General features: G+C 39.8%; 1 protein-coding gene across 1 annotated transcript; it reads left to right on the top strand.

Moving 5' to 3' along the window:
- Window positions 1-24,150: 24,150 nt before the first annotated feature.
- On the top strand, window positions 24,151-137,464 carry nan (transient receptor potential cation channel subfamily V member nanchung). The gene is made up of 14 exons (XM_067151956.2): window positions 24,151-24,241; window positions 34,591-34,769; window positions 49,784-49,865; window positions 52,558-52,734; window positions 61,441-61,630; window positions 86,241-86,394; window positions 87,262-87,516; window positions 89,346-89,428; window positions 90,321-91,032; window positions 108,294-108,753; window positions 121,973-122,154; window positions 124,851-124,967; window positions 133,114-133,239; window positions 137,336-137,464. The coding sequence occupies exons 1-14, from the start codon at window positions 24,151-24,153 to the stop codon at window positions 137,462-137,464; spliced, it is 2,937 nt and encodes a 978-aa protein (XP_067008057.2).
- Window positions 137,465-144,179: the final 6,715 nt, after the last annotated feature.

Below are 144,179 nucleotides of genomic sequence, written 5' to 3'. Positions count from 1 at the left end.
GTAACAGTTTTGTTTGATATTCAGGGGGTCTAATAACAAAATCTGCCAAAAATATTATTTGTTGTACGTAACATCATGTTTATCTTCTTCTACATTGAAGTTTTTGGCGAAATTTTCATTCAGTTAACCGTTTCAGGTGTAATAATGACCATCTGCATTTTTTTATATTTGGTGTTTGTTTGTTTGCTTGTTTGTTTGTTTGTTTGTTTGTTTGTTTGTTTGTTTGTTTGTTTGTTTGTTCGTATTTCTGAATTCTTATAACTTGAAAAATACTGGATATATTTCTACCAAACTTCACATTTAGAGTCCACCTGTCCTTGGATAGGTTTTGGGGCCAATACTGTTTCTAAAGCCCTGAATTAACTGGGGGTTTATACGAAACCGAAACGTTGATTTTTTCACTCCCACAATATATACACAACCAAACTTGATGGAAATCAATTTCTAAAACTTTCTCGCATGTGCATCATTTAGATACGAGGATTAATAAGGGAGATATCATTAACAGACCGCTTTTCAGTCTAACTTCGAGCGGACTTAGCCTAAAAGCCGGACCGTGTAAAGCCTATTTCTTATAACTGCAAAATGACTGGAAATAATTTCACCAAACTTCATATTTACCATCCCCTTGTACAAAGGTAGATTTTAAGGTCCATATCATTTCAAATTCCCGGAGTGGACTGGGGCTTTTTAGGAAACCGAGACGGTAATTTTACTCTCCCACAAAATATACCAGACCAACCTGGACGGGAATCAATCAGTCATGATGGAAGTCCATTTCTAAAACTTTTTCCTCATGTGCGCTTCTTCGATAGGATGATTGATAAGGGAGATATCATTAACGGACGGTTTTACAGGCTAAGTCCAGTGGACATAGTCCAAAAGGTGTTGTACGTGGAGCAGATTTCTTGTCTATATAAATAAAATCGTAACGATCATGTGTATATACATTGACTATTTTGACGAAATTTTCATTCAGTTATCCGTTTCAGGTGTAATAATGACCATCTGCATATTTTTTTAGCTTTAGTGTCTGTCTATTTGTCGGTTAGTATGAGTTTTTATAACTTGAAAACTACTGTATATATTTCTACAAAACTTCATATTTAGAATTCACGTGTCCTTGGGTAGGTTTCAAGACTGATATTGTTTCTAAATCCCTGAATCGACTGGGAGTTAATACGAAACTGAAACGTTGATTTTGCACTCCCACAAAATATACACATCCAAACTTAATGGAAATCAACCCGCCTTAATGGAAATCAAATTATAAAACTTGTTTCTCGTGTGCATCATTTCTATGCGAGAATCGATAAGGGATATACTATTAACGGACCGTTTTTCAGTCTAACTTCGAGCGGAGTTTTTTAAGCTTTTTTGCCGATTTGTCTGTTTGTCCGTTGGTTTAGTTCTTATAACTGGGAAACTACTCTATATATTTCTACCAAACTTTATACCTGTCCTTGGGTAAGTATTAGAGTCAATATTATTTCTAAATCCCCGATTGGTTTGGGGTTTATATGAAGTCGAAACAGTGATGTTACCCTCCCACAAAATATACATGACCAAGCTAAATGGAAAACTACCAGCCTTAATGGAAATCAATTTCTAAACACTTATTTTTCTCATGTGCACCTTTTCGATAGGATGATTACAAGCGATTTATCATTAATGGACTGTTTTACAGGTTGTAATGTCATTTCAAGTTGGATTAAATGGTTTAACTAAAGAGTCATTTTACTCTTTTCGATAGAACAGTTAATAAGAGAGGTTATCATCAACGACTGGTTTCATGAACCTTCAGCCACAGAGCCACTCCCGGTTTTAGATGAACGACAATATGTAACCGAGAAACAGGGAGAATTACGCACAACTTCGGACCAGGAACTGTATAGTTCATTAAGCCCAGTGATATATCTTACCACATTCTGTCTCCACTTTGTTCAGCCTTATAGCACTTCATGTTACTGCCATGTGCTTTCTTAGAAGAATATCAGTTTAACATGCCGTATTAAACCTTTGAATACAGGTAAGTAACTTCGCATGAGTTCATTAATAATCGTGAAATCCATTACCAATTCCCGTGTGAAGAACGGGTACATATGCTAGTTTAACTATACCGTTTCATCTTTGAGTTTAACGTAAGAGTTGTGCTTTTCATTACTTCGATGGATACTAAATAACTCATCTCGTATACAGAATGACAAAATTCCTCATCTTTCCTTGAAAGAGAAATGTAGCAGTGTGACCATACGTCCCGTTTTCTCCGGGACTGTCCAACTATTTTTCCTTTGTTTATGTGGAACAGTTTTAAAATGTCCGACTCGTTGGCTGAATGGTCAGCGTCCTGGCCTTCTGTTCAGAGGGTCCCGGGTTCGATTCCCGGCCGGGTCGGGGATTTTAACCTTAATTGCTTAATCGACCAATTAATCTAAAAAGCCACCTAATCGATACTTTATTTCTTTTGCCTTTGGCAAACTTAAAAATACATTAACAAACACAGTACATGTTTCGAGCACTTAGTGGTCATCTTCATCTGTATATAAAAAATCTTAGATGATAACATTTAAAAGCAAGCACATTGGATCTTAAAACTATATCCCATGGGAATCCAAAAACTATTGTTCTAGATGCTTTAAAAGAAATTGAAGATGGGGGGGGGGTTGGGGGTAAGGAGATTTATGTGAATGATACTTAAATTACAGTATCGTTTACAATTGTGTTTAAAAACTTAAATGATGAAAAACATATTTAAAAATATTTAAAAGCGTCTATGGTAAAATTCTTTTTGATAACACTAGGTGGCGTGAATAAAAAGTTCGTATTTGTAATAATCTTCAGGCATTTGTGAGAAAATAATAACTTAATTAAAATTCGCGTCTGTGGTGATGTTAAACACTTTATTTTTAATAAACATACTTTAAAATATTCTAAAGTGTCTATGGTAAGGCATTTATTCAAAAACACTTGTGCTTGAATGAAAGTTTATGTCATATGCATCAGTCTTCAGGTATTTATTGTTTATATTTAATAACTTCCTTGAGTGATATTCTTGTGGTTAAAAGGCCGTGTTGACTGTTTAACTTCCGAGAATTGCTCTTCGGAATGTGATAAAAGAAATTGTGTTAGTCGTTTAACTTGCTAAAACCCTGTGGTGGCTTGTGTTATATAAAATGGCGATCTGATTCGGGCAGATTGCCTCGCGATCTGTAACCAGCAGGAGATCGTAATATATTAAAATATGACATATGATAAAAGTAAAAAGCTCCGAATTCTAAATAGATAGCGGGAAGATATTTGTATTCGAGATTGCGTGGCCTTGACTTACCTTATCTGGCAAATGTTTAATCCGCGTTGCTTAATTTCAATGGCACGGGGGCTGGGTGGGGTGTATGTGTAGACTTCATCATCATTTCATTCTCATCACGACGCGCAAATCGCCTACAGGCGTCAAATAGCAAGACCTGCACCTGGCGAGCCGAACCCGTCCTGGGATATCCCGGCACTAAAAGCCATACGACATTTTTCAGTTGTTCCTTATTAAGGAAATCTAGGAACCCCTTATTCCTACTCATACAGGGAAGCTCCTCCATCCACCTATAGATAATAATTATCGTCATCTTGATGATAGTAATAATAATAATAATAATCATAATAAAAGTTTTACGTCCCACTAACAAACTGGGCAAAGAAGGCCAACGCTTCTACCGTCTGAGCCACATAACCCGGCTGTCATGATCTTTATTACGAATGTGGTATTATTAGAGATTGATAACAAAGACAGGAAAACTAAATCTGTAACACATTCCGAAGTCTGACTTTGGTGTATTCTAAATACGACAACTTCTGGCGCCAGTGACTGTACCGTGGTCAATTTTCGTGCGGCACCGAGTGTCTTTCACGGTGCTGGGCCGTGCCTAGGCCGCGCGTCTCGATGTTGGTCGACGTTAGTATAGACCGAGACGTCCAACAGGAATACACAGAGAACAGTAAGTGTTACTTCATAGCTTTGCGTCGCATGTTAAATGCACTGCTGAGGAAACTTTCACACAATTAACCGTCATGACTAATAAGCCTTTTCTCTACCAAGTAAGACTGTAAGCAGGAATAACTTTTCATTGTTCACTTTCAACATTACACTTTGTTTACATTACATTTTAGCCAGGTGTAGGTGAGAAGTAACACCTGTACAGATCAAGAATCAATAGCGATGAAAGGTGACAGAAAATGAATGACATTAGTTGCCTAGCCGAGGCGATATATGCGTACCCGCTTCATCTGGAAGGATGTTGGCTCGAATTCCTGTCAGGAAGTCGAAAAATTCAGAAACAAAATTTCCACTTCAGGAGAATATTTCTGTTTTATTTTCTTTACACAGACACTGACATGTCTTAGGCGACGATGAGATAGGGCAGGGCTAGGAGTAGGAAGGAAGCGACTGCAGCCTTAATTTACATTCTACATTTGTATCTGGGTGTCTGTCAGGTCATCAGCCCAGAGGCTGGTTGGATCCTCAAATAGCAACATCAAAGGCTATGTAGTTAAAAGGAAACCGCAAAAACCAATGGCAGAGACCAGATGAGGTGTACTAGGCAATATGAGGAGTGAGATAGTTTGCCATTGCTTTCCTCAATTCTATATTTAATTATTCAATATTCAGGTCTATATTTACTTGGTATGAAAACGGGTAAACATCGAAAACCATATAGGCAGGGTTGTCGACAGTGGAGTTCGAACCCACCATCTCACGAATTGAAGCTTCAGCGACGTGACCCACATCGCTTAGCTAAACCGCTCGGTACTTCAGGAGAGTGCATATGGTTCTGAGGTTCACTAAGCCTAAACGAAAACTGAGTGCTCGATTACTGGGGGCAATCGCGACCGGGCATAGGGCCAACCACACTAGCCACTTTGTGACGAGGTTCCTATTACGGGGCCTTCATCTTCTATTCCTCCAAGGGCCTTCACGGATTGTGCGAATATGACTTCTGTTTTTACTACCTTTAACGGTTTTGGTGGGTGCCGAAAATTTTGTTCCGCAGGTATATCTACTGTATCAACTCGAGGCCGGTGTATTTGAGCACCTTACGTACTACCGGACTGAGCCGCGTATTGTTATATCTGTAATTATTTGCGTTATGATGTGTTATTATTGCTTTCTGGTCGTCTCATAGACTAAAAGAATGGCATGCTGTCTGTATATTTGTAATTGGTACAGAAGTGTACATGCTATCAATTTTTTTTAAGTACCAGGCGTTCAACTGTGGTATATAGGCCTACTGTAGGGCAACCAGGTACCCTATTCATTATTTATATTAGTGCTTATTTTATGTTATTTTATTTCCTTTTATCAAAATATTATTCATAACAAAAATGTCCTGACGAGGTCCACTCTTTGTTTAATAGTTCGGTAGTTGGATGGGAGTTTTCCTCTCTTCCTAATTTAACCTCGGATTCCAAGCAAGATTATTGATACTGATCATGTCACTTTACAGACTCTTAAGAGATATACGCCTTTACTTGTTTCTCATCATCTTTCTCTTTTTGACCTTTACTTTTGTATATATACATCGAGCACCACACCATACCTTTTACTTCTCTATTTGACTTCCTCGGATTCCAAGCAAGATTATTGATTCTGATCATGTCACTTTACAGACTCTTAAGAGATATACGCCTTTACTTGTTTCTCATCATCTTTCTCTTTTTGACCTTTACTTTTGTATATATACATCGAGCACCACACCATACCTTTTACTTCTCTATTTGACTTCCTTCTTTTATTGCAATTCTTTTACTAATTTCGCAGAATTTTATTAATGTTCCTCTGCTCTTACATTCTGACAGCTTAATCTGTTTCTCATTATCCCTCTCTCTCTCTTGTAGTTATCTTCTTACTTGACAGCTTTTCTTCATTCAGAATCTCTTCATCCTAGCAGTCTCCAATCACCATTCTGCCTAGTATCTTTTTCTGCTTCTTTACCCACCAATCATCTTGCAGATCTTTCTCATCCGATGTTGATACGTTGCATTGAATATTTCCCTCCCATTTATCTTTTAGCCAATATGTTATTACCTTTTTAGCCATATCTGCTTGTATACTTATATCTTCACATATACCTCCGAATTTGAAATTAATATTTGGAGATGGCTAGAAAAAGAAAAGTGATCGTGACCTACATGATACGATTTATCCCTCCCTTATGTATTCGTGAAGTGTGTTTGATCATTCTAAAAACCTCTGTTACAAGTTGTCTGTGAATTTACAATTTCCCCATGGTGTAGGGGCAGCGTGCCTGCGTCTTACCCGGAGGTCTCAGTTCAATTCCCGGTTAGACCAAGGATTTTAATTCTTTAAGAAAGCCGAGTGAACTCCATGTAAGACCAACTGAGGAGCAAGTGATAGGAGAGACACCGGATCCGGTCGTGAAAGCCAAGGGTGTTGCCGTACGACGTTAAACCAGTAGCAAAAAGAAATATTTCATTAAATTAGCTCAAATGTATAGGCCTAACACAAAATTATCTGAATTAAGTGTTTAGATTGAAATGCCCAACCCACGTGGTTATAGAAAATTATCATGAAAAGGATTCCTCTATTTACGTGCTTGAAGAAAATATCATGAAAGATATCGCAGATCTGCCGAAATCACAAGAAAATGATCGCAACAATCAAAAATTGACGTGGTTAAAACCATTAGACTAATAATATTTCTGACGAGTCCCAGCACCCACAAATGTCTATGGACAGGAAATCCTAGTTAACATTTACCAGTATCGACTGTGAGTGTATCTCAAATTATCATTATCATTATTATCATTATCACAAAAATGCCTGTATTCATCAACAATAACGCTCACTACAATCAAGACCGTTAAATTAAAAATACAGCTGTGGTAATCCATACAGAAGAATACAAATATCACAATCAGCGAGCACAATTTCAAATATTGTCGTAGTATCATAGCACTCTTGCATATTAAGTATCTGATAGTACTCGAAATTATTACATATTCCTTATTAGGGTTAATTGCCTGTCTGCTAATGATTGTATTATAACAACTGAAGTTTTATCAGCCTCCCATAGTCATTAATGTCATTAACACCGCGCAAATTGGCCGTACGGTTAGGGTCGCTTAGCTGTCAGATTGCACTCTAGAGATAATCGGTTCGAACCCCACCGTCGACAGCCGTGAAGATGACTTTCGTGGTTTCAAATTTTCACACCAGGCAAATGCTGGGGCCGTGACTTAATTATGGCCATGATCGCTTCCTTCCCACGACTAGCTCTTTTCTATACCAACGTCGATATAAGACCTATCTGTGTCGGTGTGACGAAAAGCATAATTGTCGGTCAATAATATTAAGGGAGATAATTCATAAGAGGAATAATTCCAGCACTTAGTATCTATCACAAGGAATACGTGAAATTTGAAAGCATCATATGCGATACTCTCATCATCATGTCCTTTAACATAGCTGTTGAAATCCACTCCTACGATAATAAATTAAAGACGAATTTAATTAGGGGATAATATATTATTAACATCACATTATTAAATCTGCGAAAACGATCGTAATTTTAATTAGTTAGAAGACACGGTCTAACACATGTCTATCAAAAGATGAAACATGACAACGAAAATAACACGTGGTAGAGGTGAAATGCAGAAACAGTGGGTTAAAAATCAAATCTGCATTAACTACTCTACAAAACAGAGTATCAATTATTAAATCAGATCGACTTACATAGAAGAAAGGAAATAAAGAAACCTTTAAGTGTCTCCGGAAATCACCCCATGCATAGTAACCCATGGTAACGAATATGATACGGGTCATCCTGCAAAAATAAACATTCGGGACCCCTCCATATTTTTGCTAGTTGCTTTACGTCGCGACAACACAGATAGATATTATGGCAACGATGAGATAGGAAAGGCCTAGGAGTTGGAAGGGAGCGGCCGTGGCCTTAATTCAGATACAGCTCGAGCATTTGCCTGGTATGAAAATGGGAAACCACGGAAAACCATCTTCTGGGCTGCCGACAGTGGGATTCGAACCCACTACCTCCCAGATGCAAGCTCACAGCCACGTGCCCCTGACCGCACGGCCAACTTCCCCGGTGCCAATAAAATTTAAAACCTATGAACAACTAATGTAAGTTTAATTACAGAAGGTAGAACGAATGCAATATATTGTCAGGTTATATGAACAAGGTGATTATTCATTATTGCAAGATATTTTTTTAAAATGTTTAATAGGTTTTATTTGACTGTCTCCGTGGTTTAACGGCTCAGCTGCTGAACTGCAAACCATGCTCCACTTTGCAGATTTATTTTTCAGTAACTACAGAACTATACTTTGGAAGCGATACCCGAGTCTCGTTAAAATTACAACACAGAAAAATATACCAACTAAATTAAGTCAAAAACTGTTCAAAAAATTTTGACAAATATTAAACTGCAACCGAGAATCGTATTATTAACTTCGCACCTTACGATATTGAGTTGAGTGATTGTTATTACACCAATTTCTTATTGACTTTATACGAGTGGTGGTGATGGTGATTATTGTTTTAAGAGGAAGTACAACTAGGCAACCAACTGTTGTTGAATAAGTGTATGACAAAACTTAAATATTCTGAAATTTGTGCATAATACGATCTCAGGTGCAGCTCACATCAATAAAACATATTTTTTCCACTAAAATATGATATTTTGATACCAATTTTGATTGTTATAATTATTTTAAAATAATTTGCTGCAGGTCTTTCCTGGGGAGCATATCACGGTGTTGCAAGAAATGATAAGGGCAAGAATTGTTTACAGCCGTGTTGTCTGACACACAACACAATAAACTGCCGCTAGAGGCAACCAAGTGGCAATTCCTCTACGTATAAATTTCAAAAGAAATGAATGATTTTACAAAACCGCCCTGGTCATTTACGTGCAGACTGACAGTAGGCTAGACTTACATATTGTTTTTGCGATGAGTATGCAGGGCCCCTTAAAGGCCCTGGCCCCATTACAGGCCCTCCAGGCCCTAAAGTTACGCCCCTGCCCGTGGTATCACAATAGCTAAAGAACGAAATATATTTATATTCCTGCAATCAGGAAAGTTCCCAACGTAGAGTTGAGGGATTACCCGTCGGTTGCCCTTTCTCTCTTGATTTCACAAATTCTGTTTGTAGTATATGGTAAAATTCACTTGAAACTTACGAAGTCTTTAATTTGATGTCCCTTGTATTCCACAGCAAATGACGTGGATCATGGTAGAAAAAAAAACACGTCAAACTCCGATGAATAAGTAAGGTGAGCTTTGGTCACACATGCAAGAGAAAACTACTTCTTTTCATAGAAAGCGTCATTTTATATGAATCTTCCCTTATTTATAAAGCTGCATTACGGAAAATACTTTCCTGAATTTAAAAGTGATTTTTTTACACACATAGCATAGATGTGAATAAATGTTTTCCGTCACAGGCGAATGAAAATACTCGGAGTTGTTAACAGGTAGTGTATGTCACTTACTATCAATTTAGCATGACACTCGTAATACTAATGTTAGCAATGAAATATTCTCAACGCCGCAAGTCTTATCTATTCCTGTTACAATATTTTATTCTGGCATCACAGTATTCTTAAAATACCTTGAAGAGCTGGCTCTACCGGTCATCAGACTATCTGGCTCTGTGGTAGAACAAGTTCGAAAAATCGGTTGCAATAAAAAGAAAATTAGCTGTCCGAAAGTGCCACTCGCTGAATGAGACATCAGTACTTCAAACTGGTGTAATACTGTATGTAATACATACATACAAACATACATACATACATACAAACATACTATACCCTTCCTACCATCCAATTGGGTTCAATACATACATGTCTTCGTTATAGACTGCTACGTCATTCTGCGTTCAGTCTGCAAGCCTCTGCGAATTAATTTGCAACTAGCTCAGAGACCTCGTTTAGTTTCACATCTCTTATCATTAAATCATTGTAGTAATAATAATGTTATTCGTTTTATGTCCCTTAACTACTGTTACGGTTTTCACAGACGTCGTAATGCCGAAATTGAGTACCGCGGGAGTTATTAAACGTGCCAGTATATCTACCGACACGAGGCTGACGGAACTGAGCACCTTCAAATACCACCGGACTGAACCACGATCGAACCTACAAAGTTGAGGTCAGAAGGCCAGCGCCTCAGCAGTTTGAGCTACTCAGCCCGGCTTTAAATAGTTGAAAACTGTGTCTAACTATTGACGTCTTAGTCTCCCTCTGCTTCTCTTACCCTCCATAGCCAAGTTCGTCATTCTCCTTTGAAACTCATCCCCTCCAGTCGCCTCATATGATCCCACCATCGAAGCCAGTTTATGCGTAGAGCTTCATCCGTCGAGTTAATTCCTAACTTATCCCTTATCTCTTCATTCCGAGTGCCCTCATGCCATTGTTACAACCTGTTTGTTCCACTAATCATTCTACCTACTTTCATGTTTGTTACTTCCAGCGTGCGAATAAAATATCTGTGTCCAGCCAGCTTTCACTCCCGAAGATCAAATACGTCTGTAAACTGACGTATAAAGATAGACACCCAAATTCTACAAACATATGAACTTACAAATCTTATAAATCTAGAAACATACATGATACATATTATTCACTAATATAACATTCCGTACCATGACGATATAAAAATATTTCCTTAACCTAAATTGGTTGTATTAAGTTTGTGCGGATTGTTTATGAGATTTTTCTGTTTGTCAGCTTCAGCTAATTAATCTTAGCTAATATTTGACGAAGTGTATTTATTGACCGAACATTTCTTTTCATTAAGATTCTTTCCAACCAAATATATAATATCTACAACACTTAATTTAATAAACAATAATAAATGTAGATCTCATTAAGGTTGCCTTTAAGAATTAGCTTATACATTAAAATCGTAATTACGAACTTTAATGAAAATTGTTGACAATAATCTTTGAGACGTTATCTTTGTGAAACAAGGACGAACGAACGTCCTTAATTTCCTCCAAAATGCTTTCTTCGGCTTCAGCAAAGTGCTGGATGATTAATTGGCTTGTCTACAAGATACGCCCGGCGAACTTGATCGCTTAAGACTGTGTTTCCATTCCCTCAAGTAATTTATCTTCTCACAGTATCAGCAGCGTTCATTACTGAATATTCACCCCGGAGCAGAGAATTCTTATGCTTACTTCGTCTTTACTTTGAGACGCATCCGATGAGACTTTTGATGATCAATATTGGGGAAATTACACTTTTTGGAATTCTCATAAGTCGCTCTAAACTCTCAAATGTGTTGTGTTTTTTGATCATCCTTAAAACAAATTGTTTTTCATATGTCGCAACATTTTTAGGAAAGAAATACAGTATAGTCTAATTTTATTGATTTCACATCCCACCAATTACTTTTATGGTTTTCGGAGAAGCTGGCGTGCCGGAATTTTGCCCCGCAGGAGTTCTTTAACGTACCAGTAAATCTACCGACACAAGGATGACATATTTGAGCAACTTGAAATACCATCGGACTGAGCCAGGATCGAACCCACCAAGCTGGGCTCAGAAGGCCAGTTCTCTATCGTCTGATCCACTCAACCCTGCGAAAGAAAGGGATTTCTCGCATTTTGTCGCACTACAAATTGCTCAAGTATTCATTATTTTTATTTTAGTTTTGTCATGCACTTCTGTAACCTAATAAGGTGATTCAAACGACACCTCTCACGACGTTCTGCCATGTTGGAGTCTAGACCTACAGTAATTGCTAGCCGCGTGGCACCTCAAAATATCAGAATTATTGCGTCACTCCGTGATGTCATACCTATCTCAAACACTTGTTGCTAGATGTGTTGGTTCTACCTCTTTACAATGAGGTACTGAACACGGTCTCGCTTCTGTTGGTCTAGAAATTATTTCTATTTTAAAACTTTCATGTTTTTGTAACTCTCACCGACCCAAGTACAGTTCCAAAACTACAGACGTACTGTACATATGCGAAAATATGGAAAGTTCTATGGCCCTTGTGTTCATCCAGTCTACACCAGAAACGAGTACCTGAGAGTAAAGGCCACCACACACAGAAAGCTAAGCTACGCTAAGCTACTCTATACTATACGACCCAACAAAAAAAAATCGCTTCAATGAAGTTACATGGAATTACAAGATATTAGAATCATTCCGTATTGACGGTTTTCACTTTATAAAGGAAAAATTAAATGTATCCTCCTAATGCAATACAAAACATAATCCCATCATTAGATGGAGCAATAAAATTCAGGCATGTTTCGACTCGTTCGAGTCATCTTCAGTGAAATAAGGGGGGTTAAAGTAATCTAGATAATACAAGCTAAAAATGTACTAAAACATAATGAGGAACAAAAGAAAAAACAAAAGAGACATGACAGAAATAAACTCAGCTGAGCCAACAATAGACTCAATTCTACGAAATGGACCGTTAACTTTGAGAAGCCAGGCCGGTTCGAGAGGACATTTTAAGTACCGTAAGTTTAAAGATTTATTCACACCCATTTCACATTTTTTACTTATTAACAGCCCAAGTTTCTCACACAACCTCGTTTTTCCATTACAGATTGGAACTTCATTGACGGTTTCCACTATGGTCACTTACATTTTACCATACACCTGTTACTTCTCTAATACGGCTTCTCAATTTTGTCGCTGCCCTCCCGACCATTTTAATAAGGCAAATACACTTAACCAACCTTGGAAACAAGAAGGGGACCGCTAAACTGAGAAGAAACTGAGAATACTGCTATTCTAAAACTTTAAATTCATCGGCGTTTTTCCATCACTTATCACACACATTTCACCTGGCACGTTGTCTTCTCTCAAACTTGGTTTCTCAAGCTTTTTTGCTCCCATCCTAGCCATTCGTGGTGATAGTGTTTCTACAAAGACAGATGTCAACCTGAATTTTCAACAGTGATTTCGTCTTGTTTTTGAATTGTTTTTCAAACTAAAATTTTTAGACTAAGAGGTCCGCAACCTCACCATTAGCACTTATTGTTTCGTTTCCGTCTGTATCATTTATTTTATTTTATTTGTAGTTTTAGCACATTGTTTATTCAATTATGTTTTATATTAATCTTTTTTCACTGAATTTGTCTCAGCGAGTTATTTATTGCTCCATCTAGTGATGTAAATAATGTATATGTTATTGTTTTTATTTTCGCCATGTCTCTTTTGTTTTTCTTTTGTTTCTTCATTATGTTTTAGCACATTTTTAGCTTGTATTATGTAGTTTATTTTAAACCCCCTCCCCCCTTATTTCACTGAAGATGGCTCAGACGAGTCGAAACATATTTGAATTTTATTGCTCCATCTAATGATGGGATTATGTTTTGTATTGCGTTAGGATGATACATTTAAGTTTTCCTTTGTAAAGTTACATGGAACAGCACACACAGAATGATATACTAAATTAAACTAAGCTACGCTATGCTACGCGACCCAACGAAAAGATCGCTTCAATGAAGTTACATGGAATGGGACACACAGAGTGCTATGCTAAGCTACGCTAACCTAAGCATTGCCAAGCTAAATTTTACAGACCACCAAGGAGGCGATTTTCATAGCTGTAGCTGACTTCGTGCATGCGCATAATCACTTTCTTGCCCGGCATTTAGCATGTGTATGGCTTTCGTGAATTACCTCAATGAGTAGCTATTATATTGCTTAATTATTTCTGTGTTTATTAATTATCATGAAATGCAGACGAAAGGAAGAAAGACTGATTGAATAGATACAAAAATATACTTGTCTACCAAATTATTAAAGACAACTGTTGACAAGAAATAATTTTTTTTTTTTTTTGCTAGTTGCTTTACGTCGCACCGACACAGATAGGTCTTATGGCGACGATGGGACAGGAAAGGGCTAGGAGTGGGAAGGAAGCGGCCGTGGCCTTAATTAAGGTACAGCCCCAGCATTTGCCTGTTGTGAAAATGGGAAACCACGGAAAACCATTTTCAGGGCTGCCGACAGTGGGATTCGAACCTACTATCTCCCGAATACTGGATACTGGCCGCACTTAAGCGACTGCAGCTATCGAGCTCGGTAAGAAATAAATTAAACTCTATAAAATGATTATGCGTATCAATTATTAATTTTACATACATTTGTACTCTACATTGTTCAATAATTTAGGTACTTGATATTAATTGTTTTCTTAAGATCATCCTCACTAATAGAGAGAAGTTCATGAACTGTTCCTGATTTAGATTAAAGTAATTCCACATAATGCTTGAATGAAATGATGGAATTCACCATGAATTGCAATTTCATGAACTTTCTCCCCTTTCTGTTTCTTTCTCTTTTCTTCATCTTCTACGACAGTGGCCAATAAAAAAGCCCCCTCTTCAATTAATCTGCCATTTTTAAATGGCTGCCTAGCACGGCTGAGCTTAATTTTTTTATTCGTGACATAGCACAGCATTGCTAGGCATTGCTTAGCATAGCCTAGCTTAACGCAGCTTATCTTAGCTTTCTGTGTGTGGTGGCCTTAATGGTGACTAGACATACAGCTAACCACTCAACCCCATTGTGCTGAGGTGCGACAACGAACACTGGGCTGGAAGGAGGTCACTTAAACGTTCAAGAACTGCTCTTAAACAGCTTAGTTTCATATCAGACGACATTAAGAACAGCTATGATAAAGAGTAGATAGATGTGTGAGTGCCCTATGTGTCCGTCTCAGGACTTCATGCAAACCAGTGACAATGACCTGGGTATGGAACGCTTCAGGACAAAATTCATTATTGAATTTGATCAACGCAGTGCATTTTTATTACCTTTCGACCAGGTTCAGCGGCGCAAATGGAAGAGCTCCAGCCTTGTGAGCTCAAGTTGGAGGGTTCGATTCCCCATTAGTCCACAGGTTATTTGAAGGTACTCAAATATACAAGCCTCCAGTCGATAGATTTATCCTTTCCCGTCCAAATGATAGTTTTTTTAAAAAATTTGAGTTTTAAGTAATATTTCAGTTTTTCTCTTAAAGATAATGTATTTACTTTCACCTTATCATTAATTTTAAAATTTTTATTGAAGGATATAGTCATGCATTAAGATAGCAAATTCACCCCTTCAGTTGCTATTTTCCCACTTTTTATATTTTTCACCACTTTGCCATATACGTAATGACCTTGCGTCACATTTGAAGGAGACACAGGAAACAGATCAGCGTCCATCAAAAGGGAAGAAACAATTGTTATTGCTTATGGGTACCAGGTATGTGATGTATCATCAAACTAAATATTGCTGAACATGAACGATTGGAATACGAGAAACACGCACATTATTTCTGAGCGGCGCATGAAAGAATGATTACGGTCACATTGGAACATCAAACTTTGCCCTATTTTTTCGTTTTTGTAAAGCAATACTGGAAACAATACAAATAACAATGTTGTCTTCATTTTCAGATATCATTTTCATCAAGAGTACTTTATGGATATTGAAGAAGGGCTCCATTAAAGCAATATAAAAAACAAAGCAAAGTCACGTCCGTACAGGCCATGAAGGCCCTTGGAGGAGTGGAAGGTAAAGGCTTCCACCATTGTTAACCTCGACACGTGACGGGATAGAGTAGTTAGCTCTACGCCCGCCGCCTTTGCCCCTAGGAATTAACCTGGTACTCCTTTTTGGTGTAGGCTGAGTGAACCTCAGGGCCATATGCTTCTATTAAAGCAATATAACTCTATATAAATAGAAATGTTTCTTATTGTTGACAGTATGCGACGGTATTAAGGGAACAAAATAGTTCCGAATGTTAGTAGTTTTCTATTTTAAAAAGTAGATATTATGATTTTATTAAAGTAATCAATAAAATGGAGATAGTATGTAACTGCATATGAAACAGTACCCAGTGTTAAATTTTATACTTTTAATATAAACTTTAAGAGTTTAAGAGTTCGGTCATGCAATAATAAAAACTATTTTTAGTAATTCCAGGAAAGGACGATCATGTTCCATCACATGAAGTAATTGTTAACTCAATTGCAATAATATCTACTCTGAAAGTAGAGATATCAAAGCGCGTTTTTGCTTAATAAAACATATGATCCTATGATATTTTCAAGTAATTATTTCTTGGTTTTTAAGTTGTTGTTTTTCTTTACTTTTACAATTTGTTTACGTTGCACCGACACACATAGGTGTTACGGCGACGATGGGATAGGAAAGGTCTGGGAGTGGGAAGGAAACGGCCGTGACCTTAATTAAGGTACAGCCCCAGCATATGCCCGAAATTTTGTTCTCTGTGAGGCTTTGAACTTTCTATTTTCATTCCTAAAAATTTCCATGGTGTGCCCCTGATCCTTTTTACTCCGTGCCTTCCATTTTCTATCATATTCCATTAAAACTTTCAGGAAATATTCCAATATAATTAGAAATTAATATGCAAGATTATGATGAAGTGATGCCTCTTAAGGCCGTATTCACCAATGCGTGTAAAAGCTATTATCTTGGTTTAAAGCTAAGAAACCCTAGATAACATTTACATTTGTATTCACCAATACTATTATCTCGGATAACCGATATTATTTCAGTTTAAAATTTTACCTGAGAATGATTGGCCGCTAAACTAGGAAATCGAAGAAAATTGCCTTTTAAGATGGCATCTTGTAGACGGCTGTAATATTTAACTGAAAGAGAAAATCACACCGACTAGGAATATAATCAAGATTATGCAATAAAACGCCCTAGGTGGATAAAAAGAACGCGCTACATACTTTGAAAACGACGACGACACTGATTTTGAAATACACTTTAGGTTGTCTAAAGCTTCGATATTGTCAATGATAACATGATCGAATATAACCTGGAAATCCCAACACATAGGTACGCCAAACATGAATTATCGATTATAGCTTATATCTTGTACGGCACGCGGCTGGATGACATTTTTATGAAGAATTAAGGAATACTGCCTTATTTTTTGAGTGAAATATACAATGTGTAGGTTATAATTTGTTTTCTTATTCTCAATGTTGTTAATGCTTTCTGCCACCAAATTCAATAACAATTCACTCTCTTTGAAAGTCATATTAGGCTTCTTTCTTCGCTTCTGCTCAATAGTCGACATACCGGGCGAGCTGGCAGTGCAGTTAGGGGCGCGCAGCTGTGGGTTCGAATCCCACTGTCGGCAGCCTTGAAGATGCTTTTCCGTTGTTCCCCATTTTCACACCAGGCAAATGCTGGGCATGTACCTTAATTAAGGCCACGGCCGCTTCCTTCCCACTCCTAGCCCTTTTCTATCCTCTCGTCGCCAATAAGACCTGCCTATGCCGGTGCGCCGTAAAGCCACTAGCAAACAAAAAATAGTCGACATAATTTATGACATATTTGCAAACCCCGAATGAAAGTTTTAAAAAAAAATGTTTACATTTTGATAGTGGTGGCAGCACGTAGTCACTTTTTTCCCGTGCATCAGTATGAAAAATTTAAGGTTCAAATTCAGATTGAAACGAAAACTTAGTTTTGGTAAGCCGAGATAATAAATTCCGTTGTGAATACAGAAGTGAGCGATATTTGAGATAATAACATTGTCCGAGTTTTGGAAATTTAAGATAACAGCAAAAGTAACTGACGTTGGAGAATACGGGGGCTTAAAACAGTAACGGACTATTAATTTTAATTTTTAAGGACAGGGTGTCCGCCTCTGTGGTGTAGTGGTTAGTGTGAATCGCTGCCACACCCGGAGGCCCGGGTTCGATTCCCGGCTCTGCCACGAAATTTGAAAAGTGGTACGAGGGCCGGAACGGGGTCCACTCAGCCTTGGGAGGTCAACTGAGTAGAGGTGGGTTCTATTCCCACCTCAGCCATCCTGGAAGTGGTTTTCCGTGGTTTCCCACTTCTCCTCCATGCAAATACCGGGATGGTACATAACTTAAGGCCACGGCAGCTTCCTTCCCTCTTCCTTGTCTGTCCCTTCCAATCATCCCATCCCCCACAAGGCCCCTGTTCAGCATAGCAGGTGAGGCCACCTGAGCGAGTTACTAGTCATTCTCCCCAGTTGTATCCCCGACCCAGAGTCTGAAGCTCCAGGACATTGCCCTTGAGGCGGTCGAGGTGGGATCCCTCGCTGAGTCCGACGGAAAAACCAACCTGTAAGGCAAACAGATTAAGAAGAAGAAGAAGAAGAAGAAGAAGAAGAATGACAGGGTATTGCACATTTGTACCTCCCATATTTCTTGTCTGAAAACTGAGAGTTCATAGTAACTAATTATTGTATATGTGTCCAAATTTTAGCTCCAAAAATAATTGTGACGCAGGGATTATTTTCCGTGTATTTGCATTTAATAAAAACCAATATTCTCAAGAAAACTTTATGATTTCCCATAAGACTACCTACTAGTTGTTAAAAGTCGGCAGTGATAACTAAAAAACTGCCGAAGTTCAAAATTTCAGTCATACCCCCCTTAAGTTAAAGTATACTGTTAGGTTACCCAAATATTTTCGCGGTTTTTTCTGCAGTAAAAAAATGACAAACCTGACATATATTGGCGATTTAAGTTAAGAAGATAATACCGAACATTAACAAATCTAAATTACACAGAATTACTGACGATCCTGCAAACTTCAGTCCAGCGTTGCGGACACATTTGATTTGAGCCCTATGAATGAGAAGGGCTCCCAATTCTCCCGATATCGCGCATCACTAGACTGATGGAGCGTTGAAACGGAACGTATTAATTAACTACTGCGGAGGAACTCGCTGAGCTGAGGCAATTAAAACGCAATCTCTACCATTCTAACAATCAATAGAGAGCACAATCAGGATTATTCATCCACCATATTTCTTGTTTAGTAATATCGTTTCATTGTAATAAACTGTACTATACAAAAAAAAACATTAAAAAGGGAATTTAGAGCCACAGAAACTACCGCCTGTTCTGTAATCTCCTCAGAGAGCAGAAATAATGAGACGCACACTACTTTATTTCGCTAATATCTCCCTCTACTGGTTAATAACCTCAAGTCAGCGAATTGAACATTTCATCTTACACATTCTCTCCCAATCACTGCCGACCTCAGTAACGGTATTATTATTATTATTATTATTATTATTATTATTATTATTATTATTATTATTATTATTATTATTATTATTATTATTATTATTATTATTATTATTTCCCTCTCGAGGTCAGAAGAAAGGAAGAAGCGGCAAGGAGTAGGTGACTGAACAAATGACCACACACAAAACTAAATTTTTAATGTATTCCCAAAATAATTTCTTTCCTCTTTTTTTGTTTATTTCCTATTTTTTCATTGAAAACAACAACAAAAAAGATTAAAAAAACATGGTATCTAACAGTATAAGCTCTAGAGCTTCATAAATAACAGGAGAGAAGGAGCTCCCGTTTTACAAGACTTACTAGTCTTAAATACAGATTTGGCAAGAAATAAAGTATTTGGTTTTCTCAGTGAATAAGGAGCTAGAACTTCCAATAATAAATGTTTCTCTTGAGAGGGATATTGCACCTTCAACTTTCTTTTTCACAGCGGCCTCATGGATCCAGATTTCACATTCTGGTACCTTTACAATACAAGCTTATCGGCTTTTACACCACTTGAAACTCTCTGCCCTTAATTCAGAGAGTAGCACACACAACATATGAATCATAAGGATCCAGAAAAAACAGGAGCCGAAGGTCATACTAGACGGGCAAGATAGAGAAAAATAAGAGGTTATTAGAAAAGCCGAGAGGTAAATAGAATGGGATGCTGAACCCCCTCAAGTAATCCCGTGACATGACTTGCCATAAAACCTAATGGAGCCTGGTGACACAGAAGATAAGCCATACTAAGTTGGTGACTAAGATGGGAAGGAAAAGTTTTACCGAAAAATAAGTAGAAAAAGAAAATTATCAAAGATTTGTCACCGAAAAGAAAAATGAACGATAGAAACGAGGGCCCACACTCGTGCTTCCTTAAGAGATAACAATTATACCCCTTCGGGATTTACACTTCGTCCGCAGACAGCCTAGACCTACTCGTTAAAAATCTAACAGAATGTAAGAAAGGCTACATACAGTATAAAGTCATGGTAAACGCGGCCCACCCTCCACCGTTATATGCTAGAGGAGAACGCTGGAATCTTCTCATCGCCACACGCAAGTAAGTTCACATGTTAGAGAAAAATTATTGCCACCTACCTTACATGCGCCGTGCTGTCTCCACACTACTATCATACAGCAGCCTCACTCAGCTTCTATTGGAAATTCTAACCATTCTTCTTGTTATGTTGTCACCGCCAATAAATATCCTTGAATGGAATATGGTAATAGACTAATCTAAGGCTGCTCTATCGATTGAATACATAAAATTACACTTTAAACAATTTTTGTTTGCAGTGAAAATCTAGAGTAAACATCGTTTTCCATTGACATTGGATGTCGCATTAAGTACAGGATGAGCAGCCTTCGTCTGGGCTGACTCTACTTGAACAATATAAAAACGAAATTGAAAATATCTTCCGAAACACTAAAGAAAATTCACTTGCCGAGTCTTAGGCGAGACACCCGATATATTGCATCAAGGAAGGGGTGAATTCCTGGAATGTGTCCTCCTACAGCTTTACATCTGCGAAATTAAGCTTTTTCAGATCTAACCTCTAAGACTACGAAGATCATTAATTTCTGGAAGTGCCCATTATGGATTACATTTTCCAGGAAATCTTATCGAATATCTTCAGATGAATGTTGTCCTATATTTTTGGAACGTTTTTGGTTCTGTGAAGCCATCGATATTGAAAATAACTTTCGCAAGCAACCTGACAGACGTGTGTACGTTGCTTCAAATAGAACATCATGTCTAATTTTACTTTCTTGAAGAAATCCACGCTGTTCCATGTTTTCACGTAGGTTTTGGATTAAACCCCAGTCACTGTCCGCTCACTCTCGAAATGTTTGGCTCCCTCATCTCTCGTTGGTCACATTCGCAAAAGTATCTTCCCTTATACTAAATACTGGTATTCTCCCGGTCACACCTTCTCCTTCCCGTTCTCCCCAGTTTCTTTTTTCTTTCTATTTTTATATTACAGATAGTAATTCGGTATATTTGTGCAAGTGCGGATACGCGCTTTGTTTAAGTTCGAACACATTTAATAGAGATGCAGAAAACCCACAATGGGAAGTCTTGTATTTCGTTTACAGTCTCAGGTCGCATGGGATTACAGGTGCAGTTAGCTGCATTTGACAATCGTTAACTGTTTATTTGCTGATCGTTTTCTTTTATGAAAATAATCTCATAATAGAACATTACAGCTATTATTTGACACATCCATGAGATGTAGGCCTACATAGATTTTTAGGAAGAGCACTACAGCATAACTCGCTTACCTAATGATAAGAAAACGTGGAACGTTACTATTACTCCATGAAAAAATGATAATATGACGATAAAAATCTCCGGTGATGGAGGATCGAACCGTTGATCTTCTGATAAGAGTTTGTAACCTTACCCACTTGCTATAAATGCTTTCTATTAATTAATCTGGCGCAGTGCTAATACGGCACAAGCTAGTGCGGTATTCATTCATTCATTGACTTCTCAAGAAATGTGGAAATTATTATTCAGACGATGCCGAAGTTCTAGCTAGAGCACAGTGATACAGTAGCACCGGCTGGTGGAGCAAGCCGAATAAAATTGTCGCTTATTTTGCTATCGAAACCGGGATATTACAGATTCGTAAACATTCTATTCATCACATTAAATGAGCATAATCTCAGTAAACTGTACCTCATTTTTATCATTAATGACTGGTTGATGCCCGTCTCGAGTGAATAAACGTGCACAGAGATTTCTTGGTAATGCGGCAGTCATATTTAAATAGCGAATATCGTCTATGGCCATGGAGTAGGTACACATTGTGAATGCATAATAAAATAATTATTTTGACTTTTAAAGAAATTATTTTTCTGCTTTTTTGGTAGTAAACATCTTTTCTGTTTCATTTCAAGAATTAATGTAATAGATATATACTGTATTTACCAGATATAGTGATTGGAGTTGAGGCTCTTCTTCGAGTAATGCAGATAAATTACAATGGCGGCTATATTCACATTGTAATTACAAAAATTTACAGTAAATATATATAATGTAACATGATGTAATAGATAAGATAGGACAAAGCTTCCTAAACATAATTGCCATACTCCTTTAAGTATTTAGTTACATCACTCTTGAAAATAGATAAAGTTGGTACAATTTTTACCGCATAGTTATAGAAAAATGCAAAAGAGAATTTTGACCGTAACTAGTAGAATGGATATGACTGTAGCGAATATTATAAATAACTCTTGTTTCATAATTATGAATCTCTGAATTGGTAATTATTGACGTGTTTGAGCGGACTAATTTGTTTTGAATTTATCATAATTTTATTATAGAATCCTTTATGCAGAGGTTTTTGTAAGTGATAATATATTACAATGTTTATACAAATCTTTAGTCAGTCTCATAATGGGCACTTTGAAAATTATTTTTAGTGCTCTCTTCCTAAGGACCTCTACCTTTCCAAATAATTCTTTATTACAGCATGTCCAGACATGTATCATGTAAGAGATGTGGCTTTCAATAAGAGCATAGTAAATACCCGTCCTCAACCCACGAGGGAATTTATATCTCAGTCTACTAAGGATACCAATCACGGGGATAAATTTTATTACAAATAGTCTCCACCTGATTACTCCACGACAGATTTTCATCTATAATCAGTCCTAATAATTTAGTACTCTGCACTCTCATTACTCTATGATTGAAGAAAAGCATATTTTTATCCATATTTAATGCATATGAAGGTTTGTGAAAAATTATGTAGTTTGTTTTGTTGGATTTGTAGTTAATCGGTTGGGATTAGGCCATATTTCACGTAATAGAATATCCTGTATAATATTTTGTTCAAGTTCATGATTGATAGAGCCTGCCTAAAAAAAAATATTAGTGTCATTAGCAAAAATGCACAGTCTTCCATTTAACCTAAGGTGGTCAATATCATAAATGAAAATAAGAAACCATGAAAGCCCCAGCTCAGAACCCTGAGGCACACCAATTGAGATTATACCTTTACATTACTCTGAGTATTATTACATGTTACAAACTGCTCCCTATTAGAGAGGATTTTATTCACTCCATTTAGAAGATTTTGGTGCAACAGCTCCTCTTGAGATTATTATAATTAAAAATATATTTAAACTGATCGAAACTGAGAGATATTCCCGTGGTTATATCTGCTTACAACAGTATAGCAGGGAAATTAAAGGAAAACATATAAACAATTCGCGGATTGTACAGTGACTGTGCCCGAAGACTTATGCCATAACGGAGATATGGAGTACTTACTATTCGATTTTTCACCCAAGTGATAGCGATGGCTAGCATTAGGGTTCGAGATTAGTCACTATTCCTTACGTGAAGTACTGCATATAATAGTGTTTCCTTTCTCACTTGCCCATTCTATGTAATAAAAATTAAATTCAAAAATGACTTCGTATTTATATTAGTAAATACGTCGAGTTTCAGTATACTTTTGTTTGTTGGTGTAAAACAACTTTACCGAGCTCGATAGCTGCAGTCGCTTAAGTGCGGCCAGTATCCAGTATTCGGGAGATAGTAGGTTTGAACCCCACTGTCGGCAGCCCTGAAGATGGTTTTCTGTGGTTTCCCATTCTTACACCAGGCAAATGCTGGGGCTGTACCTTAATTAAGGCCACGGCCACTTCCTTCCCACTCCTAGCCATTTCCTGTCCCATCGTCGCCATAAGATCTATCTGTGTCGGTGCAACGTAAAGCAACTAGCAAAAAAAGAAAAACCAAAACAACTTACTTACTTACTTACTTACTTACTTACTTACTTACTTACTTACTTACTTACTTACTTACTTACTTACTTACTTACTTACTTACTTACTTACTTACTTACTTACTTACTTCCCTGACGTAGTAAGTTACCTCCCGTCGTCAACAGCAACCAAAAGTATGACAGTAAAAGAGTCTTTTTTACCCTGAAACGATGTACTAACAGTATACTTATCACAATGCAAGAGGAAAAAATAGTATTTACCTCATTCACAACAGCATTCATTTCTTAGTTTTCAGAGCTTCTGAACCATGGGTAATACTGAGAGCAATGTCACCAGTGGAGTAAAGAAGCAGGCAGGAGTATCAACTCAGAAACTCTACAAGTTGGTGGATCTAAAAGGTGAGTGTAACTAAAACCAGATTGACTGTAAAATAATACGTGCACTCGTCATATTGTTTATTGACATCGATTCCCTGTCGTAGATAAGATCATTATTAATATCAAAGAATCTTTAATTTGTTGCTAATTTCATAAGAATACTGTCGTGCCTACGGGACTATTCCATTCTATATTACCCTTAACTCATATTTTAGGGGCTTCCTTTCTCGATTTATAAGGAAGGTAAATATTATTTTCTAGAATATTGACAATTTTTACTCACAAATATTTATAACTTACTGTAAATCAAAGTTAACATGTCTCTCTGACCATAAAGATAGTAGCTTACTAATACACAACAACCTGCACCCCCCTTTTTTTGGCACCGATGATTCTGATTGTATATTCCCTTAAGGGGGAGGGGCTATGCGTTTGAACATTCAGAAAATTGGGTATATTAAACTTCTTCCGCAGCAGTGGAAATGAATGCTAAAAATGAAACTTGGTATGACAAACAAATTATCCCTTAATAATATTCCTACATATTTAGAAATCATATAAACCTATTCCATTATTTATAATTATTGTTAGAATGACGGTGTATCTTGGCCATTATTTTGCCGTTTCCCTGATAATTTCCAAACACATAAATATTTTTATATTATTATTTTTTATTATGATTAATAATGGTATTAGCTACAACATATATTAGAATCAGTGAAGTCCATCAAGTACAAATATTTTGTTCATTAAGTTATTTTCAAATAGTGTTTTCATTAATTTTCATTAGAATTTTTAACTTGACTAATGAAGCTAGCTCAATAAATCTAGTATATCTTCTTCTTCTCTATGAAATATGCATGCAAAATTTCATCTGAATATCTTTAAAAAATTCAGAGTTATCAGGGAAACGGTTCTGAAAACAAAAATTGTGGGAAACCCAATAAAGTGCTTGCTTGGGTGACAGAGCTTCACGTTTTGGTCATAACTCCGAAAGTATTGGAGATATGAACAAACCATTTTCACTGTTACAAAGAGAAAAGTTCAATTTTAAATAAAAAATAAATTGAAAAATGGCATTTTTGGTCGGTCAGAGGTATCGGTCCTCTCGTTAAAATAATGTTGTTATCATACTACTTTCTTTCCTTCACTGGAAAAAAATTAGAACCAACAAAACTTGAGAATACTTAACATAGGTCATACAAGACAGTTAATTCCATCAGCGTTTCAGTAGCTATTATTACTATTATCATTATTATTATTATTATTATTATTATTATTATTTGTTTAAAATCTCTTCAATTGTACTAGATTTTAAGGTGTCCCAGGTGTCTCCACCCATCGCCTGTAGGTAGGGGTAAACGACTGAAGTTGTTCCCGAAGGACTCTAAAATTAGGAATGTGCGACGGCCATGGGTCCCTAAACTGAGTCTGATATTGGTAGACAAACTTTTCCCAGGCCCCTTACCTGATCTTCCTTGGTCAACTCATCTTCTGTTATGACTCCAACGGCATTAGATTTACGAGGTCTGCTTAATTTTCCTCTCCTTTCTTGGTCTTTCTCCTTCATTTGTTAATAGTTTTAATCTTCGAAAGATTGGACCTCATCATTTCTCGCTTTCTCTTAGAGTTAAGAGGGGGATGTTTACCTAGTACCATGTCCCTTTAAAATAATAATCACCCAGCATAACCATAATTCCAGGTGTCAGAATTTTTCTCGATATTAGCTCATAAAAATCATTAAACACATCGGCGTTCCCGCAGCTCTAAACTATTGTACTTTAACAACTCTTCAATTGCTACAGGTTTTAGGTCACTAAGTGCTGGAATATTGTCCCTCTTATAAGATCGTTAAACATAACACCGCTTTCATAGCTCTAGGATGTTACTCTTAATCCTTTCTTAAATGTTACTATAGAGTTTCAGAGACAACGAGTGTCGAGATTTTGTTCTGTAGTTCATTAATATGCTGGAAACCAACTGTATTAAGCAGCTGTATTTTAACTTTTAGCAGTCGATCAAGTTTGGCTGGAACTTGCCTCTATTCGTATAGTATTATATAATTTATTCTCCATAAGGAGGTTGTCCATTAGGACAAGGTATACCACATACATTAATGACTATACAGTATGAATTATGTCTCAGTATTGATGATGGGTCTTTCAAGGCTTTGTGGACCACATTCTTCGTCAACGATTCTGGTAGCTTTTAATCTTGAGCGGAATATTTCGAAGTACTTAAGAATTGTTCCTCTTGCACCGATCATGATGCCTATCACCTCGATGACATCCAGTCCGTAATGGCTCGTCAATGCTCTTCTTTTACTCGTATACTTCACTGGGCTGGTTAGCGAGCGATTCCAACCGAACCGTAGAATGAATAATATTTTCACTGATTTTTTTTAAGGCTAGCGTATCTAACCGACGGGTACTGCCATTCTCCGACAACCCATGGACCTCCTCGTACACTGTGTAACCAGCGTCTATTAATGACTGCGCGATAGAGCTTCTTATCGCACGGTGTCCAGTATGTCGTAGGGTTTCACAGTAGGAGCAATATCCCAGTAAATGAGAAAGGGTTTCTATCTCGTTGTGGCAATGCCGACAACGGTTATTGTGCTGGTACCTGTCCAGCACGGCTCGAACGGTTGCGACATTAATGGTCATATTTAGAGCATCATGCCAGTCCCTGAAAGATATCATGGTGTGTTATCCAACTGTTCACTGAATGGTTTTCTTTAAGTAAAATAAAACCTTTCCCCTTGTGAGAAAGCTGACATCATTTTCTGGATTTCCTGATCTCTCAGTAATTGTCTTATTTTCTTATAATCCAAAAGACCATTCTTGGAATTTAATAAGCTGACACATGGTGAAATATGTAGATTTTGTAGGGAGTTATTACTCTCTTCAGAGGGGTGCCTACTTCCCAAAATGTAAGTGTTTCCATTTATTTGTAGGTTAAAGGCAAGGTAAGGGTTATTCTGCCCGAAGGCAGGTCCGAACCTCCGCAGAGGTGCTCCTGAGCCGGAGTTTACGTGCGGTAGGGTGGCCAGTTCCTTTCTGCTCCTCCATTCCCTTACCCCCCACCAACAACGCGTGGCAACCCATCCAACTCCTGACCACGCCCAATGTTGCTTAACTTCGGAGATCTCACGGGATCCGGTGTTTCAACACGGCTACGGCCGTTGGCTTATAGGTTCACAAGGTCGCTAATTATTGTTGCAGGAGAGCTTCCCACTGTGATCGGAAAGGTCCTAGACGTTTGAACTTCCGGTGTGTGTATATCATACCGTCAGTGTGTCGGCAGCAAACTGGAGGATTTCTTTCAGCAAGCATTTTATCATTTTGTCGCTGTCCTTGAGAAATGTCAGGGGAATACAGTTCAAAGAACTGTCTGAAATGGATAAATTAATGTTGGGCTCACGGAAGAATTTATGAAAATGGACTTTGGTCCACTGAAGGAGAAGAAAAGAGAAGAAGACAGTGACTCCAATTTGAGATGTAGATCCTGCATCGCGCTGTGTGTGTCAAAGGTAACTCCGTTCCAAATGTTCACTCCGAGATATCTGATGGACTCATCTTGCGATACTGCTTTTATATTTCCACCGAATACAGAAATTAGGCCATCAGAAAGCTGACCTTTAGATATGTTGATATACACTGATTTAGACATATTTATGTTCAAGCCTCTCTCTCTCTGGATCTTCTCATTATTGTTTCATTTAGTGTGGAAGCTCTCTCTTTACCAATAATAACTGTCGTCGACAAATCCCATTAGTGTGAGAGGCTTCAAACCTTCTATGAGTGGAAACCCATATTCCCTAGCTGTTGATCCCTCTGATAGTTCATTCGAAATATTATGAAGCAAAGGTGACAATCGTGAACCTTGCAAAATACCTCACCATAGTTTTATGCTCTGAGTTCTCGGGTAGATGGCTTCAATTTGAATTAGCTCGACAAGTATAGATGGAGCGGCAGAACTTTCTAGGCCACTTCTTAGATGGTCATGGCCAATGTTATCAAATGTCATTTGAGTGAACAGGAAGATTATGGTTGCATTAGTTTTCTCGTTCTTTGCCTTGGCCAGAACCGACCGTAACAACGAAGTGTTAGTTATCGTGCCGGGTGAGGTGGTGAAACCCCTCTGATTATCGTTGAAGTCACTCTCAACCTGCGGTCTAGGATTCTCTCGATAACTGAACAGATGGAAATGGGCCTTCAAAATGACGCAACTTTCTCAACTCCTGACTTCTTGCCTTTTGAAAACATGCAGCGACATGGGACGTCATCAACATCCACGTTTCTCTCATAGCAATAATATCACGCACATAATCATCCTTCACACGCCTCATTAACACATGATCTGGCCCTGACGGTGTATGCTATACCTTTCACTGTGAAAATGACCCCCTCCTTAGAGATGTTGAGTTGATATGTGTTATCTAAAGTTTATTTTGCCTCTGCTGGCAGGACCTGGTGTTCACAGAGCACTATGTCTTCTGGTATAGGCTAGAGCAATTTTGTTACTTTCATTGACCTGTCTCAGTCTTATCCTTGGCTTTGATAATATGAGAGTGACTGAGGTATGAGTGATCCTAGTAATGCCATTCCTTATGTAGCCAGTCCCTGTTATGAATGGTGTGAAAATGTTGCTCATAGGGTCGGATGGTGTATGGATTTCAGAGGGCTTGGCAGACTGATATGTAATAGCAACTTCTGGCTCCGTGAGGCAAGCAACGGTAAACTACCTCACTCCTCATTTTTCTAGTACGCCTCTTCAGTGATGCCTAGGCAATCTATGACAGCTGATGGCGGAGCTGTTTAGGATCCAACCAGCCTTAGGGATGACGACTGAACATACATCTAAAGTGATTCGATGTGATGCAGACAATGAAGCTGGATAATAATTTCGTATGCAATCGTTGTTGGTTGAATACAGAAAAGAGGAATGGTTTTCAACACGAATAGGAATTTTGTATTCTTTTCAATTATTTCCTGGTACCCTGCAGACTGCTTTTCTTCCCTGATTGTAGAAATTGTGCTAGCTGATAGGCATATTTTTCTTATCTTTTTTTTTTTGCCTACCCCTTTTATATTGTCTTTCGGGAAAGAAAAGTATGAGATTATTGCTTATTCTTAAGGCTAAAAGGTTTTCACATTAACCTCGAATTTAAATGAAATAATTTTCATAATTGTATAAATGCTGGAAATACAGAATTTATAGGCATGCTTCTCTTACTTACTTTTACTCGTATCCTCCGTATTACACGCCTCAACAAAAGAGTTTCATTGAAATTTTTTAGAGCACTGCGTTTTCCTTCTTTCTTTGTTCTGTCTGCCACTACACTGAGCATTGTAATGTTCTGAGTAAAGCAAATCGAAATCATCTCCATACAGGCCATTAACGTCCTTCGAGGAGAGGAAGGTCAAGGCTTCCACAATCCGTCAGCTCTATACCAACACCGAGCAAGTTGGCCATGCGGTTTTGCGTTGTGCAGCTGTGAGCTTGCATTCGGGAGATAGTGAGTTCGAATCTCACCGACATCAGCTCTTATCGTTTTATTTCCTTACAAGTTGCTTTACGTCACACCGACACAAATAGGTTTTATGGCGTCGATGGAACAGGAAAGGACGAAGAGTGGGAAGGAAGCGACCGTGGTCTGAATTAAGATACAACCCTAGCATTTGCCTGGTGAGAAATTCGGAATGCTAAAAAGAGAAAGATGTTCCACCTATTCAATACAATAATATTGTTGCACGAATTAATGTAGCAACATATTTAATATGTTATGGGACCGGTTTCGACATATGTCCATGTCATCATCAGCCGACACAAAAATGGCAAGAAGTCAACACAATTGTAACACTTATGACACTTTTCTTGAACTAAAAATAGAAGTTCATGTAGAGGTTCTTGAGCACTCCTGCTGTAGATCTTGAGGTTAAAAAAATTATGCAGTATAATTCACAATTGTTGTTAGGCTCAAGGAATAAAATTTGTTGCTAGGTAACAAACGATATGATTTTGTTTTAGTACTTCAAAAGGTGGATAGTGGTATATATAAAAAAACTTTTAGAATATGAGACTATTAGTACTGATGTGGATTTTATGAGATCCAAGGAAAAGAAAATAAATTAAAAATAAGAAATAGAAAAGTGAAAATGGTAAGGTAAGTAATATTCTGAGGCTCACTTTAATTTAGCCTTGTCATGAAGTACAAGAGGAAGTAAGAACCGAAAATTGAATATAGGTAGGGGATAGGAGGGGGTAAGGGAGTGAGGGGAGTAGTTTAAGGTGGGTCAGGGGGGTGTTGTGGTAAGGGCAAGTAGCGCGAGAAGGTGTTGTGTATTACGTGGAAGATTAAACGCCTACTTGTCAACTTGAAGCTTTTGAAAACTAAGATAAGGAAGTCAAAAAGAATGTTCGGTTTTTCAGACAAATCGTTAAGGTTTTGGTTAGGATTAAAATATTGATCAAGGTGTATTAAACAATTTTCAGTGATATCAAGAAGAGGGCCTTTGTTTAGGGTACAGATAATTGCAATGTCTTGGTCTAACGTAGTGAAATGATGTTTTACGTCTTGCATGTGTTGCCCTTTTGCTGAGAATTTATTGTATTTTATCGCGTTAACATGTTCTGAATGTCTATTCTTATTTTTAATTTCTTTTCTTTTCCTTAGATCTCATAAAATCCATATCAGTATTAATATTCTCATATTCTAAGAGTTTTTATATATACCACTATCCACATTTTGAAGTACTAAAACAAAATCATATCATTTGTTACATAACTACTAATTTTATTCCGTGAATAACAACAATTGTGAATTATACTGCATCATTTTTTAAACCTCAAGATCTACAGCAAGAGTGCTCAAGAACCTCTACATGAACTTCTATTTTTAATTCAAGAAAAGTGTCATAAGTGTTACAATTGTGTTGACTTCTTGCCATTTTTGTGTCGGCTGATGATGACATGGACATATGTCGAAACCGGTCCAATAACATATTAAATATGTTGCTACATTAATTCGTGCCACAATATTATTGTATTGAATAGGTGGAACATCTTTTTCTTTTTAGCATTGTAATTATTAGTTCAATACGGATCAGTGATGAAGTTTTTAATTTTAAATGAGAAAATTGGAAACCAGGGAAAACCATCTTCAAGGCTCCCGCCGCTACATTTCCAATTTATTCTTTCCCACCCTTGCGTCGCCAAGAAACCTTCGATGTGCCATCGCGACGTTAAACCACTAACAAACAAATTGTAACATACGAAAATCTATACCCGGCCGTCTTATGCCTTAGGGATTAACCTGATGTACATTATTGGTACAGCCAGAGACCGACGTCCTTCTGACTGAACCAAGCACGCCTTTGCACCCTCGACTAGGCCACCCCTAATCTTTTGAGTGTGCGGTTATTAAGTTTGGCTTTCCATTCAGTGTCTCCTCATCTTCACAGGAAAAAATATTTTCCAAAGAACATGAACTGCTACTTTATGGACACAATATTGCCTAAGAGTTGTTAAAACTCAAATGCTACCGCGCTATTCTTGAAATAAACATAGTAGGCCTATGTCGGAAGAGTTCCGACATTCGAGAGATCACTAACCGACTTCACCACTGATGCTGACATCCAAAACTCTCCTTACCTTAGGTTGGAAATGCGAAGCTTTCATAAGTACTTGCTCTGAAGAAATAAATTAAAGTCTATCTGTAGAAAAGAGATAATTACCACTTAATATCCATTGTTTCAATTTATTCTTCTTAGATTTTGTTGTTATTCAAGTGGAGTTTCTGTATTTACTGAGATAATGAAACGGCCTTTCAGTCTTGTCAGATTGTCTAAAAGAGCACAGATAAACACAATGAAAGGTACTCCTTGTGCAGTAGTCTAGGACGGAGAAAGAAAAACATTACTTTGATCAAGCTTGTCACTGGAGGGCAGGAATATTGGATTGCATAACAAATCGAATAAGAAATGATAAACAAAATGATTGTAGTTTACTTTGTCTTATATTTGTTTTTCTCCCGAACTACAAGAATGCAATACTCTTTACCTCCTTTGCTATTGTGGAACACATTACAGAGGAACAATTGGCTTTACGTCGCACCGACACAGATAGGTCTTACGGCGACGTTACGTTAGACCGACGGCGCCAATTCTCTTGTTTACGTTTTCAAACAAAGGACCAGTACAAGGGAACCTCTTAGGTTCTCAAAGCAGTTAAAACGCCCATTTTCATAGCATGACTGAACAGAAAGTTACATGTAGCTTCATAAAATTCCTGGTTTACGTAATTCGACAACAAACACAAGTGAAAACACGGGTAGTTACCAATTATAAATAATCCTAATTTCAATAACAAGAAGCACATTTATATCAATTAAGTGAGCCCATCCGTCTCAGACGTTATCCTTTACCGTTTCAACTTGAATTCAGATTTTGTTTCATACATAATATGAAAATTCCGTTGAACAAATTCTGTAGATAAGATCTTTTTCTCCGTCCTCTCTTGTTTCATCGCTACTCACCCTTTCGTTTCGTTAATGGTGCTTCATATTAATTTATTTGTCGACACTCCAGAGGTGTGCGATAGACCTCAAATCCTCGCATATTTCCTAATCATTGACACTAATTGGAGCTTCCCACTTAACTGAATGATGATTATGATGATGATGATGATGATGATGATGATGATGATCCATCAAATCGACGTCGACTCCTGGTGACTGAATGGAATGGACTGTCTCCAGATGTTTTGGTCTTCAACCATGTATTTCAGATCCTTCAGTGACATGTTCATGTTGGGTTTGATGGAGTCTATCCATCTCAATGCTAGATGTCCTCATCTCCAAGGCCCCTACAGCTTCCCAAGCATAATAGTATAGTCAAATGAATCAGAGCGTCTCATAATGTGTGATGATGAATGCCTCAAGAGATAGATCTGGTTTGATCTTGAGAGCTTCTGCTTCTGAATCATTTAATGATGCTTCTGGAACGCTGACGTTCAGTTCAGTAACGAAAATTCAATTCCGACTACCTATGCAGGGGCACCTCTAGTATGTTTTCACCAGTTAGGTCTATCTCTCATTCTTAATAATTTATATGATGTATTGCTTCTGATACGAATAAATAAATAAATAAATAAATCTTGAGAGCGTGGGTTGGTGACCACGGATCTCCTAGCTGAAGGTTCCTCGCCTCTTTCTATCTGACCTCTCTTGATCGACTAAGATGTAAGACCTAGGAAATGCTTTCTTTCCCCTCCCCCAAGGGGAAAGGCAGCGAACTAGAAGGTGACGCTCTCTGGCCAGGACATTCGGCACATTTGGAGATTTGAAGGAGTTGGGAGATGAGTTGGGTTGATTTGAATCGGTGAAGGAGATGGAGGGGGTTAGGTTGACCTCTTCTTTTCCTCTTCCTAACCCGACGGTATTAGGTTTGCGAGGCCCAGAGAGTATTTAATTTTCATGCTCTTCTTGAGTCTTCCCTTCCTTTTGCCTATACATTCATTCTTCAAATTTTCAGACCTCTTCAATTTTCCTTCTGATTAGTTCTAATGGAGAATAGTTTCCTAGTTGTACGTCTTTTTAAAATAATAATAACCACCATCGAAAACAATGAGTATGCTTAATACTTCAACTTAGAGAAAGCCAAAATGTACATTATGGTTTATTTATTTATTTATTTATTTATTTATTTATTTATTTATTTATTTATTTATTTATTTATTTATTTATTTATTTATTTATTTATTTATTTATTTATTTATTTATTTATTTATTTATTTATTTATTTATTTATTTATTTTGGAAGCGCGGATAACTCACAAATTGGATAACCTGCACAGGAATAATGGGAAGTTTTCCGTACTTAGCATCCTTGGGCTACAGACCCATTACACCACAAAGTTAGGACGGTTCGGTCAACTGATGACAAATGGTTGGAAGAAAAATTATCCAATGCCTTGTGGAAGTTAATTATTTTGTAAAAGACACTGACATCACATACAGAGAGGTTTTACGTTTTTGTTCTACAGTTTGCTTTACGTCTCACTGACACAGATAGGTCTTATGGCGACGATGGGATAGGAAAGAGCTAGAAGTGGGAAGGAAATGCCAGTGGCCTTAATTAAGGTATACCTCCAGGATTTGCCTGGTGTGAAAATTGGAAACCACGGAAAACCTCCATCAGGAATGCCGACAGTGGGGTTCGAACTCGCTGTCTCACGAATGCAAGCTCACAGCTGCGGGCCCCTAACCGCACGGCCAACTCGCTCGGTACAGAGTTTTCTTGCCGTATCTAAATGTAAAAGACAATTGACTCTTAGGTGTAGGTTACTTGCTGTTGCCCTGTTCTCAGGTGGAGGCCTGCTGGTAGACATGATGAAGAGAGCTATTCAGACCAAGCAGTATGCAGAGCTGGACCACGCGCTCAAAACCAAGGTGGAGCCGTTCCTTTACAACAAGGGACGAGGTCGACTTATTCCTATTGCGAAGCTGGTTCTGCTGAGGAACAAAGAACGGCCCAGGCATAAGCAGGTAGGAAAAACCACTCACCGTATTTAGAATACGAGAATTAACAATCGAAAAACAGCACTCTCCATACAGAAATCACCACGTGTTAGCAATGCATGAACCATAAGTCACTGAGTAGGGAGCAATAGAGTCCGTTGAAATTAGAATTTGAAAAACAACCATCCACAAGCTTTTAAAATTCAAATGTACTGGTCTTAAACAAATCACCGGTCGATAGGACTGAGAACTGAAACTGTTAAAAGTAAGGAACAGTGAGTTAGGTCACCATGCTGTACGGATTACCCCAGTTCCATTGTACAGACAAATTTTGTCAGAGGACACTGATTTTTTTAATATGAAAATTTAGCTTCATTTATAACCAGTCATTATTCTCCGAAAATGTTCCTATGTTAGGTATGTTTGGGTAGCAGATGGTTATTTACCACGTATATATAAGGACGTGTTTCAAAATGTACTGGAAATCAACTTCCAGTAAAGTACAAACCAATTCCTTCCAGAATTTAGAGACAGTGGGTTATGTGTCTATGGTGCGAATAGCGATGTTTTCAGAACTGCCCTCCCTGAGAGAAAGGATATATTCACTACTCCGAGGTGACAGACCATTATTATGATCTGGAGTGAACATAGAGTAAAGCATTTTCAGTTTAACATACACCTTCGAAATCGTTTGCTTTGTTTACCATCTGGCCAACATTTATAATGTACAAAGGTCTACGAGGAAAGAGATCAATTAATTGACAGTAAGATTTATGAAAATTTGATCCTTTTATATTATTATCATTTTAGCATATCCAAAATAGCATCAAAGATTTACTCCGTACATACTCAGTTTATGAAAGTAAATCCGAGCAAGTTGGCCGTGCGGTTAGGGGCGCGCAGCTCTGAGCTAGCATTCGGGAGGTAGTGGGTTAGAATCCCACAGTCAGCAGCCCTGAAGATGGTTTTCCGCGGTTTCCCGTTTTCGCACCAGACAAATGCTGGGACTGTACCTTAATTAAGGCCACGGTCGATTCCTTTCCACTCCTAGTCCTTTTCTATCCCATGAACGCCATAAGACCTATCTATGTCGACGCAACGTCAACCAAATATAAATAAATAAAACTTCTCTGTCAAAAAATCAGGTGGTGGTAGTGGCTGTTGCCTAGTAGGCATTGGACCATCCATGGGCACTGATAACTTGTTCCATGCGTGATGGCATCGACGCGTATAAGGCGCGAATGGCGTCCTGGGTTATAGTCATCCATGTTGCATTCCTACAGTTCATCTTGAGTGGCACTGGGTCACAGCGTCACACCCGTCGTTTCACCATATCCCACACATTTTCGATTGACAACAAGTCCGGTGATCGGGCGGGCCAAGGCCAAGTCTGACATCCTATGACAACAAGAAGGTACCTGTTCGTGCAGCAACATGTGGTCGCTCATTGTCCTGTTGAAATGTGGCGTCTGGGGTGTCGTGCAGGAAGGGTATGGCGACGGATCACAGGATGACATTCACGTAGGTCAAACTGGTCACAGTTCCCTGGACACGCACCAACTGTGATTTGTGGTTGTACCCAATAGCATCCCACAGGCCTTGAGTTGGCGCTATATGTCTTGTGGGAATGCAGTCAATGTGATGCCTCTCCCCCTGTCTGCGGCGGTCCAAAATGCAGTCGTCATTTTCAAACAAACGGGACCTGGATTTGTCCGAAAACATTGTCTGCTGCCATTCCTGTCCCCAGTGACGTCGTTCCATACACCATCGAAGTCTAGCATGTTTATGCATATTAGGCAAAGGTAGGCGGAGAAGTGGACGACGCGCCGGTAACCCAAACCGTAATAAACTGCTACGGACTGTCACTCCTGATACTGTACGATGTGTTATACTGTTCCACTGTTGTGCCAGAGCCGAGGAGGACGCAGATCGGTCCTGCAATGGCATTCAGATGAGGTGTCGATCTTCTCAGAGGTGGTCTGGGAGGAGCGACCAGACCCATCTCGTCGTGTTCTACAGCCTTCTGTAAACCATTCTGTACACACCCGTTGCATTGCCGAAACACTTCGTTCCACACGAGCAGCAATTTCTCAGATGGATGCATCACGTTCTCTCATGCCAATAACGCGCCCTCTTTCAAACTTACACATTTGACTGTAAGGTTCTCGCAGACGTCCGCGAGGCATTCTGCACGTCTGCTGAAGTCACACTGATCCATTACCTTCGGTTTATAGCGACAACGAGAGCCGCAGGCACATTTTACCAGTCGGTGGTGGTGCGCAGAGATATCGATGTGGACCTTGAACCTGAGGGGCCGACATTGCTCAAATGCTAATAATTTCTTCACCGGGCGAGTTGGCTGTGCGGTTAGTGGCGCGCGGCTGTTAGCTTGCATCCAGGGGGATGTACCTTAATTAAGGCTACGGCCGCTTCCTTCCAGCTCCTAGGCCTTTCTTATCCCATCGTCGCCATAAGACCTATCTGTGTCAGTGCGACGTAAAGCTACTAGCAAAAAAGGAATAAAAATAATAATTTCTTCACAGCATACCATTGCACATGTCCTGTGAATATGGACTTCCTATCTCTAGTCTCTCAAGATGTTCTGCTTTTTATGAACAAGGAAGGTCAGACAGGATAGAGGGAAGTGAAAAGGCTGGCATAAGCAAGTTGGAGCAATGTTAGGACTGAGCTAATGATCCAGTGGACGCCAAGCCACGCTTTCAAGCCATTCGGGCCCCTTTTAGTCTCCTCTAACGTTATTTGCTTTACGTCCCGCTAACTACTTTTTAAGGTCTTCGGAGACGCCGAGGTGCCGGAATTTAGTCCCGCAGGAGTTCTTTTACGTGCCAGTAAATCTACCGACACGGGGCTGTCGTATTTGAGCACCTTCAAATACCACCGGACTGAGCCAAGATCGAACCTGCCAAGTTGGGGTTAGAAGGCCAGCGCTTTAACCGTCTGAGCCACTCAGCCCGGCTTAGTCTCCTCTTACGACCAGCTGGAGATACCGTCGGTGTTAATCTACCACCACCCCACCACTCACAGGGAATGACGCAATGTCACAGACACAAACTTTGTTTAGCTACAGAAATCCATAGACGTCAAAGTACAACTCCCGTCTAAATCTACACTCAGTACAGGGTGTAACAATAAAGTACGGTCAAACTTTCAGGACACATTGCTCACATGTAGAAGAAGAAAATATGTTATATGGACATGGGCCAACACCCCCTTTTTTCCATGTTAGAACTCATTTTCAACAACTCTACATAGTACACGATTCATGGAAAAACACACAGGAACAGAACTTACGAGCATACCACTTGACACTCTTTCTTACCATAAATGTTCAATTTGTCCTCCGTTAGCGTTGATACTTGCACTGAATCCCGGATGCAATGATGCCTACGACTAGCATTAAGTTTTTAGTAGTGTCTTAGATTTCACGACAAGGTTTGCCTACTTAGGAGCAGTAGAGTTTAAGAGAAGGCAGGCAAGCCAGGGTCTCCCTACGGTGTCATACATTCAAAAATGTTTGTGAGGGACAGTAAGGAGCACTGTTTGTCATTAGATTCTAACCATGATTTGAATTTATATTATATTATATTATATTATATTATATTATATTATATTATATTATATTATATTATATTATATTATATTATATTATAAAGAGGAAAAATTTGTATTTTTTTTGTAACGAATAGACTCAAAAACTACTGAACCGATTTTAAAAATGACTTCACCTATAGAAAGCTACATTGCCAGTGAGTAACATGGGCTGTATTTTATTTTCAAAATAATTCGGGCTGGGGGGCACGTGGGGGAGATATAAAAATAATAGGCTAATATAAGCAAAATATCGAATTTGTTGTATAAGGACGAGACAAAGCTCAATTTAATCCTCTTGACGCAAGGAACAAAACTCGGTAAGCCCTACGGACCCTAAAACCATGTCTTAAGGCCCTAAAACCAACCGTTACGGAGATATTGTCACCACACTACCCCTGCTCTAGGAATCGGATAAAAGAAATGAACTGTCGTAACCATGGCAACGTCAGCTCCAGGATTCTAGAGCAACGAGATTATGCATGTACGTTTGGGCATAGCTGCCAACCAAAATTGGTACACATAAGACATATTATCTGTAAAAAATATACTGTTGTGAAAGGCATTCATAGGACTCCTTCGGGCGGGGATGGAAAGGGGGTGAAGTATAAAAATCTTGTCTTACTATATATAAAAATGCATGTATGTGTGTGTGTAAATGACACATCTCCTCTTAAACCACTGGATTAATTTCAACCAAACTTGGTACACGTATTACTTACTACCGGGAGACGAGCACTGCGGGGGTGAGCCATCCCTAGGGCCCTTAAGAGAGGAGGTCAGGGGGGTTAGTTATAAAAATAATCGAGAATAGTGTCGAATTCATAGTTTTCGGGGTCGCTGAGTTGAAAAGTAATACTCCAGAATTTTTCAAAGTCCAAGTTCAGCCCCTTTTACGTGGGGAGCGAAGTGGGGGTGAGATATAGAAATTATTAAAAACAGTTTCGAATCCATAGATTTCAGGGTCTCTGGGATGAATAGTAATACTCCGGATTTTTTACAAGTCCAAGTGGCGGGTGGAGGGGGTGAGATATAAAAATAATCGAAAAACTATATATATATCTTATCTTCTCCTTCTTACTATATACAAAAATGGATGTATGTGTGTGCGTGGGTGTGTGTCTGTGTGTGTGCGGGTGTGTAAATGACACATCTCCTCCTAAGCCACTGGAGCAATTTCACAAACTTGGTACAGGAGACAAACCGCGTGGGGGTAAAACACCCCTAGCATCCTTATGGGCAGGGAGCGAGGGGGTTGGTCTAAAAATAATCTAGAATATTATCGAATCCATAGTTTTCGTGGTCGCTGAAATGAACAGTGACGCTCTGAATTTTTTAAAGTTCATGTTCAGGCCCCTTTGGGGTGAGGGTGAGGGGGGAGTGAGATATAAAAATAATCGAAAACAGTGTCGAATCTACAGTTTTCTAGGTCACTGAGATCAATGGTGACAATCCAGATTTTTTTAACTCTTAGGGGTGGGGGTGGCGAGAGGGGGACAGTCTCATTGACAGTTGAAATCCCGTACATCGTATCTATGGTGCGACGGCTAAATACATTTAGTTATCACTTATTAATTTTTGACAGGTCAAATACTTCCCAGTCGAATCGAGCTTCCATAAGGACGTAGATTTACTCGAAAATTAAATAATCTAAAAATTGAAATCAAACACATCTAAATAATTTTAAAACTAGATAATAGATCGTAACATATCAACCTGCAAGTCAAAAAGGAATTCTATAAAAATTCACTTTACGCATTACTAAATGGTAATTCAAATCTCAAAGGTAAATATTCAGAAACTATCCGGGCAACGCCGGCTGCTACAGCTAGTTATATTATAAAGAAGAAAAATGTGTATATTTGTTTGTGACGGATAAACTCAAAAACTACTGAACCGATTTTAAAAATTACTTTACCTATAGAAAGCTACATTGCCACTGAGTAACATGGGCTGTATTTTATTCTCAAAAAACAATTCGAGGTGGGGTACAGTGGGGAGATATAAAAGTAATAGGCTAATATAGGCAAAATTCGAATTTGTCGTACAAGAACGAGACAAAGCTCAATTTAACCCCTTTGACGCAAAGAACAAACCTCGATAAGCCCTACGGGTCCGAAAACCATGTTTTAAGGCCCTAAAACCAACCGTTACGGAGATATTGGCACCACACTATCCCTGCTCCAGGAATCGGATAAAATAATGAACTGCAGTGACCATGGCAACGTCAACTCCAGGATTCTACAGCAGCGAAATTATCTACAATATATCACAAAAACCTAACATGTTGCAGACATGAACATTGGTACTTGGAATCCCCTTTAAAAATAAAAGAACAGAAATGTTCGTTTTCAGGAAGTCCGCTTATGGGGAGGGGGGTGAAGAGAAGTGAGGAAGGAGTTGAATTAATTATTATATAAGGATACATATATCTCAGAAAATAAAGATGTTACAGGCGTTAAAATTGGTACTTGGAATCTCCTTTAAAAACGAACACACTTTTTTTTTTGGAAAATCCACTTTAGGGGGTGAAAAGAATAAAAAAGGGGGTGAATTTTTTAAATGAGTATCATCTTCTTCTACCGGTTTACCCACATCTGTGGGGTTGCGGTGCGATCTGTGTCACACATATGTGGATTTGACACTGTTTTACGGCTGGATGCCCTTCCTGGCGGCAACCGTATGTGTAGGAATGTAATAACTATTGCGTGTTCCTGTTGTGATTGGTAATGTGGTGTGTTGAGTGAATATCAAGAGGAGAATGTTGGGACAAACACAAACAACCTGTCTCCGAATCAGAAGAATTAATCACACGCGATTAAAAACCCCGACCTAGCCCGGAATCGAAGCCCGGAACCCTGCGAAACGAAGACCTCAACGCTGAACACTCAGCCTAGGAGGTGGGCAGTTTTTATAATGAGTATATCTACAATATATCTCAGAAACGTAACATGTTACAGACGTGGAAATTAGTATTTGTAGTCTCCTTTAAAAATAAAGAAACACGTACTTTTTGTTTTAGGAAAAACAACTTAAGCTGGAGATAGAAAATAAGTGAAGAAGGAGTTGAATTCTCTTTATGAGGATACTTATCCCTCAAAAATTAAGATGTTACGGACGTGAAATTTGGTATTTGGAATCTCCTTTAGAAATAAAGAAAACTTTTTTTCCGACATAAAAGAGGACTGTTTCTCACACGTAGAGTTTCCTTGTCCCGTGTTCCAGATTTAGGTCTGCCAGTAGCCTGGTCATCTTAGCCCCAAAAGGTAATGCCACAAATGTGGTTTACAAAGAGATTCTGGGATAAACAAAATGCAATTTTTCGGTGAGTTTTTATACTTTAGTGATTTACAGATAATGGCTTGGTGCAGTACCGAGGAATAAGTAATTTTCATCAAATTACGAAATCCTCGCGAGCGAAGCCGTGCGTAACAGCTAGTTATATTATATTATATTATATTATATTATATTATATTATATTATATTATATTATATTATATTATATTATATTATATTATATTATATTATATTATATTATATTATATTATATTATATTATATTATATTATATTATATTTGACTGCCTCTTACTTCCAGGTCTTAGGTTCGATTCTCGAACGGGGTTTACTCAGCCTCGTAAGACCAACAGAGGAACTGCTTGATAGGAGAAGCAGTGGAGTGAGTTGCGAAAGGCAATACAATACTAATGATATCGTCATGCTGACAACGTTGAACTCCGATATCTGCAGACCATCTGCTTAGGCAGCAGTCGCTTTGGCAGGCCAAGGCCTTTAATGACCTGTTGCACCACGGGTTATATTATTCATTAGTGCTTTAATGTCACAGTTACTCATCGAATATTTTTGGCAACGCAAAAGTGAAAAAAAGTTAGGGTTGGGAAGATAGTGGCCATGGTTTTAAATAAAGTACAGCCCCAATATTTTCCTGGTATGAAAAAAAGAAACCACATAAAACTATCTTTACGGCTGTGCCAACGGTGGAATTCGAACCCAACATCTTCCCAACACAAGCTCACCTCTACGCGAACCGAACCCCGCGACCAACTCTCTCGGTTCTTATTATTATTGTTGTTGTTGTTGTTGTAGCAGTAGTCCTGAAACATAATTCACAAATTTTAAGGGATAAATAAAGCGCGTTGATATCGAGAAGCAAGAAATGAATGCAGCCACTATAATTATGTGACTAGGCAAGATACTCAACATAATATTATGGGAACAAAATATTTTCAAGCGTCTAGGGAGCAATATATGAAATGTATACTCAAGCTTTATTGATCTCAGATACAGCGCGATGCACAAGTGACAATACCCAATCCACAGGTATTCAAAGAGGATATCACATCTCCACGGAACGAAGATGGTCGGGATGCCGCTGTGCACTCAGTCAAGTAATAGAAAGGTCAGCAAAGCATTGTATTAGCACAAGAGACATGCTGAAGTCCTTCACACATTTACGACATCCGACGATGAACTTGACCCTGTAGAAAGAACATGTTCGATCGATCAACGCCAGATGACATGACAGAAAACAGACTTTCAAGCAACACATTCCCATTTCCCAAGCCACAATTGTGTAGACTGTTTCATGTTGAAGTGTAGCATATGGCGCCGCAGCACGAGAGAGTGTTAAAGCCAAGGAAATTTACTTAAAATCCGTTCTAAGAGGGAATGTTAATGATGTGGTGCATGCTTTTCAACACTGATATTGTAGGGGTAAGCATATAGGGATATATAAGTTCAATGTGGTTAAAATTAAGGAAATATTGACGTGAAACCTACATCTTTTAAAGGTATAGTTTGTAGTTCCATTTCAAAGAAATGATTTATTCCAAGGCTACCAGATATACCTCAAGTTCATTAGTGTCAAGAATAAAATAGCGTCTGTTTCATTACTCAAATTTATTTCAGTATTGTACCTTTCCCTGTCCCCTAATTTTTGCCTAGCTCAGCGGAGAAGCTGCATGGAGCGTTTAGGGTGAAATAAATGGGTCACAAAGTCTATCTAAAATTTACTTAAATTAATAGGACAGGTTTTATAATACATATTTCGTAAATATTAAGTCGTGGAAATAATGGGTGGAACAAATTTATTAACAAAATGGCATGAACAGCATGATAAATTACCAGAATAAAATATCAATGTCAAATTTACATACGTTTACAGAGAAATCGTCGTCACAGAATGTTAGTCGAAACGCATGACTCGAACCCACATTATAAACATCCTGTGTGAAAATACAGTGGTATCATTGTGTTTTACGGAGTGTGCAGATGAGTTAAATATGCGGTTGGCATAAAGCCTCGATCTGAATCGTCTCTACGCACTACATTTAATTACAGACCCGCACAACTCGGCCTGGTTAATGTTACGGTCTTTGTACTTGATAGAGTCTTTGCTTACTATCAACTTGCTAGAAATAGCGTTGTAATTGAGATTTGCTTTTAAGAAAGTGCCCTTGATCGGGACACTAGACAACAAGATATCAAAGTACCCAGAACTGACAGTACACAACCGCGCAGAGTGCCGAGAAGCGTGCAACATGAGAATATAACAGTTCAATACATCGTGTCAACATTACCGTAAACAGTACAATTTAGAGCTCCATACATGTGCATAAACAAGTTAAAGGGCCGCTACCCAAGAGAATTGCCGTAGTAGGCACCAGTGAAAACAAAAGTAATAGGGGAAAGGAACTCGTGAAAGATAATTTTGGAAAACAAGTTTGAAAATAACAAATATATTATACCAATCTTAAAGGGGTAACAAATTATATTTACATCAGAACAAATAGTATGAACCAGCATATGGCGTAATAAAAAGCGTTAAGTTCGATTTTAAGACACGTAGGTGATACAAATTTTAATTACATCGTCATAATCGAATTCCTAAGCACCAATCACTACAATCTTTGGACATATGTTCCGACACTGCAATTAGGGGAAAAAGAAAAAGAATGGGGGGAAACCCATAGATTCTGAAATCAGTTTCTTTGCATTATATTACACAATACGCTAGAAGGGAGGTACATCAAATAAAGTTTCAGGCTCGTGCCAGTAGAATACAAAGTTGCAAGATAAGCTCACAAATTGATACAATATTTACAATATGACATTGTAATGTAACCTCATGCCAAACAATTCAAGAGATTCAGAATTGAAATAAACCAATCTCCAGTTTCAGGGACTGATCCTTTTGGTAGATTAGAAAGAAAAAAAAGGAATTCTAACAAATGATCCCAGAAGGGATTAAAACACACACGCATGCGCAGAAGCGATAATAAAATAGAAGCTAACCGATGAACATACAAATTAAATTAGCAGACCACATCTTTTGAGCAAGCGCCATTTTTACGCAAAATTAACAGATAGATGGGATAAGGAATGAAATAAAGATAGATAGAAGATAAAGGATAGAATAAGGAAATAAGAAACGGAGGAATGGGATAGGATAAGGATCAAGGCGCCAAGTCCCCAGCACTAACAGACGCGATGCAAAAGTTCATCTCAAAAGTAAGGAATGTTTATGGACTAGAATATTAGATCAGCTGTCCAGTACACCATTTACACCACATTTTAGGAATATGAATGTCCAAAAGGCAGAACATTTGCGCTGCATGAATACTCAGATGTATCCTGAAGGGAGCAAAGTTCAATTTTCGTTACTACGGCGAAGCCCAAGTATAGGAAGGTAGGGCACGTTAAATGATAGAAAGAAACAGTGTCTGCTCACCCTTGACAGAAGTCCAGTACGAAGTTTACAAGTAAAATGGACACGGTCCAGCCGTGTGGAGAGTTCCAGCTCCCACTGTCTTCAACATTAAACAAAACCGATCTAGTCGGTAAACACATAATAATACACTGACTTGGGACAGACACATATACCCCAAAAGAACACTGAATTTAATATCACGGGATCAGCACCGGATAAGAGGAAGAAGGGTGGAACCTTACAACTAAAATTCCAGCTCGCGCTGTAACCCATGTATACAACGCTGCACACAAATCAATGGACAATGAATATACAAAACAAACATACAAGGTGCAATAAGACACTTCCTAAAAAAGAAAAAGAAATAAATACAATTGATGTCGTCGTCTGAGATCCTGGTCTCGAACACGAGATCTCTATGGCTCCGGATGTCATCAGCTGTATTCCGCGCACGTTGCAGGTATTTGCCGGCTATAATTGGCAAGATCGGCTGAGCTGGGGAGAAAGTAACCAGTGGAGATAACTTTAAATGTGAACGGACACCTTTTGCCTCGGTAAGAGATATCGGGGTTGTGTGTACACGCCCATTCATACACAACGGCTCTTGCGGCCGACATAGAAAATCTCTAACTACCCGCGTTCCTAACTAGACCTTATTCTACGTTGCTTTCGGAACGAGAACAACTACAAAGTGTATACTATTAATCTAAATGCTACGTGTTGGTTCTCCTAATGTCGCTCTACCATACCAATATCAGCGGCACAAATGAGCCCCTTTGTATTCCATAAAATTTGTGTCACATACTACGCCACATCAGGGCTCACATTAATTTTACATCACACATACCTCGCCTCTCTCAGAAGGCTGGGCCACACTCACTACCGCTCCTTGCACCTCGCATCTACAATATACAGGTTCGAATCTTGGCTCGCTCTCGGCCTATTATCTAAGCCTTCTCACGGCTAATTCCACTAATATCTCTTGGCGGCAATACACACACACATGTCTGGGCTCTTTCTGGCCTCGCGTCTACCCTCTCGGGGTTCTAATTTCACACTCGGCTATGGGTCAGTCTGTTGCATATAATTCTGAAAGATCCTCGCTCATTTACAACGGTGGAAATATCTCACTGGTCTCGCTCCAAGCTGGAAATCATCCTCCATGCAAATCATGCACATCTTGAAGTTATTTACTATCTGGTATTCGATACCATGTTTCCCGTTCGAAACGCCAGAGGTGAACTGAACCCCAAATCTATCTGAAGACAATGACATCAATACAACCCTAGTGTCCAATATGGCACTTAAAAACTAAAAACACGAATAACTATCAAACTATCATTACCCTCATACCAACGTAAGCAAAGCTAACAAAACACATGGCTGGCGTGTGCCGTCAGCCCCAAGTTAATTAATCTGCACTTGAAATAAACATGCTTAAGACATTGAAATTTACATAATTAAATATTAAATATTTGAAAAAGGAAAGTCCTTGAGTCGAGTCTACAACTATAAATCGTGCTTAAATTGCAGTGTAACTCATCTGATATCCTCCGCCATTGCCTCAGCATACCATCCGGGGCTACGTTGTAGAGTTAGCACATCCTAGAGCTGCGGACGTTGAATCTGGAAGCCTGGCACTCAACTCCTGGGAACGCCATCACTGTTGCTGTCTTGTTCTTCCTTGCTCCACGTCAAGTCATGGAAACTGGATGCTGCAATCAAATATTCCTCTTCACTGCCTTGTATGTGTACACGTAAAATGCCGCAACCTAGGCGAGATTGTTAAGGTAAATCTCCTACTTGTGATATGAGCTCGATAACGAGCGGAGCCTATTATGGTATGCAAACCCGGTCACAACAAGTTTATTAGGCAGCTAAATTCCCGCAAACCACACTAAACTGACGAATTTGATCTTGTTCAGATAGCATCTGCTCACATTACACGCTTGGGCGACCTAGTTTATTTCCTATTTGAAACTCTGTAATTGCGCTGTTTAAGGCCCTATGATATATGCACATTTTCTCGAGGTTCGATACGTGTAACACGCACTCCGAGCCGGTCTTTCAGTCGCTAGCCTCCAGCTTCAACGGCCGCCCCACCCCTTTATAGCATTTGCTCGAGTCCGTTAGAGTCGGTACATCCCCGTCCTCTCTACAGACTGTCTTTGTATACCGGCCGCGTGCCGTCAGCGGCCGTTTGAATTTGAGTGAGGAAACCATATGTGGAGGTCGGACCACGGACTTCAAACTTCATATAACTCTAACTTCTAATTACTCGGCTATCTTGCCACCGACCTTCTTGAAACCTGGTACAGCACCATATTTAATACTGGGCTACATGATGGTGTAGTCATAAATTTGATATCATGTTTCATTCAAGAGATAGTGACATACAACATATAGAAGATTATATTGTGACGTCATTTGTCCTTGGCAAGCTCAGAGCAGCGAGCAGCCGCATGACTCGCCGTAATATCCGCTGCCTGTGCATACAGCGGTAATTTCAAATGACCTAGACGAGTGTTACCTTGCGTTGTCTCAGAAATACTTGGGGCGGAGAATGTCGGCACGGCATTCCCGTTTCAATATCAATGTTTGAAGTGAGCAATTTTTTTTTTCCGAAGAAAGCTCTTCGTTGCTTCTACTAGTCTGCATTTTATTTCCTCCTTACTTCTGCCACCGTTAGTTATTTTACTACCCAAGTAACAATATTCATCTACTTCCTTTAAGACTTAATTCCCTAATTTAATATTACCTGCATCACCTGACTTCGTTCGACTGCACTCCATTACTTTTGTTTTGGACTTATTTATTTTCATCTTGTACTCCTTACAGAAGACTTCGTCCATACCATTAAGCAACTTCTCGAGATCTTCTGCAGTCTCAGATAAAATAACAATATCATCGGCAAATCTCCAGGTTTTGATTTCCTCTCCTTTGACTGTGATTCCCTTTCCAAATTCCTGTTTGATTTCCGTCTGTTGGGAATATAGTTTGTTTTTGGCTCTTTCATTATTTCTATTGTTTGCTGTTGAGTTATGACAATTCAGTTTGTGATGTGACGAATCAAAGCCTTCTTACGTTCTGCTAATGAAACGGTGGTGTGACAGCGGCTGGAAAACGATGTGAAAAGAAAACAAAGTAGAAGACTTTTTCATAAAGAATAGTGCTATATGTGCAGTATCAAGTATATGCACTGCGGAACATGTTTCTTTTCTCAACAAGTACAGTGGCTTGCGTTTATTAAAATGCTTTCTTAGCATTGTATTTTTATTGTCTTCGTTTACGTTAATCTAAAACGTCCGAAAATGTTTCTTAACTACAAAAATGATAGTTTAATTATTATCCGAAATTGTCATTGTACGAAACCACTTTTTCTCCTTTGTTCCGGTTAAAAAATGTTCTACTGTATTAAATATTTTTACATTCAGGAAACCTTACTCTGTTCAAAGAAATGAAGAACGTGAATTTTTGACAACTCTTCTCATCCAGATGCCCTTAAGGTTGTAAATAAAGTTGTTAATCTTTTGACATAGTACAGGTCTGGCCAAACAATGCACCAGCTGTGCACCCACCTTGCGCGCCGGACGCAGTAGTGGTGGGTGATTCCATGTGTGGAGGAAGAAAGGGTTAAGAGCGCTGTGGCAAGGATAATCGGAGCGCCATCTAGACTTAGTTGCACTCCTAGAAACGCACTAACACGCGAGGGGTTAAACTCTTGGTCACCACTCACATATTATGTACACTGAATTAGTTGTGCTGAACAAAATGGAGGCAGGACAGGTTTTCCTTCGGGTACTCCGGTTTTCCCTGTCATCTTTCATTCCATCAACACTCTCCATTAACATTTCATCTGTCAGTCATTTATCATTGCCCCAGAGGAGTGCGACAGGTTTCGGTAGCCGGCAAATTTTCTATCCTCTCGGCTACATTGGGCTTCATTACATTCGTGACCTGGTCGAATGACTGGAAACAGGCTGTGGATTTTAATTTTCGCTACAAATAATGCAGTTGCTGAATATGTTTAAAAAGAAATCAAAGGAAATAAATATGTCGACCAGCAGAGCGGTATCAGTGAAGTTACCCGGCGCACTAACCGTTTCCCCGTTGAATCTCCATTCCAATGTGCTGTCGCAGGAATTTAGATGAAGAGAGTTATCCCGCTACCCACTTTAGTTATCTGCCAATATCTGAAATAAGTTTCTGGCCTCCTTACACAGAACTGCCATTGTTTCCACTGTAAACAATGCAAAGGCATAATTCCCAATTACTCTGTGATATTTGATCGTTTTACCGCGTACAGTCAATTTCATAGCAGAGGCAGCAAATTTAGTTTGAGGCAGATGGGAAATCGCGAAAGGGTCAACAACGTAAGTAGAGAGATTTGCCTTTCTTCCATCCGTTCGTACGATTAATGCCACTTGATTCTGGGTTAATGCTTTCTTAACATGATATTAAGAAACAGAAACATCGTGATTTGTTTTTATCCAAGAACTTAACAACAGATTCCTAAATATAAATGCTTTAAATGTAGTATACACTAAGTATCAACCAATCATCGTAATTGAAATTCTGATGCATGACATACAACGTATTCAGTATACTTGTCTCAACAAATAGGAGGGCGCCAGAAAATCAACCAATAATTTGAGTATACCTAGTGTAGACACGACAACTAACCTAAAGAAATTCTCTTTACAGTTACCACCGCTAAGAGCAATGGAGAACCCAGATGACTACCAGATCCTCAGTGAAGTGAACCCAGAAGAAGAAAGCAAAGTTGGTATGTAAATACCCCAGTCACAGGAATTACGAAAACTTCACAGTTTTAGTCTTTACTACAGTATGTACAGCCCAATCATCTGGTTTTCTTTGTGGTGTTTTTGTTGTCGGTATTTTTATAGGTTTACCAGTCGCACCAACACACAGAAGGTTTCCGGCGACACAAGGCTGGAAAAGGATTACGGTTAAAAGGAAATGGCGTATGGCTTTTAGTGCCAGGAGTGTCCGAGACAACTTCGGCTCGCCAAGTGCAGGTCTTTTGATTTGACAGTGCAAGATCAAGGATACTGTGAATTCATATCACCATAAGACGCTGTGCTCAATATTTAATCAGACATTACTATATTGTGTTTTTATTTGTACATGACAAGATGGGATTTTAATTCCATGTTTTTTACCATCCAAATTTTTTAATGTTACATTGTAATGGTCATAGTTTTGAATTTTTAATGGGGGCCCCCCTATTTTATCAGGTCTTATTGTATACTGAATTTTAATCCACTAGCTGAGCAAGAGAATGCATAAATATTCTCGAAACATGTACTAGATGTTAAGGTGAAAGGTAAATAATAAATAGTATTGACTAGGCGGACCATCACCAACATATTTGCTGAAATTTACGAGTGTTTAAAATAAGTAAGGTAAAAAGATGCATTCATAATTTTTAAGACGTTACATAATTAAAAAAAGTGTGTCCGTAACTCAAATGCTGAAATAAACTTGTAAATTCATTGGGATTTCCAAATTTGATACTCAATCAATACACACCTTACTGTCAGTATAAGAGAGACCAACATAACAGACATACTAAGCGATAATGTTTTTTTGGAATTCACCTTGATTATTTCAAGGACTAAGGTTAAACCACACTTATTGAACATGTGCAAATTCAACGTGTGTCTAAAAAGTATGGTGAATGGACCAATATCACAATGGCAACGCGTGATAACACTGCGTGCATGCACTAGAGAGACATCCTGAGAAGTGCCACGTAACGTTGAACACACGGAGCTGAAGAAGAGTAGTTTGTTGCGGCCAGTCGAACGTAACGCGGTTGAAGACTCGTGTCGTTGTATTATTGGCACACTTTATCTTGGTGCATTTACTCCCTAGTACTGAATCGGTCGACCTCGGCAATCTTCGAGATTCGTACTGGCAACCTTTGAAACACAAGCCATGAATCACTTGAGCATCGTTGTGCGACATCTGGCGTACACTTTACGTACTAGTACTGTTGTTGTTTACACAGCAAAGCCAAACTATAGAATTCATGCTAGGAACAAGATTCGCATCGAGAAATGTTATATAATGTGTATGTGACATAGTTGTTGGCTTAAGATAATAACGGTTTAGAAACTTCATATCGATCGATCACATTCTCGATTCAATTCATATTTCATTTTCATTCAGTTGGCAGCACTATCGGAACGGGGACAGCTTCCTTCTTACTCCTCGCCCCCGTACATAAATGCACCAAAATAAAGTGTGCCGATAATACATACAATGGAGCAACGTATAAATATCAGGTTTTGTTACATATTAAGGAAAACGGCGGCGGGACGCATGTGATGTTGGTGCGAGTGTACGAAACAGAAGCCCTAAGCAGAACGGACGTGGCTCATCATCAAGAGTTCCCTGTCCATCCCGAAAGCGTTTCAACCAGTAGTAAATGCATTTTCTGCTTACAGCTCATGTTCCGCAAGCTTGCACCAACATCGCATGCGTCTCATTACCTTCGACTGGTGAAGGTAGTGAGAAAGCCTGCAGCAGGCTAACCTGCTTCACCTCCTTGAGTTCAGCGCTACATGGCGCTTCTCGAAATGCCTCTCTATTCACATGCGCATGCATCCAGAGTTACCACGCGTTGCCATTGCGATATCGGTCCACTGACCGCACTTTTCGACACACCTTGTATTTTTCTCCATTGACATATCGCTGCCCTAGTTCAGCACTAACAAGGCATTTTAAAACATGAATTTTTGAGATGTAAACAAGGTTAAAAAACATATTTCTTCAGTCAGTCTGGTTCTATATCAAGATTTTTGGAATTTTTGTTTATTCACATTCCGAAAATGATTTCTTAGTCTTAAGACTGCCTTAAGGGTCACCGTTGTTTCTCAGAAGTAGTTCACTTAGATCCCATAAGGATCAGAGTGAATCCTCACGCTGATGCAATTTTAGGAGCCTATCATGTCGTGGTTCAGCAGTAACAAACTGTACCTGTTATATGTCATACATGGAGTGACAGATAAGAAAATAGTACAGAATAGCATCGGATAAACAGTTGTAAAAGTTATGGTTTCTGACAGTTTTAAAGTTATGGGTTTTCGTCACTGATAATTGCCGGTGTTCCTCGGGTACTTGATAAAAAGAAATATTATATCAGTGCAATGACGATAGACAGTAAATACAGACATTTTCTGATATGTACAGTATATAACATATTTCATCATAAATATGTTACTGGTAACCCAAGGGAAACACATTTACTATTTCCTTATTGTGGTACCTGAGGAATAGCATCCCTGTTTGTTTACTGACACTCAACGTGTTCCATATTTCCTAAATTACAGCAGAAAAACTCACCTCAGAACAGCCGTTTTTAGTATGTTTTAGTGTTGAACTAAGGCAGTTACATTCACTGACCCGGCACTTTGAAATCAAATCCTGTCTGTATATCTGCATTGTTTCAGACCCCAGCAAATGCCGTGATGTCTGCTGGGACCTCAACGAACGAGGCGCTGTTGGTGAAACCATCCTTCATCTCTGTCTCCTCAATGCCACATCAGTCCACGCAGAACTCGCCAAGAGGTTGCTCCGTTTCTACCCGAAGCTCGTCAACGACATTTATATGTGTGACGAATACTATGGTAGGTGGTTAAAATCGATTTCTATTGACGGTCGCTAGGAGTGGACGCTGCAACTTACCCGGTTCTATAGCAAATGTGTCATCAAATGCTATGTTGTGATCTTTGCCTGAAGGTAATCGAAAGATGATGACAGTAAAAAAGGAAATATAAAATATTCGTAATAAACATTAAATGAATATCTCAGGCAGAATTAAATTATCGTCCGCTTCTGGTGTAGTGGTTAGTGTGATTAGCTGGCAATGTGGGAGGTCCGGGTTCGATTCCCGGCTCTGCCACGAAATTTGAAAAGTGATACGAGAATTGGAACGAGATCCACTCAGCCTTGGGAAATCAACTGCGTAGATGAGGTTCAATTACCACCTCAGCAATTCTCGAAGTGATTTTCCGTGGTTTTCCTTGGTTTCCCTCATCTTCTCCAGGAAAATACCAGGATGGTACCTACGTAACTTAAGGCCATGGCCGCTTCCTTTCCTCTTCCTTGAATATCCCTTTCAATCCCCCCATCCCCCCACAAGGCCCCTGTTCAACATAGCAGGAGAGGCCACCTGCACGATGTACTGGTCCTCCTCCCCAGTTTTATCCCGCTCCAGGACGCTGCCCTTTGGGTGGTAGAGGTGGGATCCCTCGTTGAGTCTCAGGGAAAAATTAACTCTGGACGGTATACGGACTTTAAAAAAAAAGAAATCAACGTCCATTCCCATACACGTATTATTATTATTATTATTATTATTATTATTATTATTACACACAAATAAACTGTATCAAAAAATAAGGTTCCTAGAAGGAAAACTTAATTTAATTTCAACGATTGAAAATGTTAAAAATATTTAAGCTCTATAAGTGTTTAGGCTTATTCAGTCGTGAAATTACCAGCGTTTCGCCCCAGTGTAGCAGTGGGCTCATCAGTCGGAATGCTACAACCTTCCAAGACGCTGGCGCCAGTGCGCCGTTGAGACAACACTGCAAGCCTCGTATGTAAGACAATGCAGTAACGGTGGTAATTTCACGATTTTAAAAGCCTAAAGACTTAAAGAGCTTAAATGAAATGTTATTTTGTCCGTACAATTTATTTTTACCGCTTACTTCGTATTCTTCTCGGATTATTTTTTACGAAGACTTGCCGTATTGTTTTTATTCCATCAACTTGGTGATTAGACTGTATATATTCTATATTTGAACACAAAGGTAGAGTTAAGAGCAGAGATTCCAATCCTGGAGGACGCGTCCCCTTGGAGGAGCGTGAGAGATTTACAAGGGAGCACAGACTACTTCCTCAGAAGAAGAAGAAGAATAAGAAGAAGAATAAGAAGAAGAAAGGGCCTTGAGATCTGATTCATAGAGTAACTAATATACATACCGTATTATAACCTGAGAGTCCTTCTGTCCATTCTTCATTCAACGTATCTCTTCCAGTCTTGGCAATGAGTGTCTAGGTACCAACACACAGGTTTAATTCTTTAAAGGGGGCGAGCTCAGTACCTCAGACGGTGGAGCGCTGGCCTTCTAACTCCGAGTTGGCAGGTTCGATCCTGGCTCAATCCGGTGGTATTTGAAGGTTTCCAAATACGCCAGCCTCATGTCGGTAGATTTATCGGTATGTGGGACAACATTCTGGCACCTCAGCGTCTCCGAAAAGAGTAAAAGTAGTTCTTCGGACGTAAAAGCAGTAACATTATTATTATTATTATTATTATTATTATTATTATTATTATTATTATTATTATTATTATTATTATTATTATTATGGGCATTTTTAATTTTCATGTAAATGAACTGAGTGAAAAAAATAATTCACTTGGTTATAACTTCTCTTCAGGCCAACATCTTGTATTTGAAGCAGTAGCTTCATATTGACGCATCATTACTTTTATAGTAAAACCTATCTTAAGCAGACCTATTAAGGGGAAATTTGCCTTTAATGGAAAATTACCCCCAGTGTCTTGATTTGGGCGTAAAATTTCTTGCAAATCAGCCTGGATTGAAGGGAAATTGCAAACGCAGAAACGAAAGCCAAAATACCCCCTCAATCGGAAATTTTCCAATCCTCCTAACGGATCGTTTAGCTATATTTAAACCATTCTAGAAGGTTGTGATGCAAGAATAGGTACTGCAAATGGCACAGAATATTCCTTCTTTATCAATCTCTTTGTTTTGAGGATTAACTACTTTGCATTTCCTTCGACCGACTGGACCGTCTGGACAATCCAATTTCTGTACATTACTCTTCTCTGACAACAGCTGCCTATCATCTTTGGAAATCACCACCTGATGTTTGGTAGTTCTCCCTACTTGAAATGTGACTGAGTGCAGACTGAAGACTTATCATGATACCGTCAGAAGTTTAAAGGAGCTACAGGTATTCGCCCTACGACGGAATTATTCGAGTATGTTCGTTGTAATTTCTGAGACTAAAGTTTTAGCGGTAAGCCAGGCAATCAGGCAATTGAAGAATCTCTATTTGAGTGATGTAGAATGTATATTACTGTACCGGTAAGAAAACTCATCAATTTTATATATTCTGATATGCTGATAAAATCTTAGGTATTTTTGAGTATCCACTCTACCGGTAAGGAAAGTGTTCACAGATCAGTATGATATATTCTGTTAATATTTAACGTGTTTTCAAGTGTCTAGTACAAATAGATAGAGACAGTACACTATTTACCTTCATTACGCGAAATTTTGCTGTATATTTCAACTTGCATTCTTTTTCCAGCCACACATCCTAGTAATATTGTGAATTTTGAAATATCTTATTCTACATTATTCTTACGTATATGTGTTTCTGAGAAAAATATATTTGTAATAACGGTAGGGGAATGGGATGGGATTCCCCAAGCTTACAAAGGGAAGCAACAGCTGGAAAAGTTCGGGAATAACTGGTCTAGAGGAAGCCTCAAACAGTTCCTTCCACGTTCGTTATAACGATTGGTTCTACTTAACGATGGAAATCTCTGGCAGAGGCCATTCAAACATTTAATTGTTATTAGAATGTTCTGATGGTACGAGCCTTGACCGAGAACACTCGAATTGCAACACGAAAATATTTTAAGGGCCAACTAAGATCCGATACGGCGCCACAGAGCCGGACTACCTAACTACCCGTCTCCCGTGTGGCGAGGAAATAAGTAGGCATCATCCAGGAGATACATTTCAAACATCTCTTTTTCTATTCAATAAGCTATGTTTAAAGAACACTGAAGAAATAAAGTCTCGTCTTATGGAGATAATTTATTAAGCAGTTTATGTTCTCTTCAAACTGAAAATTGTTAATTATATTGTTTGCTTACTCCGTATATTTCTTATTGAGTTTCCTTAGAAGAAGGGAGAGCTGACTATCTAAAGTTTTCAGCCGGTCTCCTGGCATTTAAATGAAATTTGAAAATCGGTGTGCCATCATACTGCTGCAAAATCCAAATACCAAAACTGTGCAAGGGCACCCAACTAGGAGTGAGATCGAGGTCTCTGTTCTCAAATGCTATGGAGGAGAGAGAGTATTTACATTCCTCAGATACCCCGTACCCCGTCAAATTGCCTCTTTGAATTCAAACGCCTACAAGTTTTCGTCATCTTAAGTCTTGCGATGACCATGTATTTTGTTAATGGTCATTTCAGATGTTGATTTAAGAGCCATTGCTTCGCTCAATTACACATCTACGTGACCTGGTCCATAGCAAGTAGCTAAAAATGTAGCTCTGCATATGCCCTTCAGACAGAAAAACAAAACGATGCTATATCTGGAAGTTCTGGAGTGCAAGAACTCAACTAAGGTTAAGTTATGAGTAGGTTCCCACCTTCCAATACTTATCAATTTCTGTATAATAGGTTTATTAATTACATAATATAAACCATCTTAATCTCTAGTACATGTTTCGTTCCGATTATGGAACATCTTCAGCTAAAATTTGACAAAATGGCAAGACAATTAAAACACATTGATGTTATGATGATACAAAAGCTAAAAGATATGACAAAATGGCACGAAGATTAAAACATATAATTATGATGATGAAATAAAGTTCATTCATGTTGGTTAAAAATTAAACAAGTCAGTGTTCAAGTGACGAAGTAAAATCGGCGATAAGGTTCTTCTCCATAAACTTCACCACCAGACATAACGCCTTATTAAACATGAATTTAAATCAACAAGTGCTAAGGGCCGATACTTTCTACAGTACCGGCTGTTCTGTAATTTCAGTTTCGAAACCTTCCATGTCAATTCAGAGAGCGTTTCTATGAATGTCAGTGACTTTCAGTGCCATTTTACTGAACTGTGATCTGGAAATGTACTTGGGCCATCTCTCCTACTGTCCTCTCAGAGTTCTCACCTGGTCATAATTGTGTGCTCAAGTACGTGTTATTCTCCTTGGAAGATCGATGTCCTTCGCAACATAGATGACCTGCAAAAGGTTAAACGGCAGTAATAATGTAAGATGCATCAATAATTCCAATGGTATTTTTAAGCTTTTCCAACTGCACCGCTTATATATAGATTTGAGGAATATTTTCTATCAACCTATTTCATGACATATGTCATTTTCACCGCATTGTACTTGAAATATACTTCCAGCTTAATACGTCGTGTTGCGTATACAGGGTGAAGCGAAATTCGCGCACTCGGGCGTCACAGCACGACTCCTCACATGCCAGCAATAAAAAAAGTCTCTCACAAAAGTTCGTCCTGCGAGTATATCCGGGAGAAAAAAGGACGTTGAGGAGTGGCAATCTGGCAACACTGTAACCACATGTTGGGTAACTACCTCTGTCAGCACGTATTAGTCGTGCTGTACAGTTGGTGCAGTGGGTTAGAGTTTTAGGTTAGCATGTAGGAAGTCGAGGTATCGATCCTGGTTTGAGGCGTATGCTTTTTATTTCGTAAATGTAGTCCAGTCGCCTACCTCCAGTCCGCCTCTGTGGTGTAGTGGTTAGCGTGATTAGCTGCCACCCCCGGAGGCCCGGGTTCGATTCCCGGCTCTGCCACGAAATTTGAAAAGTGGTACGAGGGCTGGAACGGGGTCCACTCAGCCTCGGGAGGTCAACTGAGTAGAGGTGGGTTCGATTCCCACCTCAGCCATCCTGGAAGTGGTTTTCCGTGGTTTCCCACTTCTCCTCCAGGCGAATGCCGGGATGGTACCTAACTTAAGGCCACGGCCGCTTCCTTCCCTCTTCCTTGCCTATCCCTTCCAATCTTCCCATCCCTCCACAAGGCCCCTGTTCAGCATAGCAGGTGAGGCCGCCTGGGCGAGGTACTGGTCTTACTCCCCAGTTGTATCCCCCGACCAAGAGTCTGAAGCTCCAGGACACTGCCCTTGAGGCGGTAGAGGTGGGATCCCTCGCTCAGTCCGAGGGAAAAACCGAACCTGGAGGGTAAACAGATGATGATGATGATGAAATGTAGTCCAGGTGGTATGGTACCCGGTATCTTAATCGTCAACAGCGATTACAGCGGGTCCTGCAGAAACCATATGCACTTACACACTACGATCCTAGAAATGCACGAACATTCGTTTTCATTGGTCAGCTTTGAAAGACGCCCTTTCCACGTCGTGGGCGTGAATTTATTCACACCACTTCATCTACTAAATGCGTTACAACGTGTTCAGCGTTACTAAATTTTGTAAATGTAGGTGTCTTACTGTGTTAAAGTATGTAATGTCCGATGGAAATTAGCATCTAAAAAGTGCGCCTCAATCCAGGATCGAACCCTCGACCTCCTGCATGCTAACCCAAAACTCTATCCACTGCACCAACTGTACAGCACAACTAAAAAGTGCTGACAGAGGTAGTTGCCCTACATGTGGTTACAGTGTTGCCAGATTGCCACTTTTCAACGTTCTTTTTCTGCCGGATATACTCGCAGGACGAACTTTTGTCAGAGACATCTTTTTATTGCTGGCATGTGAGGAGTCGCGCTGCGACCCCCGAGTGCGCGAATTTCGCTTCACCCTGTATATAGCACATGCTGAGAGATATTAAATACAGAACAAAAATCGTCAACCAGACACCAGTGAGATCCGAAAACACAATCTTCCGATTTCACATCGGATACTATACCGTTCGGCCTATTGTGACCTGGTCATATTTATTCTGTTAGAAAGGATGTGAGCTACAGATCTGACACTACACCCAGTACAGCTGTAGAGCGCGTTTTTGTCGCCCGTTGTGGGCCAGTTCATGTGCAATGTGATCATGAAAATGAAATAGGGTTAATGCGTTTAGAAGTAAGGGTGATCAGAACACGTAGCACTCCTGGACGTATGCGTACATCGCTGCTCTTATTTCAACGCAGTGAAGTATCTACGAACTTGTTGATGACGGATAGAGCAGCTAGTTATTCCATACAATTAATATAATATAATTAAGGCACAAATATATAACATAAATAGAAAATTTACCTATAAAACTATGCGAGTTTATACATAGATATACACGTACGTACATACAATGTACACATGTCCACTTTGTGCCTTTATGTGTTAAGATGGAAATCTGGAGATAAAAATGGATATTTCCATCATATTTTGTGAAGACGTCTGGTTCTGTAAACTTTTGTGTAACGTTTCAGCAAAGATAACTAGATATTTATTTTGCTTTACCCCAAAATTCCAATTTTACGTATTAAATTTTATCTTCCCCTTATCTTCCTTCTATACTCCACTTTACTTCACAAAACTTAATTTAATTTCTCTCCAGTAACGTTCCGTTCAGCTTTAAAAAACACTTTGTTTTATGTATCATAATTATATATAAATCCTTTGTAAGGAATTGTTACTGAAGAATCTCTTCAGGATGTAAAAGTCCAAAAAGTTCATTCTCTTAAATACAGTACATCTCTGCATATAAATTATTCACATAAAAGTAAATGCACGGTGTGTTTAAACTAGTGTAGTCTACTTAATTCCTAATTTTGAATAAAACTGCAATGGAACTTAGCGACAAAATGGATTTAAAATATTTCTAAAACTCATTGTTATCACGGATTAATTAATATGATGTCTCCAATTGATTTAGGGAATACCTTCTCTATTATTTAGAAGACATACACTAAAAATGTCAGCATAATTCATATATTAGGAGAAAGATCCTTGTATATCTAGACCGATCCTTGAATTCTTCAAGCCTATGTGAGTGGACTAATTGCATATAAAATTCTTCACTCACTATTACCATTATGGTTTCTTCACCTTCAATGACAATTACATTAAAATAATTGGACGTTAAGTCCCAACTGTGTCTCTTGAATTGCCCTCCGCGTATCATGCCCGTTTCAGTTGAGACCATTAATGTCCTGAGTGTTCACATCTTCCTTCATTCGACTCACATAACTGAATCACCGAAAGCATTTCATACTCACATCTTCATCTAAAGTGTTCATTGTTACATTTATCTCTTCAGTACAAACATATGATATCACTGATTCTCAACTATATGTACCAAAACTCATACTCTTTACTTCCATGGCTGTTATCCGCAGGCAACGCATAAGACACCCTGAATTCACTCAACTCTTATTTAAATGTTCAGTAAAGTCAATCTGATGGCAGAGAAATGAGAGGATAATTTGGTTTGCAAACCATCTTCCTTCTTACAAGTGCCATTCATTACAACTGTGAACTCATTGCATTAGTTTTGAAACATCGTTATTCGATTTTTTTCTCCTCTGTCTCTTTTGTTTTATTTTTTTCTTTTGTTCTGTTTTGATTTGTTTTGATTTGTTTCGCTTTGTTTTGTTTCGTTTATGTTTTGCGCCATACTGTAGTCATATACTTTTATAAAACGTATTCCTTTTCTTGAATGTAGACTCACAAAAAATAATGAGTACAAGTTCATCGTGAATACACTTTTTCAGAAACATTAAATTGAACCCTCCAGCCCAATATTTTCTACCAAGAAGTGACCCGCTTGCACTGATGATGAATGGAATGCCTAATCGCTGGTTTACAAAGGAGCGCTATAACGTTCTGTATTTCGGATGTGAAACAAATAGCAGTCACTTTAGCACACACGTTCTGTTACAGGATGCTTTTATAAACACATCAGTGAAGCAGAAAATAAAGTTTTATATACACTCTTACAAAAAGCTGTTTGTTTGTGGTATGTGTCTTGAGTGTACCTCTTAATTGCTACCAAGTTCGGTGAAATGCATGTACAAAAGACAGACGGCTACTGGGAAAATTTGCGCACACCGCCTGCGAAATTCGGCTGCATTCCGACCATAGGTAAAAGTTATGTCTGTGTATTCGTCGTTTCTGAACACACTAGCTATTGACGATATGTTGACAGCAACTTAAGTGGTATTGTACCAAATACAAGCCTAATGCTGAGCGTTCGAAAACGAAGCTTACTAAATCAAGGGGGCACATTATCGGTTAGCGCAGCGAGCGGCCGTCCGGTTGTTATCTATTCATATTTTGATGTTAATAACCTGCCCCTGTGAAAATTAGTTACCAGGCATCCCATTCATCAAAAGTGCATGCGGGACACTTATGAGTAGAATGTACGGCGCTGGTGAGCTACCTGATCCACAGTGTTTGTATCTACATGTGAAGTGAATTATAGTTTAATAATAATTACAATTAAGTCTGATAAAATGTTAAATGTGAGTAACATCCAATTCATGCCCTCATCTGTTTTGAACTACTATACTTTTATTTTATGGATTAATTTTCTCCGAGTGGTGATATATTTGTGTTGCAATTGTTTCAGGGGAAAGTGTTCTCCACCTTGCAATCGTTAATGAAGATCCTGCTATGGTGAAGTTCCTACTGGACAGTGGTGCTGATTACCACGAACGGTGTTTCGGAAATTTTATGTGCCCTGAGGATCAGAAAGCCTCTCGCACGGACTCTACGGATCATGAATGGGTGAATGTGACACCAATCACCAATTATGAGGGGTAAGAAATGTTTCCACTGTTCTTAAGAAAATGTCGAATACTGCTCAGATAAAAACATTACGTTTCGGAACAAACATAAGGAGATTTGTACAGAAAGTTCGAAATATGAAATGTATTGAAAAGCCTTTCGTACGATGTGATTTATAAATAGTGGAAGGAATTATATTATTACGCCTTGTTCTCCTTGCATTTCCTTGCTCTGTTCGTCTTTGTTTGATTTCTGATAACGGGTTTTCATACGAAATCCCGCCCCACGGTGTAGGAGTAGCGTGCCTGCCACTTACAGGAGGCCCGGAGTTCCATTCCCGGCCAGGTCAAAGATTTTCAGTTGGACCTGAGGGCTGGTTCCAGGTCCACTCAGCCTACTTGACTACAATCGTGGAACCATCTGACGATGAGATGGCGGCTCCCGTCTAGAAATCCAAGAATAATGGCCGAGAGGATTCTTCGTGCCACCAACGACCCCTCGTATCCTGCAGGCCTTCGGGCTGAGCAGCGGTCGCTTCATAGGGTATGGCCCATCGGGGCTGTTTTTCCATGGGTGGGGTTTATAATATAAATTTGTGTCCATAATGTGTATCATTGTATCTATCCGTAAATGATCAGCAGTCACTCAAATTATATCACTACATTTTTTATGTATGATGAAAATATGAAGGGACGTTGTCACCATAATTCCTTGCTGGCCGCAAATAGTTTATGTTTAAGTGTATCCATTACCGTACACATATAGAAGTGGATATTAAAAATTACGTCACCATTTCTCAAAGACGTCATCATGTTGACAATTTTTTTTTTTTTTAATCAAAGAGCAACAACGTACCAGGTGGCTCCCGGACGCCGTACTTTCTACTTATAAATGTCCCGCATGCATAAGTGATGTGTGGGGTGTCTACCACCTACTTTTAACAGGGGAACGACTGCCAGCGGACAGGTTACGTCAGAATATGAAGAGATAAGAAACAGAGTCACACTCGCAGCATGTTACTCAGCGTTCCCGGTCGAATGCACCCCTTGCATTAGTAAACATCGTTTTCGACCGCATACTTCTAGGCTGGTGTATGGTATAGCCGCACTATATTTACTGTCTGCTTATCGACAATGGCTAGTGTGTTCAGCAGCGATGAATACACATACATTACTTTTAACTGGACTGCCAGGTCGGAATGCAACCGAAGCTCCAAACAGACATATGCCGTCTACACAAGTATTTCACCGAACAGTACCGTGTTTGTTTCATACAAGCAACTCTTTTATCGCGTGGAATGTCTACACGTGTATAAATAACACGTTATTAAATTTCCTTTTCTGCATCTTTGGCGTGTTACCAAACAGTTGCGGCGATTAGGGGGTGGGGCGAGAAGAGAACGTCGCCCCCGCCCCTCGCCATTTTGTGGAGTAAATATTACATATTCACTTTAGCCACCTGGAACTAGGATTTTTCTTTTTTTTTCTTCTTTTTTTTTTGCTAATTGCTTTACGTCGCACCGACACAGATAGAACTTATGGCGACAATGGGATAGGAAAGGCCTAGGAGTTGGAAAGAAGCGGCCGTGGCCTTAATTAAGGTTCAGCACCAGCATTTGCGTGGTGTGAAAATGGGAAACCACGGAAAACCATATTCAGGGCTGCCCACAGTGGGATTCGAACCCAAGATCTCCCGGATGCAAGCTCACAGCCAATTAGTTTTAAAAGAAACGTTATCTGTACAAGACTTTGTGTCTTATCTGCTAATTCTTTCCTTTATTTTCTTTAATTTTATTAACATAATGTTTGGCGGAAATAAGCACCAAATGCCGTTCGTCGCGGCTAACCGATTTGTATAGCGCTACGGCAAGTAGTGGAGACTTTGCATGTGCTGTGGGGAAGGGTAGTAGGGGTATAATGTTTTTGCCAAGGTCGTGGACACTGAGTTATAATTCACCCGTATGACGCACGCATTCGTCAGTCTGGCAGCCTCTTCAGTGTCTGTTAGTTCCTTAGTGTGTATTAAAATACTAAATAACTTTTAATTGCATGATCATGCCGTACTTCTATTTAATTGTACCGGCTGAGCTAGCCGTGGAGTTAGGGCCGCGCAGCTGCGAGCTCGCACCCGGGTGATAGTGGTTTCGAATCCCACTGCCGGCAGCCCTGAAGACGGTTTTCCGTGGTTTCCCATTTTCACACCAGGCAAATACTGGGGCTGCACCTTAATTAAGGCCACGGCCGCTTCCATCTCATTCCTAGACCATTCCCGTCCCATCGTCGCCATAAGACCTATCTGTGTCGGTGCGACGTAAAGCAAAATAGTAGAATATTTTTTTTACAATTGGTTTTACGTCGCAACGACACAGATAGGATTTATGGCTACGATGAGACAGGGAAGGGCTACGCGTGGAAAGGAAACGGCCATGGCCTTAAATAAGGTACAGCCCCAGCATTTGCCTGGTGTGAAAATGAGGAACCACGGAAAACCATCTTCAGGGCTGCCGGCAGTGGGATTCGAAACCACTATCACCCGGGTGCGAGCTCGCAGCTGCGCGGCCCTAACTCCACGGCTAGCTCAGCCGGTACAATTAAATAGAAGTACCGCATGATCATGCAATTAAAAGTTATTTAATATTTTAATACACACTAAGAAACTAACAGACACTGAAGAGGCTGCCAGACTGACGAATGCATGCGTCATACGGGTGAATTATAACTCAGTGTCCACGACCTTGGCTAAAACATTATACCCCTACTACCCTTCCCCACAGCACATGCAAAGTCTCCACTACTTGCCGTAGCGCTATACAAATCGGTTAGCCGCGACGAACGGCATTTGGTGCTTATTTCCGCCAAACATTACGTTAATAAAATTAAAGAAAATAAAGGAAAGAATTAGCAGATAAGACACAAAGGCTTGTACAGATAACATTTCTTTTAAAACTAATTGGCTGTGAGCTTGCATCCGGGAGATCTTGGGTTCGAATCCCACTGTGGGCAGCCCTGAAGATGGTTTTCCGTTGTTTCCCATTTTCACACCACGCAAATGCTGGTGCTGTACCTTAATTAAGGCCACGGCCGCTTCCTTCCAACTCCTAGGCCTTTCCTATCCCATCGTCGCCATAAGTCCTATCTGTGTCGGTGCGACGTAAAGCAATTAGCAAAAAAAAATTCCTAGTTCCAGGTGGCTAAAGTGAATATGTAATGTTTACTCCACAAACTGGCGAGGGGCGGGGGCGACGTTCCCTTCTCGCCCCACCCCCTAATCGCCGCAACTGTTTGGTAACACGCCAAAGATGCAGAAAAGGAAATTTAATAACGTGTTAATTTATACACGTGTGGACATTCCACACGATAAAAGAGTTGCTTGTATGAAACAAACACGGTACTGTTCGGTGAAATACTTGTGTAGACGGCATATGTCTGTTTGGAGCTTCGGTTGCATTCCGACCTGGCAGTCCAGTTAAAAGTAATGTATGTGTATTCATCGCTGCTGAACACACTAGCCATTGTCGATAAGCAGACAGTAAATATAGTGCGGCTGTACCATACACCAGCCTAGAAGTATGCGGTCGAAACCGATGTTTACTAATGCAACGGGTGCATTCGACCGGGAACGCTGAGTAACATGCTGCGAGTGTGACTCTGTTTCTTATCTCTTCATATTCTGACGTAACCTGCCCGCTGGCAGTCGTTCCCCTGTTAATAGTAGGTGGTAGGCGGGACATTTATAAGTAGAAAGTACGGCGTCCGGGAGCCACCTGGTATATATATATATATATATACAGGTTGTTAGGTGTATACCTGCAGATATTTCTTCTAGCAATAGAGAACGATGTGAAGAACCACTATATATCAAACTTTTAGTAATCCTCGGAAGTTATTTTCGAGAACAAAAAGATACGATGTTTTTAGAATATGTAGAATGACTTGTTCTTGTGAATGAATAGCTTCCCATTGAGAACAGGCGAGTCACGCGCCATTCGTGCCAAACTGGTTTCTGTTTATGTTTACAAGCAAGTGTGCTATTGTAACAGCTGAACGCTACCAATGTAATGCACGAGATGTTACGTAACATACTTGTCAAACTGGTTTTATGTTTAAGAGCCACTGAGCTATGATAACAGCCGAAGGTGACTACAGTAGTGTATGCCATATTACGTTACATTCTCGCCAGACTGGATTCGTTGTTGTCAGTATTTAGTTTCCGTCTTAGGGGCTTCAGACAACCGTGGTCATCGGTTTCGGACCCTGAAGATGTACCGAATTCTCAGCGTTAATACTGGTTCATTTGCTGTTTTGTCATTTAGGGGGTTGGGATATCTGTGGTCATCAGCCCCGTGGTCTAGTGAGTATGGAAATGACCTGAAAACCTGTATCGGTGCGGGACCTGTACGACTGATATAATAATTGGTTGGGATAAGCGCGCCAGGACGTGAAATACGGTACGATCCCCGTTGTGCATTGCGTAAAGGTAGAAGAAAGATGGCAGTTCCTTACGCCAGCGAAAACAGTCATGGGATGCCCAAATGAGTAGCATCGGAATTGAATTATCGAAACACATCGAACGTTTAGTTTCAAATGAATAATGGACATCTTATACAACTAAATAAATTAAACGTACCTATATTTCGTACCTCCTTCCGGGCTGAGTGGCTCAGACGGTTGAGGTGCAGGCCTTTTGACTCCAACTTCTGGCCCAGTCCGGTGGTATTTGAAGGTGCTCAAATACACGTCAGCCTCGTGTCGGCAGATTTTCTGGTACATAAAAAGAACTAGTGCGGGACTAAATTCGGGCACCTCAGCGTCTCAGAAAACCGTAGAAGTAGTTTTTCCCTATTTTGCTTTACGTCGCACCGACACAGATAGGTCTTTTTGCTAGGGGCTTTACGTCGCACCGACACAGATAGGTCTTATGGCGACGATGGGATGGGAAAGGCCTAGGAGTTGGAAGGAAGCGGTCGTGGCCTTAATTAAAGTACAGCCCCAGCATTTGCCTGGTATGAAAATGGGAAACCACGGAAAACCATCTTCAGGGCTGCCGACAGTGGGGCTCGAACCCACGATCTCCCGATTACTGGATACTGGCAACAATTAAGCGACTGCAGCTATCGAGCTCGGTGTAGTTAGTGGGACGTAAAGCAATTAACATTATTATTATTATTATTATTATTATTATTATTATTATTATTATTATCAGGTAATTAAAAGCTGAAATACGTGGAAGAAAATAGTAAAATACGCGTGGTTTAAGAGGAAACAAGATGAAATGTATGTCACGTGAGTTAGCATCGGACGCAGTAGTTACCTACAGATTACTATGCTTAAGACGAGAACCAGGTCAAGCTCGTGGGGATGAGTCAGCTGTAATCTCGTATTGTGTATAAACATCAAACATACACATCAACAAATCTAAGAAACATAATCAAGGTTACACGTTAGAGACATGTAGCTATTAACCTGAACGCCAGGCCGGCGGTCGCTTTCATGAGTACAGATGAGTTATCAAATTATACACAATCCACAGATATCGAAGGTATCTAAGAAGATTCCGCCACAACTACATTACATTTTACTATGATGGTGCTAATAACAAATCGCAGCAGCTATTGGCTTTACGTCGCACCTACACAGATAGGCCTTATGGCGACGATGGGACTGGAAAGGGCTAGGACAGGGAAGGAAGCGGCCGTGGCCTTAATTAAAGTATAGCCCCAGCATTTTCCTGGTGTAAAAATAGAAAACCACGGAAAACCGTCTTCTGGGCTGCCGAAAGAGGGGTTCGAGCCCACTATCTCACGAATAATGGACACTGGCCACACTGAAATGAAATGTCGTATGGCTTTTAGTGCCGGGAGTGTCTGAGGACAAGTTCGGCTCGCCAGAAGCAGGTCTTTCGATTTGACACTCGTAGGCGACCTGCGTGTCGTAATGAGAATGAATTGATGATGAGACAACACACACACCCAGCCCCCGTGCCGGCAAAATTAACCTATGATAGTTAAAATTCGCGACCCCGCTGCGTATCGAACCCGGGACCCCTGTGATCAAGGACCAGCACGCTAACCATTTAGCCAAGGAGCCGGCCTGAAAGCCGGTGACGTTGTGGTACATAAGCACCTGTATCCACGACCTGCGCGTCGTGATGAGAATGAATTGATGATGAAGATGGCATATACACCCAGTTCCCGTGCCAGCAAAATTAACCAATTAAGGTTAAATTCCCGACCCTGCCGGGAATCGAACCCTGGACCCCTGTGACCAAAGGCCAGCACGCTAACCATTTAGCCATGGAGCCGGACTTAAGCGATTGCCGCTATCGAGCTCGGTAAATCGTAACAGATTACGCTACTGCGTGTTAAGATGATGTCGGTAGAATAAGACATAAGGCTGCAGTAGAAGAAGAGGCAGAAGAAGGTAACGAGAGCCACATGGTCAAGCAGTACAGAGCCGAACAAAGCGCACATTAGTGACACAGACATAAGAGTGGCGTGGTCGTAGGAACTACAGTCGCATGAGTAACACTCTGTTGTAGAAAAATAACTAACATACAGTACGGGCTCCGTAATTCCAGGTGGACTGTAACAAGACTATCTCGAATAGAAAAGTACGGATTTACGAACGTACACGAAAACGCCTGTGAACGAAAAATGTATCTATGTTAAACATTACAGTACAACAGTTTAGAAAACAAAAACATACAGATTGCCTTACACTAAAAGAAATTTTAATTTTTCTTTTGTAAATTAACAAAACACTCTAGGCAACCTTCTTAAGTTAAATGTTAACTTATACTTCCTATTTCAGTAATGATGAATATAAAACAATTATTTTATTGAATATTTATACTCGTACGTGATGATGATGATGATAACGACGACGACGGCGGCGGCGACGATGATGATGATGATGATGATTGCTGTCTTAATGTCATCGGCCCTTAAAACGCAAAGTGTCCTCTGTTTTAACTCGTAGTGAATAAAAAACAAAATATAAATTGCTCGAAGCCTTTCCCGATAGATTCATGAAGGGCGACCCGTGTTCTGTTCTGCCACACGATACACTAGCAGCATATCATGGTATTCGTGGTATTCATACACTGGCATTATTCAAGTAATACTACTGATGTTACTACTACGAAGTAACTCGCGTACTAGTACGGACGATAATTCGCATCTCTGACAGCTGTTATTCAGGTCAAGGTCAGACAGACCGGTTTCATGTAGGGGCGGGGAACCCGTCCAGCCACATCCCCTTCCCTAGGTACAGCAGACAACGGAATCGGCACGAGACACGTTTAGTGCTTTTGTCGAACTGCTTACGTGGAATATTTTCCCACAGTGCGATTTCAATATCATGGTCTTTTGGGAGTGCAACTCGCCGTATGCAGAAACATCCCGCGTTGACGTCTATGTAAATAAAGTTTATTACGTCAACGAAAGAATGCATGGGATATGATTTCCAAGTGAGTAGTATCGGAACTGAAATGTCAAAACACATCGAACGTTTTACTTCATACCAGTAAGGGACATGTTATGAACATATTTTTTTTTGCTAGGGGCTTTACGTCGCACCGACACAGATAGGTATTATGGCGACGATGGGAGAGGAAAGGCCTAGGAGTTGGAAGGAAGCGGCCGTGGCCTTAATTAAGGTACATCCCCAGCATTTGCCTGGTGTGAAAATGGGAAACCATGGAAAACCATTTTCAGGGCTGCCGATAGTGGGATTCGAACCAGAACATAAATTAATTAAACGTAAATTAATTAAACGTACCTTCCTTTCGTGCTTCCAACCGAAGAGAACATGTTTAAATGTAAATGAAAGCCTTCTAGCTTACTGCTGATTTTGCAGTGCCTATTAAACGTATCAAAATAAACGTTGCCATGCTGAGTGGCTCAGACTGTTCAAACACTGGTTTCATGAACTTAGCACGCTCGATCCTGGCTCAGTCCGCTGGTATTTGAAGGTGCTCAAATACGACCGCTTCTGATCGGTAGATTACAGGCACGTTAAAGAATACCTGTGGGCAAAATTCCGACACCGCGCGTCTCCATTGGCACGTAAAGATGTATTATTATTATTATTATTATTATTATTATTATTATTATTATTATTATTGGGCGAGTTGGCCGTGCGATTAGGAGCGCGCAGCTGTCGGCTTTCATCCGTCGAAAAGCCACTAACAATATTATTATAAAAACTGTGTTAGTCTATTATTACTAACTATTATGAAAATAAAAGTTAATCGCCCCACTCAAACTTCGTAGCTCGTAATCTGTCAGAAAACACTAAAGAAAACAGTGAACTTTTAACAGGTCCGAATTATTATTAATATTATAATTGCAGACATTTCTCCGAAATTACCGAAACATGTACTTACAAATTGTTTTACGTCGCACCGACACAAATAGGTCTTACGGCAACGATGGGAGAGAAAAGGGATACAAGTGGGAAGGAAGCGTTCGAAGTCTAATAAAGGTACAGTCCCAGCATTTCCCTGATGTGAAAATGTGAAACTACAAAAACCATCTTCCTGGCTGCCGACAGTGGAGCTCGAACCCACTATCACTAGAATACAAGCTTACAGCTGCGCGCCCCTAACCGCACGATCAACTTACACTAAGCTCCAATGGCGGTCTGAGTAGCTCGGACGATAGAGCGCTGGTCTTCTGATCCCACCTTGGCAGGTTCGATGGCGGCTCAGTTCGGTGGTATTTGAAGGTGCTGAAATACGCCTGTCTCGTGTCTGTGGATTTACTTGCATTTAAAAAGGTACTGCGGTACAAACTTCTGGCACTTCAGCGTCTCCGAAAACCGTGAAAATTAGTTAGTGAAACGTTAAGATATTAGTAGTAGTAGTAGTAGTAGTAGTAGTAGTAGTAACATTATTATTACGGAAGTTTTAATTAAACGGGTCCGTTACATTACCTATCGGCACTTACTGTCCAGTAATTAGCCTTCTGTCCACCTTTGTGGTATAGTGGTTAGTGTGATTAGTTGCCACCCCCCGGAGGCCCGTGTTCCATTCCCAGCTCCGCGACGAAATTTGAAAAGTGGTACGAGGGCTGGAACGGGGTCCATTAAGCCTCGGGAGGTCAAATGAGTAGAGGTGGTTCGATTCCCACCTCAGCCATCCTGAAAGTGGTTTCCCGTAGTTTCCCACTTCTCTAGGCAAATGCCGGGATGGTACCTAACTTAAGGCCACGGCCGCTTCCTTCCCTCTTCCTTGTCTATCCCTTCCAATCTCCCCATTCCCCCGCAAGGCCCCTGATCAGCATAGAATGTGAGGCCGCCTGGACGAGGTACTGGTCATTCTCCCCAGTTGTATCCCCCGACCCAATGTCTCACGCTCCAGGACACTGCCCTTGAGGCGATAGAGGTGAGTCCGGAAACCAACCCTGGAGGGTTAACAGATTAGGAAAATGTCTCACGCTCCAGGACACTGCCCTTGAGGCGGTAGAGGCGAGTCCGGAAACCAGCCCTGGAAGGTAAACAGATTAGGAAAAAGAAGAATAAGCCTTCTATTAGAAATGCCCGGCGGCAATTCCACAGTAGACCGAGCTCGATAGCTGCAGTCGCTTAAGTGCGGCCAGTATCCAGTATTCGGTAGATAGCAGGTTCGAACCCCACTGTCGGCGGCCCTGAAGATGGTTTTCCATTTTCACACCAGGCAAATGCTGGGGCTGTACCTTAATTAAGGCCACGGCCGCTTCCTTCCCATTCCTAGCCCTTTCCTGTCCCATCGTCGCCATAAGACCTATCTGTCTCGGTGCGACGTAAAGTAACTAGCAAAACAAATCCACAGTAGCTATTCTTCCTGCGAGCAATGTTCACGCATAGTTGCAGCTACGGTTTTTGAAATCTGTCTCATTAATAACAGTATGACTGAATACTTACAGCCTTTTCTTTCAGTGTCCACCGTCCTTTCACTGACCTGAAAAGTTTATGAATAAGCATAGAAAACTGGCATTGTCTATTGTCAGAAATTCATCGTGGACTGGCGCAATAAGAGCACAGAAATGTTGCGCTCATTTTTAATTTACTTATTAACTATTTCCTTTCATTTTGTCAGCTTGGATCACTGAGTAATGCCATTGACGTCTTAAAAATCACACACAACTACACAATACTTGATTCGCATGTATGTGCTGGTACGTATCTTCGAGGTCACTGTAAGAATTCTGTGTACATTTCACACAGAGTACCCTAGACCGCTTTTCGAGTACAGCAAGTGGCTTGGCACGTGAGTCGTCCTCTCCTACTTGCCAAGGCTTTAGGGGAAGTGCACAACAACATGCGTTGGCCTGCGATAAGAAACAGGTTCAACAAGCCCTATACTGTGCTACTGTACTTCCACTACGCGTGGACAGAATGACGTAACTGGCATATCCTGCTACGGCCGTTCAAAACACATTAGGTCCTGAAATATTTGGCTCAGTTATGGGCAAACTAATAGGACAAGGTAAAAAGTACATAGCATATATTGTGAGATGTATTTTTCTTTGCCGTCTAGCTTAATATCTGCACGTATACCCCTAACACCCTGTATAAGGTAAAACATATACAGTAATAAATAAAGTTAAAAGATAAATATAACATCAAATAATGGATTTTTAAAATATCGGTTTCTCCAGCCTATGCAAAAATCCCGAACACACCTTCATATATTGTGATAACAAATTTCGCCGGTGATTAGAACGATACAAGGACACTTTCATCTGTTAACACACCTCCCTCTTTCAGATGAACTCACACATTACCCGAGCTACATACAGATTTATGTATTCAACCATGTCAGAAGTCACTTAATGTTACAGAGGAAAAAATTAAATAAATATTAGAAACTGGTACTATAAACATTATGAACAGTCATAAACTGAAGACAAATACAAATTAAATATACAGGCTTCAGGTGTCGCTATCCTTCACTTTCTGATGTTGCGGGTCGTACTCCTTTTCGCTAACCGCATGTTCCTACTCAACCTTGCAAATGTTTAAGGTGTGGATCATTTGATCATCTAAGGGGTATTGTCCATTGCCGGCCTAATTGTGAACCCCAATCACCGAAAAATTCTGCCCCTACAGCTTGTTTTAATTGTGGAAAGTACGCCCAATAGGACTAATCGTTCCTGACTAGCTCATCGCCAGGTGTTTCATGTGTCAATTACCCTAAGGTGCGTGTAGTCGAGCACATACTCCAGACAACGGGACGGTCTATGGTTTGTTCTTCACTGCAGTCGCACGGACTGGAGTTGCAGGTAAATACCAATTGTTTTTAAATTGGTCCTTGACTGAAAAGCTCTGTGAGTGTAACCTGTTGAATGCTTTGTGTATCACTTAGTTTTCTTCGTGACCAAGAGGAAGACTTCCCAATAGTACCATCTTGGATTTAGTGAGTATTTTTGTAGAACGAAGGAAACTTCACTTTGATTTGAGCCGTGAAGTTGCTAGTGAATACCCATGTAATGTATGAGCCTCACGTATGATGGATTTGACCTGTCAAATCTGGCTGCAGCCTCTCGACGGATATTTGGCGTGGGAATACTTGGTGGGCTGTAAACTTTTTCAAGTGGTGTAGATCTGAGGTAAACTTTCATGACTCCGTTGGTATCATTTAAGTGACATCCACTTGCTTGGCGTGGCTGGACCTACACTAGAGAGGGAACCATAATACTGTGATTGGATTGTTAGCCCTTGTAACTATTTACACCTTAGACAACGTGCGATAGTTCGTAACACCGTGAACTTAAAGAGGCCAACGCTCCATTTATAAACTTGAAGCATACATTTTCTTTTTCAGGAAAATTCAGATAATTTATATCTGAAAATACTCTAATGATGATGACTGCAGAATACCATATCCATTTCTGAGATGCAGTTTTAATGAACTGTTATATTTCCTCTTTATATTTATTTTAGTACCTTCATATCAAAGCTGTTATAATTTGACCTGGAAGGAGGAAATATATTTCAAGGGTTCTTCACCAAGATGAGGAACAAGAAGTGCTTTAATGAGGAAGAAATGCTAAGTTTTAACGATGAGAGAGTTCCTTCCCTGCCAGGGTGTGTATTACAGAACTCCATTAGCACAACGTAACACTGGCATAGAGAATGAGAATAGAAACTTTAAACGGATGGCAGAGAAAAGCACACTTTGATGTACTAGCAGAGCTTGACGAACAGGGTAAGAACGGCCCTCTTTGTTTCAAAATACGAGCAAGAGGATAAAAGTCGCATAGTACAAAAGGGAAGTCAGTAATTTGCAGCAACGAAATGAAAGAGATTAAACGTCTGCCCTCCTTGTGTGAAGACTATAGGCCTACCGAGAGCGGAATTAAAACATAAAGATATGAGAATTATTCACTAAATCTTTTGTGTCAATAAGTCCTAAAATACTACACGATCTCTCTCTTTATCTATCAATCAATCTCCCCCCTCCCGATTAGTGATGACGATCTTGAGGGTTTGGCCTCTTAAAATAATAATAGTAGTAATAATAATAATAATAATAATAATAATAATAATAATACTCGAAGTACTATAAAGAAGAATTATGAGAAAATATAACAGAAACAATAAGAAAAGGGATATTTCTATTTTTGGACACATCTATAGAATGGATGACAATACAGGGAGAATAATTTAAGAGTTCAGACTTCTGCTCGCACGCCGTGGGAATTCCCAAGCGAGCGCCATATTGCTTGTATCAACACTGGCGAGATAAGAAGTGTTCACTGCCAGCGCGTAGCTGTTTAGCACTCTGTCCCTCAGTTCGCTAGAAACTATTGCACTTTTAAGGTGTAGATTGACAAGACAGATATTCAAGTACCTTTGGGAGAAAAAGTCAACAACAAGCTGGAAAAAAGAGGTCAAGAAATATGTAGAAAGAAACAAATTAATGGAAGAGGAAGCTATAGAAAGAGCGACTTTTAAAAAGAAAGTTTTACGAATGGAAGGATTCTAACGAAGAAAGAAAAGGAACCCCGGTCCATAGTGCTCCGAGGAGAGAAGAAAAACGCATAGTGCAATAATGAAGGAATACGGGAAAGAATGAAAGAGGAAAGAACAAGGAAGGATGAACTGAAATTCACAAGTGGTCCCTAGCAGGCCTCATCGTCAGTAATAATAATAATAATAATAATAATAATAATAATAATAATAATAATAATAATAATTTGTCCTTTGGCCGAATGGTCAGCGTACTGGAGTTCGGTTCAGCGAGCCGGGATTCAGTCTCTGCTGGGGCCGGGAATTTTAATTACGTATGGTTACTTCCTGTGGCTCCGGAGCTGGGTATCTGTCTTAATACACTTTTCTTCATCTTCATACAAAACACCACATTACCAAACACAGTTATTTATTTGGCGTATAGCTTTTAGTGGCGGGAGTGTTTGAGAACATGTCCGGCTCTCCTGGTGCGGATCTTTCAATTTGACGCCACTAGGCGACCTACGCGTCAGCGTGTGAGGTGATGATGTTAATGAGGTAGGGAGAGGGTGAAATATGGTATCAGCACATAGACTGCTTCTGGGCAATAGCACCAAGGTGTCTATTCATGGCTTGACATCTACATCCGACGGACGAATCAACACTCCATATGAACACTGCGGAGAGATCTGGAATTGAATCCAGGCTTTTGGCACGCAATCTAGTGATTATAAATTGTACACCATCACCTCTCTTACCCTGCCGGCCAACCCCCTGTGGGTGGGGGCAGTAGAATAACATCCACAGTATCCCCTGCCTGTCGTAAGAGGCGACTAAAAGGGGCCTTAGGGGCTCTGAACTCGGAATCGTGGATTGGCGACCATGTGACGATTAGCTGAGTCCTGGCATTGCTTACACTTACTTGTGCCAGACTCCTTCCTCACTTTCATCTATGCAATCCGACCTCTCTTGGTCAACTCCTGTTCTTTTCCGACCCCGACGGTATTAGGTTTCCGATGCCTAGGAAGTCTTTCGTTTTCACAACCTTCGTGGTCCTTGTCTTTCTTTGGCCGATACATTCATTTTTCGAAGTGTCGGATCCCTTCCATTTTTCTCTCTGATTAGTGTTTATAGGGGATGGTTGCCTAATTGTACTTCCTCTTAAAACAATAATAACCACCACCACCACCCTGCCGGCCAACATTCTGATAGTGATGGTTTTCCACCAACGAGACTCGAACCGGGTAACCACGATGTTAGAACATACAGTCTTCACGCATTAACAATCATGACCACTAGATGAGCTCATATCACAGTAACTCTCAATAATAATAATAATAATAATAATAATAATAATAATAATAATAATAATAATAATAATAATAATAATAATAATAATAATAACATTACATATTACATATTACACTACATTATCATTATAGACTGTTATGCCTTTCAGCGTTCAGTCTGCAAGCCTCTGAGAATTTACTAAACGTCGCCACAATCCTCGATTGGCAACTAGTGTTGTGGCCTCATTTAGTTCTATACCTCTTATCTTTAAATCGTTAGAAACCGAGTCTAACCATCGTCGTCTTGCTCTACCTCTACTTCTCTTACCCTCCATAGCAGAGTCCATTATTCTCCTTGGTAACCTATCCTCATCCATTCTCCTCACATGACCCCACCACCGAAGCCGGTTTATGCGTACAACGTCATCCATCGAGTTCATCCCTAAATTAGCCTTTATCTCCTCATTCCGAGTACCCTCCTGCCATTGTTCCCACCTGTTTGTACCAGCAATCAATCTTGCTACTTTCATGTCTGTTACTTCTAACTTATGAATAAGATATCCTGAGTCCACCCAGCTTTCGCTCCCGTAAAGCAAAGTTGGTCTGAAAACAGACCGATGTAAAGATAGTTTCCTCTGGGAGCTCACTTCCTTCTTGCAGAATACTGCTGATCGCAACTGCGAGCTCACTGCATTAGCTTTACAACACCTTGATTCAATTTCACTTACTATATTACCATCCTGGGAGAACACACAACCTAAATACTTGAAATTATCGACCTGTTCTAGCTTTGTATCACCAATCTGACATTCAATTCTGTTGAATTTCTTACCTACTGACATCAATTTAGTCTTCGAGAGGCTAATTTTCATACCATACTCATTGCACCTATTTTCAAGTTCCAAGATATTACACTGCAGGCTTTCGGCACAATCTGCCATTATGACCAAGTCGTCAGCATAGACCAGACTGCTTATTACATTTCCGCCTAACTGAATCCCTCCCTGCCATTTTATACTTTTCAGCAGATGATCCATGTAAACTACGAACAGCAAAGGTGAAAGATTACAGCCTTGTCTAAACCCTGTAAGTACCCTGAACCAAGAACTCATTCTACCATCAATTCTCACCGAAGCCCAATTGTCAACATAAATACCTTTGATTGATTTTAATAATCTACCTTTAATTCTATAGTCCCCCAGTATGGCGAACATCTTTTCCCTCGGTACCCTGTCATATGCTTTCTCTAGGTCTATGAAACATAAACACAACTGCCTATTCCTCTCGTAGCATTTCTCAATTACCTCGCGCATACTGAAAATCTGATCCTGACAGCCTCTCTGTGGTCTGAAACCACACTGGGTTTCATCCAACTTCCTCTCAACGACTGATCGCACCCTCCCTTCCAAGATGCCAGCGAATACTTTGCCTGGTATACTAATCAATGAGATACCTCGATAGTTGTTGCAATACTTCCTGTTCCCTTGCTTATAGATAGGTGCAATTACTGCTTTTGTCCAATCTGAAGGTACCTTACCAACACTCCATGCTAATTTTACTACTCTATGAAGCCATTTCATCCCTGCCTTCCCACTATACTTCACCATTTCAGGTCTAATTTCATCTATTCCTACTGCTTTATGACAATGGAGTTTATTTACCACCCTTTCCATTTCCTCAAGCATAATTACACCAACATCATTTTCCTCCTCCCCATGAGCTTGGCTGTTCGCAACACCACCAGGATGATTTCCTTTTACATTGAGAAGATGTTCAAAATATTCCCTCGACCTCTCCAGTGATTCCCTGGGATCTATTATGAGTTCACCTGAATTACTCAAAACACTGTTCATTTCCTTTTTCCCTCCCTTCCTAAGATTCTTTATTACTGTCCAGAAAGGTTTCCCTGCTGCTTGACCTAGCCTTTCCAGGTTGTTACCAAAATCTTCCCATGATTTCTTTTTGGATTCAACAACTATTTGTTTCGCTCTGTTTCTTTCATCTACGTACAAATCCCTGTCTGCCTCGGCCCTTGTTTGGAGCCATTTCTGATAAGCCTTCTTTTTACGTTTACAAGCTGCTCTCACTTCATCATTCCACCAAGATGTTCGCCTTTTCCCATCTTTACACACAGTTGTTCCTAGGTATTCCCTTGCTGTTTCTACTACAGCATCCCTGTATGCCACCCATTCACTTTCTATATCCTGAACCTGCTTACTGTCTACTGTTTGAAACTTCTCACTAATCATATCCATGTACTTCTGTCTAATTTCCTCGTCCTGGAGATTTTCTACGCTTATTCGTTTGCAGACAGATTTCACTTTCTGTACCCTAGGCCTAGAGATACTTAGTTCACTACAGATCAGATAGTGGTCTGTATCATCGAAAAATCCGCATAAAACTCGTACATTCCTAACAGATTTCCTGAATTCAAAGTCTGTTAAGATATAGTCTATTATGGATCTGGTACCCCTAGCCTCCCATGTGTAGCGGCGAATAGCCTTATGCTTGAAGAATGTATTCGTAACAGCTAAACCCATACTAGCACAGAAGTCCAGCAAACGTTTCCCATTCCCATTAGCTTCCATATCTTCCCCACATTTACCAATCACCCTTTCGTATCCTTCAGTTCTATTCCCAACTCTCGCATTGAAGTTGCCCATTAGCACTATTCTGTCCTTGCTGTTGTCCCTGACTACGATGTCACTCAATGCTTCATAAATCTTGTCAACTTCATCCTCATCTGCACCCTCACATGGTGAATACACGGACACAATTCTAGTCCTAATTCTTCCAACTGACAAATCTACCCACATCATTCGCTCATTTACGTGCCTAACAGAAACTATGTTGCGTGCAATGGTATTCCTGATAAAGAGCCCTACCCCAGACTCTGCCCTTCCCTTTCTAACACCCATCAAGTACGCTTTATAATCTCCTATCTCTTCCTCGTTATCTCTCCTTACCCGAATATCTCTTACTCCTAGCACATCCAAATGCATCCTCTTTGCTGACTCAGCCAGTTCTACTTTCTTTCTTCCATAAGCCCCATTAATATTGATAGCTCCCCATCGAATTCCATTTCGTTCGCCAAGTTGTTTCCAAGGAGTCTCTTGCCTGTCAAATGGGAGTGGGACCCCGTTACTCCCATAGGTCCGAGGCTTGCTTAAAATATTCTGAGCTCGGTAAATTCATGAAGCAAGATGCTACCCTACTTGCACATAGTCCAAGTGAGGATCTCTCCTCTAACGGGTTATGGACCACCGGTGAATTGTATACTCCTAGCCGCCTGAGCACAAGGAGGGCCATGACTCAGAATATGTACGAGATGCCCACTCCCATTCCATAGCAACTGGTATCCCGACTCTCAGGACCACTTACTAGGCCACTCAGCCGTTGCCCATGATTCACGAACTAGGACGTGACTACAGTAACCCACAAACATGAACCATTAATAATAATAATAATAATAATAATAATAATAATAATAATAATAATAATAATAATAATAATGTTTTATTTATTCTAGCAAAGTTGGGATGTACTCCCTTTCTTACACTTAACCAGTTTTAGCCTAGAACACTGTTAATAATAACTACTGATGATAATAATATGATAACGATATTAACATTAATAGCAGATCATCTATATAATACACATCGTACGTAGAGCACATTAGAAATATATGAATAATGAGTACTATAACTACTACCTAGTGAACCTTCACGCCAGTTTTAACATCAGAAATAACATCCGGACTTAAAACTGGGCCAAAACCATATTACGTGCTGAAAACTTGGAAAAGACCAGGAAGAAGTGATAACCATCATCATCATCATCATCATCATCATCATCATCATCATCATCATCATCTGCTTCTCTTGCTTAACTTGCTTGACTAAGTGCTCACCTCCTACGCTCAAGATCCTAGATTCCAGTCATGATTAATTTATCATTTGTTGTCGTTGTTGTTTTTGTTGTTGTTGTTGTTGTTGTTGTTGTTGTTGTTGTTGTTGTTGTTGTTGTTGTTGTTGTTGTTGTTTGGGTCATTGCCCAGAGATAGGTGTTATGAAGTCCTCACTGACGCCGTGTCCTGTGCTAAACGTTTCTTTCATACATAACTACTGATAACTATTGTGTTCTTTATCCACTCTAATCTGTTAGTCAGATGCATGCTTTAACACACCCCTACCGTTCTTACCTTATACGTTAGTTAAGCTTCTTGTTTTTTTTTGTCTTCTCGGGTTTTGACCACATCTGCTTCTTCCAATCTCCTCGAGAAGAATACTCAACCACAAAGTTTATAACTGATGTATTCACATGTTCGAAAGACCTAGGAGCTTACAGCTATGACTTTCAAATACGTTGTGTACATGGTACAGACAACAGACATAGGCAAGTGAAACATCAAAAGTTCTTATGACGCATTGATACCAGGGAAGCAAAATAGCAGGGTGATTCTACTGCCCAATCTATATAAATAAAACCATTAGTGTAACGTGTTTGTACATTTATTATTTCCTTGATAAATATTCGTTTCAAAAGTATTACTGATCGTTATACGGCGGATTTATATTCACCAAAAATGGTAAAATATGCATGCAACTATGCACTTAGAAACAGCAATATATCCACTATGGAAATCTGTGCAAAATGTTTTATTCTCTATACATATGTTGGTTCTCCAAATATCAACTGCTGAAGCGGAATACTTTTAGCTGATTCTCCTTTTGGCGTTTGGATCAAAGGAAGAAAATGTTATAATCGAAACAGACTTTCAACGTATTAGGTCGTGTTACGTACATGTAGTACGTGTTGAAGAGATGTTAAGTACAGAACAAGAATGGCCAGCCGGACACCAGTGGGATCCGAACCCACAACCTCCCGATTTCGCGTCTGTTGCTCTACCAATTGAGCTATGGTGGCCTAGGCCATCTTTGTTCTGTTTGAAAGGATCTGACACAATCTGTTGTCACAATAAATGCGATCTCTAATCATCCGACAGCTCGAAAGTGAGTGTCAAATAATAGTTTCGTCAAGAAAATGTTAATATCTCAATGTATCAAGAAAAAAGAGAAAAAGAATTATAATGAATAAAACATATAGCAAAAGCGAATAGTTACAACACAGAAATGTTTATGAAATTATATACAGTCGTCGTTGCGCCTAGAAAAACCGCTATGTGATAATAAATTAGCTTAGAATTCCGGCCAGAAATATTCTGTCATCAAAGTTTTAGTATTGCGTGAACTACTGTACGTTTATATCAATGAATTTGCGTTGTAAGTGATACATGTGCTGCGGGTCAGTATTTCTCTTCTCAATATTGTCACGATGCATTCTACATCACAAGGGAATTTATACTGGCCCGCAAAACACAAGTGCCATAATATTGTTGCTAGTCTTCGGTCACATAATGGAGCTAGCTAACTGGTCATAACTACAACAGTAGAATAACCATGCTCACAATAAGCTCTACTGTATAAATAAAATTTTAGGTTTTGTCTGTGCATTATGGAATGATCATTCTGTTTGACTAATAAAACTATGTTATATAAAGAATTTAAATGACCACCGGTTCAATTTCTGCATACATTTATGTATGTATGTATCTATCTGTGTATGTATTTTTAATTAACAATTTATTCACAGCATTCCCCATTACATGACATTAATACTACAAGTTTTTAATAACTGTATTACAAAAATTAACTTATTCCTAACCACGTGTGAGACATATTTGTAATTATACGGCTGTTATGATGTGCATTTAAATGTGTATTAAGAAGTATACGCCCCTTTCGCTGTACTTCAAAGACAATACGTAAGTATTGTTTTAAATATATTTTAACTGACCTACTTTTGCTCATTGGCCATCAATAAGAACCTAAAATACCTTTAATTAAAATGCTTCTTTATCTTTCAAGCAAATCACACTGAAATAATAAATGTTGCATTGTTTGATCACTGACATTTCATAGACATATTGGACTATCTGAAATCTTGAAACGATTAAAATTTGTTGTGAATTTCCCATGCACCGTTCCCATTGTGATGAAATATGGAGATAAATGAGTTGTGAAAGTCAGTCTGTCTGTCAAGCTGGAGAAGAATGATTTGGTGAGTTAATTAACCCTTTGTCGTTTGATTCCATTCACTCTGCCATTTTCATAAGCAGTTATCACTCAATTTGTTAATCAAACCACTTCAGAATTTTGCTTCAATACTCACTAATTTCACTGTCTTGCGCTCCCTCCTTGGCCAGATTATCCGCCAGCTAGTTATCGTAGTTCCCTGCGTAGGCGTTAAGCCAGGTGAACTCGATTTTCTAGTCGTTACTTGCAAGCATCTTCGCTTTAATGTTGATTTGGTGAATAAGGTAGTTGTAGTTGTTAATATATTTTAATAAGTATATTGTTATTTTACTGCCACTTAATAGCATGACTTCCCGCGAGATATTTTCCTTCATTACCAACGTACCAATTGATTCAAGTGCTTTCGAAATTTCCAACTGCTCTGCTTGATTATTCGAACACCTTTTATCCAGATTAAATTTTAACTGCTGGATAAATTTATTTTCCAGAAATATAGTTACACTTGAACCAACTCCGATGCCACTCTTACTTCCATCCGTGAATACTTTCAGGGTGTAATTTTGATTCGTTGAACTCACAAACTGCGATGTTTTCCGCTTGATGAGATCTGTGTTCAATTCTCACTCCGAGGTCTATTAAATTTCGTTCATTTCCTTCAAAGCTTTATATAATTTCTCACATTATTATGCTTTAATAACAGCAGGTGTCAGTCCCGTCAGGAAACACAATGCTTCATTAGATCAAGTCCGGAAACCCCTCGCGTATTTGATGTTAATAAGCTTTGCACTCCTACGTAACTTTTCCTGGAGTATTCCTGCCCCATTGTTCCTATCCATACGGGTATTCCGTACAGCATCAGAGGTATTACTGATGCTTTATATACCACGTTAAAGGTCAAGGACATGAATCTCGTAAAAGTAAATACTTCTCTAAGAGTGTTTTTGTGAGATACCGTGAAGTGAGAAGCATGAGAAGCATACCACTAACGTCAATGAGTTCCCAAAAATCTGGAACGCAAACATATACTATATTTTTAATTATTTTCCAGTATATTCTATTTTAAACCTTGTCATTTTAAAAGCAAACCAGGCCTCAGGAGGTTTTTTCATTGTTTATTTTTAATACTTAGCCCATATTGCTAATTTATTCATTTCCAAGCTCGTGGAGCATTCTGTTCATTTTATGGTTTTCCCTTTGATGGCTAATATTAAATAGTCAGCGAATGCTACTCCAAAAGTTCGTTTTTAAAGTCAAGGTTGAGCAAGAGTTGTACTGTACATTCCAAATTATCGCTCTTTTCTCATAATGGGAAGATTTTCTGACCAGCAGGGAACAGAATGGTTTTGTGTTGTTTTTCTCGGCGTCGTTTGTATTATGAAGGACTAATTGCATGTTGTCCTTAAAGACTCATAAAATTCTACAGAACTCTGATTGTTGTTCTCTGATGTTATTATTGAACACAGAGATCCATCCAGATTGATTGATTGATTGATTGACTGTCAACATTCATATCTTCGGAATGGAGATCTCTTGCAATTATTTCTGTCTGTTTACCATCAATTGCTTTGTAATTCTCGTTTTTCTTTATATGTATGACACCATAATATTCAAATTACTGTGTCCAAAACTGTATTTAATAATAATATTATGATCACAGAGTGCCTCCGTAGCTCAAACGGCAGCGCGCCGGCCTCTCACCCCCGGGTTTCGTGGTTCAAATCTCGGCCACTCCATGTGAGATTTGTGCTGGACGAAGCGGAGGTGGGACAAGTTTTTCTCCGGGGACTCCGATTTTCCCTGTCATCTTTCATTCCATCAACACTCTCCAATATCATTCCATTTCATCTGTGAGTCATCTATCATTGACCCAGAGCAGTGCGACAGGCTTCGGCAGCCGGCACAGTTTCTATCCTCGCCGCTAGACGGGGCGTCATTCATTCCATTCGTGACCCGGTCGAATGACTGGAAACAGGCTGTGGATTTTCATTTTCATAATGATCACAGCAGTTTTGGTCCTCACTGATTTTCCATTCTGTTAGCTGACTAGTTTCCTTCGCTGTCAACTTGTAGCGATTCTCTGTTTTGACGAACACTACATCCGAAAACAGTTTACGCCGGTTGTTTTCACACGGCACAACCTGTCTCTTACATAGCTAGGTTTGGCATGTACGTTCGATGGGCACTTCAGTCGGCACTTCCTGATTTACAACATTCTAAATGGGGTTAGCATGATGTTCAATTTTCGTTTAATTAACCTCGTTCTCTATTCAATATTCTGCGTCGTTTTTAATGTAAACCTTTCTTTTCACTAATACGATTTTATAATACTTACAGGTACAAATGCCATCCACTTCATTCATCATATTCCCACTCATTGCCATTGCACTCACTATCTTAAAGAGCACTCACTGACTGATGATTCACTTCATCCGTCATCTTCACTGTACAGGATGGTCGGAAAAAACGTGAACCAGGTATATGAGTTTTAGAGGGCTGGTCATACTGATAAATTATTTGAAAGAAATAATTAGATATCCCTCACCGCTGCCACTTTATAAGCTGCTGAAGTTAGCCAGTCAGTAATCTTTAGAGCACCAATCGGAGAAAAACAACTTTGCCAGAGGAGAGTTTTGACACGGACCTCCGAGTTAACATGATCGCGCCGTAGCAAGTACGCTACAGTGACAGTGACTGAAACCCGCGGTGTGTTTGTGTTTGATGCTGATTTCTCGGCATGGATCTCAAGCCGGTCTTAAACCACGTGCAGATTTAGCAACACCGTGCCGCAAAATCCACTAGAATTCGCCCGCGAAGTGATCTGATTGGCTAACTTCAGTAGCTGATAAAACTATAACGGCGCAAGATATCGAGTATATTTTCCAAATTATATCCAACCATCTTACGCTTATGGATTACCCTAGTGGATTGATTGATTGATTGATTGATTGATTGATTGATTGATTGATTGATTGATTGATTGATTGATTGATTGATTGATTGATTGATTGATTGATTGATTGATTGATTGATTGATTGATTGATTGATTGATTGATTGATTGATTGATTGATTGATTGATTGATTGATTGATTGATTGATTGATTGATTGATTGATTGATTGATTGATTGATTGATTGATTGATTGATTGATTGATTGATTGATTGATTGATTGATTGATTGATTGATTGATTGATTGATTGATTGATTGATTGATTGATTGATTGATTGATTGATTGATTGATTGATTGATTGATTGATTGATTGATTGATTGATTGATTGATTGATTGATTGATTGATTGATTGATTGATTGATTGATTGATTGATTGATTGATTTAACATCACTTGAGTTGCGCAGCTGTGAGCTTGCATTTGGGAGATAGTGGGTTCTAATCCCAACGTTGGAAGCCCTGAAGATGGTTTTTCGTGGTTTCCCATTTTTACACCAGGTAAATGCTGGCGCTGTACCTTAGTTAAGGCCACGGCTTCTACCTTCCCATTCCTAGCCCTTTTCTATCCTTCCATCGCCGAAAACCTTCGATGTGTTTGTGCGACGTTATACAAGTAGCAAAAAATCATCATCTAACAACTGATAGATTCATTAGTTACCGTCATGTACGCTCCTGAATCTATGTGACCATTCACACAACCACTGAGTGAGTTATCTAGTTGGTAACGGTCATGTACCAGTAACACTGTATTCGGGAGATGATGAGTTTGAATCTCACTGGCAACAGCACTGAAGATGGTTTCCACTAGTCCCGGATTTGTGCACCAGACAAAATCCAAGGCTGAATCATCATTAAGATCACGGTTACTGCCTCCTATTCCCAGATCCTTCCGATCCCACCGTCGTCAAAAGTAGCTAGAAAATAAAAATTCTTAGGTATATGAAATTGGTACTGAATTAAAACTTGCTGTTCCCAACGGTAATCAAAATAAATTTCTACTTATCGTGTCATTTCTATCCCATGTAGTTGTTCGAATTACAAAATTAAGCCTTTAATATTCAGCTATGTCAAACATTTTTTCCTAAATGTGTAATGTTGAAAGCAGTGTTTTTGTTGTTAATTTCTAAATTGAATTGATTTATATTAATCTTGCTTGCAACATTCTCCAAATTTCTTAAATACGTTAAGTTATTACACAGCACTGCATTACTACCAAATTTTCGCTTAAATCCTTGATAGCCACTACACTGCTAATCTACTTCATGTTTTGAAAGTCCATTTGAATTACATTTACCAGCAGATTTAATTTTATTTTGAAGGATTTAACTGTATCTTTCATATTTTAAGGTCATATTTTTCCGTTTTATCCCGGATAGTTACGTCTACTGGGGAGAATATCCTCTCACATTTGCTGCCTGCCTCAACCAGGAGGAGTGCTACCGGTTGATGCTTGCTAGAGGAGCCAACCCAGATAGCCAGGACACTAATGGCAATACTGTACTTCACATGCTTGTCATCTACGAGAAACTGGTAAACAATATGACATTGCATTACATAATATTATTTTATCATCAATGAAAAATATGGGGAAATTGGGAGATAAGAAACTTTAGGACAATTAATGAATACAATCCAAATATACAACTCATCCAAGCACGCAGTCGTCCATTCATTCATTCATTCATTCATTCATTCATTCATTCATCCATTCATTCATTCAGTCAGTCATTCATTCGTTCATTCATTCAAACATTCATTCGCTCAGTCATTCTGTTAACTCATAATGTATATTGTAAGCTAAGGAGAAATATGTTCGGACTCGTAACAAAAACAAATACTTGCACTAATTAACAATAAGAGTAAGATACATGTTGTCCTGGACTACATAAAACAGTTAATGTCTAGGATAAAAATTAATAACATTTTAAAAACTAACATTTAGTGATTGGATGTAACTAGAGATTAGGCGTAATTGTAATGTTTAATGTAGTAGTAGATAAATTAATTGCACACAGGGAAATCATGCATGTATCAACAATAATGCGGATTGCAATCAATTATTACTCTCTCCACAGTTCCAGGCGATCTAGAACTAGAGGATTGGAGTATTCTACAAAAAGTAATATATTATCAGGATGGTGGACTTGTCTATTTGTAGCACAAATTGGAGGATAAAAATTATATCAATCTTCGCTCAATGACCCGGTGTCCTCAAAATATAAACTTAAGTTTTCCCAACATTTCTGTGCTCCTTTCTTCATATGTGTATCTCTACTCATCCTTCATTAACTAAAATGTACACCCAAATACAGCACTCAGTAAAATAGTTCATCAAATATTTGATCTATTAATCATGTTTGGAACGTTGGTCATTTACATAATTTCCATTGTTTGCAGACTACGTTCGATATGGCGTACGAAGTCGGTGCATCACTACAGATACGTAACGTGTTGAACTTAACGCCACTAACACTAGCCGCCAAGCTGGCGCGGATTGAGATGTTCTTCCATATATTGAACATCGAGCGGGAGATCTACTGGCAGATCGGCAGCATCACGTGTGCTGCCTACCCTCTTGAGCAGATCGACACTATCGACATCGAGACGGGCAACATCAGCAAGGATTCGGCGCTCAACTTGGTGGTGTTCGGCGTGAGTAATTGTCTCCAACATTTTATACCTAAATACACGAGCCGTCTAGGTGGATGAGAGGTAGGTGTCTGACTCAGTATCCCAAGTTCGTGGGTTCAATCCTGACGGTGCTAGACAATTTTTGATATACAGGAAAATGTTTTGGCATTTTATAACTGATGAGGAATTCTCGTGGTAGTTTTCTGTCCACCCGATAAAATTTGAAGATTAATGATAATGTATCTATTTCTTGTCGATTGTTATATACACACTGATTACACTGATGATCAATTTAATTAGAGATACCTGGCTGGTCGTGTGTAGCAACCCCATTCGCCCTGATTACGATGGCAGCGTAGCGTGACAGGGAATCCACAAGATACTGGACGCATGGGAAGTCATACTGTTCCATGGCCACTGCACAGCCCCCCGTTATGTACAGAGATCAGAGTAAACGGTGTGCACATCTATCTTGACAGCATCCTAGATGTGCTCAGTAGGATTAAGGTCGGGTAATCTTAGGGACCAGGCAAGCATTCTTATGCCCATGGAGTGTTCATCGAACCAGTCAACCACAAGTGGATGGACATGATCTGACGCAGGTCCTTGTATCGTTCGTTAGTCAGGGACTTGTCAGATATACCAGGGGTCCCATATGATCTCACATGAACAGTCCTCATACGATAATACAAACACCTGCAGTCTGAATTATACCCTGCTGACAAGAGAATGCATTGTCTCAAGTCCTTGACAGGTGGTAAGCAGTGGTACCCAAGTGGCACGGTGGCTTCTGTGCCTCATTGTGAGGAGGCGTTATCCAGCATTTAATTCGCAAGTAATCTGTTGCAATGTGACCCGTCTATCCGCTCTTACTAACCAAGTCAGTCGACGGTGACCCCTGCCAAAAACACGTCGTACTCCACGGCAGTTGACCCTGCAAATGATGTGTTTGTCCGAATATACGTACACTCTGAACACGGTGGCCCATAAAAGTCCCATTGCCTGCACAACTTCAGAGATGGATTAGCCTGTACATGTGACACTGATAATATATAGCCGCGATAAAACGGGGCGAGATCTCGTGCGTTACCCACATTGCGCTCACCTGTTACTCAGATGGCCAGTTTCAGTAAGGTCTGGCGATATCGCAGTCATGTACCACACCAAAATATTACTTTGGCGCACCAACCATGGCGCCATTTTGCCCAATTGGTAGCTCTCTAATTCAGTTGCTCATCGGTGTACTTACAGCATTCCCGTAGTTTAGCGAATAGCAAGCATGGTGTACAACCACAATTTACCTGAATAAATATAAAAATATTGCTATCTCAATGATCTTTAAAAGGAGGTAACTAAAACTGAGTAAATACCTTTCCTTCGCCTCCTTTTCTCACTCTCTCGTCCTTTTCCATTTCCTTATTTCTATATAAATCCACTGAGGATTATATTCTTCACTATTCACTATTCTCCGTCTGTATATTTTAATACTGGTACTAATTTGCCTTCATGGTATAAAAAAAGGATTATAGATGCCATTTAACCGAATTCCCCATTCACATGATCCTTATAAACAAATAAACAATCACAGTTGCCTTCATAACTCAATTAACATTTTACAGAATGAAAGAATGTGTGGAACACTGTGAATTTTCACTAATAGTAGACCGTTATTTAGTACCATTCCTTCGTAACAAATACATTATGAAAAATATCTCCCCTTCATGGTTTGTGGGTATATGGTGGTAAACCTGTATATAATTACCTCTTCTAAATCATAATAAATAATAAACAATATAAAGAACATAAATGAATATTGAAATCTAGGAAATCACGTTGTTCATTTTATTCAGGACAAAGACGAACATCTGGAACTAATGGATGGAATGCTCGTGGATCTCCTTCACGCTAAATGGAACGCCTTCGTCAAGTTCAGGTAGGTTGAAATTTTTATTTGAAATACCGAGCCATGAAATCTCATGGAATAATGGGACTTTGGAAATTTGACTTTGCGGCACAAACAGTATTTAAAACTACCAGAGCAGAAATTTCATTCTTCGTAAGTTGAACTTTGGAAATGATGAAACAGAAACACTGAACATTGTAACTGATAATATAGACACAGGATGGAGGGATTTGGTAGTATCTAAGTTACGCTCATTGAAGTGTTTAACTATGCAATACTGTTTCTTTAGTTAATTATTAGCTCCGTTTCTAACACAGTTTTAACTATTTAATATAAGAAATGAAATTTTAAACTGTTACATGTCGAATATCATAGGCTAGTTACAGTGTTATTTCGAAAATAAAATTTGACAAGTTACTCAGTAACATGATATGCATAACTTAAATGAATATTCAAATCATGAAAGGGGACACTAGAAATGCGTCCCCTCACAATTATTACAATTTCTGAATGCTATATTATTGATTGATTGATTGATTGATTGATTGATTGATTGATTGATTGATTGATTGATTGATTGATTGATTGATTGATTGATTGATTGATTGATTGATTGATTGATTGATTGATTGATTGATTGATTGATTGATTGATTGATTGATTGATTGATTGATTGATTGATTGATTGATTGATTGATTGATTGATTGATTGATTGATTGATTGATTGATTGATTGATTGATTTATTTATTTATTTATTTATTTATTTATTTATTTATTTATTTATTTATTTATTTATTTATTTATTTATTTATTTATTTATTTATTTATTTATACGTGTTAGTTATGTATTGTTTCAGTCAGAAGTACTCCTGTTACCTATCACACGAGATTTGTATTACAAGACTGTAATTCTGTTGCAGGTTCTATCGTCAATTCTCTTTGTTCTTCATCTACTTCTTGTTCTCGGTTGTCTGTTTCACACTTCGCCCAGGTCCGCCATCACCGGTAGTTACCAGCGCAGCAGTCACCACTACATCCCCTCTTGTTAACAGCTCATTACCACTACCGTCCACCAACAACTCAGCTCTGAGGGATACCAGAGACTACCGGAATGTGACTCAGTTCAGAGGACGCGAGAGTGTAGTGTCCGAACTCTTAGCCAGTGATAACGTATCTGACCCCATCAATATCACCTCATCAGTGATCATTGAGAGACTAGCGCTGTTCTCAACTCATAATAACGGCAGTCTCAGTGATCTGCCACTAACCAATCAGTCATTCAACAATGACTCCGTAACAAATGAAATGGGAAGCAGTGTAAACAAATCAGATGGTTCTTGGAATACCTTAACCCCAAGTGAACGTCCCAGAGTCACAAGTGATTCTAAACTTCATTCATTGTTTAACAATAACCAATCGTTCACTGTAAGCCCTAAAAGGGACCATCCATCCACTTATGAAGCGGAAAATAATAATCGTACACTTATCAGTGATTCCGCAAAGATTAATTTAGTAGGCAGTGAATCTGAAAATACTCAACCCGACAACAGTTCTACATCACAGCGCAGGAAAAGGGAAAGTGCTCCTGTCACGACAAGCAAACCAGAGCAGAGTACAACAATTCAGTCAAAGGTAAGACTGCCATATTCTCATTTATAGGAATTTTAAAATCCGTACACTTATCGTAACATAGCCTGTGCAGCAGGAACTTTCCATTTCTCCAACTAAACTTTTCTATACAGGGTGTCCTTGAAGAAGTTCCAGTATTTACAAAGGAGGCACGCAACAAACGAAGTAAAAAAGGTCCTACAAACACATTGGTCGCAAACCAAATATATTCGGAGTTATGGTCCGCTACCACTTGTATCATTGATCACAATATTCCAATAATTTACGAAGGATCGTATGCAACAAAAGATGGAAATACGTTCCTGCGTAAACATTGGTCGCAAACCTCTAGCGTGTTGTATCATCGTTTTGTCTTATTATGATGGGACACAGGCCCATTTTCATCGTAGGGCTAGGCGACACCTAACACAGGTCATCGGAGAGGACCAATACCTTGCCCTGCCCGTTCATCTGAACATAATCCTCTAGATTTTTGGCTTTGGGGACATATATAGACCATGGTGTATGCGGTACCCATAAATTGAATGAACTGGCGTATGGCTTTTAGTGCCGGGAGTGCCCAAGGACAAGTTCGGCTCGCCAGATGCAGGTCTTTTGATATGACGCCCGTAGGCGACCCGCGCGTCTTAATGAGGATGAAATGATGATGAAGACGACATGTACACCCAGCCCCAGTGCCAGCGGAATTAACCAATTATGGTTAAAATTCCCGACTCTGCCGGGAATCGAACCCGGGACCCCTGTGGCCAAAGGCCAGCACGCTAACCATTTAGCCATGGAGCCGGGCTACCCATAAATGATGTGGATACACTACGAGAACGCGTGTCCAAAACTTGTGATGCAATCCGACAACAGCCAGGGGTGTTCCAACAAATGTATGATTCCATGCGACGTAGGACGTAAGGCTGCATTGCAATGAAAGAGTAGATCACATGTTGTGAAGAGTAGATCAAGGACATGGTGATCATTGATTGTAGTGTTTCCTGACCATAACCCCGAAAATACTGGGTTTGCGACCAATGTTTATCTGATCTTTTTCTTCCTTCGTTTGTTGCGTACTGCCTCCTCTACAAATATTGGAACCCTTTTCAAGGACACTCAGTATATGAAAATTAATTTATGTCTGTCTGTCTGTCTGTCTGTCTGTCTGTCTGTCTGTCTGTCTGTCTGTCTGTCTGTCTGTCTGTCTGTCTGTCTGTCTGTCTGTCTGTCTGTCTGTCTGTCTGTCTGTCTGTCTGTCTGTCTGTCTTCCGAAATGATATCACGTCTAAACCGCTGAACAGAATTTCACGAAATTTTGTACAAATGTTCTTATAGAAAACTGGCATATCATCAGTTATGTCTCATTTTAAAATATTGACCTGAAAATAAATTATTTGCAAACAAATCACGTAATAACATGATATGGTGTTTTATTCTATCTCGCTCAATCACACCAACACTACAAGACTAATTAAGCTGATTGATTTTTACAAGTTACTTTACGTCGCACCGACAGAGATAGGTCTTACGGCGACGATAGGGCATGAGAGGGAAGGAAGCGGCCGTGGCCTTAATTAAAGTACAGCCCCAGAATGTGCCTGGTGTGAAAATCGGAAACCACGGAAAACCATATTCAGGGCTGCCCGCAATGGGGTTCGAGCCCACTATTTTCCGAATGCAGGCTCACAGCTGCGCGTCCCTAACCGCACGGCCAACTCGCTCGGTGAGCTGAAATTTGGTATGAATATATCTCAAATACTCATTTCAAACAAAGATCCTGATTTTTCAATAATAAATTTGTTTCAAAATGCTGTCATTAATATATTGATAGGTCTATTTAATGAACTTGCGCGTGTTGTATCCGCTAAAGACCAAAATAATGGACAGATGGTTTCGTCTATCACAAAATAAACCGCAGCATGTGAACTTAAAATACAGCTTACTGCAAGAAAGGCCATAAGCGTTTTCTTTGTAATTCTAAGAATTATCCAGGAAAATACTTTTACGTATTGAAACACACATTCAACAATAATATTACACTGACTCGCTGTTGTTATTTGAAGTCTGTTCCGTTTTTTCTAACCGAGCTCGATAGCTGCAGTCGCTTAAGTGCGGCCAGCATCCAACAGTCGGGAGATAGTGGGTTCGAACCCCACTGTCGGCAGCGCTGAAGATGGTTTTCCGTGGTTTCCCCATTTTCACAGCAGACAAATGCTGGGGCTGTACCTTAATTAAGGCCACGGCCGCTTCCTTCCCATTCCTAGGTCTTTCCTATCCCATCGTCACCATAAGACATATCCGCGTCGGTGCGACGTAAAGCAAATAGCGTTCTTTCTACTACCACCTACCTCTCTAGATAGCATTACCGCTGCAATTGCACAACAACTAACCCGTCAACGACGAGTACATCAGCTGAAATGATGCTGTTACGTAGCGAAGTATGTGTGGTGATTAACAATCACTAAAATTTCGTAATGTTTGTATGATATAAATCACAATTGTCTAGCCATAGTACTGAGACAGTAACTTGGCCCTTAAAGTAGGACAGTCCTCGTTTTCAGGTGCGTACGGTAAAAGTAGAGGTGTGACAAAGGGTTATTTTTGTGTAACTGCTACAATAAAGTAACTGTGAAAAGTAACAATTAAAAATAACGTCCAACGTTACTCACCTTTTATTGGTCACAGCCTGGTCACGGCTTCAAGCTTGTCTCCTTACAACTGTGGTGAGGTCCCATTCATACACTCGCACATGCGTGCACGCATCACTGCACTGTTGAAAGGTCGGTGCAGCAAAGCACGCATTCCTATTTGCTATAAAGTTCATGAGAGGCAGACAACGGATGAAATGAAAAGACAACATAGCGTATTTTTTGAAATCTAGAGGAGTGAGTTTGACAATGCCCCGATCAAGGATAGAAGACAAGAAAACATGATGATCTGTCTGCCAAACCTCGACAAAAACCGGTACAAGAGGATCGATTAAGAAAATTTATGTAATGTTATGGTATCTATAATATCAATATGGAAAGTTAGCATACTAATTTATTTATGGTACAAGAAAAATTATACGGGTAAAATTTATAATAATATTATAGACTAATGTAAGTAGCCCTGCGCGATGTCTGAGTCAACGATTACCCCTGAGTTGTTGAATATGTCATAACAGTTTACACTTTAATTACCAGATGACAGCAGCAAGTTAAACATATACACTATAGAGTATATTATTCACTACAGTGTATTTGACTTAAAGCAGTCTCCTACGAAAGCGCTCTCACTTGGAAAGACATGCGTACTATCTGAACTCTGAAGGTCACATTCTGTGTCTGTGCTGCTACTAGTGACAGTTCCCATTTCCAAGTTACTGTTTTCACTAGTACGTTATTCTGTTGTCATTACTCGGTAACCTATTATTTTTTGTCTTCGTTACATTTGTAACAGTGACAGGCATGTAACTGGGAGAAAGTAACTGCTACGCTATTTTTCAGCCATCTCTAGGCAAAAGTAGTCTAAGGCAGGGTTTCCCAAACCTTTTGTGTCTGAGGTCCCCTAAGCATATCGCACGCATATCCAAGGACTCCCTAGCTACGGAACATAATACTGAATTCTGTAAACAAAAAACGGAATTTTGCAATGTTACCATGTTTTATTATATTCGTATATTTAGGACTAATATTTACTCTCCTTTAAAGTTCAATTTCATTTACATAAAGATACCTTATATATGAATGAAAATTATAAAAAATGACTCTTTATTAATGATTACAACAGTTTGGATGTGGAAACTTACTTGCGAAAATTCACTTGGTATGGTTGTTGGATCAATGGGAGAGATGGTTTTGTTTTCCAAAGACCAAGTATTTTACAAGCGTAGTCACTCGAACCGAAGATCAGCCTCTACATTTGCTCTGTTTCTGTACTTCATTTTATTTGTGTGAGAGCAGAAATGGTACATTCACACAGGTATATTGTCGTGAAAGGCATGGATTCAAAAGTCGGTCGCAGACGTGGAGTTGTGATACAAAGTCTTCTATGGGAGTATGGTTACTAGCAATTTCAAGTGTCTCACCATTACATTACTTACACTGCCTCGTAGTATTTCTTCATTTTGAGACAGGAGATCATAAAGTGCTGGAAAATAAACGAATTCGGTTTTGCTGATTCGCCGTGCCTACATTGCTGGATCTATTATGTTTTGGAGAGTGCGTTCCTGGCAGGCTTCAATTCAGTTTATTCAATTCAAGTGACCGAATGTATCAGCTAAATAAACAAGTCTCGCAAGCCACGAGAAATCATAGAAGAAGTCTTTGAAATTGCGTATCCCATCGAGAAGAAGTAGTCTAACTTCATCACTCATTTCATACAAACAGCTCAAAATTTTACCTCGCGATAACCATCTAATATCTGTACGCAATAGCAAATGATCATGGCCACTCTCTATATCCTTGCATAGCTCCAAAAAAAAACCTAGAATTTAGAGGTCTGGCTTTGATGAAATTAACAATATTTCAGAGCTTCTTTCAGCCCATCATCCAGTTCTGTGAGATGTTTCGATTTTTTAGTGTTTCACAGTAGATGCAACAATGCGTCCAATATGAGGGGCAACATTTATCAGGTGTGCAATTACGTCTTTATATTTTTCATAAAATATCTTAGTGCCGTCAGTAATTAACCCAAACCATTGCTCGCAGTAAAGTCTAAGTACTTTCGGCTTTCACGTGCGTTTGTAAGATTGAACAAAATAGCAAATCCTCGTGCATCATGTTTTCAAATTCCTATAAAATTGAAGCATTTAGAAAAGAACCATACGGAACAATTTTGTTGACATTTTCCTGCATTTTCCATGTCTTTTTCTTCTGGTTTATCAATGTTAGGACGTCATATCTGCGCAATTTGCAATCGAAGACTGCATATTAGGTTGTGATCTGACAAAGTACTTCGGGATTTGGACTTATAATAGCAAATTTTCGTAACAGTTATTCGCATACACATATCGAATCGAACATAGCAAAAGCAAACAATCTCCGAAATCTGATTTGGGGAACATTCTTGTAAAAGTCAGCCAAGTCCTTCTTCTTGTGTTTATATTTGACCTTCAACGAATCCTCACATTGTAAATTTAACAGTCCCATTTGGTACCTGTTAGGAACATTTTTGCCATCGACTAAATACGGGCTTAGAAAAAAAAAGCGGAAACGTAATAGAACATGTTTGTACACCTTGAAACCTGGACTGAAACTTGTGACTTTTTTTTTTTAATTTGCACATATTGTTCTTCAGAGAGAGACCAAACCAGGAGCGCGCACGTTATTGTCATGGAGAGTGCTTCAGCTAACTGAGCTCTCTAGTTCCGTACGAACAGCGCCGTTTGTATAGGGAACATTACACAACTCTCGCCTAACGTCACTCGAACTGACAGGCTTGTTCTTCGTTTCGCAACGTCACACCGCCTGACCACTAACAGCATGTCAAATACAAAAGGAAATAAAGTCGACTGCCAACCAGAGAGTAGATGAGGGTTGGAGGGGACAGTCAGCAAGAGAAATGCATGAGTAAAAATGTAATCGCGAATCAGTATTTTGTAACGGCTGCTTTATAGCATCAAACTACAATACGACCCCTTCTTTTTCTTCTTCTTTTCCTACCCCTTTTTCCACACCTGTAGGGTCGCGGGTGCAAACTGCGTCGCAGTTGTGGATGTGGCCCTGTTTTATAGCCGGATGCCCTTCCTGACGCCAACGCTACATGGAGGGATGTAATCGCTATTGTGTGTTTTTGTGGTGGTTGGTAGTGTTCTATGTTACCGTAATCCATGAGCTTCATACCCGTATTGATAATTCACACAAATGCAATGAGGAGAAGAATTCCACCTAATCAATACTTGTTTATTGTTATTATTAAAAATAATAATACAATAATAATAAAAATACCAATAATAAAAATAATAATTTAATTTAATAATAACAATATACAAGTATTGATTAGGTGGAATTCTTCTCATCTTTGCATTTGAGTGTGGTATGTTGTCTGAATATGATGAGGAGAGTGTTGGAACGGACACACACACCCAGTCCCCGAGCCAGAAGAATTAATCAGAAACGATTAAAATATCCGACCCGGCCGGAAATCGAACCCGGGACCCTCTGAACCGAAGGCCAGTACGCTGACCATTCAGCCAACGAGTCGGAACAAACTAAGATACGACTATTTATTATTATTATTATTATTATTATTATTATTATTATTATTATTATTATTATTATTATTATTATTATTATTATTATTATTTCGTTATGCCCATTCATAAAAAGCGTTGGAACTTGTTCATTGGCTTGATGACTTTCGCCTTCCTATTCTTCCAAAATGTCTTCATGAACTCACTGTGTTGCCTCTTCCATTCTTTTGACCACTTTGTACCAATCCTGCTGCTAGTTTTGACCACAAATGCGTGCTTATTTACTGAGGTCCCGAAGACTTTGCGATTTCTCACGATGTCTTCCCTCATGCTCAATTCATTCAGGTCCCTTCTTCTTTCCTCTAGCCAATTTATTCTCCTGTTTTTTGGAATTTATTACATTGAATAACCTTTTTGTGAATTTATTGTCCATTCTTAAAATGTGTCGAAAATTTTCAAACAGCATTGATGAAATTCCATTTTCTTGTATGGGCCCGCAAACGTTTCTAGGGATTTTACGTTCGGGCTTTTCAATATCTGCAATTTTAGAATGACCCCCTAAAGTTAAGGTTTTTGATGCATATAGAGCTTTCGGTAGAATAACTGTTTTGTAATGTTTCAATTTAGCATTACGTAACATTACTCGTTTAGTGTAGTGATCCCATGTTAGTCTAAATGCCCTCTGAAGTTTTGAGGCCCTTTCTATATTGGCCAAATTGTCTAAAAGCGAAAGAAGAATTATTTCTCCAAAGTATATAAAAAGATACCTGAGAAATTATTATTATTATTATTATTATTATTATTATTATTATTATTATTATTATTATTATTATTATTATTATTATTATTATTATTATTATTATTATGCCACATTCCCACATGTCTTGGTGGATTTGTGGGTGTGAACTGTGTCACATCAGTGGAGTTGGCCCAGTTTTACGACCGGATGACCTTTCTGTAGAGGGATGTGTTCACTATTGCATGTCTCTGTGGTGGTTGGAAGTGTGGTGAAGTTTGTGTATATGAAGCGGTGTGTATTAAAACAAAGTACACAGTTCTAACCCTTCAGGCAAGCAAATCAATGTTGAAAATATCCTAGTGATTATGAGTTACGAATTTTAAGTAAATAAAATATAATAAAGTATGAAAATATATTCTTTATTTATTCCAAAAAATTACTATCTTTTTTTAATCATCGTCATCCGGTCGATTAGATCAGCAATTTACATTTCTTTTGCCACTATGAGCGCTTAGTGAGTCAATGCAGTTCCATATTATATTATATTATATTATATTATATTATATTATATTATATTATATTATATTATATTATATTATATTATATTATATTATATTATAATGTCCGCCACTGTGATGTAGAGGTTAGTGTGATTAGCTGCCACCCCCGGATACCAGGATTCGATTCCCGGCTATATCACGAAATTTGAAAAGTGGTACGAAGATTGGAATGAGGTCTACTCAGCCTCGGGAGGTCAACTGAGTAGATAGGGGTTCGATTTCCACATCAAGCATCCTCAAAGTGCTTTTCTGTGGTTTCCCACGGTTTCCTACATCTCCTCCGTGGAATTGCGGGGATGGTACCAAACTGAAGGCCACGGCCACTTCCTTCTCTCTTCCTTGTCTATCTCTTTCAATCTCCCCCCCCTCCCACAAAGCCCCTGTTCGTCATAATAGGTGAGGCCGCCTAGGCGAGGTACTGGTCCTCCACCCCAGGTTTATCCACGACCTAAAGTCTCACGCTCCACGACACTCTCCTTGATGCGGTAGAGGTGGGGTCCCTCACTCAGTCAAAGGGAAAAACCAACCCTGGAGGGTGAACGGATTAAGAAAGAAATAAAATAATAATAATAATAATAATAATAATAATAATAATAATAATAATAATGTATGTGTATGTTTAGTCCTCAGCCCGAAGGCTGGTTGGATCCTCAACAGCTCTGCCATCAGCTGTCATAAATGGCCTAGACATCACTGAAGAGGTGTACTAGGGAAATGAGGAGTGAGGTAGTTTCCCGTTGCTTTCCTCGCTGGGCCACAAGTTGCTATTACATATCAGTCTGCCAAGCCCACTGAAATGCATGCACCAACTGACCCTATGAGCAACATTTTCACACCATTCATAGCAGGGACTGGCTGCATAAGGAATGGCATTACTAGCATCACTCATACCTCAGTCACTTTCATCTTGTCAAAGCCAAGGATAAGGCTGAGACAGATCAATGAAAGTAACAACATTCCTCTAGCCCATACCAGAAGACATAGTGCACTGTAAACACTACGTCCTGCCAGCAAAGGCATAATAATAATAATAATAATAATAATAATAATAATAATAATAATAATAATAATATAGCCACTACCTCTGGCCAGACAAAAATATCCTGAAGAATATAAGCTCTATGAAATTGTAATTTTACATTCAGGGTGTGAGAATACAGGAATCCATATTGCTGACAGAAAATTTTTACAGGGTTCCCTAAAAGGTTCTTATTTTCAAAAAATCAGAAATTTCAAAAGAGATATATTCCACTGTCACACTGAATTTCCTTTCACATTAAAGAATAGACAGTTTACAATCATCTGGCTTTTACCATTATAATCAGCAAAGCGCAAGGGCAAACCTTTAACAACGAGAGTTTCTTTGTCAGAAAACTGGCATTTTCATATATGTTGCTGTCACCAGAACAAAGTTCAAGAAGAATTTAAAATTATTCTTTCAAGGCTATATAACAGGAAATGAAAAACTGTTTATTGAAATAGTGTTCATATTATGGAAATACTAGATCGAAGTCCGGTTTCCACCTAATAATTGAGTTAATATTTCATGTAAAAAAAAAATTCTTAAAATGAAAATGTTTTTCTTCTTGATATCGAGAGCCACGAAATTTATCCCTTTTTAAATACAAAATGGGACTTATTAAATGGCCATAAATAAGTCCGTTGAACATGTATAATAATAATAATAATAATAATAATAATCATAATAATAATAATAATAATAATAATAATAATAATAATAATAATAATAATAATAATAATAATCTGTATACTCATGTCCAGAAGATCTCTGATGTCATGCGGAGATAGAGAATTGCATTTCATGGCCACTTGCTAAGAATAAAACCCAAACGATTATCGAACCAGATCTTTACCTATTTTAAAGATATGAAGACACAGCCAACACAGTTCAAAGAGGTGGAAAGGGACCTACATGAGATGGGGACCACTTAAGAAAATATATTACAACGCAACCCACTCAAGAGGAAACTAAAAGACCACCAGAGCTTCAAAAAGTGCTAAAGTTGAAACCGAGAAGGGCGTTGACGGAGGAAAGAAAAAGAGCAACATTGGCAACGAATGAAGGAACTCTGGGCAAAGATCAAAGCCCAAGAGAAGACAGCTTAAATTACGTCGTCCTTAGTAGGCCGATACGAACGAAGAAGGAGAAGAAGAATTTTAGAGGGCGGATTTGTATGGCAAGTCATATTTTTTCCTTAACATTATATCATGTAGTCCTGTATTTTCAACACTTTCCCAAGCATGATATTCGAAATTAAACAGGTTTTATTGGGCATATAAATGCATATTTAAGCTTTCTTTAGTTTTCTGGCATATCTTGAACAATCTCATTATAACGACATGATTTGGTGATTTTCATTCGAATTTCGTTTTCCTTTTTTTTTCTTTCTTTTTTAAATCAGAGCAAGGACTAGAAATAAATTTTTCAGGATAGACTGGAATACACTTCCACTGAAGAACCATTGAAAAGTAGTGTATAGAATGTTTCTAGCAGTAAGAGCTATTGTTTGCTGGTTGCATAAATTTCTGGAAACCGGGCTATTGTTTTCACGGAAACAAAGGCAATTCTGCAGTTATTTCTTTGCAGATTTCCAGGATTTTTCTCCAAATAATTTAACTCTATTCAAGTACGCTCCCGTTACATCATGTGATGTTGAAAGAAGGTTCCCTCGCTACAAGACGATACTCAGCGGCAACAGGAGAGGATTCTCATTCAAAAACCTTAAGATGCATGTGGCCATAAATTGCAACAATCCTGAATAACGGAGACTAGATCAGGTATGAAAGCTTCATTCAAATAGCATATTTTGTGTTTAACTGAAAACTTTATTGAATATTGAATAATGAAAGTAACTGTAGTGTTTATGTCTCCCACAGGGTCCATCATCCACTAGGAGTGTGCAGTGTAACCTTAATGAGTTCATGAACTATTCAGCATTATAACTAATTCTTAAGTTAAAGATTTCGAAGAATTAAAACTATTTTAACCCGATATTAATTGCAGCCTGTAGCAATCGTAATAAAAGTGTTTCTGTGTGTAATGTTGATGCTATCAGTGGCGGCTAGTGGCATCTGAAGCTGGGTGTTGCACCAAAATTTGTCAGTGTCACATTTTTATAGCTTACAGAAATAACTAGAGACTCTGTTATCGTTAAGTAATGAACTACATTCCTACTAAAACTGAAATATATCTGGCAATTTCAACCCAGAAAATAAGAGGCCAATTATACACTATAAATACAGTTACTCTCAATAATAATGTTTTTGGCTTTACGTACAACTAACTACTTTTTACGGTTCTTGGAGACACTGAGATGCCGGAATTTAGTCCCACAGGAGTTCCTTTTCATGCCAGTAAATCTACTGACACGAGACTGACGTACCACCTTCAAATGCCATCGGACTGAGCCAGGATCGAACCTGCCACGATAGGGTCAGAAGGCCAGCGCCTCAACCGTCTGAGCCTCTTAGCCTGACAGTTACTTTTGCCTAACTTAAATTGAAAATTTGCCCTCCTGTTTTTCATTGAAGCAAGATGTTCGTAATATTGTGGGTGGTCTGGTATGGCGTGGAAAAGAAATTTCCCAGCGGTTAGCGTCGCGTAGCTATGAGCTTGCATTCGGGGGAGAGCGGGTTCGAACACCACTGTCGGAAGCCCTGAAGATGGTTTTCCGTGTTTCCCATTCTCACACCAGACAAATGCTGTGGCTATGCCCTAATTAAAGCCATGGTCGCTTCCTTCCAACTACTAGCCCTTTTTCTATCCCATCGTCGCCGTAAGACCTATCTGCGCCGGTGCAACGTAAGGCAAAAAATTGTAAATTTAAATAATGGAAATGAAGTTACCTTTGCGAGAGGAGAGAAAGTAGGAATGAAGTAATCTCCGCAGAGTGGCGCAATCTAACGGGGACATTTAGAACTGTTTCTCGACAGGGGACTTGCTAGTCTCGTGCAACTCCCTGAAACCGATACTGGCGAGCATGCTACCTGAATATTTACCGGATATTGTAATAGGAGTTGAATCATGGCTGAGAAATGATATAATGGGTACTGAAATTTTCTCACGGAACCGGAGTGTGTATCGTAGAGATAGGATAGGAATGGTGGGAGGGGGAGTATTCATTCTGGTGAAAAAAGAATTTGTAAGGTACGAAAAAGTTAATGATGACAAACATGAAATTCTAGGTGTAAGGCTCATTTCTAAAGATAATATGCTGCACGGCTAAGTGGTTAGCGTGCTGGCCTTTGGCCACAGGGGTCCCGGGTTCGATTCCCGGCAGGATCGGGAATTTTAACCTTCACTGGTTAATTTCGCTGGCACGGGGGCTGGGTGTATCTGTCGATTTCATCCTCATCACGACGCGCAGGGCGCCTACGAACGTCAAATCAAAAGACCTGCACCTGGCGAGCCGAACATGTCCTCGGACACTCCCGGCACTAAAAGCATACGCCATTTCATTTCATAGGAAACTTGATATATTTGGAGTGTACAGACCGGGAAAGGGTAGCGCTGATACGGATTCAGAATTATTTGATAAGATAATCAGGTATGGAATGTGATTGTAGAGGGAGATCTGAATTTGCCAGAGGTCAATTGGGAAAGAAATGCGAACGACAGGAAGCATGACCAACAAATTGCTAATAAGTTAATATGGGAAGGACAGCTGATTGAGAAACAACTAGAGGGAAGAATATTCTGGATGTGGTGCTGGTAAAACCAGATGAGCTCTATAGAGAAACCGACGTAATAGGTGGCATTAGTGATCATGAAGCTGTTTCTGTCGTAGTTAAAAATAAATGTGATAGAAAGGAAAGTCTTAAAAGTAGGACTATTAGGCAATACCATATGGCTGATAAAGTAGGCATGAAGCAGTTTTTAAAAAGTAACTATGATCAGTGAAAAACGGTAAATAAAAATGTAAACAGACTCTGGGATGGGTTTAAAGCAATTGTTGAGGAATGTGAAAATGTACCTTTCAAGATGGTAAGGAATGTTAAAAACCCACCTTATTATAATAGAGAAATAAGGACACTAAGAAGGAGGTGCAGATTGGAAATAAACAGAGTTAGAAATGGCTGTGGAAGTATGGAGAAATTGAAGGAACTTACTAGTAAATTGAATCCAGCAAAGAAGGCAGCTAAGGATAACATGATGGCAAGCATAATTGGCAGTCATACAAATTTTAGTGAAAATGGAAGGGTATGTACAGGTATTTTAAGGCAGAAACATGTTCCAAGGACATTCCAAGAACAATTAATGAACAAGCGGAGTGTGTATGTGAGGATCTTGAAAAGGCAGAAGTATTCAGTCAGCAGTATGTAAAGCTTGTTGGTTACAAGGATAATGTCCAGATAGAGGAGGAGACTAATGCTAAATAAGTATTCAAATTTACATCTGATAACAATGACATTTACAAGAAGATACAAAAGTCGAAAACTAGAAAAGCGGCTGGAATTCATGAGGTTTCTGGGGATATACTAAATACAATGGGTTGGGATACAGTACCATATCTGAAGTACTTATTTGATTATTGTTTGGTTGAAGGAGCTATACCAAATGAATGGAGAGTTGCTATAGTAGCAAAACGTAAAAAAGCAAAGTCTTCTCCGTACAGACCATGAAGGCCCTGGGAGGAGTGGAAGGTAAAGGTTTCCACTACACGTAACCTCGGCACTTGATGGGGTAGAGTGGTTAGCTCTACGCCCGACCGCCTTTGCCCCCAGGAATCAACCTGGTACTCATTTTTGGTGTAGGCTGAGTGAACCTCAGGGCCATATACACCTCCGGAAGTGGAAATCTCATTTCTTAAATTTTACGCCTTCCTGACGGTGATTCGAACCCACGTCCTTCCGGGCGAACCGAGCACGCCTCGGCCAGGCAGCCCCTTGCTATAGTAGCCCGTGTGTAGAAAGGAAAGGGTGATAAAGCTGAAAATTAAAGGCTGGTAAGTTCTACATACGTTGCATGTAAGCTTTGGGAAGGAATTATTTCTGATTATATTAGACAAGTTTGCGAAAACCGCCTCTGTGGTGTAGTGGTTAGTGTGATTAGCTGCCACCCCCGGAGGCCCGAGTTCGATTCCCGGCTCTGCCACGAAATTTGAAAAGTGGCACGAGGGCTGGAACGGGGTCCACTCAGCCTCGGGAGGTCAACTGAGTAGAGGTGGGTTCGATTCCCACCTCAGCCATCCTGGAAGTGGTTTTCCGTGGTTTCCCACTTCTCCTCCAGGCAAATACCGGGATGGTACCTAACTTAAGGCCACGGCCGCTTCCTTTCCTCTTCCTTGTCTATCCCTTCCAATCTTCCCATCCCCCACCAAGGCCCCTGTTCAGTATAGTAGGTGAGGCCGCCTGGGCGAGGTACTGATCATTCTCCCCAGTTGTATCCCCGATCCGATGTCTGAAGCTCCAGGACAATGCCCTTGAGGCGGTAGAGGTGGGATCCCTCGCTAAGTCCGAGGGAAAAGCCAACCCTGGACAATAAACAGATTAAGAAGAAGAAGAAGAAGAAGTTTGCGAAATTAATAACTGGTTCGATAGAAGGCAGTTCGGTTTTAAGAAAGGTTATTTCACTGAAGCTCAACTTGTAGTTTTCCAGCAAGATATAGCAGATATCTGGGATTCAGGAGGTCAAATGCACTATATCGCGATTGGCCTGTCTAAAGCATTTGATAGAGTGGATCATGGGAGACTACTGGCAAAAATGAGTGCAATTGGACTATACAAAAGAGTGACTGAATGGGTTGCTTTCTAGAAAATATAACTCAGAGAATTAGAGTACGTGAAGCTTTATCTGACCCTATAATAATTAAGAGGGGAATTCCTCAAGGCAGTATTATTGGACCTTTATGTTTTCTTATATATATACATGATATGACTAAAGAAGTGGAATCAGAGGTAAGGCCTTTTCCGGATGATGTTATTCTGTACGGAGTAATAAATAAGTTACAAGATTGTGAGCAACTGCAACGTGACCTCGATAATGCTGAGAGATGGACAGCAGCCAATGGTATGATGATAAACGGGGTTAAAAGTCAGGTTGTGAGTTTCACAAATAGGAAAAGTCCTCTCAGTTTTAATTACTGCATTGATGGGTATCACTGTAAGTATCTAGGTATTAATATAAGGAAAGATCTTCGTTGGGGTAATCACATAAATGGGATTGTAAATAAAAGATACAGATCTCTGCACATGGTTATGAGGGTGTTTGGGGATTGTAGTAAGGATGTAAAGGAGAGGGCATATAAGTCTCTGGTAAGACCCCAACTAGAGTATGGTTCCAGTGTATGGGACCCTCACCAGGATTACCTGATTCAAGAACTGGAAAAAATCCAAAGAAAAGCAGTTCGATTTGTTCTGGGTGATTTCCGACAAAAGAGTAGCGTTACAAAAATGTTGCAAAGTTTGGGCTGGGAAGAATTGGGAGAAAGAAGACGAGCTGCTCGACTAAGTGGTATGTTCCTAGCTGTCAGCGGAGAGATGGCGTGGAATAACATTAGTAGATGAATAAGTTTGAGTGGCGTCTTTAAAAATAGGAAAGATCACAATACGAAGATGAAAGTTGGAATTCAAGAGGACAAATTGGGGAAAATATTCATTTATAGGAAGGGAAGTTAGGGATTGAAATAACTTACCAAGGGAGATGTTCAATAAATTTCCAATGTCATTGAAATCATTTAAGAAAAGGCTAGGAAAACAACAGATAGGGAATCTGCCACCTGGGCGACTGCCCTAAATGCAGATCAGTATTGATTGATTGATGCTATACAGGCTTAGGCTCGTCCCTGCTGAGGTACATTGCACTGCGTTGTCCGCTAGGGAGTTGCCGTAGGAAAGCAAACCCCCTGAGTTTGATTCGAAGCCAGCAGCGCTTATTGGTCCGTTACGAAGCATCAGTGCAGCGAACTATCAAAGATGGTTGATTTTAACATGTTTTCGAAGATATGTTAGGTTTATTAAACTAAAACATTAGAAGGAAAGATAATAAATGAAGTGTAAAATTATTGGGAGTTGTGCAACACTGCAACAACACCACGCACCGTCCCTAGATGCTATTCATTAAGTGATATTTTGAAATTTATACGTCATATTTCTATGGTTTTTAGATCATAAATGGATACATATTACATACATTTGTAGGTCATAGAAATCCGCCCCCTAGTAATAATAATAATAATAATAATAATAATAATAATAATAATAATAATAATAATAATAATAATAATAATAATAACAATGGCCCTCGGGTAGCACAGTTGATAATGTACTCACGAAGCCAGCGCAATCGGTTGGTATTTCGAAGTGCTCAAGTAGGAAGATACACAATTATGGTTAAAAAATTACACTTTTGCCGCCTCTGTGGTGTAGTGGTTAGCGTGATTAGCTGCCACCCCCGGAGGTCCGGGTTCGATTCCCGGCTCTGCCACGAAATTTGAAAAGTGGTACGAGGGCTGGAACGGGGTCCACTCAGCCTCGGGAGGTCAACTGAGTAGAAGCGGGTTCGATTCCCACCTCAGCCATCCTCGAAGTGGTTTTCCGTGGTTTCCCACTTCACCTCCAGGCAAATGCCGGGATGGTACCTATCTTAAGGCCACGGCCGCTTCCTTCCCTCATCCTTGCCTATCCCTTCCAATCTTCCCATCCCCCTACTAGGCCCCTGTTCACTATAGCAGGTGAGGCCGCCTGGGCGAGGTACTGGTCATACTCCCCAGTTGTATCCCCCGACCAAGAGTCTGAAGCTCCAGGACACTGCCTTTGAGGCGGTAGAGGTGGGATCCCTCGCTCAGTCCGAGGGAAAAGCCGAACCTGGAGGGTAAACAGATGATGATGATGATGATGATGATGAAATTACACTTTTCAAATGACTTTTACTTTATGAGCTGTACATTCCCCTTTAATTTCCTAGAATGAAATTTAATTATCTCAACTACTTTCGAAGACATGTTTATAAACGTCCATGTATGTCACGTTCCACTTCACCACATTATTGTTACTTATCCTCCTTAACTTTCAGTCCAGCTCCTTGGTTGAATGGTCAGCGTCGAAGTCTTCAGTTCAGAAGGTCCCGTGCGCGATTCGCGACCGAATTGAGGATATAAACTGCGTCTGGTTAATTCATCTGACTCTGGGACTGAGTATTCGTGTTTGCCCCAATACGTTATATTCTGCATCATCTGACTTAGATATCTTAGTGAATAGAAGCAAAACATGTTGGAACAGGACTTGATCCGTTCACAGCAGCAGAATTCTGACGAGCTCGTTCCCCTTCTTATCGGTGTTAAGCCCACTTCAAAACATGGACCAGAAGCGACGCGAGTGCCAGTTACTGCAATGAAACGGTTTTCCACTATGAATAAACTGTCGGTGCAGTCATTATTAACATGCTTGTTTCAAAGTGTGCGACCTTATCCTTCATGACATTATTGTCCAGCTCCATGGTTGGCGTTTGGTCTCAGGAGTCCCGGGTTCGATTCACGGCAGTGTCGGGAATTTTAACCATCACTGGTTAATTTCGCTGGCACTGAGTCTGGGTGTATGTGTTGTCATCATCATTTCATCCTCATCACGACGCCCAGGTCACCTACGGGAGTCAAATCAAAAGACCTGCACCTGGCGAGCCGAACATGTCTTCGGACACTCCCAGCACTAAAAGCCATACGCCATTTCAAGACATTATTAGAGACGGTTGTTCAATTTGTACTTGGATTCTGTTCGTGAGGACATTTTTCATTTCAGACACTCAGTACCAGAAACAGTAATTAATAATGAATTCGTTTCATGTTCACAGGCGAAGAAGACTAACGAGGAGGACGAAGACTGGTGGAATGACTTTCAAGAGGACTGTCGTCTCATGGAGTTCTCCACATACGAGGATAAGATCCGTATAACGTGCGAGCTAAGCATCCTACTGGGATCCTTCTTGTACATTCTTGCTGCGCTACGTGAAGCACGCTTCCTTGGTCTCAACATGTTCATCGAGAATCTGATGACTGCACCCTCAAGGGTCATGTTCCTCACCTCCTGTATCTTCATGCAGATCATGCCACTTCTGCGATTTTCGTGCCTTAAAGAGATCGAGGACATTGTCGCAGTTTTTGTCATGCTCACCACAGCACCGTACTTCCTCTTCTTCTGCCGCGGTTTCAAAACAGTGGGTCCTTTCGTAGTGATGATATACCGTATGGTCACAGGAGATCTACTCCGGTTCGTCTCCATATACCTTGTCTTCGTCATGGGATTTTCTCAAGGTATCTTCCCATATCTAAATTACCGTACCTTAAGCTTGTCTGATTTGTTTTTGTATTATCTTCTTCTGTTTTGCTAAGACCTATAACATCCCCTCTCTGACAAGCTAGTGTAAGTGACAAACTAGCGAATCTGCAGTTAAGATTTAGATTTTACAATTTATACAGAGTGTTTCAAAAGAAGGCATATAGGTACAATCTGCAGGGGTAAGTAGAGAACAAGGAAACAAAGATAAATATCCTAATGAGCCTAGGTCGGGAAATGAATCGTTATACCCTTGTCCAAGCCTCAGCGGCTCAGACGGCAGCGCGTCCGCTTCTCGCCGCTGGATACCGTGGTTCAAATTCCGGTCACTCCATGTGAGATTTGTGCTGGACAAAGCGGAGGCGGGACAGGTTTTTCTCCCGGTACTCCGATTTTCCCTGTCATCTTTCATTCCAGCAACACTCTCCATTCTCATTTCATAGCATTTATCAGTCATTAATATCACCTTGGGAGTGGCGACCCCATTGTAATAATAGCCTATATGGTTCATTCATTACATCCGTGACCCAGTCAAAGACTGGAAAACAGGTTGTAGTTTTCATTATACCATGTTTCATTCTTTTTGTTCCAGCACAAGGCTCCATACTGGATGTCAATAGCATCTGGTACTTGCTGTAACAGTTTAAACAGTTCTCAAGGTACCTCACACGTATGAGGTACCATGGCAACTGCTTCAAATGCCGATACAAACACACTGTTGTTATTCAGTATGGATCCTGGTACCCGGAACATAAAGCTTTAAGAACATTTTAACGGTCACTAATGTGATTATGTCAAATCTGGAAAACAGTTGGTTTCTCATCCTATGTTTATAACGATTCGCATCTGCAGCGCGTGCCGTACGGCTAACAAATAAAACCAACCATGAAAATAGAGAAATGCGTTTTACATGATCTTGTTTCTGTTCTCCTGATAGGTTAGGGCCACGTAACTGTGAGCTTGCATTCGGGAAATGGTAGGTTCGAATCCCACTGTCGGCAGCCCAGAAGCTGGCTTTCCTGGTTTCCCATTTTCACACTAGGTGAATGTTGGGGCTGTGCCTCATAAGGCCATGGCCGCTACCTTCCCAATCCTAGCCCTTTCTCATCCTAGCGTCGCCGAACATCTTCAATGTGTTAGTGCAACGTTAAACCTCTAGCAGAAAAGGTCTCCTGATAAAGTGATAAACGCTTTAGTTAGTTTGCCAGAGTGGGGACGATATTGTTACGTTTTATTTGGTTTATGCTTATATCGAGTTATCTTTTTCTTTTCTTTTGTTTTTGTTTTGCCTTGCCTTGATTTTCTCGTAAGTGAAATTGAAATTTATATATATAATTCGCTGGGGCCATCAAGGACCACGTTAAGTCTTGTTGCATTTGACACTGAACTTGGCTTTCTTTAGAGCCCAAATTTCCCTCATTCTTTGTGAGTGGGCCTGCTTACGTTCCACTGTCCATGGGGCACCGTGTCTTCTCTTCGGTTGCTCGTCTCGGTTTAGCCCGTTCGCCAATATTTTCTTGCGGAAGAGATCTCTGTTAAGGGCGAATTCAGCTGAGATATGTAGCATTTGCAGGTCATCTTTGGTATTTCTAAACCAGGGAATTGTGGTTTTGGGGTTAGAATCAAAAATGAAAGATTTCTTTAGTTAACTTTCTTTTTTTCCATTCTTTTCAGATGACCGTAAAATCGTACCCGTCTTTTTCTGATTGTGTCGGTAATTTTCTCTATTTTGCTGTAGACTTCCTTGTTGGATCTCTTTTGATGGATTCCATTTCTGTACTTTGATCCCAAGATTCCTCTCACAATTTTGCGTTCTCTTTTCTCCAGTTCTTCAAGGAGTCCTTTGTTGGCATTTAGAGACAGGGTTTCGGCTGCATATAGAACTACTGACTTCAGAACTGTTTCATAGTGACGTATCTTGGTGTTTTGGGAAAGGCATTTTTTTGTTGTAGATTGTGCGGGTTGTTTGGTAGGCTATTTCCAGTTTGCGTACTCGCTCCTGAAGTGCTTCCTTGTCCAGTCCATTTTTCATGATGATCTCACCCAGGTATTCGAATTTGTCTACTCGGGTGATGTCCCCGTATTTTGTATGGAGTTTTGGTGGAGCCTCTTTGATGTTAGTCATTACTTCTGTTTTCTCAAACGATATCTGCAAACCAGTTTGTTCGGCAATTTCCTTTAAAATTTCAACTTGAGCTCTAGCGATTTCTATGTCGTTTGAGAGAACAGCAATATCATCGGCAAATGCTAAGCAGTCTGTTGCGATCCCCTTGGATTTGGTTCCTATTCTCAATGGACTGTAGTTGGTTTCCTGTAATCTCACCCGCCAGGTTCTGATGATCTTTTCAAGAACACAGTTGAAGAGTATCGGGGATAGCCCATCACCTTCTCGGACTCCTGTTTTGATGTCAAAGGAATGCGAGAGACATCCGTGGAACTTCACCTTGGATTTTGTATCGGTCAGGGTGGCTCTAATTAATGCCAGCAGTTTCAAATCAACTCCAAATTCATTTAAGATGCTTAGCGGGACTTCCCGGTCAATGGAGTCGTACGCTTTCTTAAAGTCTACAAAGACAGACACATACTGCTTGGACCTTAGTGTACAATATCTGATGATCGTTTTGAGATTTTGGATCTGTTCAGCTATTGAGCGACTTTTTTTGAACCCTCCTTGGTATTCACCTATTTGATGTTCGACTTGTGCTTCCAAACGCTCCAGAATGGCAAGTGATAGAATTTTGGAAGTCACGGGTAGCAAAGATATTCGTCTGTAGTTGTTGATGTTCTTCATGCTGCCTTTTTTGTGTAATGGATGGATCAAAGCTATTTTCCAATCTTCGGGTAGGGTCTCCTTGTTCCAAATTTCTTCTATTTGCTTTTGCAAGATATCAAGTGATTCCTCTGGGGCATATTTCCATAGTTCTGCTACTAATGAGTCTTCCCCCGGCGCTTTGTTATTTTTGAGACGGGCAATGTGGCGCTTGATTTCATCTCTGTCGGGTGGTCTGGAATCTGGGTACCTGAGTAAGGGTTCCTTGGTCTCAATGGCGCTTTGCGGTTTAGAGCAATTAAGTAAATTCTTGAAGTAATCTGCCAGAATGCTGCAATTTTCTTCATTTGACGTCGCCAGTGTGCCGTCCTTTCGCTCAAAGCATAGAGATGGTGGTTTATAGCCAGTGAGTTTGCGTTTGAAGGTTGTGTAGTACTCTCTGCTTTCATTCTTCCTAAGGTTTTGTTCTATCTTTTCAATGAGAGATTTTTCGTATTTACGTTTCTCAGTTCTGAACACCCTAGCTGCTTGGGCACGTTGGGTTTTGTAGGTTTCCCAATCATTTTCTTATTTCGTACAGTAGTACTGTTTCCACGCATTGAGTCTTTCTTCGAGAACTGATTCGCAGGTACTATTCCACCAGGCATGCTTTTTGCTTCTCTTGGATTTCTGCAACGTCTTTGGCGGCCTCAACAAGGGGACTTTTGGCGTTGTTAAAGTCACAGTCATTTGGTCTAGCCTTCTCCTGGAACTCCTCGACCCATTGCCGAAGTTTATCATTGTCGAAGCGTATGATCTGTTTGGTTGTCTTCCTTGTGTTTGCGGGAATTGGTTTGAATTTGATAAGAACCATATAATGATCTGAGGCTACATTGATGCCTTAAAATGATCTGAGGCTACATTGATGCCTTTCTTTACCTTGACATTCATAATCTCAGGGCTGTTTCTCCTGGAGATAGCAACGTGATCAATTTGGAACACTCCGAGAGCTTGGACGAGAGAACGCCAAGTCATTTGCTTTCTGAGTAGATGGCGAAAGTGGGTCGACGGTTGGTTGGTCGGTCGGTCGGTCGGTCGGTCGGTCGGTCGGTCGGTCGGTCGGTCGGTCGGTCGGTCGGTCGGTTGGTTGGTTGGTTGGTTGGTTGGTTGGTTGGTTGGTTGGTTATCGCTCACCACTGTGGTCTATGCTAGCGTATTAGCAGATTAGCTTATTACTTCGGGAGACTGGATTAAATTTCCGACTTTTACATGGAATAGCTACCCATGGTTCATGGAAGAGGTCGTGACTTCAACAGTCCGTTACAAAATAAATATTACCTTACCTTAAGCTTGTACGCTTTTGGTTTGGTTTGTTTTATTTTGACGGAGCGAGTTGTCCATGAGGTTATGGTCGCGCACCTGTGAGCTTGCATTCGGAAGATAGTGGGTTCGAATCCCACTGTTGGCAATCCTGAAGATGGTTTTCGGTGGTGTCCGATTTTCACCCCAGGTAATTGCTGGGGCTGTACGTTAATTAAGGCCACGGCCGCTTCCATCCCATTCCTAGGGTTTTCCTATCCCATCGACGCCATAAAACCTATCTGTGTCAATGCGACGTAAAACAAATTGTAAAAAACAAAAAAGTTTTTTTTTGGCAAAGCTCAAGTTAAAATGGAAAACTGGGAAATGCCAGAACGAAGATGATCGAAAATAGGTCTTTCGCACACTTCTCTTCCGATTTCCCTGTCTAGGAAGCCAAAAATAACAGCCAAGAGGTTTTTTTTACGCTGATCATGCGTCACCTCGTAATCTGAAGGCCTTCAGGCTGAGCAGGAGACGCTTGGTAGACCAAGGAACATCAGGGCTGTAGCGCCATTGGGTTTTGTTTTCCCGCACCCGCGTCCTTCTGTATCCTCATGAAGATGAGTAAACCCTATACAACGCTCAGATCTGAGTTTACATTCTCCAGGTTAAAGAAGAGAATCGAACCCGAGCCTATTACGTGAAAATTGACACAGAGGAAGCAGGGGATTGTTGCAACAGAGGTAGGCTGCAACACATAACTGTTTTCAAATAGGTTTCAAGTAAATACTGCGACACCTTGCCCGTTCACGTTACTAGTTGTAGCCTTCAATTTGTTCCCGAGAGCGGTCCCTATAAATTGTATACTTACCCTGAAACGTTCCCGCTTCTGATTTTTATGAAAGTAATAACGCGTGCATTGAGGTAAAAGTAACATCCGTGAAGTAGTTGACAATTTAATGTGATGAGAGCTCATAATGTAGCTGTGGAATACGATGTTCGCTGCACAGATTATTATCGCACCAAAAACATCCCGTGACAACATTTTCATCAGCTTCGTGTTACATGAACATTGATTTCCAGAGAATGTAAATATGGAACAAGATAAGAAATAGGAATAAAACCTGCTGCTCGTCAGGTATAGCGAAACATTGATTTATATTCGAATGGAGACAGCTGATTATAAATAAGAGAGTGAGTTTTATTATGAAATCATCATAATTTATTTACCATGCATTTTTCACATCACATTATAGAATATTTCCGTTTTATAGAGAATGCATACTATTATATTATGTATTAATATTGTGTTGAAATAAGATGCATATTCCGAGCTGAGGTAATGTTTGAACATAATTTCTATCTTATATTTTGTCAAAAGGTGCTTTCAGGTTGTCTAACTACTGGGAGTAGTTGAAAGTTTTCCTTCCACTAACTCGAAATAGAAAAAAATCCGAAACAGACTAATTCACGGACGTTGCTAACACCTCAATGGAAGCATTATTCCCTTTCATAAAAAGGAGGAGGAATAAAGTAGTAGGATTCTCTCGTTAGAGCCATTCTTCTTCTTCTTCTTCTTCTTCTTCTTCTTCTACTTCTACTTCTTCTTGCTGTTGATAAATGCATAAAATCTTTCGGAAATACATACCGCATAGTAACAGATTGCAAGTATAGGTATACAGTGTATCCCCGAATCGCTGTCCACTTGTTAAAGATATATCTCCTAGGTAAGCATGGGACGCTGGTGAACAGGGGTTTCAGGGGTAGTAAGAATGGTATCTAGTTAAGAATTGTGGCTATTTAAGTGTAGTAGTTTGTTCATCAAAATAAGTTGTGATGATCCGGAATACGACTAAAGAAAATACGTCCAACGGTTTGTTAGTATAGGGACATTGCATGGAATTACTAATGTCACATCCCTGACGTTTATCTTTCATTCTGATTCTTAATATCCAAACCATAAAATCCAAGTATCAAAAGAGGCTTCTTCTCTCTAATGACAATATAGATTGTTCTTGCACCCATATCGTGTATATAGGATATTGAAACACCAAATGCAAAAAGTTAGGGAAGTGAAAATACCACGATACGCGATAATTATTAAAGGTGGGTTTTATAGTAAACAGTGGCTGCATTAATGTTTTGACAACGCAAAAATGTTATCTTATTATCTTAATACTGGTACTATTGCTAATACAAAGTTTTAATAAATTAATATGCAGTTTTCGTTGGACTTCTTCTCGCTCTGCTTTCAGTTTTCATTCAGGCTATTTAACAACTTTGTACCGCTATAACACAAACCTCAATGATATCTTTCTTTATCTCTCGAGTTCGGTTGACCTTCCGCCGTAGCGTATGCAGTGATAAAGACGCCGCTCTCTATTCTGGAGTGCACGCCGTAGGATCTTTGGTGTCACATTACGGCAAGCAGCGATGATTCGTCTGCTAAGGACTGCAATGTTTTGTGGCCTGTTGCGATAGAGCTGCGCTGTAAGGTTTCCGGTTGAAATCACTGTATGGAGGTGAGGTCCGGCAAACGAGGGGGCCAGGATATAAGCTCACGGGAACCAATTCACCTCCATCGATAGATATTATGCAGACAAGCCTGCACCGTGAAGTCATTCTGTGTCGGTGCACCATCCGTCTGTAGCCAGTGATTTGTTGCCAGCTGCAGCGGGATATCGTCTAAAGATCACTGCCCATTAGACGAGTCTGCAGGAAGTCCAAGAAACGCTTTCCATTGAGATCGCCATCCTGGAAGACTGGTCCAAAAATTTTACACCGTGCATTAAGCTTCCACCTAATCTAAGTATGAGGCTCACAGAACCATCAAGAATTGCGATCTGCCATGTAAACAATGTTGCGCCGTTTTACTCCACCACTATTGGTGAAGGTACTTTCATTTGATCAAAGAACTTGACGGATGAAATCAGGCTGATGTTGGAAACAGTGTATTATCACTTTACAGTCGTTTGAAAGTTATTTTCTGCTAACGCTTGAACCAAATGAAGTTTGTATGGGGGCCACTTCTATACCTGAAGAATTCAATGAATGAAAGTATTTCTGAGTCCTAAATCGACTGCAGTTTGTCTGACACTATGTGGAAGTTTTCACGAAATAAAAATAGAATAGTAACAGTCTGCATAACATGGTGCATGGACTGGTCGTAGAGTTCCGTGCGTCGCTAGTCTCACAATCGTATGCCGGAAGACATGAAGCGCACACAAACGATATAGTGGGAACCATGGATGATACCGTGTGCGTACAGCAGAAAGGTTTCCTCCAACTCGACAAACTACTTGTACCAGCGTTGTTTGTGTACACATTAGTACTGTCGTAAAACACTCTCGTCCGAAAGAATCATCCCGACGAGAATATTCAGTTAAATTAATCTAGATTAATAAGACAATGTTTCTCGTAACGCTAGGACATGCTTACGTAGATATCCATATGCATTGCAGGTTTAAACATCTGTAGGCGAATCGGGGACTTCTCCGTAATAAACGCCATTCTCACAATTCGTACACAAAGCGTTGTTGCAGATATATCGGTGAAAGTTAGTGCCTAACAGATAATCTTAAGGTTTCTGATTCATAACGGACGAGATGTATATGTCTAGTATTACTTTTTTCGTTAGTGTATTCTATGGACCACGTTAAGCATCATTCTTTTCTGGTTCTTCTTCTTTCTTCATCTTTTCGGAATGGGCTTCTTTACGATTTTGCGCCAAGGGATTTCCGGTCCCTTTCCTTTTCGTGTGATCTTGGTTGATCGTTTTATCTCGTAATGCCGTAATTTTGTTGATGGTCACCCTATAATAATGTCTATTATATACTGCATCTTGTGGTATGTTCTTTTCCTCCGTGTCCTCCTTTACTCCTTTAAGCCAATTAATTTGTGTCTTCCTGCTCTTCATGTATTCCGGAATTCTCTTAGATTTAGTGGCATTCTTTTGATGTATCCGTAGAAACGAAATCTTCTCTTTTTAAATGATGTTATGATTTTCTCTGTCTTTTTGTATAATTCCGCATTTGGTCACAATCGAATTTTTTGTCCCAATTTCCTAGGTCTAGTATTTGCCTCAAGATTTTTCTCCATTTTTTCTAGTAAGCCCTTCCTGTTCATATGAAATACTTTCGACCGCACCCTAACTTTCTGGCTTTATCACAGTGCTGTAATGTCTGAGTTTTGTAGTTATTGAGACTGACATTTTTTTAAATAGATTGCGGCATAACTGATATGCTGTTTCCATCTTTCTTGCCCTTTACTGTAACGCTATTCCTAGTGGCCCTTTAAGAGGTATTATTATTATTATTATTATTATTATTATTATTATTATTATTATTATTATTATTATTATTATTATTATTATTATTATTATTATTATTATATACCGGTCAATTCACACAACACACTACACTGCCAACCACCACAGAAACACGCAATAGTGATTACATCCCTCCATATAGGGTTGGCGGCAGGAGGGGCATCCGGCCGTAAAACAGGGCCAAATCCAAATGTGCGACTCAGTTCGCACCCGCGACCCTACACGTGTGAGAAAAGCTGTAGGAAAAGAAGAAGAAGAAGAAACATAGTTGGTTAGTACACCAGATACACTTGCCTCGTACCAAGTGAAAGTGTGAACAATACCTGAAAGCCAGTCTTATATACAAGAACTGAAACGGAAGAAAGCAGTCCTACTTAATGTAATGGTAAAATAGTAGAGGTCTTATACCATGGGCTTTGCCCATCGCTTATGCTGTCATTTGGATTGCATATTCGAACAAACTGGACGACTATTCGGAGGCACTCTATATATTTGTCATTCGTTCTGTAATACAGTAATGTTTTCTTTTCCAACGCGAAAGTAAAATGGTAGATGCCACTACTTTAAACGAAGGCATAGTGAGGTAATTTTCAAAGCGTCTTTGATGTAGTTTAGTAACCATGGCCCGGCGGATAATAGAACTACTTCTGGGCGAGACAGCCGTTTATAAATGAACCAGACCATTCTTGAAAACTGAGTTTCCTTTCTTTCAGTCATGCCTGTGTGAAATATCACACCTGGTTTCGTCTCGTTCGTGTCTGACAGACCTGATCTGGGACAGAAATCGAACTCCCAGGCACGGCCATGATGTGAAGGCAGTCACTGGTCTTTCAAAACGTTTTTTCATAGGAAGAAATACGTCCATATCCGAAGGATGGGTCTAGGAGCAGGCAAACAGAGGAATTCGAGGACATGTGCAGTCCTCACAGGAAGCCCTGAGAAATGAGCTTTGGATAAAGGAAAGGACAGAAAGATTCCAAAGTCAAACGCAAAGAAACCTTAAACCCCTCAAAAGAAGAACCTGGAAGTAGCACGAAAAGGAGCCTAGAGTTTTCTGCCTCTTCCTCCGGGGATAAGGTACTTTTTTTCAGTTTGCTTTACTTCGCACAGACACAGATAGGTCTTATGGCGACGATGGGATAGAAAAGGCCCAGGAGTGGGAAGGAAACGTCTGTGGCCCCAGTTAAGGTACAGCCCCAGCTAGCATTTGCCTGGTGTGAAAATGGGAAACCACGGAAAACCACCTTCAGGGCTGCCGACAGTAGGGTTCAAACCCACTATCTCCCGGATGCAAGATCACGGCAGCGCACCCCTAACCGCACGGCCAACTCACCCGGTGTTAATGCCTGATCTGCAGGGGCATGAACAAGAAGGGAAAAAAGTGGATTCAATGTGAAAATATAAAAATTTATCTCATTGGTCCTGTGCTAGCAATGATCCACATTTCCTGTTTGTACTGTTCGAGTAAAATCGATAAATGAAACTCCACAGATGAATCAGATTGATCTCGCTTTGAACGCAAAACTGTCACTGTTGCAACTTACCCTTTTCATGGGGGTAAATTTCAACATAATACACTATTTCTAAGATCTCCCAGTACACACAAGTCAATAATTCAGAACATAATATGGAAAACATATTTCATAGTTAAATAGACGTAAATAATCCTTATTGAAATTTTGCTTTAAGAGACTGATAAAATAAAAATTAATATTATATTATTGTTGCATCTAGCCCCAGCTCCCCCAGCTAATTTCAAACCACAAAAGCGGACTTAGTTTATATTTGAATGCTTTTTCGACATTTTAAACGCTGACGGACGAAGGAGTGTCTCTTCCCTCTATGGTATATAACATGAATAAAAATATTATATTCAACTGAACTTAATTTATAATGATTTACAATGTTCATACAAATTTGTAAATGTGTATTCGTCGGTAACTCGTGCATTCGTCCGCTTCTGTGGTGTAGTGGTTAGTGTGATTAGCTGCCACCCCCAGAGGCCCGGGTTCGATTCCTGGCTCTGTCACGAAATTTTAAAAGTGGTACGAGGGCCGGAACGGGGCCCACTAAGCCTCGGGAGGTCAACTGAGTAGAGGGGGTTCGATTCCCTCCTCAGCCATCCTGGAAGTGGTTTTCCGTGGTTTCCCACTTCTTCTCCAGGCAAATGGCGGGATGATACCTAACTTAAGGCCACGGCGGCTTCCTTCCCTCTTCCTTGTCTATCCCTTCCAAACTTCCCATCTGCCCCCAAGGCCCCTGTACAGCATAGCAGGTGAGGCCGCCAGGGCGAGGCACTGGTCATCCTCCCCAGTTGTATTCCCGACCCAGAGTCTGAGCTCCAGGACACTGCCCTTGAGGCGGTAGAGGTGGGATCCCTCGCTGAGTCCGAGGGAAAACCGACCCTGGAGGATAAACAGATTACTACGAACGAACGAACTCCTGCATTCAATTTGAAATCTTAAAACCTTTATTCAAGAGTTTATCTACAAATGTACATGAAGATATTTTAATTCTTATGAATATTTCAAAAAAAATTATCATACCATGACGTTTTCTATTCGAGTTTTAGGCCGTGGCATTGTTTTATGTGCATTATAAACAGCTGGCCGACGCTTTGAGTACACTTCAGTATACTTGACAAAGGTGACATAGCCTAATTTTAGGCCCTATAGAATATATATATTATCGATACGGCCATTAATAACATAAATATATGTGAATTAAATTTTAGGCCTTCCCCGAAACTACCATTTTACTCAGCGTGAATAAAATGATTTATTGCCTAGATTGTAGTGGCTCATTCCCCAACTTTACATACCGATTTTCATTAAATTCTCTTCAGCCGCTTTCTTGTGATGACCGTGCATACAAACAGACAGACAGACCGACAGACAAGCAGACAGAAATTACGGAAAAGTAAAAAGTGCATTTCCTTGTTACTGCGGACATGACCGATACAGAAATACCATTCTTTTTAAATTCTGAGCAATGTACAGACAAAACTCTTATTTTATATATAGAGATTTAAAATTCGGGGACAAGTTTACCACAGTCTTTGCTTCATTTTCCAAATCTATTTTATCGGTGATGAAAATGACCAATTGAACGCACGCTGCTAAATCTCTACTGGAATCAGAAGGCATATTGTTGACTCGTTACAAAAAAGAAAAGTTACATAAAACAAACAAAAACAAACCCCATGGCACTACAGCCCTTGAAGGGCCTTGGCCTACCAAGCGACCGCTGCTCAGCCCGAAGGCCTGCAGATTACGACGTGTCGTGTGGTCAACACGACGAATCCTCTCGGCCGTTATTCTTGGCTTTCTAGACCGGGACCGCCATCTCACCGTCAGATGGCTCCTCAAATTCTAATCACGTAGGCTGAGTGGACCTCGAACCAGTCCTCAGGTCTAGGTAAAAATCCCTGACCTGGCCGGGAATCGAACCCGGGGCCTCCGGGTAAGAGGCAGGCACGCTGCCCCTACACCACGGGGCCGGCAGAGAAGTTACATGCCAACAATAATTTCATTTGGATGTTCAAAAGTGCGATTGATCTCATGTTTCTAGAATGCATCTATGTACTTACCCATTCATTTCTTATCAGACTGAGCCACAGCGAAGCGTGGCCGGGTTTAGCTGGTTCTATATAGAAGAACTGCGATTAAAAATACCATTACCTTTTACAACACAATGCCCAACTTTACATCAAGAACTGCAAGATGAAAAAGGCTAATACACCGGGCGAGTAGGCAATACGGTTAGGGGCGCGCAGCTGTGAGATTACATCCGGGAGATATTGGGTTCGAATCTGACTGCCGGCAGCCCTGAAGATCGTTTTCCGTCATTTCCCATTTTTACACCAGGCAAATACTGGAATTGTACCTTCATGAAGGCCACAACCGCTTCCTTCCCACTCCTAGGCCTTTCCTCTCCTAACGTCGCCATAAGACCTATCTGTATAGGTGTGACGTAAAGAAAATTGTAAAAAAAAAAATGTGAATATATGGATAGATTTTTCGAAACAGACGGTATGATGACATCACAATGGAAGAACTCTGACTATGAACTGCGCCATACCATTACAAGCTTCTTATTAAATGTTCATAAAACCATTGAAAAGGAGAGCCAAAACGGTAGGACTACGACAGGCATATCAAGACGAGTTATCTAACCTTTGTAATGAATGCTGCGGAGCAGAATGGGTACTCTAGTTATTATTATTATTATTATTATTATTATTATTATTATATTATTATTATTATTAGCAAAGTCGTACCGGGCGAGTTGGCCGTGTGGTTAGGGGCACACGGCTGTGAGCTTGCACCCAGGAGATAGTGGGTTCGAATCCCACTGTCGGCATCCCTGAAGATAGTTTTCCGTGGTTTCCCATTTTCACAGCAGGCAAATACTGGGTCTGTACCTTAATTAAGGCCACGGCAGCTTCCTTCCAACTCCTAGGCCTTTCATATCCCATCGTTGACAGAAGCCCTATCTGTGTCCGTGCGACGTAAAGCCACTGGCAGAAGAAAAAAAGTAAAGTCGCACACAAGGTATGTTGTATGTAAATGATTCTTCTACAACTACACCCTTGCAATGGACCCATACTGAAAGTAAGTAGGTTGTAGGAATGTGCCAAAGTTTTCGCAGTTTTTCTCGAAATCGCGTCAACTTCACTTGGTTCTCTTTAATGCGAGACCGTCCAATTTATATAGAAATAAGCAACTTTGCTGTTATAAACGTCTCCTTACAGTGACAATGACAGTGACTGTATCAACCAGTTGTACGTTGACATAATGAGTACTATGTTTTTTTCTAGCCTACTATATCATCTTCCTGTCGTTCGATAACCCCAACACACCGGAAGGTGTGGATGACACTGTGTCGAATCCAATGCCCAGCCCAATGGAATCTATTATGGCTATGTTTCTTATGTCCATGACCAACTTTGGAGACTACTTTGGAGCTTTCGAACGAACGGAGCATGAGTTCGTTGCTAAGGTAAGCTATTTATGAGAATCTTGGCAACCAATTAATATATTAATGAGTTTTAAAACCACCTTTTTCTGTTCCTTGGTACATGCAGTATTTTTGCATCTCTCTTTCTTAGCTACGACTAGGGCAAAAGTCTTGTTCTCGGACACTCTCGGCACTAAAAATCATACGCCATTTCAGAACAAAAGTATAGCTTTCACTGAAGATGCAGTTTCTTTTATGTCTTTGGTTGTATGGAAGCTATGAGGTATGGGTGGTGTTGAGCAATTTACATTCGGAGAATGACTAGTGTGTCTGGATGCTATGAAAAGTGTTATTCATGCAGATAATATTATCTAACTGTTCCATCTCCTAAACGGTGTGTGCGAAAATACCCCTAAGTAAATGATTGCATTGACGCACGCTCGATGAGGAGAATGGGATGTCGTTCAGTTTGGAGATTCGAAGTTCAAATCCTGACGAAAACAATGAATATCCTAAGTCACTTCTTTCTGCAGACTCCTCCCTCACTTACTCCAAGTAAATTGCGCAAGTGCACCTTATCGCAAGTCCGCCTTCGTAGCGTAACGGTTAGTGTTATTAGCTGCCGTCCTCGGGGGCCCGGGTTCGATTCCCGGTACTGCCAGGAATTTAAAACTGGCAGGAGGGCTGGTGTGTGGTTGAAATGGTACATGCAGCTCACCTCCAATGGGGGTGCCTGAAAAGAGCTGCACTACCTCAGGATGAGGACACGAGTTTACTTTACCTTATCGCAAGACCCATGGGCATCTCTCTCAATCCAATCATCAGTTCAAACATTCACCCGCATTGCAGTGATGAAGATTACACGGGTGAACGAAGGGGTTATCGGCCTCTGCGAAACATTGATAGAAAGGAGAAAGAGGAACAACACTAAAGTAAGCTTGAAGTTACATTGTGAAATACGAATAAAGAGGACATGACATTTCACTTATAAAATCCCACCTGTAATGGCAGAGATTCGAACCATGTTCACCTTAGTGAGAATCGAATTTGGTTATCGTATCCCAAATCAGGAAGTAGTCCGACGCCTGAAAGAATAATAATAATGTTATTTGCTTTAAATCCCACTAACTACTTTTACAGTTTCGGAGACACCGAGGAGCCGGAATTCAGTCCCGCAGGAGTTCTTTCACGTGCCAGTAAATCTACAGACACGAAGCTGATGTATTTGAGCACCTTCATATACCACCAGACTGAGCCAGGATCGAACCTGCCAATTTGGGGTCAGAAGGCCAGCGACTCAACCGTCTGAGCCATTCATCCCGGATCTGGAAAAGAAAAATACAGTTTTAGGTGTGGAAGAACATACATTTACAGTAAGAATTTTAGGTATAGCATTCAGAATGTTCACCTTTTTCTCAAACACAGGGTTTTAATCTTGCTGGACAAGTACCGGTATCAATTGCACCACGCATGATGATCCTGAAAAAATTGGCTGCGGCAGTCTTCAAGGCTCTCTTTTAACGATGAGTATCAAGGTGTCTCTTCCTGCAGACATTTTCTCTCAAGCACGGATTACATTTTGTAATCCAAAAGATTGAGACCTCGACTGCCAGATAGACCATCAGACGCGGAAATCAATTCATGAACATTTGCTTGCAACCATTCTTCAATGTTCTTGGCCTTGTGTGCTGGTTTGATTTAAGGGCTTTACAACAGAACATAGTACTGTATTTTGGTACACGTAAGTGGATGTTTTGAAACCCTTTTCACAAAAGTGATATCCTTAAGAAACTGCCCACCAAACCATCAGTGATGCCGGATGATAAGCTCCCTGGATTTTCGGAGCCACTTGATGAGCTGTGATTACACCTTGGACATAGACACGATCATCTTGATAGTTAAAGTGTGAAAACTTTGTCGTCAGTAATGAGAATTTTCCGATGAGCATTTGACCAACTTCTGCTTCCTAAATTGTGTTATTAGGAAGTGCCCAGAGCTGTGCAAAGTATCTTAAGGCCAAAGTCACTTCTTAGCACTCTGTACATTTTTTGTCTCGAAACGTTCATCTCGATGTCACGAGACACTGGATTCAAAAGAATTACTTTCGAGGTTAACGCAGACTGTTTACAGGAAAGGGTTTCCTATATCTCACCAAGCAGTGTCGCGGGAGAAATGCCGGAACTTGATGCGTAGTTTGTAGCAGTATTCGGCACTGGCAGAAATTATTGCATCACTCAAAGCCTCACAAAAATGACAATGACTTCATCCCAGTTTCCACCTTCACATGGAAACCATTCCTGCAATCCTTAGTTATCTATATTATTTCCCTTTTTTGCTCTTCGACTTATGACACACGATGTAAGTTCTTTATAAGACCGATGACTTCAATGTTTGGCCCTTTAAAATAGCTATCATCATCATCGTCGTCGTCGTCGTCATCGTTATCAGTAACTTGTAATCCCAAATGTTATCTTCCTATTCAACTTTTACACATATAATCTAAGGTTTAACATGTCAAATTCCTTCCTTCCTTCCTTCCTTCCTTCCTTCCTTCCTTCCTTCCTTCCTTCCTTCCTTCCTTCCTTCCTTCCTTCCTATTGTTAAGAGCAGTGTCTCATCCAGCATCACCTGAATTTCCTATTCCTGATGGAGGAGTTCTGGGTCTATTATTATTATTATTATTATTATTATTATTATTATTATTATTATTATTATTATTATTATTATTACAATTCTAGCTCATGTTCGTGGTCTATATGGTGATCGTTGCCATCCTGCTCGTCAACTTGTTGATCGCTATGATGGGAAACACATACCAGAAGATCGCGGAGACTCGCAATGAGTGGCAAAGACAGGTAAAAAGAATATTATAATTTGAAATCTTATAGTCTAATTAAGTATCCATATTTTCTTGATCTTAAGGCGTACTAGGAGCACAATTTCCATTAAGTGTGACTGCATTAAAGTTTCCCATTTTCACACCAGGCAAATGCTGGGGCTGTACCTTCATTAAGGCCACGAGTGCTTCCCTCCCTCTCCTAGCCATTTCCTGGCCCATCGTCGCCATATGTGTGTCTGTGCGACGTAAAAAATTGTAAATAAAAAAAAAATTGCATTAAACGAGTAGCGTTAGTTATCAACTTCATACTTCAGCAGAAGTCAAACACCAAGCCCAGTGGTGCAACAACCCCGAAGGGCCATGGTCTACCAAGCGACCGCTGCTAATCCTGAAGGCCTGCAGATTACGAGGTGTGGTGTGGTCAGCATGACGAATCCTCTCGGCTGTTATTCTTTGCTTTCTAGACCAGGGCCACCATCTCACCGTCAGAGAGCTCCTCAATTGTGTGTTGTGTAGCCCATAGCTGTGTTTAAATCCAGTGGTCCATGCACAGCTGCCGTATGAGGTGACTGCACTTGGGGAAGTGAAAGTGAGAATTAGAATCCCAGGTACAGCAACGGGCCAGGCTGCCTACTGTGTCATAAGAAAGAGAGATACTTGTAAATAGGTAGCAATTAGTGAGTGTGGCCATCTATATATATAAAATAAGAGTTTTGTCTGTACATTGCTCAGAATTTGAAAATAATGGTATTTCTGTATCGGTCATGTCTATAGTAACATGAAAATGCACTTTTTACTTTTCCGTAATTTCTGTCTGTCTGTCTGTCTGTCTGTCTGTCTGTCTGTCTGTCTGTCTGTCTGTCTGTCTGTCTGTCTGTCTGTCTGTCTGTCTGTCTGTCTGTCTGTCTGTCTGTCTGTCTGTCTGTCTGTCTGTCTGTCTGTCTGTCTGTACACGCATCACGAGAAAACGGTTGAAGAGAATTTGATGAAAATCAGTATGTGAAGTCGGGGGATGAGCCTCTACAATCTAGGCTATAAATCATTTTGCTCACGCTGAGTGAAATGGTAGTTTAGGGGAAGGCCTAAAATTGAAATCTCAACTATTTATGTTATTAGTGGTCTAGTGAAAATCGGTATGTGAAGTCCGGGGATGAGCCTCTACAATCTAGGCTATAAATCATTTTGCTCACGCTGAGTGAAATGGTAGTTTAGGGGAAGGCCTAAAATTGAATTCTCAACTATTTATGTTATTAGTGGTCGTATTTTAAAGAAAATGGGTATGCAAAGTTGGGGAATAAGTTGCTACAATCTAGGCTATCAATAATTGTATTCACGCTGAGAAAAATGGTAGTTTAGGGGAAGGCCTAAAATGTAATTCTCAAATATTTCTTATTAGAGGTGTAATCGATGAATGCTACATAACTAAGGTTATATAGTATTAAATTTCCTATTATTCATGTCTTATACATTGTTACCGTACTGGCTATGATCACAAAGATATTCATGAATTTGGATTTTTGTTACTAAGTACATATCAGCGCCGAGTAACGAGAAAATGGGTAAACAGTATTTAATGAAAATCGGCATGTAAAGTCGGTGAATAAAAAACTACAGTTTATGGTATAAAATATTTTACAAATCACAGAGTCGAAAGAAAACTAAATGTGAAGGCCTACAATATAGAAAGCTCATAACATTGATCAACAATAACATTACATTGACCATTGTTTGTCGTGATGTGCTTTGTGTCTTCTGTTGCCCCTCATCTCCGGTAGATAGGATTACTGCTGTGTACAGAGTATTTTTTATTTGATTTACGTTGCACCGACATAGATAGGTTTTATGGCGACGATGGGATAGGAAAGGGCTAGGAGTGCCTTAGGCCTTAATTAAGGTACAGGCCCAGCATTTGACTGGTGTGAAAGTGGGAAACCATGGAATACCATCTTCAGCGCTGCCAACAATGGGGTTCGAATCCATTATCTCTCGGATGCAAGCTCACAGCTGCGCACCGCTAACCACACGGTCAACTCGCCCAGTCGTACAGTGTGTAACAGCCTGTCTGAATATTGAAGGGAAGTAGCTGGGGAGTTAGATAACCTTCTTCTTTAGCATGCCATTCCCCTGGTTTATAAATTTTCTGATACTACTGGTACGTAACACACTGGATCATCATAGCATTCGGGCTATTCAATCCCTACTCTGAGGCACTGACTGGAATGAACAATGTGCATATTTAGCGGAATAATGGCAGATGAGTGTTCATGGCAATCTGCGGCCTGGTCATCCCAGCTCTGGAACTTTGGACTATTAGATTGGCACCGCAATCTAACCGCAGCACTGTTCGTTAAAAGTGATAAAACGTGCGGCTTTCCATTTGATCGAGTATTTTATATGATAGCATTGCTTTTAATCGCTACATTCATACTTACGTTTTTGTAATGACCTATGTTGATTTCAGGTTAGGAAAACCACAAAGTCAGTCTTTCTGAGAATCCCGTAGCGAAGCACGGGTACATCAACTAGTTGATAATAAAAGGAAATGTATGAAATTTGTATGAGTAGAAAAGAAGAAAAGTTGGGAAGAATTTACACAAAAGATGGAAACAAATATAGTGCGCAGTTATAGAAAGCTGTATGGAATTATACAAAATGATAGGAAACAAAGAGTTTATACAAAGCTGATAAAGAAGGAAGGTGGAGAGTTGAAAACACATCCAGAAAAAAGAAAGAGGGATGGATGGAGTATTTTGATAAACTGCTGTATGTGAGAAATTGTGTGCAGAGGAGACAGTAGTAATACGGTGTGATGGCTCAACAGTAGAATATGGATAATTAAAATTGTGTGGGTATATATGTGCGTATGTATGTGCATTTCCTGGGACATCCTGAAATAAAATGGAGTAATGAAAGAGATGGAGTGTTATTCATAAGAGTATTGTAAAATTAGGACTAATAGACAATACCATATGGTGGATAAGAGAGGCACGGTGAAGTTTTTGAAAAGCAATGACCAACGGAAAATGGGTTTAAGACCATTGCTGAGGAGTGTGAAAATAAGTATGGACCTTTAAAAATGGTAAGGAATGTTGCAGACCTATTATATTATAATAGGGGAATAAAGAGATTAAGAAGGAGGTGCAGTTTAGAAAGAAACATATTCTTCATTCCTTTTCCCATAACCGTTTTAGCAAAAAAGTCAGCTAAGGATATCAATGATGGCAAACATAATTGGCAGCTGTATGAATTTTAGGGAGCATTTGAAGGGTTTATATAGATGTATTAAGGCAAAAATAGGTTCCAGGAAGGATATCAGCAAGGTGAGTGTATATGTGAGGACTTACAGATGGCAGAAGTATTCGGTCAGCAGTATGTATATGTAGTTGGATATAAGGATAATGTCCAGATAGACAAGATGACTAATACTGGCAAAGTACTGAAATTTATGTATGCTGATCAGGACATTTACAAACAGATACACAATTTGAAAGCTAGAAAGGCATCTGGAAGTGATAAGATTTCTGTGGATTTATTAAAGGGCACGGTTGGGATATAGTGCTCTATCTGAAATACATACATTACTATTTAATTACTGTTTGCATAAAAGAGCAATAGGCCACCAATGAATGGAGAGTTGTAATAGTAGCCAGGGAAAAGGTGACATACAAGTGTATGCACCACAGACAGGGAACAAAGAGGAGGATATTGAGGAATTGCTGGAGAAACTAGAAAAGAAGGTAACTGATATGGAAGTGATTATAATGGGAGACTTAAATGCACAAATGGGAAACAAAAGACAAGGAAAGGAAGAAGCAATTGGACCCATTGGTAATCCCTCTTGACCATAAATAGTATTGTTGAACATAAAATAGTTGTTTCTTGTTACGAACTCTAGAATTTTCATGAACTGGTCAATCTCTAACTTCCCTTGAAGACCTTGACTGATTAAATTTGTTCTAATAACATCTATCGTTTTATTGACCAGGATATTTGCATACATATTAGTTATGTCAAATGAACATAAGTAATGATGGGGCTGAAACTTTTACAAAAATCTACCAAATTTCTTATTATTTACTTATTGTGAAACTTATAGTTGTTAGAAAGAAACCTGTGTATAAATTTTGAGATTGTATATGTTGGACTGTTCTAACTGTGGTCTAACAGGTACTCCCACTTTATGGATTTTAGGCAACGCTCTTGCTGTAGGTAACCTGGGGTTCATATTTATCATCTTCTGAATTTCGTCTTCATTGAAGATGAACGTAGAATTTTTCAATAGAGATTTTAAACTTTTTGTATCCTAGCTGTGGGGTCTTTATTGACTCTGGAAAATGACTCGTCAGGGAAAAAATTTATATTTTTTCAATGTCATCTTTCCTATCCAATATGACCATACAATTAACTTTATCTGCCTCAGTCACAATAATGCTATTGTCTTTTACTTTATTCCAAAGATCCTTGTTACATTTAACCTTGTCAAACTGAATATTGGTTTTAAGCTGACTAACTGAGAGTGTCTTTTCTCTATTTAGTACCTAAGAGAATCTACAGGGAGTTTTTGGATTAGATTCTGCATATATATTTATATCTTTTGCGTTCTCAAATAGTCCTTTACTGAACAATGAGTTTTGTAATCTACCACGTGATTTTATGGCTGATGGTCTCAAATAGAGACGAAACATGTCCCTAAATATATTTAATATGTTTTTAATTAAATTGTTTTTCACTTGTAAAGTGATGTGTATTGATTGTGTGGACCAAAACCTAACAGCGTTTCTTAGTTTTAACTGTATCAATACGGATCTATACAATGAATTTCGTAAATTGTACCAACCCCACAAGCCTGCTGGGAGGTCCCAGTTCGTGTGAGTCACTAGCCCCTTCCTGGAAGTACCGAAAGGGGATACCATGGGGCTGGCACATAACATTGCCCCCCTTCGAAAGGTGATCGTCCCGATCAGTTACCTGCTCACAGCTGTTCTTCGGTATGGCGCCCGTCGGTCTATATGTATCACCTTTATCTTACACCTTGGCCTTCGTCGTACTCGATAGCGAACATCATTTATTCCTCTCAGATCGTGGTAAGGGCTTTTCCACGTCCTCTGAAGCTTGAAAGAAGCATTTCTTCCATACAGGGTTATGGAGCCATCCTAAGTCGTCCTCTTGATTTCCCGTGGTGTCCCCTAGTTGTCATGCCGCACCTCCACCCGGTCGCTCTCTATGCTCAAACTCTTCTTGATAGCTGGGCCCACATCCTCCGGTCACCTTGACAGATCCAGGCAGTACCTATCAGTCGGGTTAGGATGGTCTTCAGGCTGGCCGAACCCTAAATCCACTGGAAGGTGCAGCTTTATTTCACCCGGTGTCCTCGCTGGAGTAGATCCCTTCACCTTGTGCACTGTGGACTGGTAATCCAGGGGGACCAGGGGAAGGTGATGATCCCTGTCTTTTTGCGTTTCCATCCAGGCATCACGGCTCCAGTTTCCTTCGAACTCCACGGTCGTTATTCGGCAGGGAACTTCATGCTCGGCCTTCCTCCTGGAACAGAACTTGCAGCTTTTTGGGCAAGCTATTTGGAACACAGCGTTGACGTGCGGAACATGCTTTGTCTCATGAAGACCCTCGTCGACCTTTCCCTGTCCATCACCCATCCTCTTCTGGCCACCCTCTGTCTTCTTCCGGTTATCTTTGCTCTTCTCCTGGCCGTCTTCCATCATCGCCTGGTGGTCTTCCGACGTCATCTGACCGTCCTCCATCTTATTATGGTCACCTTCAGTATCCTTTCGGTTGTCTGCCAGCATCTTCTGGCCATCTTCCGCCTTCTGGCCGTCTTCTGTCCTTTTCTGGTCATCTTTCACCCTCCAACTTCTTCTAACCATCCTTTATATATTTTATCATCTCCTTCTGGCTTTCAGCTATCCTCTCCTGGCTTTCTTCCATCTTCTTATAGCCTTCTTCTAACTTCTCCAACGTCATTTTCTGGCCTTCTTCTGTCTTCTTTTGCCCGTCTTTCATCTACTTTCAATTGTTCCATCTTCTCCTTAATCTTCTTCATCATATTGAAGAGCGCATTTAACTAAGCCTCCATTTTCATGTGGCCTCTCGTCTCAACTAGTATGCAGTAATTAACAGAAGATGAAAATGTAAAGTTTTATACGTGTGTATTCACTATACACCGATGTTCTGGAATGTTCCTGATGGTAGTTGAAATCTTTAGTATTTGGTCCGCTGATTCACGATGATTACAATGATGTATCGCAGACGGGGTCTATCTAACTTCTGACACCAATTTGTTACGAATAAAACTCTGTCTGTTTCATTACTCCAATTTATTTCAGGATGACCCAATAAATACACACACACATATATACCCACACAATTCTAATTAACCATGAATGGCCACACTCACTAACTGCTGTCTATTTCAGGTCTCTCTCTTCCTTATGGCAAAGTAGGCGGCCCGGCCCGTTGCTATACCTGGGACGCGAATCCTTACTTTCACTTCCCCAAGTCCAGTCACCTCATATAGCAGCTGTGGGTAGATCACTGGATCTGAACAAAAGGCTACGGGCTACACAATACGCGATGACTTTTCTTTGACTCGATTCCAGAGACAGCCCAATAATTCACACAGTCACATGCAGTGAAAACTAACCAGCTCAACAGTATTCAACAGCAGGACGATAGTTACAACAAAATATATTAACACAGGTCCATTTACCTTCACACTCACGATAGCGGCTTCCCTCAGTGACTCACGTCGAGCCTCAGCCCACAGAAATACATGAACACACAGTACAGTCTTCTGTTCCGTCGTCTCCAGCCCACCCACTCACTGGTCTCTCCGACACCATAACAACAGCTCCTCGTTTAGACCTCGGTTGGACACCAGCGACAGCCAACACCTCTGTCGCCCTCAGGCCAGTCACCGAACCTCAACACACTGACTTCACCACGGAGTCCAACAATGACCCTCAATCCAGCACCAACACTGGCTCCACCACGGAGCCCAACACTGTGACTCTAGTTCCACCATGGAGCCCAACTCTGACCGACCCCACCCCACAAGCCGGTTGGGAGGTCCCAAGTCATGTGAGTCAGTAGCCCCTTCCTGGAAGTGCCAAAAGAGGCAACCATGGGGCTGGCACGTAATATTTCTTTCAGTTTCATTTATTTTTGACCATGACAAAGACAGTTTTATGATCACTTATACCATACTTATACTTTAGTTACTCTACAGGGGTATTCTTGTTTTATCAGCACCTCGTCTAGAAGATTTTACCCTATAGCTGGATCTATCGTTTTCTGATTCAACTGTCCTTCCCATATTAACTTATTCATCATTATTGTTGGTCATGCTTTCTGACGTTTGCATTCCCTTTCCAGTTAACACTTGGCAAGCTCAGATCACCCACTACAATAACACTTCATTCTGTGTTGTTCCCCAAATAGCCGATTAACTTATCAAATAATTCCGCACCAACATCAGCGCTAGCCTTCCCAGGTCTGTACACCCCATAAATATCCAGTTGCCGGTTATCTTTAGAAATTAGTCTTACACCAAGGATTTCGTGTTTCTCATCCTTAACTTTTTCATACCTTACAAATTCTTCTTTCGCCAGCAACAGTTTAACAGTTACTGCCTGTCCAATTATCGAGGGCAACTGTGCTGTTAAAACTCACTCTGTTAGCAAATACACTTCCACACCACACAGATGCGGTCTACTCTGACAACACAAACCTATCTGGTGGGTTGTGGCCACTTTGATGCTTGCAGGTAGATAGAGGAAAGAGACACCGCCACACCTATTCCTCCCTCTCTTGTCTATAACTGCCATGACCCTTCCTCGTGAGTGCTATATAGCACAAAACTTTGAAACTACACAAATAGACAACGAAATTGTGCTTAACACTATTTTCAAGTTTTTTCACTGAGGACATTTTAGTAAGTGTCTATTCAATTAGAATCGTTATGGTTGCTCAACGCAGGTATCTCTCCCCAACAACCTTCAACAACAATACTGATCATCCTTTTACTCCAGAAATAACTTGTGCTTGTAGCAATTCTGTTAATTTGTAAGGATAACCACCATATATTTTACTCAAGTACGATTACACCTATCCAATTACTATTGAGTGTTTCTCTGATTTGTCACCAGTGGGCGCGCATTGTGCTTGTGGTGGAGCGAGGTGTCAGCCCGTCGGAGAGACTCAAGAAACTCATGTGGTACTCGCAGCCCATGTCAGATGGAAGACGCGCACTGGTTCTGAGACTCAACCAGACGGTATGTCATATCAGTTATGTCATTCAAGTTCAACAGACTGTTCGTTCATCCAGAACTGGATCTCAGCATGTGCAATAGCACTATTATTACACTGATATGATGGCAGATTGATGATACAAAATACTCACAGTATCCTCTCACTGTCGTTTAAGGTCGACTATATCCCTCCGTGTCCTACCTGAGCCCTGTATTGCTTTCATTTACTTGTACCATTCTCCTTGCTTTATACATTTCCTAGTCGACATCCTTTGTTCCACTTTTGCCTTATATGCCTTTCTTTTACCGATACCTTCATTCTCTAAAGAGTTGTATACGGTGGTGGACAAAGATTTCTATTCATTTAATATGAACCTTCCATTCCTTCTGTCCCTTCCGTCCCTGCCACAGAATGCGTATGTCAGCAGCGAGGAATGCGGTGCGCCATTAGCTTGGAGTGAGGCCATACTTCTATTGTTTTGTCTAAAAGTTCAATCTTACACAGAGTTTACACGAGTACAGTAGACTGGACAATACAGTGAGCCAAGACAATATTTTCCTCGTGTGAACGAACTAACCGAGGACAGGACAATGAATACGCTACTGTCTTATGAGTTAGCCTCGCTTCCTATCTATCGGGAAAGAATGTTAGAGTAATTTGTAGTTTTTCTCTGGCGGGTATTGCTTCTCTCATTAATGTATCGTTACGTTGAATCATCGGTGAGACCTTCCCCAGGTCTTCAAAACATTCAGTTGACATCTTCATGCACATTTTATATTCTTGAGGATCTTCTAATTCTTTTAATAATAAAGACGATCTTAATGAAGATCTGCGTGACAACCATTTCCGTAACCACAATCTCTTCTTATTTTTAGTTATAACGTCTTCAACTATATCTAACACATCTTCGTATAAGATATGAATCAATTAATTTTCCTTGAAGAGCACGGCGTCGTGGATCCATTTTGATGGCGGAAAGCGGACGACTTGATACTGTCTTGTCCTGCGCAAGGGAACTGTTCACGTAGCACAGGACAATACAATATTGTCCTGTCTTGCATACTGTCCTCGTGTAAACTCGGCTTTAACCTTATCGTATACATAAAGAAACTTGGTGGGGGGGAGGGGCAGTAAAAGACCTTCATACAATAAGAACTTCCGGCAGTGATCACTGTCATTTGTTAATCAAAAGCAGACGATTATATTTGTTTTCTGTTTTTTAAACTGAATGTCGTGTGACTGAAAAGTTTCTTTCAACAGTTATCCTTATCACATGTTCATTCTTCAAGCAATCCAAATAATATCTATTCGACAGTATAAAATTCATGATTTAACCATTTTTTGTAGGAATATGCTTGGAATGGTAACTATAGGATGCCTGCCCGGGGCCCTCTATTGCATTCATTTTTACTTGTACCATTCTCCTCGCTTCCATATTTCCCTGTCGACATCCTTTGTTCCACTTTTGTCTTATATTACCTTTACCTTTTATACCATCTATAGAGGTGATCTGGTTTTATCAGCATCACGTCTAGAATATTTTTCCCTTCAGTTGGTTCCATCACTTTCTGATTAAGCTGCCCTTCCCATATTACCTTATTCATCATTTGTTGGTCATGCTTTCCGTCATTCGCATTTCCCTTCTAATTAACATTTCTTTTACCTGGGAATATGTATTTATTAATAAGAACCATGCATGTCTATTTCACTTCTTGCTATTACAGAGCAAGAAATATCGTGAAGTATACACATATCGAAAATAAACAATAAGCAGATAGTAACTTGTCTGATATATTCGTGTATATCTTTGTGTACGGTAACCCTCTCGCCCCTTAAGCATTTAACCAAATGGCAGTTTTCATTTATATTACAGCATAGTAGGGTAAAGTAGTTGTTGACGACAAGATTTCGAAGAAGCTCTTTTAATAATAATATGACAGCAATCACCTTCAGGGATACTGCATTAACTGAATACAAGAGACACTTTCATAAAATTAAAACAAACAACATTCGCCTTGGAAAGAGCTAATGAAGAGAGCATCCTTGTAAAAAATAGAACATTGACAAAGGAAAATTATTTTTAAACTTTTTATTAGTAAACAACTAGAAAATCATACATCTTAGTGAAAAAGTGCTGGGAACAAAAACATTTTTTTAACATCTGTTCAAATGAATAGATATAGTTTTAAAATAGGTTAAAATATGTAAATCCATTTTACTTCCCATTCCACCACCCCATTCAACCATCCACACGGGAAATGAAGCTGATTTCTTGCAATAAGTAGTATGTTCCGAGCTGTCAGTGGAGAGATGGCATGGAAAGACATCAGTAGATGAATAAGTTTGAGTGGTGTCTTTTGAAGTAGGAAAGATCACAATATGAAGATAAAGCTGGAATTCGAGAGGGAAAAATGGGGCAAATATTTGTTTATGGGAAGGGGAGTTAGGGATTGGAATAACTTCCCAAGGGAGATGTTCAATAAATTTCCAATGTCTTTGCAATAATTTAAGAAAAGGCTAGGAAAACAACAGATGGGGAATCTGCCACCTGGGCGACTGCCCTAAATGCATATCAAGATTGATTGATTGATTGATTGATTGATTGATTGATTGATTGATTGATTGATTGATTGATTGATTGATTGATTGATTGATTGATTGATTGATTGATTGATTGATTGATTGATTGATTGATTGATTGATTTGCGGAAAATCCTAGCTCAACGACAATGCACTGATACAAGGAAGGATCAAATATAAACAGGATTCTATTTTTTATATAAATTCATTTATTGAAAAATACAAGCCAATTACAATTTATTTTTCCACATAGTTCCCTGCTTTGGAAATGCATTTGTCCCAGCGTATGGGCAGCAATTTGATGCCCTCATCATAAAAAGAACAGGGTCGTGTCACCAGCCAGTTGCGCACAAGTCTTTCACACTCTCATCATCTTCAAATCGTTGCCCCACCTAGAGCTTCTTTAAGCGGTCCGAACAAATGAAAATCACAGGGCAATAAGTCCGGGCTGTAAGGAGGATGATCAAGTGTAGTCCAGTGCATTTCCTGTAGCTTGGAGGCAGTTAGAGTTGCAGTATGGGGCCGCGTATTATCGTGGACGAGGATGACCTGTCGAATCAGTTGGTCTCGTCTTTTGCAGTGATATGCAACCCTTGCCTTGTTCAACAGCTCGCAGGAGTAAGCAGCATTGATTGTGCGTTGCTCATGCAAAAAATCTATCAGCAAAATGCCTTGCCGATCGAAGAAACAGTTGCAAGAACCTTGCCAGCTGACAGTCGAGTCTTGGCTTTCACTGATGCTGCCTCCTCTTCCCTCTGCCACTCCTTACTGGCTTGTTTGGATTCGGGAATGTAGTTGTGGACCCGTGTTTTGTCGCAGGTGACGATCCAACTCAAAAATGCAAACCTTCTTCCGCAAACCTTGCCGTAAGCCTCTGACAGACCTCCAAACGTCTCAACTTCAGATTTTCAGTCAAAAGGCGAGGGACCCATCTAAAACAAACTTTACGGAACAGCAGGTCATTTGTGCAGATTGCTTGACAGCTCCCATAACTGATTCCGACTTGTTCTGCAATTTCTTATACTCTCACCCGTCGATCATCATCAATAATGGCTTTAACCACATGAATGTTTTTGTCGGTAATGTTGGTCCGCGGACGGCGATCGTGTTGCTGATTTTCCACACGTTCTCGTCCTTCCTTGAACGTTTCATGCCAGGTAAACACATGCGTCCTTGACAATGTTTTATCACCGAACTGTGCAGTCAATCCCTGGCAAATTTCCGCTGCTGTAACTCCTTTACGAGCAAGATATTTTATAATTATGCGTTGCGCAGTGGGGGGTGGGGGAGGGGTGCACCTGTTGCTGCTACAACGTCAGTGTTACTGACAAAAGGGCGGGAAATATCTAACAGCACACTCTCCCCACTCCTGACAGTCCCGGCTAAGCATGGCAGAAGCGCGGGGCCAGTTGATGTTCAGGAACAAAAATCCCGTTTATATTTGATCAACCTTCATAGAATAGTGATCGGAAGTATAAGGTCGACAAACTCGAATACTGACAGATCACTATATTTGGATATATTATTTCTTTTCTACAGGAGGAAGGCAAGGCAGACATGAAAGAGATCCTGGAGATGAAGAGATGCCATGACAGAATCGTTAAGAAGAGACAGCGTGGTCTTAACAAGCTCTCCGCTACTCCAAGTCCCAAGAGATCTGTGATTTAAGACCTTCAAATAACAACAGAATTAAAAGAGTCTCCTAAAATTTTGGTTACAAAATTTTACAGGAAGCCTCTGTTTTAAAAACTTGTGCTACAGCACAACCAAGTGAATGCGGTTCTCACTACAGTTTATCAAACACTATATTCACTGAGAGATCAGTATGGATGCCTTCGCGAGGTCTTTTAAGAGGTTCCCAAGAGATCGCTATGGATCCACTGGAGAGAATTTACTATAGGTATTCTAGAGAGATGTTTAGTGACTTCTCAATAAGTTGTTAGGATTTTAGGTGATACCACATAAGTTTCTGAAGCGATATGTTTAGCGGCTTTCTGAATTGTCACTTGGAATTCCAGAAGATATATCTAAGAACTTCTCAATAAATGACTTAAGGTTTAATGCGATTTTGCTAGATATTCTCCTTAAAGCCGCTTTGGGAATCTCAAAGATCTCTAAGATGTATGTAGCAGGTCCAACAGAAGGTTCCCCAGGGAATCACTCGATGTTCTGTAAGACATGTTAAGGAATTCAGAGGACAAAAAAGTAAGAAACTCCATTACGTTATTTTATCTTCATGTTAAATGATGGAAAATAAATGTTGTCTTATATACTTATCTTAAGATGAAAACTTCAGACTAATATTTAAAAAAATATATGTGATGTGTATTTTCTGTACCATTCTTGAGATTTTAAAACATTTTTGAAGGGAAGGATTACTTTGAAGAATGGGAAGTTCAGCTTAACTACATCTTTCTCCTTAGATTATGTCTTCTAAAGGATGATATTTGTTTGAAATACAGAAAGTACTACCTACTCTACACTTCACTTTAGTCATAAGAAAAGAAGATAGAAATTTAAATAATGAAATGCAGAGTCTGTGTCAAATGGATCGCATTTGGCCTTGGTGAGGTTACTCAGACTTTTCCAACCAAGTGGCTGCTATGTTGTCGCATAATCCCACCCACTCAGTGGATACAATTTAACCGTATTAAAAATCACTTGTCCAAGAACAAAATTTTACTTCACTAAAATAGCAAAAATGTAAACAGCTTCACATCAAACACGGGTTATAATGTCATCAAATATGTATTACATTGCAAGAGTTCCTCCAGGGCAGAAGACTTTAAAAAGGAAGCAGGTCACACTGAATAGGTATATGCATTTTTAGTTTATGGGTTTTCTGAAGTACTGAATGTGTACTTAATGTGATAAATTACAGTGGCGGCTGGTGGTATCTGACGCTGGGTGTTGCACCAACATTTCCAATGTCACATTTTTATAGCTTACAGAAATAACAAGAAACTCTATTAATATTAAGTAATGAACTACATTCCTACTAAAACTGTAATATATCTGGCAATGAAATGAAATGGCGTATGGCTTTTAGTGCTGAGAGTGTTCCGAGGACATGTTCGGCTCGCCAGGTGCAGGTCTTTCGATTTGACACCCGTAGGCGACCTGCGCGTCGTGATGAGGATGAAATGATGATGAAGACGACACTTACACCCAGCCCCCGTGACAGAGAAGTTAACTAATGATGGTTAAAATTCCCGACCCTGCCGGGAATCGAATCCGGGACCCCTGTGACCAAAGGTCAGCACGCTAACCATTTAGCCATGGAGCCGGACTATCTGGCAATTACAACCCAGGAAATAAGAGGCTAATTATACACTGTAACTACAGTTACTTTTAATAAAAACATTATTGGCTTTATGTCCCACTAACGACTTTTTAATATTTTCGGAGACGCCGAGGTGCCGGAGTTCTTTCACATGCCAGTAAATCTACTGACACGAGTCTGAACACCTTCAAATACCACCGGACTGAGCCAGGATTGAACCTGCCACGTTGGGGTCAAAGCCAGCGCCTCAACCACCACTCAGCCTGGCACAGTTACTTTTGCCTCACTTGAATTGAAATGTTGCCGTCCTTTATTTCATTGAAGCAAGATGTTGGTAATATTATGGGTGGTCTGGTATGGCGTGGAAAAGAAATTACCCAGCAAGTTGGCCGTGCGGTTAGGGTCGCGTAGTTATGAGTTTGCATTCGGGGTATAGTGGGTTCGAACACCACTGTCGGAAGCCCTGAAAATGGTTTTCCGCGGTTTCCAATTTTCACACCAGGAAAATGCTGTGGCTGTGCCTTAATTAAAGCCACGGTCGCTTCCTTCAAACTCCTAGCCTTCTTCTATCCTATCGTCGCCGTAAAACCTATCTGCGTCGGTGCAACGTAAATTAAATCTGTAAATTTAATACAATGGAAATGAATTGCCTTTGCGAGAGGAGAGAAAGTAGGATGAAGTAATCTCCGCAGAGTAGAGCAATCTAACGGGGACATTTGGAACTGTTCCTCGATAGGGGACTTGCTAGTCTCGTGCAACTCCCTGAGACCGATACTGCGAGCATGCTACCTGATGCTATGCAGGCTTAGTCCTTGCTGAGGTTCATAGCGCCGCGCTGTCTGCTAGGAAGTTGCCGTAGGAAAGCAAACCCCCTGAGTTTGATTCGAAGCCAGCAGCGTTTGTTGGTCCGTTACGAAGCATTAGTATAGCGAACGACCGAAGATGGTTGATTTTAACATATTTTCGAATATATGTTAGGTTTATTAAACTAAAACATTAGAAGAAAAGGCGACAAATGAAGTGCAAAATTATTGGGAGTTGTGCAACTCTGCAACAATACCACGCACCGCCCCTGATATTGGTATGTGGTTCCCACTTGTAAAAAAGAACAACAGATTCAACATGAACTCCTCACACAATCTTTCCAGTACAGCACACATCTTTATAACTAGGAAGCAAGAGAATAGAAACATATAGGTTAAGAACCTTCAAATATACTTATAAAAGCCGCTAGAATATAGATTTATTTCCGAGGAATTTTTACTATACAGATGTAAAGTTTTATTTTCAAAACCTCACATGCATGGTTACGTAGCGCATTCCCATCTACGAAATCTCACTGTAATATTTGTTCCAAATGGAACAAATGGGGTGCTTTTACACAAATACGGTAAAGTCGAAAATATGCGATAAATTAAGAAATAGTACGAAATATTTTACTTGCAGAGAATGATATGGATACGTACTTTACTACCTTACAACTATTTCCTTTTCTGCTACGTCGCGGTGCTTTCGCATATGTTGTTTATCTAACACTTTCGTGTGTTTGCTCACTGAAATTGTTTGCATTAATTAGGTGTCGTTTTCTTCATGTTGCTCATCCGTTTTTTGCCATAAGTCATTCATTAAATGGTATATTTACTGGTCCAGCGTTCACGCTGTTTTGCTGTTTGAACTGCCCGCGCTAGTTCTATGGACAAAGATAATGAGAATTCACAGACATAGCACTCCTATTCGTCGGTGCTAGCCCTGGACCTCAAGAAAGAAATAAAAGACGGCACAAGCAGCGGAATACAACATAAGGGAGTCCTTCTACAACCCGTTAGTACGTGTACATATTTCTACAGATAGTTCTCTAGTAACGACGGTATTTCTTAATTTACCGCAGATTTTTCACTTCATTTGTGTAAAAGGAATTATTATGTTCCATTTGAGACAAATATTACAGTGACATTTCGTAGATAGGTATGCGCTACATAACCCACATGCATTATTGAAATTCGAAACACAAGCATCTTGGTTAAAAAACAAAGCTTGCTATGATATCAGCTCATCAGGCAGTCTCACAAGGCTGCGTGAACCCCGTTTCACCAGTCAGTAGAGAATTAAAATTCTTGGACTGGCTAGGAATTGAATACGGGGCCCCTGGATAAGAAGTAGGTATCCTTACCTCTGCCCTATAAGGCTGAATTTAGCATATGCACATTGTTAATGAATTCCTTCCAACCTGAAAATGTTTCCTTAAAGAAAAACAGGTAAGATGAATTATTATTTGTCAATGAAATAATAGACAAATAAAACTAATTTTGCTAGTTCTGAAAATAATTATTAATGAATTCCTTGTCTACTATAATTTCTTGATCAACATTCCTTGGCAATATTCATGTAAGTGGTGCTGAAACAGTCATCAGTCAATCTGTGGTCCTCATACATCACCATAGTCGGGCTGAGTGGCTCAGATGGTAGAGTGCTTTCTGAGCCCAAGTAGACCAATTTAGTCCCAGCTTAGTCTGGAAGAAATTTGAAGGTGCTCAAATACACCAGCATTGTGCCGACACGTAAAAGTACTAGGGGTCAAAATTTCTGTCTCTTTGGTGTCTCCAAAAACTGGAAAAATAGTTAGAGGAATGTAACTTCAATTGCAATTATTATTATTATTATTATTATTATTATTATTATTATTATTATTATTATTATTATTATTATTATTATTGCGTGATGGAAAGATGGGTGAATTATGTGTGTGCTTCTTATGATGTATTCGTAATTAATGATATGCGTCACTAGAAGTTGAGCTAGAATATCCTTCTAGTACTCGTAGTATTGATTTACAACTTTATCAAATCATTTCGTCGACTTGTAGACAAATTAATTGTAGATAAATGTTTGATCATTTAGGATTATAGGTTATAAGTGGCTTTCAAGGAACATACGACATCAAAGATAGGATCCTTCGCCGCCGCGGCTCTGTCACGGCCCGTTACATTCCTTTCTTGCATGATGACGGAGGCAGAAGTTCAGAGAGATCCGGTAGAGTTCTCTCTTTCGTGTCAGAATATGAATGCAAACGTACTTGAATGTACCAGTTTTGGAACACAGGATATGACGCAAGTAGCTAACGGGAGGAGTGAGGAAATGATAATGGACGAACAGCGTAAAGAGGAGGAACATCCTGAGATTGCTAGGGCATTGGTGAAAAGCATTCTAGCTATTCCGCTTAAGAATCTTAAGATGGAAATCTAGAATGGATTACGAAAATTGGAGGAAGCTCTCGATGCTGGAGCAGCATGCAGGACATCCAGGAAGAGAGCTAGGGAAAATCATAAACAGGAACAAACAACCGTAGAGATAAATGAATTGTCTACGACACCGTTAGTGACGAACGGGAGGAGAAATGGGTAAAGTTTTCCAACAAGAAAAAAATAAGAAGGAAATGAAGGAGGATAAACATATTCAACCTTTAACAGATGGGGTGGATTCTGGCGGAACGGAGGTCATTGATAGTGGGAAAAAACAAGATAAATGGACCCATTTAAAACCAAGGGATCGCTCAGATGCTGTCCTTACCAAACCAAAAAACGGCAAGACTTTTGCAGATGTTTTGAAGGGTATTCGGAGTAAAATTAAACTGGAAGACAGCGGTGTGAACATTCGATCTATTCGTAAAACTCAGACTGGGGCGATTCTTCTCGCTTTTAATAAAGCCACACAAAACGAGAACAGGGTCAATTTCCAAATCTTTACTTTAAGAGATGTCCTTGGAATGGATGGCGACGTGAAGACTTGGACTCCCCGCACTACCTTGGAAATTCGGGACATGGACAGTATCGCCACTGCTTTAGATGTAAGAAATCTGTAAGATAGGATCTTCAGAATTTCGAAGGAGAACTGAAAGTCTCAATTAATAATCCTATTATTGAGATAGAAGATAAAGAGGCTCAGAAACTTTTAGAAATTGGTAAAATTAAAATAGGATGGTTGGATTGTAGAATTCGAAAAAGGATCGTGGTATCTCGCTGCTTTCGATGTCTTTCATATGGGCACCTTGCACGAAACTGCAAAGGTGCAGATAGAAGCAAACTTTGTTTTAAGTGCGGAGAAGCCGGGCATAGGGTGGCAGGTTGCAAAGCAAATCCGAGGTGCATAATTTTCACGGACATTAACGTCGACGAAGCTAATCGAAGTCATGTTCTTGGTTCAAGAGCCAGCATAGCGTTTCGTGAAGCTCTAGAAAAGGCTAAAACTAGTAGTAAATGATGAAGGTTATTCAAGCAAATATGCATAGTAGTAGAACTGCCAATGAGCTCTTGACGCAGATGACCTTTGAGATAGGAGTAGACGTATTTCTTCTTAGTGAACCTTATACAGACAGAGACCACCCAGGATGGTTCGTGGATAATTGTGGGACAGCTGCAGTTTGGACACCAGATTTGGGTAGATGCCCAGTATCAACTAAGGCTTTATACACTTGGACCAGAGTCTTATGGATGGTGAACAGTGAGATAGTCAATTGGAGGTGAGACCTCAGTCGGTCAGTTCAGTTGGAGGGAGAGACTTGACATGAAATCATATGGATGGAGAGTCTCCATTGGAGACACTTGCCAAGAAGTGTTGTACTGAGATGAAAGTAGTCAGTCATCTGGATGGAGAAGCAGCAGTCATATGTATACTTAATCGTCAGTGAAATAAAAAGGATACATCACCAAATTAGGCTTGAGACACCTACAGCAAACAACAACTCACAGGAATACGTCGTAATTACACTCAAAGTGTTGAAGGTACAGTCAAGTGAACTAGTGAGGGATACATTTCTTGTATAATTTTTAAATGGCCGGTCAAGAGGAATTCAAATTATTGCCTAGTTTCTTTCAGTTGTTATGTCATACTTTCATATTTTCATCTGATTTATCGCAGCAAGTCTTACTGATTTTTCTATACAATTTAAAGAATATACTGTATTTTGTTCTATCAAATTAATTTGTCGTTTTATTTCAATGGTAGAATTAGATAACCTCGAATTTAATGGGGGGAAAAAAACGACAATCTCCTTTTCCCAGAACCTATATGGCATGTTGTCAAAAGTAAGCTTATTACCCCACA

Source organism: Anabrus simplex, chromosome 7 (assembly GCF_040414725.1).
Source record: "Anabrus simplex isolate iqAnaSimp1 chromosome 7, ASM4041472v1, whole genome shotgun sequence".
NCBI classification, from domain to species: domain Eukaryota; kingdom Metazoa; phylum Arthropoda; class Insecta; order Orthoptera; family Tettigoniidae; genus Anabrus; species Anabrus simplex.
Note: the sequence above shows the minus strand (reverse complement) of the source record. Positions and strands in the feature narration are given on the sequence as shown.

Bases quoted from the DNA above. Each gene is read 5' to 3' on its own strand.
- nan (XM_067151956.2), top strand. From the start codon at position 24,151: ATGGGTAATACTGAGAGCAATGTCACCAGTGGAGTAAAGAAGCAGGCA. The intron at 87,517-89,345 runs GTGAGTAATTGT...CATTTTATTCAG, and splicing joins TCAACTTGGTGGTGTTCGGC to GACAAAGACGAACATCTGGA. The intron at 108,754-121,972 runs GTATCTTCCCAT...GTTTTTTTCTAG, and splicing joins CGTCATGGGATTTTCTCAAG to CCTACTATATCATCTTCCTG.